The sequence below is a fragment of the Phallusia mammillata genome, chromosome 5 (genome assembly GCF_965637545.1).
Source record: "Phallusia mammillata chromosome 5, kaPhaMamm4.hap1.1, whole genome shotgun sequence".
Taxonomy (NCBI): domain Eukaryota; kingdom Metazoa; phylum Chordata; class Ascidiacea; order Phlebobranchia; family Ascidiidae; genus Phallusia; species Phallusia mammillata.
In genome coordinates, this window is record NC_137256.1 from 3,345,358 (window position 1) to 3,483,860 (window position 138,503).

The window sequence follows — 138,503 nt, forward strand, 5'->3', positions numbered from 1 at the left end:
TCAGAACACAAAAACCGTGACACACACCCAAAGTCAGAACACAAAAACCGTGACACGCACCCCAAAGTCAGAACACAAAAACCGTGACACGCACCCCAAAGTCAGAACACAAAAACCGTGACACGCACCCCAAAGTCAGAACACAAAAACCGTGACACGCACCCCAAAGTCAGAACACAAAAACCGTGACACGCACCCCAAAGTCAGAACACAAAAACCGTGACACGCACCCCAAAGTCAGAACACAAAAACCATGACACGCACCCCAAAGTCAGAACACAAAAACCATGACACGCACCCCAAAGTCAGAACACAAAAACCATGACACGCACCCCAAAGTCAGAACACAAAAACCATGACACGCACCCCAAAGTCAGAACACAAAAACCATGACACGCACCCAAAAGTCAGAACACAAAAACCTTGACACGCACCCCAAAGTCAGAACACAAAAACCGTGACACGCACCCCAAAGTCAGAACACAAAAACCGTGACACGCACCCCAAAGTCAGAACACAAAAACCGTGACACGCACCCCAAAGTCAGAACACAAAAACCGTGACACGCACCCCAAAGTCAGAACACAAAAACCGTGACACGCACCCCAAAGTCAGAACACAAAAACCGTGACACGCACCCCAAAGTCAGAACACAAAAACCGTGACACGCACCCCAAAGTCAGAACACAAAAACCGTGACACGCACCCCAAAGTCAGAACACAAAAACCATGACACGCACCCAAAAGTCAGAACACAAAAACCGTGACACGCACCCCAAAGTCAGAACACAAAAACCGTGACACGCACCCAAAAGTCAGAACACAAAAACCGTGACACGCACCCCAAAGTCAGAACACAAAAACCGTGACACGCACCCCAAAGTCAGAACACAAAAACCGTGACACGCACCCCAAAGTCAGAACACAAAAACCGTGACACGCACCCCAAAGTCAGAACACAAAAACCGTGACACGCACCCAAAAGTCAGAACACAAAAACCTTGACACACCCCAAAGTCAGAACACAAAAACCGTGACACGCACCCCAAAGTCAGAACACAAAAACCGTGACACGCACCCCAAAGTCAGAACACAAAAACCGTGACACGCACCCCAAAGTCAGAACACAAAAACCGTGACACGCACCCCAAAGTCAGAACACAAAAACCGTGACACGCACCCCAAAGTCAGAACACAAAAACCGTGACACACACCCAAAAGTCAGAACACAAAAACCGTGACACGCACCCCAAAGTCAGAACACAAAAACCGTGACACACACCCCAAAGTCAGAACACAAAAACCGTGACACGCACCCCAAAGTCAGAACACAAAAACCGTGACACGCACCCAAAAGTCAGAACACAAAAACCGTGACACGCACCCCAAAGTCAGAACACAAAAACCGTGACACACACCCCAAAGTCAGAACACAAAAACCGTGACACGCACCCCAAAGTCAGAACACAAAAACCGTGACACGCACCCCAAAGTCAGAACACAAAAACCATGACACGCACCCCAAAGTCAGAACACAAAAACCGTGACACGCACCCCAAAGTCAGAACACAAAAACCATGACACGCACCCCAAAGTCAGAACACAAAAACCATGACACGCACCCCAAAGTCAGAACACAAAAACCATGACACGCACCCAAAAGTCAGAACACAAAAACCATGACACGCACCCAAAAGTCAGAACACAAAAACCATGACACGCACCCCAAAGTCAGAACACAAAAACCATGACACGCACCCCAAAGTCAGAACACAAAAACCGTGACACGCACCCAAAAGTCAGAACACAAAAACCGTGACACGCACCCCAAAGTCAGAACACAAAAACCGTGACACGCACCCAAAAGTCAGAACACAAAAACCGTGACACGCACCCCAAAGTCAGAACACAAAAACCGTGACACGCACCCAAAAGTCAGAACACAAAAACCGTGACACGCACCCCAAAGTCAGAACACAAAAACCATGACACGCACACCAAAGTCAGAACACAAAAACCATGACACGCACCCCAAAGTCAGAACACAAAAACCATGACACGCACCCCAAAGTCAGAACACAAAAACCATGACACGCACCCCAAAGTCAGAACACAAAAACCATGGCACGCACCCCAAAGTCAGAACACATAAACCGTGGCACGCACCGAAGTCAGAACATATAAAAGCGACTTGATTTTACGTTTTCCAAAGAACAGTAGCCTACCCAATATAACATCATAATGGACTTTATTATGTAACAAATCAAGTAACGAACAGTTTGCGTAAGGCGCAACACACTATAACGTTTATTTTACAACCATGGAACAGTACTGCAATGTCGCTATGTCTGATGTCCAGTTTAAGTGCGAATGTTCTGAATTGTTGCAAGTGGAGTTCGTATTTTGCCCTGGTTGTTCAATAAAGTTAAACTGGTCTAAAATTGCCGTTACCTTTTATTTCAACCGTGGTTTTCAGTACAACACCATCCACGAATTCCTAAGGAAGTACCATAAAATACAAATAAGTTTACGGACTTTGAAAAGCAGGTTGAAACTGTATGGTTTGAAGCGAAAAAAACTGTTAACCAGCAATGCTGCTGTGCGGGAGCGAATAGCAGAAAAATTGACCACGTCAAATTGTATGTTTGGCTACAGAAGCATGTGGCATTCCTTGAGAATGGAGGGGTGTTACGCCACAAGAAACCAGGTTGCGATTTTGCTCAAAGAATTAGACCCGATCGGCTCATCAGTCCGTCGTGCAAGGCGTTTAAAAAGGAGGCGCTACTGTTCACCGGGGCCGAACTTTTGCTGGCATCTCGATGGATACGACAAATTAAAGCCGTATGGGTTTGCAATTCATGGTTGTATAGATGGATGGAGCAGAAAAATTCTATGGTTACAAGTGCTAAAAAGTAACAACAATCCTGTTACAATAGTGAAGCTGTTTCTACATGCTGTTGGTCGGTTTGGTGGCTATCCCAAACGCGTTAGGACAGATTGTGGGACAGAAAACGGAATGGTGGCCGCAGCCCAATCTTATTTTAGTCAAACGACGCGGGCACATATTTACGGGACTTCAACTCACAATCAAAGAATTGAGGGTTGGTGGTCTTACCTGCGGCGAATCTGCACAACATGGTGGATGAATTTCTTTAAAGACTTGGTTTCACAAAATAAATTCAACGCTGGGAATCAAATTGAGGTCGAAGCCCTGTGGTTTTGCTTCCATAAAATTATTCAAAAAGAACTGGATAATGTTTCAAATTCATGGAACACACACTACATACGAAAGTCACGCCATGATACGGTTGCTGGAAGACCTGATCAGATGTACTACCTTCCGGAGTTGAATGGTGCAACTGATTATCTGACGCAGATTAGGGAGCAACAGGTAAACAACGTCAAAAATACTCTTCCAGGCGAACCGTTGAATAACCCCAATGTCGGTCATGAATATTTCGCACACGTTATGGAAAACTGCAATAAAGAACTTCCCGACAATTGGAGTGCAGGCCTTCAGCTGTACCAATTTCTCATTTCTACTGCAAATGGTCAAAGTGACGTGTAACGTAAATACAAATCAAAATGGAAGACTAATTTTCTCATTTTTATTAGCAAAATCACAGAAATTACCAGAGGACACATGTATATAAACATGATAAAAACCAAAATACCATGCCAGGTAAAAAAACATACACATCATAACACATTAACAAAAGAAAAAAACTAGAAAGGTGGCTTTCCTATATGTTTCCATTTTATATATTGCGTACCCTTTTTATCAAATAACTATCTACACCATTTCATCTGCAAGCAAAAACAAATAGGTCCCCACACACATTTTATACGAATTAGTAATGTAAAAAGTGTTTTTAGGACAAACTAGAAGGGTGGCTTAGCACATATTGCCCTTGCATATACACTATAACCTAATTTAAAACATAAATATATTTCCTATGCTTATTTTGTATTGGGTCCCATATTAGTCACCGTCTTTTATAACTTTAGTTGTTTCTGCAGGCAAAAACTCATGGGTCCCCACACATGCAAAGTTGTAGATAATGAATTTCAAGAGATAACCATGCAAAAGTCGGGTGTTGTAAGGTAAAACACAGTGATCGGCACTGGGCTTAAATAATAATACTATGTAGAATACAAACTATAAAATTAGATTCACCCCAGATATTGGTTGAAGTATGTCCTATTTAACGTTTTAAAAACTGACCCATATTAGGGGGCTAGTAGGGTAACTGATTGGGTTCGACACACAAACTAAAAAACAGAAAAAACCACAATGACTCAATCAATAGTACTGCAAAATTTAAGCCCAATCCGCCAATGTTTAAAATTTTGACCACTAGAGGTGTTTTGAGCAACAACCGATAATGTTTCTGACGTCGTAGGGCTGTTAACAAGCCCCTACTTGCCATGGCGCAAAAACGACCACCAAGAAACCCACCAACGAGCAACAAACAACTAGTTGCCCTTGTAACACTATTGCTCCAAAGAAATCTTTCGTTTGTGGTGCCCAGTACCATACAAATACGTTTTACACTTTAGGGGCTTGTGGGGTAAATGTTAGGACTACAGGGTTGAACACAACAATTGACACCTATAAATGGCATAATATACAAGAAATCCAAATTTCAGCCAATTCTGACACTGTTTAAAAACTCACCCATTTTAGGGGCTAGCGGGGTAAATACTGGGGTTATCAACAAAAACAAAGTGGGATGCACATCTACATGAATATATCTACCATCTGTGTAAATTTCAGCCAAATCCATCAAACATTTAATGGAAAAACGAGTCGGACAACTTTGGGTAGAAGAAAAAAGAAGAAAAAAAAAAAAACATTTTGAGTAAAATCAATATGTGTCCTTTTCAGGGAAGGGGACCCATAATTAGTAGAAAGCATCAACCCAAACTAAGGATTTGTCCATATTTCTGTCTAGTCCATATTTCTGTCCTAATGTTAATCACTTCCAAGATAAAACCTTCGCTAAAACTGGAAATATAGGTGCTAATCTAATAAAACCACATAGCATTACTGTGCTGATGTCTGCCTCGCAAAACGGGTGTAAACCAGTGAACTACGTCCAAGGGCTTTCCAGCGTACACATATTATGGGCAGTAATAGTGTTATGGTAACCATTCGGCTATTGAGCCATTGCAAACATTTTTTATAGTTTTAGCACATATAACGGACTTGCATTTCTGACCTAAAGGATTGGAAAAACTAAAACCGATTAATTCGGGGTTAAAAGGGTGAATCCAATAAAAAGTTACTAAATTATTTAGAATACCTTGCATTGCACCAACCAACAAAGCATAAAACTTCTAGATCATGTATTTAATCAATATCACCGTTTTAACACATTCACTTTGGGGGGCTGTAGGTGAACTGCTGGGTCATTCCGGTCAATCTTCAGGATGATCAAATTAGGGTCAAAAGCTAACATGTGTGTAAATTTGAATAAGTATAAAGTACTCTTTTTTGCTCAAATGCGTTTAACAAACCAGTGTTAGACAGAACTGAATATTTTGGGGTTAAGGGGGTTAAAATGGGTAAAACTATTTTAAAGGTACAAAATTCTTTAGTATACCTTACATTGCAACAAACAACAAAGAATGTAACTCCTAGATCATGAACTTTGGTCAGTACAACCGTCTTAAAAATTTTATGTTTTGGGGGCCTGGGTGAACCCTTGTTGTCAAGTCATTCGTTGTCAAACTTCAGGAGGATCAAATATGGATAAATAAATAACATCTGTGAATATTTAAATAAATTTGAAGCACTGTTTCTTGGCCAAACATGTAGTACCAGCATAAGACAGAAAACAATACCGACAAAAACAATATGTGTCCCCTTACTACTGTTGTGCTCCCATACGATCCTTACAGCTAGATGCTTTAAACACACCCAAATCCTGGTTCACAATTTACTGCTAGTATAAAAGACTCTTTCATGCTGTCAATGTCAGCAATGTGAACAGGAATTTTAAGAGCAATAGCACAAGTACTTGCACTCGGTAGGCACTTGCATTTCATACCATTCTTCAAATCTTGGCAACCATGAACGAACTCCACAGTTATACCTTTTGGTAGCCCAAGGGGAGGCAAGCTCGGACTTCCTGTGACAAACTTCATTAACTGACCAAGTGTGACAGGAAAAGCATCTAATCATTAAAACATTAAAACAAGGTTACTTTTAGTCAGTCCTCTGCAAATTAAAACAATATACCTTACCATCAAAATAACACAATTCAGCAAAATCAACAAAGTGTTTGTAAACAGTTATTTCCAGTGCATGGTTTGTTGAACCATTTTCAGAAAAGACAGGAGAAAGAATCCCGAAAAATTTTTCAAAATCCCATTTGAACAGTGGGGATGGGCAGAACACTGTATAGAAATCTTCGATATACCTCATTACCACTTTCGAAATTCCATAACATTTAAGACCATTTGCAATGCTATCCAAAGGTGGAAGCAATGGCTCAACAATTGATTTGATGTATATTGACCTTCAAATACACAGTAAACAAACATACATATTACATTGGGGATTGCTTTTACCCTCAAAGAGGCTCCCTGTTAAACAGTTTCAATGCTTGTGCCATTAAATTAAAAAAACATCAATCCAAAAACGCTGATAAACAACTAAGATCAACAAACTGACTTTCTTTTACAAAAAGTAGAAAGCAAAAAAATGAGAATCTTTTTTTACTTACTGCAACACTTCTGTTCTGTTTTTTAAGTTTGCCTTGGAAGGAATCCCTCTATATCCAATGGACTCCAGCACATCATAACCCATGTCCGATGTCAAAATTTCAATCACAGTTCCACAATTGTCTGCCTTTTTGAGCTGTGGAAAATAAGCCAAGTTTATGTCAAGGGTCAACAAGTAAAATAAACTTTACTTTACCATTCACTGTATAATTAGGGATAAAAGACAAGTTCAGACTAGTCATCACATAGTCTTGGATCAAACAAGCACATTTTCAAACCTTGGTGTATAAATCTGAAAACTGTAGGCTCGATTCAAGTTTCTCAGGTAGAAGTTTCAGAACTTTCTCCATTCCTCCAAACAAATACCTATATACCCATGGTGCCAAAAATCCTGGACCTGGACCACCATTTTGAAGGCTTGCAGCGAACAAATGACCAATGCTCTGCATAGTACCATCTGCAATGCTTACTAGTCCACATGAAGGAGTTAAGCCATCACTGTCTACCCCAGCAAAGTACTGACTCTTTACATCGTTTTAAGCTTCTAAAAACAGCATGAGGAAATAATAATTACCACACCGAAAATACTATTAAAAAAACAGGTTTTGAAATATATACACGTATAAATGTATGCACATATATACACACAACCAAATTGTTTTGTTAACCAATTCCAAACATTTTTGGCATACATATATATAAAATACATATTCATTTGTAATATATTACCTGTATAAAAATCTCTGGAGACACCACCTGTGTCAATACCTGCTTCCCACAGAAATGTTATATTATACAACTGGTTTTGTCTGGATGCATTCCACTTCTTTTTGAAAAAACTTCTGAAATCATAGAAAGCAAATCCTCGCCTAACAGAAATCTGTAAGGTCTGTGATTCATCAACTATTGTTTCCTGTAAAACCAATACTATGTTTGATTTGATCCCATATTCATCTTTTGTTTTGGGGTGTTCTTCCCCAGCTGACTCATTTTCAGAGCCAGAAGGTGAGTCATGGCTACTTGCTTCCTGAAATGGTGTCACTTTTTTGTTCAGTTATCTACATGCTGTTCAATCTCTGTTAGAGGCGTCTTCATGTTGCAAACTGGACACCTTCCCATTTTAACACTATTTGAACAACAATGCTTCTCAATAAATTTAGTAATGTCCTGATCTTTGTTACGGCTTGTCCCAATATCCTCACTTGATAAGCTACGTTTATCTGTGCAAAGATACAAACAAATCCTTTGGTATGGTTTTCCCACTTCCTCTTTGTATTTAGAAATGGTAAAGTCTTCTTCACTACCTGGCATTTTAGCTACTGTTCGGCCATCTGGGTAGGCTAAAAAATATTTGTGACTGGTTCCGAAGCTTGCATCATAGTCTATCCTTTTCTTAATTGCTAGTTCAAAAATGCTTTCAGCTGCAGCACTTTTTACAACCCGAAGGCCTAACATTTTGCCCCGAATTATAGAAACACTTTCTCCATCCTTTTCCATCAACCCTATATTAATATTTACAATTTCATCATTTGAACTTCTCACTTTTTTGAGGACCCTGTAGGACTGAGACTGGCGTTCACGAGATTTTCTTTTTAAAAAGTTTTCAAAAGATATTAAAGACTCATCATTTTGCGAGCTTGTAGCAACTGGGGCTGAACAATTAGGGCAAAATTTGTAATCATCTTTTAAAGAAATTCCACATGTGCAAAACATTTTGCTACCTTGCTGTAATTGGTGCATAAAATAAAAATACAATATGCTAAAGAAGAACAAATAAAATGTTTTTTTCTTTCTAGCCAAGCAATATAAATATACTCAAAAACTATTTGTCGGAAGACTCCTCCACACGTACTTCGATGTATAATTGCACATACAGCACGTCCATGCTTTAGGACTGTGAGTCACGGTCTATATGTGTTCTGACTTTGGGGTGCGTGTCATGGTTTTTGTGTTCTGACTTTGGTGTGTGTCACGGTTTTTGTGTTCTGACTTTGGGGTGCGTGTCACGGTTTTTGTGTTCTGACTTTGGGGTGCGTGTCACGGTTTTTGTGTTCTGACTTTGGTGTGTGTCACGGTTTTTGTGTTCTGACTTTGGGGTGCGTGTCACGGTTTTTGTGTTCTGACTTTGGGGTGCGTGTCATGGTTTTTGTGTTCTGACTTTGGGGTGCGTGTCACGGTTTTTGTGTTCTGACTTTGGGGTGCGTGTCACGGTTTTTGTGTTCTGACTTTTGGGTGTGTGTCACGGTTTTTGTGTTCTGACTTTTGGGTGCGTGTCACGGTTTTTGTGTTCTGACTTTTGGGTGCGTGTCACGGTTTTTGTGTTCTGACTTTGGGGTGCGTGTCACGGTTTTTGTGTTCTGACTTTGGGATGCGTGTCACGGTTTTTGTGTTCTGACTTTTGGGTGCGTGTCACGGTTTTTGTGTTCTGACTTTTGGGTGCGTGTCACGGTTTTTGTGTTCTGACTTTTGGGTGCGTGTCATGGTTTTTGTGTTCTGACTTTGGTGTGTGTCATGGTTTTTGTGTTCTGACTTTGGGGTGCGTGTCACGGTTTTTGTGTTCTGACTTTGGTGTGTGTCATGGTTTTTGTGTTCTGACTTTGGGGTGTGTCACAAGATTTGCGTGTGTCACGAGTTTTGTGTTTTGCACTTCTGGGCCACCGTAGATTTACAGTGTTATTTTATATTGAAAATGATTTAACAGGGGTGAACAACATAAGTTTACAAACCTAATTTACGTTTCTTGTCGCATTTGAGATGTTGATTAAACTCGGTGTGACGCAAGACTACAACGTGTAGGAAATTTTTCGCCTGCGACTTCTATATTTAAGCTGTTCAGGGTCTTGCGATATACAAGTTTCACTCAAAAAACACAGCGGGCATGGACACAACAACAGTGATAATAATCATTTACATTTTACAAGTTCAAAAGCGCAGAATAAACGCTGTTGTTTTTTACGACCAAATATTTCCATTTATTCCGAACTTGGAGCTGAATCAAGGCATTATTAGCCAGACAACGCTCTACTGTGAGCTAACACATCACTTTATCACGTCACAAACAGTTTTAACCATTATCACGACAAGTTGTGATGAAGTTATTATTGGGCAACAATTTAAAGCCCTGGGTAACATAAAAGCAACGCTACGAGGCATGAAAAAGTAGATGCTGTAATTGTCACTAAAACAAGCGACCCAACAGAATGTTCAGGAGACCCGACTTTGGGTCGCGACCCATAGGTTGGGAACCACTGGGCTTAGGCTAAAACAAGCAGCCGGATAAGAAACTGTAGAGGAAGAAGGAAAAAAGCAAGCAAAGGTGTTTATACACGTTTAGTTTGAAGACATATACTAAAAAATCGACCAAAAGGCGTTGTCTGCGGACTAATTTAGCAGATGCCGCCTCCGAAAATTGAGAAGCAACCGCTGAAGTGGCGACACACATGCATCTGGCACAAAAGACATGGTCGGTGATCTGTAACACAAACGGAAGGTGTTTAAAATTAATGGTTTGACTGTAGGCTAAAGTCGCGGTTTTGAAAAAGCTATCATGAAACTATCAAAACTGTCACTGTATATACAAAGACATGCTTTAGCTTAAGGCTTATTCGAACGATTTGTACTCCAAAGCTGCAATATACAAAGGCACCAAATCCACCTAAAAGTTTGGGTATTATCGGCTTATACATCGAGTTAAAAATAAAAAAGCGGCGCAATCTACAGCAAAAATTGAAAATGCTTGTATTGGGCTTCCAGGGCCTTAATCAAGTTGAAATTTTACGTTTTTGTAACAACGCTTGTGCCAACATTTAAGGACAAAAACTCGATGGAATGAAATGTTCCGTGTTTTTTTAATCGAGTCATTTTGGTTTTTGAAGTACACTAAGCGTTTCATTATCGGAAACGGTTGATCAAAACGTTATGCATTTTTTTATTCATTTCTTTGTTGTCGGAAATGGGGCATCTATTTTGTTGTTTGGAATGGGGCATCTGGGCTAATACGTTCAACAAACATGTTTGAATTACTGATAAATATTTTGTTTGGCGTTTCAGTTTCGTTAAGACCTTTTTAATAATTCAGTGAATTAAACTTAAAGTATAAAATTTAACATGCAACTTGTTTTTCTAAGGTCGACTCGCAAAAAAATAATAATAAATAAATTAAGTTTTGAAATGATTCGCAGTGCATAAAAGTTACAGACCCCAGACCACAAGACGTTTAAATCGCTTTGAACCACAAAGTTCTGCGCTAAAGAACGAAGTCCCAACCGTTTGCTTGTTATGTGAATACTTACGTCTCGCGTATTGGCAACTCAAGCCGGTGTAAAGCCATTCGCGACTGCAATAGGAAGTTATACATTTTTGGAACAATTGTCGGTGATGAAATCGACCTGTAAATGTGTACTTGTTCTTATAAAATATATACACTTAGGCCTAATTATACCGGTATTTTTTATGTATTTTTTTAATTACTTTTTTGACAAAAGTTATTTATTCATTTTTTAACGGATGTAGCCTATGTCTAAAACCTGCCTATGCCTTATTTCGTTTAACTCAGAGGTGTACAACCAACCACAACCTGTGAACATGTATATTAACACATATGTACTGGCGACCGTGAACGTAAATAAAACTCATTTGCTTAAATTTGGCTGGGCCTTTCAGGCGCCATCAGATGGTATATATACATATGATGCTAACCTATTTTTCACCTCAGCAATTTTGAAACAAAAACAAACAGGCAATTTGGCGGTCGTTGGTGAAATAAGGATCTGCGATGTCGTAGCGAAAATGTTGTGCATCCCTGGTTTAACTGGCTGTGAAGGCTATTTGACTGTTTTGATATGCTTGATGGTAAAATATTATAATTTAAGCAAACGTAATGCGAAAACACAGTTTTTGAAAGGCAATTTGTGAGTTCTATTTTTTCAAATATTTTGTTCTCCAAAAATAATTGCATATACCTTTGGCCTATTACGGCCATACAGGTCAAGGTCAAGTTAGAATTCTAAGCGGACTGAAAAATCTTTTGAGCCCTAACTCTAAAATATAAGCCTAAAACCCGGCTCAAACCCAAAAGTACAAGCCCGAAACTCGGCCCAAACCAGACAATAAAAACCCGCATGACGATAGTTCTATGAAAATCATATGATTTCAGGGGCAAGTCAAGCCTCCTTTACCACAACTTAAAGCGCGAACCTGACCCGAAAATTTGTTTACTACTAGATTTCTTTCTTACCTTCAATAAACCCAATGGCAACTAAAAGAATCAAAGCACTTGTCCAACTAAATTTCATTTTTTGTTGTTCAGATGGTTGTGAAGCTTTCTTAAATGTTGGTTCTGTCAAAACATCGAACTTTTCATTTAGACAACCGAAGGACAACCGAAAATTTAAATTTTTATGCGAAACGAAACAAATGTTTTTGAACAAATCTTGGCATTTATACGAGCCATGACATAATATTTGCAATATATTTTGGAAAGAAACAATCTGTTTCAGCAACTGGTTGTTCGTAGAAAATACTAAGTGCATCTAACAACAGGTCGGGTCTAGGTTTACTTTTACTTGTAGCGTGGATTTGACTATAGCAATTGTTGAAAATAAGACAAAATAAGGACTACAGTCAAAAATAAGGACATTTCTTAGAAATAAGGACAATGAACTTTTCTAAGACATGGCCCTTCAAAATAAGGACAAATCTTAGAAATAAGGACGGTATGGCAACCCTGGATATATAGGTAAACATGCCTAGAGCTATAAAACAACCATATAACACACATACAATATAATACTCAATTAATATAATACTCAATTTTCACCCTTGAGTTTGCTGTGTATTGCGTATATAGGCTATAGGCTCTAGGTCCAAGTTCTCAGCTTATTCCGGTTTTTGTTTACCTTCGCGACCTGTTTGCTAAAATCTTTCATTTTATATATTTTGTATTAATCGCTTTATTCTCCAACACGTTTCTAAAACGCTCAAGAAAAAGTTGCATGCGTTCCCTCGAAAAACCTCAATTATTTTGCGCTGGTATTCTCGAATAGTGAAATATATTTCGCCATTACAGGCCTTCATCTCATTTTTTTCAACTTTGTTGCAAATCCAGGTAATTAGTTTATATACTGATCAATAAACCTGTAAAAATATAATTTACAGAAAAGCGTATTGACTGCACTGTGACAAAACCTTACCAGAAGCAAACCATCAAGCTCTGTTTTGGATTCTCGCCATCAAGCAGCCCGTGACGAACCGCAAGCGTTATATAACTTTTTCATGAACTTTGACCACTCCCCATTTCCCATCATCATTTCGCCGAAATGGTAAGTGCGAAAATTGTTAATAAGCGTTACGCACCACTGCGTACAGTTTCCAAAAAATTTTTTTCATTTTTATTTTTTTTTAAACCATAGAGAGTGGTCAAGGTACGTACAAATCGACATTTTGAGGTATGGGAGAACGTTTGAGCTTGTAAAGTCACATTTCTGGTCTCAAACAGTATTTGCCAATGAAATGACTTTAACCGATACTCTTTTACATAAGTCGCCCATATACAAATGCATACACAGTACATAGTCCAATGTTACGAAACAAATAAAAAGACATTCCGAGCCTAATATTTTTCTATAAATTGGCACAGATGTACGTTGGAGCAAGAAGTTTCAACTCGTAGAGTCACATTTCTGGTCTCAAACAGTATTTGCCAACGAAATGACTTTAACCGATACTTGTTTACGTGTCGCCCATATACAAATGCATACATCGGTAAGCCAATGTTACGAAACAAATAAAAAGACTATCCGAGCCTAATATTTTTCTATAAATTGGTACAGATGTACTCTAGAGCAAGAAGTTTCACCTCGTAGAGTCACATTTCTGGTCTCAAACAGTATTTGCCAACGAAATGACTTTAACCGATACTTGTTTACGTGTCGCCCATATACAAATGCATACATCGGTAAGCCAATGTTACGAAACAAATAAAAAGACTATCCGAGCCTAATATTTTTCTATAAATTGGTACAGATGTACTCTAGAGCAAGAAGTTTCACCTCGTAGAGTCACATTTCTGGTCTCAAACAGTATTTGCCAACGAAATGACTTTAACCGATACTTGTTTACGTGTCGCCCATATACAAATGCATACATCGGTAAGCCAATGTTACGAAACAAATAAAAAGACTATCCGAGCCTAATATTTTTCTATAAATTGGTACAGATGTACGTTAGAGCAAGAAGTTACACCTCGTAGAGTCACATTTCTGGTCTCAAACAGTATTTGCCAACGAAATGACTTTAACCGATACTTGTTTACGTAGGTCGCCCATATACAAATGCATACATCGGTAAGCCAATGTTACGAAACAAATAAAAAGACTATCCGAGCCTAATATTTTTCTATAAATCGGCACAGATGTAGGTTAGAGCAAGAAGTTTCACCTCGTAGAGTCACATTTCTGGTCTCAAACAGTATTTGCCAACAAAATGACTTTAACCGGTACTTGTTTACGTAGGTCGCCCATATACAAATGCATACATCGGTAAGCCAATGTTACGAAACAAATAAAAAGACTATCCGAGCCTAATATTTTTCTATAAATTGGTACAGATGTACGTTAGAGCAAGAAGTTTCACCTCGTAGAGTCACATTTCTGGTCTCAAACAGTATTTGCCAACGAAATGACTTTAACCGATACTTGTTTACGTGTCGCCCATGCATATACAAATGCATACATCGCTAAGCCAATGTTACGAAACAAATAAAAGGCTATCCGAGCCTAATATTTTTCTATAAATTGGTACAGATGTACATTAGAGCAAGAAGTTTCACCTCGTAGAGTTTATTTGTTTCGTAACATTGGCTTAGCGATGTATGCATTTGTATATGGGCGACACGTAAACAAGTATCGGTTAAAGTCATTTCGTTGGCAAATACTGTTTGAGACCAGAAATGTGACTCTACGAGGTGAAACTTCTTGCTCTAACGTACATCTGTACCAATTTATAGAAAAATATTAGGCTCGGAATGTCTTTTTATTTGATCGTAACATTGGCTTACCGATGTATGCATTTGTATATGGGCGACCTACGTAAACAAGTATCGGTTAAAGTCATTTCGTTGGCAAATACTGTTTGAGACCAGAAATGTGACTCTACGAGGTGAAACTTCTTGCTCTAGAGTACATCTGTACCAATTTATAGAAAAATATTAGGCTCGGATAGTCTTTTTATTTGTTTCGTAACATTGGCTTAGCGATGTATGCATTTGTATATGGGCGACGTACGTAAACAAGTATCGGTTAAAGTCATTTCGTTGGCAAATACTGTTTGAGACCAGAAATGTGACTCTACGAGGTGAAACTTCTTGCTCTATCGTACATCTGTACCAATTTATAGAAAAATATTAGGCTCGGATAGTCTTTTTATTTGTTTCGTAACATTGGCTTAGCGATGTGTGCATTTGTATATGGGCGACCTACGTAAACAAGTATCGGTTAAAGTCATTTCGTTGGTAAATACTGTTTGAGACCAGAAATGTGACTCTACAAACTTAAACTTCTTGCTCTAACGTACATCTGTACCAATTTATAGAAAAATATTAGGCTCGGAATGTCTTTTTATTTGATCGTAACATTGGACTATGTACTGTGTATGCATTTGTATATAGGCGACTGATGTAAACAAGTATCGGTTAAAGTCATTTCGTTGGTAAATACTGTTTGAGACCAGAAATGTGACTCTACAAACTGAAACTTCTTGCTCTAATGTAAAACCTTCTTCTTATTATCACGGAGAATCCAGTTCGGGTAGCCATTTAACCGCAAGGCCTCATTTACCCTGTGCAACTCCGATTGGAGCAGTGCAGGGTCTGTCGTCAAGCGAACGGTCTGGTCTTTAAGCGCTTTGACAACAGCCCTTTTTTGGTATAATGGATGATGGGATTTAAAGTGTAAATAGCGCGTGGTACTGGTCGGCTTGTGGTACACACGCGTGGAAAGTTTACCATCCGCCGCTTTCAAAATTTCCACATCTAGAAACGGAAGACTGTTGTTGCTTTCCAATTCCATAGTGAATGTAATTCCTCGTTGCACATTGTTCAAATGTCGCAGAAACTCTGTTACCCGGTGTTTATGAATGATACAGAATGTATCATCTACATACCGTCGCCAAAACCGTGGTGGTGTGGTAAAAGTTTGCAAGGCACGTTCCTCCACAGACTCCATGACCATGTTGGCAACGGCCACTGACACAGGAGAGCCCATGGCCGTGCCATACATTTGCTTGTAAAAGGAACCTCTGAATCTGAAGTATGTTTGTTCCAAACAAATCTCAAGCCCCCTATGTATATCTTCATGAGTCCATGTGGTCCTGTCTTTAAGGCTGTAATCATCGAGTAAACGCGACTCCGTTATCTCCAATGCTAGATCGATTGGTACGTTGGTAAACAACGAAGTAACATCAAATGAAACCAACGTTTCGTCTTCACACAATGATTGTTGCGCATTCAAATCTTTCACAAACTCTGCAGAATTTCTGACGGTAAATTCCGTGTTTCCGACCAACGGTGCTAAAAGTCGCGCTAGATATTTGGCTAGGTTGTAAGTGGGGCTTATTTACACTTTAAATCCCATCATCCATTATACCAAAAAAGGGCTGTTGTCAAAGCGCTTAAAGACCAGGCCGTTCGCTTGACGACAGACCCTGCACTGCTCCAATCGGAGTTGCACAGGGTAAATGAGGCCTTGCGGTTAAATGGCTACCCGAACTGGATTCTCCGTGATAATAAGAAGGTTTCACGGAAACAGATCCAGTGCAAAGAACGTGCCTTCGTCACCTTACCCTATATACCAGGGTTGACAGATATAATCCGTCGTATGTTGACCGATTTCGGTGTATCGGTTGGGGTCAAACCAGCAAACACCCTACGTCAGATTCTGTCGCACCCAAAAGACCCGCTAGATGCTACTGCGACAAGAGGTGTGGTTTATGCTATACCGTGCGGAGATTGTGACGAAATTTACATCGGTGAAACGGGCAGAAGTCTTAATACGCGCCGGAAGGAGCACGAAAGGGATGTGGGCAAGAATGATGCCAAGAAATCAGCGTTGGCAAACCATGCAACTACTCACCACCACAGCATTAATTTTTCTGCTGCACAGGTGTTGGTGAAGGAAACTGATTACCACAAGCGCAGTTTCCTAGAGTCTTGGAACATCCATTCACGCGCCAACACAATGAACGTTAAAACAGATGTTCTAATGCCGATAAATTATCGGGCGCTTTTACAGCACTGAGCTGTGTTATCATTGCGTGGTGCGAGTTTGCAGCCGCGCGATCTTCTTATCGCTATTTTTGTGTGTGTGTTTTGCATTTTGTCGCTTTATAAGAATTTTGTTCTGCAAGTTACGTCATTATCCTGATGAAGGCGTCTTGTATAGGACGTCGAAACGTCGATTATTTATAATAAAAACTGCTGGATGAGCAATACTTTCTTGCTCTAATGTACATCTGTACCAATTTATAGAAAAATATTAGGCTCGGAATGTCTTTTTATTTGATCGTAACATTGGACTGTGTATGCATTTGTATATAGGCGACTGATGTAAACAAGTATCGGTTAAAGTCATTTCGTTGGTAAATAGGCCTACTGTTTGAGACCAGAAATGTGACTCTACAAACTGAAACTTCTTGCTCTAATGTACATCTGTACCAATTTATAGAAAAATATTAGGCTCGGAATGTCTTTTTATTTGATCGTAACATTGGACTATGTACTGTGTATGCATTTGTATATAGGCGACTGATGTAAACGAGTATCGGTTAAAGTCATTTCATTGGCAAATACTGTTTGAGACCAGAAATGTGACTTTACAAGCTCAAACGTTTTCTCCCATACCTCAAAATGTCGATTTGTACGTACCTTGACCACTCTCTATGGTTTAAAAAAAATAAAAATGAAAAAAAATTTTTGGAAACTGTACGTTGTGGTGCGTAACGCATATTAACAATTTTCGCACTTACCATTTCGGCGAAACGATGATGGTCCCCATTTCGTCAATATTAAAGTTTGAGCGGTTACCAGCATCGCAAATGAAAGGGGAATACCCTGTCTTGTATCTAGGCAAATTTCAGCAGCCTGGGTGCAGTGGAAATGTGTTTGTTTGCCATATGCTGACAGTACCTTTTGTAACTTTTGGCAAACCATGTTAAATTGACTGTTTTGAGGTATGGTTGTAAATGAAATACTCACGGCCTTACTGTTACATGTATGTTTTTGATTTTTGGTATGTAACACCCCTATGTAATATTGGACTAGGGAAAAATTTCATTTTGTGTCTATTGACAGTAGTTTTTTTTGCAGTGTGGGTACAAAGGTGTAGTAAATGGCCTTCGTAACCTGCTTAACAACACAGCGCTTATGTTGGTAAATTTACGTATAGCGTATAGATCGTGATAACGATCAGCTTCGTCTGGATCTCTGATGATTAGTTGATTGAAGCTATACGTTGTGGTAATATACCTTCGGTTGGTATTGAATGAACTTATTTGCACGGCAATGTCTTTAGTCAAAACACTTTCAATGAATTCTTCCCTAGGCGGGAGTTCAAAATAGTCTGCTAGAACAAACAGTCTAGCGCACCAGTCTCTGTATACGTTTCTGTAATAAACCAGCGGACGGCGCGGTGGCACGCCAAGCGGTATTACGTGTGGTAGATAAAGGCTACCTGTACTTTCGTCCTCACTTTCAGAGTTTTCTTCATCAATCAATGTCATGAGTCTCGATCAACAAGGGTTTTGCACCTCAGTTTGTTTATTCAATCAACATGCTTATTCTTATTCAAATAGAATGTTTAAGAAACAAAACAAGTCGTTAGAAAGTAATAATAACAACCTTTACTCATAATTTCAAGTTCTACTAACAACAAACACATTACTCTAAAGTAACCATTTTGGACAGCAAGCAAATTAAGTTAACCGCTATTGGGTTAAAACTGTTGTGACCAATTACATTAGCGGTGCGTTTTATCAATTCATAACACGTGGCATTAAACTGCACAACTATGCTCTGGCCATTGGCTCTTGCACAAATTTCCACAGAAAGTAACGTCCAATCACAGCGCGGTACAAAACATACGGTTAAAGCTCGCAAACACCAGATCACAAAGTCGCATCTGCATCCTAATTAACTGCAACAGGAAATATTACAAAGTCCGAACATGATTTGTCAATACAGTGAGATTTGGTTACTATACATTTTAACTTCCTCGCAGCCTTTGAGCTAGCGAGTCAAAACCTAGCTATTTTGGTAAACAAATATTGCAAAGTTTGCACAAATTATGTCGCAACCGCTACAGCAGCAACCTAACAAAATAGTACTTTATATCATTTATGGTAAAAATTTCCATAAATATTTTTGTGATTTTTTTGTTGTAGTAAACTTTCTTGTCAGAAATTGTTCATACAGAAGCTCTTTTAGTCTTGTAGGATGCTTACTGCTTACATCTAACCACAATAATGAATCTAAACCAGTTTTACACTTTGACTTTTTGACAAAATTTGCGACTATACCATGCGCTTGTGTGTTTATTTGCCAGCTCAACATTTGAAATACTCACAAGCTTGTTTTTTATTCAAAGCAGCTGAAATTTTTACCAAATGAAGTGCTAGAAATGTGTTTTCAGGGAAAATTTTAACTTTGAAGATAGCATGTGTAGTTTTTCCACAAAGGGTCATTGAACATATGCATTTTTTTGAAATTTTCAAAAAACGAATAAATGAAGAAAGACATACAAGGCATACAGGACTACACTTGATCACAATAATCAACCATGGTGTGGAACTTTTCGAAGCAATTGTTCACACACAATGTTACTTTGCATGTTGGACACCTACATGAACTGCATTTTGGAATGCTGTGGCTGCTGACTCGTCTCTTCTGCTCACATCATATCTACATGCTCTCTGTACAATACTGGATTTCCCTGTTGGTGAAATCTTCTGTATAAAGTGGCACCCTGTCAGCCTATTTTCTAATGGTGGTGTCACAACTGGGGTGTCATACCTTGATCTACTATTTTCCTCACACAGCTTGAGACTTCCATGACATACTGTAGCAGGGTCATGGCCTTTTCTCCTTTCTGTTTCATGTATTACTGATTTGTTTTTGGTGAAGTGTAGAACCTGTCCATATACACAATGTGACCTTTGTCAAGATAATTTTTTTAGCAAGTCCATAACTAGACTATGGATTTTTGACCCTTTACTCTCACTTTGTTGGGAGTCACAAGCCATTCGAAAAGAAAAACAGTATCCAGATCCTGTCACAAAGCTCATATGTTTTGATTCCCCATTTGTGTGGTTTATTTGGATTATATTTGCGGAATCTAAATCTTCCTTTGAAAGGACACGTTGCCTCATCCAAGGAAATTGATTGAGTCTGTTTGACTGCTAAATTAAATGTACCTTGCAGCATGTCAACAACTGGACGGATTTTGTGCAATGGGTCATGGCCATCTTTCTCCAGCTTGATAAATTATTATTAGCATGCAAAACATGCAGGATGGTTAAAAATCTATTCCGACCCATGTATTGTGGACAAAACACTTCAACAAGAGATGGCATTGTTGCCCAATAACTTTGCAATGATGGCGTTGTCACTATACCCATGTGCATCGTGGTTTCTCTGTATTTTCGACGCATTATCTATGACGTCATAATTGTGGTTTCTGGAATTGGAAACGTTCGAGTTTACTACGCGGACGACTCCAACGATAGCTGCACATGCCGTAACGACTTTATTTAAAATACAACGGCGCGTTATTGTTCGTATTCCAACCGAAATATATAAAAACAGGGCAAAAAATGGGCAAAATTGTTCTTAAATTTAGGTTTTTGTTTTATTACAAAAATATATTAAAACTTCACTGTAGATTTTTTTTCAAACAAGAAATAGTTCTTCCATCCAAGTACATCACATTGAAGGTATTTCCACGCAACCGCCGCAAATTATCACGACGTAATTACGATTTCATTTACCGTCTATATATAGACGATCGGATTCTACGGTAGTCGCATAATCGTCATAAGCTAAACATCGTCGACTAGCCTACTCGCTTAGGAGAAAACGTCAGAGAATATATACTGTTGTGAGGTTCGATTCTAGGCGAAAAAATAACTCACAGCAAACGATGTTAATACAAAAAAAATTTTTCATGCAACTCGAATCTTTGTTACGCTTCACAAGATGCTTGGTATCCATCCGTTGAGGACATACTTGAACAATTGTCGAGTAGGCTTAACCAGTGTAACCGCATGACGAAAAATATTTTTAAAGATGCTTAATTGGTATCATATCCAGTGGTGGGATTCAGCCGGTTCGCACTGGTTCTATATAACCGTCTCACGAAATTGTATGAGATCAGCGAACCGGTTAGCATTACTGGTTACTGTCGATAGTCCGTTTGTAACAGAACCGGCTGAAAAATGTGAATTTTGTGATAGAAACGCCTGACAGAAAAATTTGAATCCCACCACTGTCACCGACCCAAAAAGTCCTATACCAAAATATCATTGCTATCACAAAGATAAAAAGTCCAGTTTTGTTTCACAACAATTTACAAAACATGAAGTTTCACAAGATCCGGTCGTTTTAATAGAGTGTTGTTAGCTTTCGAGACGCAAAACTTTACCAAACGCCTTCAATGCATGCTGATAAGTTGTTTTGCATAAATGTAGAAACATCGTTTATCAAAAAAGCCCCGACAACAAACGTAAACGTTTAAATCCCCTGGGAAAGGGAAAAGAATTGAAAGAACTACTGTAGTTTAGACCAGTGGTCGGCAACCGCCGGTCCGCGGCCCGGTACCGGTCCGGGAGGAGTTGATCGTTACCGGGCCGTATAATTTTTCAGGTTAAATAAAAACATTTTGCCCATGTATCCCGGGCATGATAAACTAATTTAAGCGTTTTCATTGCTAAATATTGGTAGTTTTTTTAAGACCGGTTCGCGATAAAATTTAGTTTCAAAAACGGTCCGCAGTGCAAAAAAGGTTGCCGAACCCTGGGTTCGAATACTTGACGCTAAAATTCCGGACATTAAGAGTGTTTTGGAAAATTACTTCCGGACACAGATTTGACGCCAAAATTCCGGACATGTCAGGGAAATTCTTGACGTCTGTTAACCCTATGCTAAACCATAGATAGAACATAAAAGATATATGGTGGATCCAACATTAATTTGAAAACAAATCCTTCTTTTTATCATAACTTGTTAAAGGGCCCCGGCAGCGGCGATGTGACTTTTTCTACATTTTAGATGTTTAGAATTGCCATAATTCAGGGATTCCGAATCACTAATTTTTTTTGTCCTATGATTTGTCGTTTTCGAGATATTCAATCAAACAATGAGCTCTCGAGCGACACCTTGGTTTGATATGTAGCAGCGATTGTTACGTCACCTCGTACCAACTTCTAACAATGGCGCAGGTCAGCTGTTGTTTTAGCTTTGATTCGTACATTTTTCTATTGTTTACAACTGATAAAATTAACGTAGATACGTAGTTGACAGTTAAGCAATAAATAACAACTGTTTGGTTAAAAAGGTAGGTTTTTTTGTTGTTGACAAAAGGTATTTTCCACGTAACAGAATTATTGTAGGTGTTTATGTACTAACTATGTGATAATGGAGGAGAGAAAATCATGCGTTTTCTGCCATGAAATTAGTAAGTGCAACAGCAGTTAGCCAAGTTCAACGAATATTCTGAGTCGAATCTGCTTTGTTTAAAAGCATATCCTGGATTTGAATCTATATATGTCTCAACGTGTACAGTATGTATTAGAAGCAGCATGTCATCGATTTAAAGTTTTAAACGTCAATTGGGAAATCATGATGAGGGTAACACCTGTCACGAGTAAGTTTTACTGTACTAACTACTAACATGCAATATGCCACCAGCAACCTCTATGCGTTACAGATATACTGCCTACAGAAAATTTGTTGAATGGTGCTGGGGAAGACTTCAGAGTTACGTTGCCAGACTGACAGCCACTTGTCAACTATAAGTTGTGAATTCCCTTGTGACGTTGCTGCACAACAATACATGTGGTTGCATATGCTTTTCACCCAAGGTCCCAACTCTTTGCAATAGGCTTTGTTAGAAAGTGCTGTCAGTTTCTTTTGGATTTCTAAATTCAAAACCATAAACACAAATATACCGGTGTATGCTCATCTTTTATTTCTATCATACTTGTAGCTACATGCCAAACATAATGTTTAGTTTCTGACGATTCTTCACTGATGTTTAATGATTTGTGGATGCATGTCACTGTCAGTCACAAAGGCTTTAATAATGAGATCATCGAACCGGTTAGCATTACTGGTTACTGTCAATGGACTTTTTGTAACAGAACCAGCTGAAAAATAAGACTTTTATGATAGAACCGGCTGACAATAAATTAGGATCCCATCACTGTATATTTATGATATAAACTGATTTCTTTACAAAAGCAATTTTAAAACAAAAAAGCAGGTAGATGGCGGCCGTTGTTGAAATAAGAATCTGCGATGAGGCATATTAGCGATCAGCACGTGACGCTTGTTGTTAACCTTCTGATCACGTGATTACATTTATATGATGCGCTTTGCAACGTCTTGACAGAGTTTAACTGTTTTTCGACAACAAAAACAATCAACGGTTATGGCGTTAGACAGCAATTAGAAGCATGGTATTGTCTGTTAATATCGCAAACCAGTAATGCTAAACTATATGACGTTCTGGTTCATTTCTTAACCCCACATAAACATAAAATGTTGTGATCGAGTTAACGCTACAAATGTCAACTTTTGTACACTCAATATCCAAACTTTGTTTGCTAGGGTGTCTGTTTTTAGTTAACAAACATTTTATACTTGTACACTGCAATTGTTATAGTTAACAAACATTACATATTTGTACACTAGGGATTCTAGGTCAGTCCTCTACCAACAAATCGAATTACCTTAGTATGCTCACAACACAGTTACTCCTACTAAAGGCAATAGAAATTACTAAATAAAATTGGTTTAACTAACTTTTCACGGTTAAACTAAATTCTCTACATATCTTTGTATATTTTAGGGCATTTTGTTTTATAACAGTTGTGCAAAGTTTTTTTCCAGTGGTTTTTCTTTGTTTTTGTTGGTTCTTGTTTTATATTTTAGAAAATAATGTTTCATAGTGTATTGAACTGATGGTTTGATTTCATTAGTGTCAAGAATGATGATTGCACAGTAAACATGATATAATAATTGGATTCGATATTCTATTCGAAACAATTATTCTAGAATACCTTGTTGTTCTACTTTAACATTTCTAGTGTCTTCTAGTAATGCATTAAAACGCTCGGTCGTTCGCACCCCCACGAAAAATTGTCGCTTGTTTCAGTTTCACTTGATGAAATAAGCCGCAGCAAACAAAACACACCTGTTATATAAGAACGTCTGTCACCTTGCACTGATGCTGACAACAAAGATTGTTGAAACGTACGCAATGTAATGTATTACTTGTAAACAAGCTCTTTGGCTGTTGTATAAAGGCTGTTTTTTTACAAATAACTGATTTACAGTGTTATTTCATATTGCAAAATGATTTAACAGGGGTGAACAACATAAGTTTACAAACCTAATTTACGTTTCTTGTCGCATTTGAGATGTTGATTAAACTCGGTGTGACGCAAGACTACATCGTGTAGGAAATTTTCACCTGCGACTTCTATATTTAAGCTGTTCAGGGTCTTGCGATATACAAGTTTCACTCAAAAAACACAGCGGGCATGGACACAACAACAGTGATAATAATCATTTACATTTTACAAGTTCAAAAGCGCAGTCAATTGCAAAAACTACAGTTTTACGTGAGTTAAAAGGGGCTGGCAGCTCAAATTTGCCTGGGTATTAGGCTGTAGGCCAGTGGTTCCCAACTTTTTTTAACGCGACCCAAACACTTACCAAAATTTAGTTTTGTGGTTTCTCGCGACCCATGGACATGCTATTTTAGTTGTATTTTTGACTGTAAGTTAGGAAAGCTTTTTGAAAATTACTGCGCCAGTTTAGCAAATCAATAACCTTATAACGAACAAACGCTGTTGTTTTTTACGACCAAACATTTCCATTTATTCCGAACTTGGAGCTGAATCGAAGCATTATTTGCCAGACAACGCTATACTGTGAGCTAACACATCACTTTATCACGTCACAAACAGTTTTAACCATTATCACGACAAGTTGTGATGAAGTTATTATTGGGCAACAATTTAAAGCCCTGGGTAACATAAAAGCAACGCTACGAGGCATCAAAAAGTAGATGCTGTAATTGTCACTAAAACAAGCGACCCAACAGAATGTTCAGGAGACCCGACTTTGGGTCGCGACCCATAAGTTGGGAACCACTGGGCTTAGGCTAAAACAAGCAGCCGGATAAGAAACTGTAGAGGAAGAAGGAAAAAAGCAAGCAAAGGTGTTTATACACGTTTAGTTTGAAGACATATACTAAAAAATCGACCAAAGGCGTTGTCTGCGGACTAATTTAGCAGATGCCGCCTCCGAAAATTGAGAAGCAACCGCTGAAGTGGCGACACACATGCATCTGGCACCAAAGACATGGTCGGTGATCTGTAACACAAACGGAAGGTGTTTAAAATTAATGGTTTGACTGTAGGCTAAAGTCGCGGTTTTGAAAAGGCTATCATGAAACTATCAAAATTGTCACTGTATATACAAAGACATGCTTTAGCTTAAGGCTTATTCGAACGATTTGTACTCCAAAACTGCAATATACAAAGGCACCAAATCCACCTAAAAGTTTGGGTGTTATCGGCTTATACATCGAGTTAAAAATAAAAAAGCGGCGCAATCTACAGCAAAAATTGAAAATGCTTGTATTGGGCTTCCAGGGCCTTAATGAAGTTCAAATTTTGCTTTTTGTAACAACGCTTGTGCCAACATTTAAGGACAAAAACTCGATGGAATGAAATGTTCCGTGTTTTTTGAATCGAGTCATTTTGGTTTTTGAAGTACACTAAGCGTTTCATTATCGGAAACAGTTGATCAAAACGTTATGCATTTTTTATTCATTTCTTTGTTGTCGGAAATGGGGCATCTATTTTGTTGTTTGGAATGGGGCATCTGGGCTAATACGTTCAACAAACATGTTTGAATTACTGATAAATATTTTGTTTGGCGTTTCAGTTTCGTTAAGACTTTTTTAATAATTCAGTGAATTAAACTTAAAGTATAAAATTTAACATGCAACTTGTTTTTCTAAGGTCGACTCGCAAAAAAATAATAATAAATAAATTAAGTTTTAAAATGATTCGCAGTGCATAAAAGTTACAGACCCCAGACTATAAGACGTTTAAATCGCTTTGAACCACAAAGTTCTGCGCTAAAGAACGAAGTCCCAACCGTTTGCTTGTTATGTGAATACTTACGTCTCGCGTATTGGCAACTCAAGCCGGTGTAAAGCCATTCGCGACTGCAATAGGAACTTATACATTTTTGGAACAATTGTCGGTGATGAAATCGACCTGTAAATGTGTACTTATTTTTATAAAATATATACACTTAGGCCTAATTATAGCGGTATTTTTTATGTATTTTTTTAATTACTTTTTTGACAAAAGTTATTTATCCATTTTTTAACGGATGTAGCCTATGTCTAAAACCTGCCTATGCCTTATTTCGTTTAACTCAGAGGTGTACAACCAACCACAACCTGTGAACATGTATATTAACACATATGTACTGGCGACCGTGAACGTAAATAAAACTCAATTGCTTAAATTTGGCTGGGCCTTTCAGGCGCCATCAGATGGTATATATACATATGATGCTAACCTATTTTTCACCTCAGCAATTTTGAAACAAAAACAAACAGGCAATTTGGCGGTCGTTGGTGAAATAAGGATCTGCGATGTCGTAGCGAAAATGTTGTGCATCCCTGGTTTAACTAACTGTGTAGGCTATTTGACTGTTTTGATATGCTTGATGGTAAAATATTATAATTTAAGCAAACGTAAAGCGAAAACACATTTTTGGAAGGCAATTTGTGAGTTCTATTTTTTTAAATATTTTGTTCTCCAAAAAGAATTGCATATACCTTTGGCCCTATTACGGCCATACAGGTCAAGGTCAAGATAGAATTCTAAGCGGACTGAAAAATCTTTTGAGCCCTAAGTCTAAAATACAAGCCTATAAAACCCGGCTCAAACCCAAATGTACAAGCCCGAAACTCGGCCCAAACCAGACAATAAAAACCCGCATGACGATAGTTCTATGAAAATCATATGATTTCAGGGGCAAGTCAAGTCTCCTTTACCACAACTTAAAGCACGAACCTGACCCGAAAATTTGTTTACTTCTAGATTTCTTTCTTACCTTCAATAAACCCAATGGCAACTAAAAGCATCAAAGCACTTGTCCAACTAAATTTCATTTTTTGTTGTTCAGATGGTTGTGAAGCTTTCTTAAATGTTGGATCTGTCAAAACATCGAACTTTTCATTTAGAACGCTACTATAATATATAGGCTCTAGGTCCAAGTTCCCAGCTATTTTGGTTTTTCGTTTACCTTCGCGACCTGTTTGCTAAAATCTTACATTTTATATATTTTGTATTAATCGCTTTATTCTCCAACACGTTTCTAAAACGCTCAAGAAAAAGTTGCATGCGTTCCCTCGAAAAACCTCAATTGCGCTGGTATTCTCGAATAGTGAAATATATTTCGCCATTACAGGCCTTCATCTCATTTTTTTCAACTTTGTTGCAAATCCAGGTAATTAGTTTATATACTGATCAACAAACCTGTAAAAATATAATTTACAGAAAAGCGTATTGACTGCACTGTGACAAAATCTTACCAGAAGCAAACCATCATGCTCTGATTTGGATTCTCGCCATCAAGCAGTCCGTGACGAACCGCAAGCGTTATATAACTTTTTACGTCTGGCTAGATCCTTAAGCTAAACATCGTCGACTAGCCTACTCGCTTAGGAGAAAACGTCAGAGAATATATACTGTTGTGAGGTTCGATTCTAGGCGAAAAAATAACTCACAGCAAACGATGTTAATACAAAAAAATTTTTTCATGCAACTCGAATCTTTGTTACGCTTCACAAGATGCTTGGTATCCATCCGTTGAGGACATACTTGAACAATTGTCGAGTAGGCTTAACCAGTGTAACCGCATGACGAAAAATATTTTTAAAGATGCTTAATTGGTATCATATCCAGTGGTGGGATTCAGCCGGTTCGCACTGGTTCTATATAACCGTCTCACGAAATTGTATGAGATCAGCGAACCGGTTAGCATTACTGGTTACTGTCGATAGTCCGTTTGTAACAGAACCGGCTGAAAAATGTGAATTTTGTGATAGAAACGCCTGACAGAAAAATTTGAATCCCACCACTGTCACCGACCCAAAAAGTCCTATACCAAAATATCATTGCTATCACAAAGATAAAAAGTCCAGTTTTGTTTCACAACAATTTACAAAACATGAAGTTTCACAAGATCCGGTCGTTTTAATAGAGTGTTGTTAGCTTTCGAGACGCAAAACTTTACCAAACGCCTTCAATGCATGCTGATAAGTTGTTTTGCATAAATGTAGAAACATCGTTTATCAAAAAAGCCCCGACAACAAACGTAAACGTTTAAATCCCCTGGGAAAGGGAAAAGAATTGAAAGAACTACTGTAGTTTAGACCAGTGGTCGGCAACCGCCGGTCCGTGGCCCTGTACCGGTCGCATATTTCCAAAATGTTTCCGAATTCGAACCACAGGGCTTTTTAAGCCAATCACAAAGGCGGATTTTCCCGGGTCATGTGACTTTTTAACCAATCAGCCTAGTCGACTCATTGAACCAATCAGACGACAGCTTGCGTAGTAACCAGTCAATCTGCCTTGAGTCACAATATTTGAAAGTTAAGGTTGTGCGTGGTTTTATTATTGTATTACTAAAATATAAGCATTTTAAAAGGCATTTTTGATAATTACTTATTAGCTTTTTTTGTAAATAATCATCTGATATTGTTAAGTGGATTACCTGCAGCAAATGGTGGAACTTGGAGAAAAATTAGTAACAAAAGGAAATGAAGAAATGGTTTTTAGATTGACCTTACAATCAGCAAAAGAATGGGACGAGTGGCTTGAGTCTTTTTGTGTATTTTCTATTACTAGCTGGAATGAATACAAAACATTTCTCAACCCTAAAATATTTTGGGGAAACCTTTAAATGCCATCTTAATCAGTTTTGCCAACAGGAAGCTGGTGTATCAAATTCAACACTTTGTGTCCTGTGTCTATGGATGTTATGATCAAACTTTACACATCACATAAGTTGGTTTCTACTCATCCATGTATAGTAAGTGTGACAGTTAACCACAATCACTTGCTTAAAGCTGCCGGAAACCTTGGTTAGCTAAGCATCAGTGAATCTACTAAAAAGATTTTCTTCCTGTATTTTTGGCAATGATTGTCAGTGTCTCAAGCATTACAAACCCATGAGACCAATTAAAGTTGCTTGTTACAGATGGAATGAGTGCAGTCACTAACAACTGCCATAATCCAAAACCCTGCTCTGTGTACTATCTCTGAGATCAGTGGCATAAATGTAACTTTTGGGCATAAAGTGGTATAAATTTGTTTTGTGCCATACAGAAGTTTGTTGAAGAATCTGAGGCTAAGATCCGCTTTGAAAGAATCCACAAAATGATGTTACAATCTTCTGAGATAGTGTTTGTGGCTTCTACAACCAATCTGGATCAGACTAATGCCTCACTTACAGTCCTGTTATGTGGTAGTCCAATTGGGGATGTATCAGGGATCAGCACCTCAGAAGCAAATGTATGCGGGCATTGCATTGGGTCAGGAGCAGGCACCATCTGTGGAATTCTTTAGTGATTTGGCCACTACACATCTACATTAGATCATGGTGGCTGTTCAAATGCCATGAAAATCAATCCATCCGCTTCATTGTCTGATAGCATTGCTGGACCATTTCATAAACCAGTGACTGAATGTCCGGACTACACTGCAGAGAACTTTTCTTAAATTTAATAGTGTTCTGAGTTTATAAAGACCAAGCACTCTAGTGACTTTAATTAAAAGGAAACTAAAAAAACATTAGAAAGGTTTAAGAACTCTACCTCTTCTGCTCATTTCGTTGCACAAATAAGATCAGCACTTCATTCATTTGGAAGAAACTCAATTGGCAGCCGCAATGCTTGGAGCAAAATACATTGTTTTTTTTGGTACTGACATTAAAATTATATATTTTCTTGGTATGGTTGGTACAAAAATTCATTTCCTTTTGTGTTTTACTTTTTTTCTTGCAGCTTTTCCATGCATTTTTGTATAAATTGTTAAATGGTCTTGGATAAAATTGTTACTGCTGGTAGATATCATATTGCTTACTATTATTACCTAATTTGGTTTGTAATTTTGTAGATTAGGGCAATTGGCTTTTGATTAATTTATTGGATTGTAGGTTGGGCTATTTGCTATCCGAGAACCTGCATGGATACATAATCATATTTGCTGTTTAACAATTAGAATTGACTTTTCCATGCTCCAAAGTGATTACCTATAGCTTAGTGTGCCTTAAGTCATCAGAGCTTAGGCCTGTATGTCTGGAATCAAGGAAGAGCAGTTGCACTGCCCAAACAAATAAAACCTTGAGAAGGGATGGACTACATGAAAGGGCAGGGCAGATCGGAGACATCAAGCAATCCAATTTAAAAGGCATTTGCTTGACATTTAGCTGTAACTAAAGTTATTGTACAAGTAAACATATTGACTATCATGGAGAATGTGATACCAATAGATCATTGGATCTACTTTATAGAACTGTGTTGACTGATTATTATTAACTGTGGTTACTGCATGAATAATAAACAAACTTTTGGAGGACTGTTGAAATGAGTGATATAATGTTTTAATTTAGGTACAACTGTTTTGTTCCACATAAAGAATTGCAAATAAATAAACTAATGTAAACCATGAAGGAAAATAAATAGCCTGTGTAGCAAGGACAAGACAAACTAATTTAACTTGCTGACAAATAAGACTGGTCATATAGAGTGCTGTCAATAGCCAACCTTGCTAACCCTAATTTAGAGCATTGTAGGTAAAAAAGGTGTTTTGTTTCATACATGAGATTGCAAATAAAAAACAAGAAAAGATAATATAACTGAGAAAAAGCTGCTCACATGAGGTGAGATAAGGAAAATAAATTTCTGACACTGCTGCATAGCTGTTTTTAGGTGGTAGCTATTCTGTACAACATTTTTTGTGACTATTATCATTTCAATGTCACAAGAAAAACAATGAATATGCTAGCACAAGTAATTCTTCTCATCATTTACTTTATACTGTAGTAGTCTTTTTTAATCCTGCATTTGCTCTCAAGCACACTACTTCAATTTGCTATTCAAGATCACTTCTGTTTTATTGTAAACTTACGACAAAATTCCAGCATGCACAATAAAAATAACATATACATTGGTGGCACAGAACAACATTCAAAACTGAAAATACTAGGAGTTGTTTGGAACAACTATGCAAATGGTGTGCCTAGTGTACACTTATGTCAGAACTGCACTGTGTACAATTATAAACCATTTTTCTTTGTAGATTAGGAACAGTTTGTTGATCCCAAGGTATGGCATGCATAATGTGTTAAATTGCGTTGATCATAGGTGCTTGCACTAGAGACAATGAGGCATAATACACTGTTTTTATGCCATGCAAACTTGCCTGCATGTAGTGCTCATCATATACAAAGTAAAATTTTAACATCGATTGATTGAAGGGGATGCGTTGCTATCCTAAACAAACACATACCATTAATAATAGAAAATATTTTGCACAAAAGCTATTTTACACTCAATAAAAATTATGTGTGTATAATTTACTGCTATACATAACCTAATAAACATTACCTTCAGTTCAAACATCTAAAATGCATGAGTCTTCACCATGTTCTGACTTGTAAAAACGTTTTTTTGAATCAAAACTGACATAACACTTGCAACGTCGACAATACTGAAGTCAAAATAACCGCTTAGCAACCTAGACGTGACGTAACGGCAACCCGCAGATTTCCGCTGCTGTGATTGGCTGAAAAAGCCCTGTGGTTCGAATTCGGAAACATTTTGGAAATATGCGTACCGGTCCGGGAGGAGTTGATCGTTACCGGGCCGTATTTTTCAGGTTGAATAAAAACTTTTTGCCTATGCTATCCCGGGGATGATAAACTAATTTAAGCGTTTTTATTGCTAAATATTGGTAGTTTTTTGAAGGCTGGTTCGCGATAAAATTTAGTTTCAAAAACGGTCCGCAGTGCAAAAAAGGTTGCCGAACCCTGGGTTCGAATACTTGACGCTAAAATTCCGGACATTAAGAGTGTTTTGGAAAATTACTTCCGGACACAGATTTGACGCCAAAATTCCGGACATGTCAGGGAAATTCTTGACGTCTGTTAACCCTATGCTAAACCATACATAGAACATAAAACATATATGGTGGATCCAACATTTAATTTGAAAACAAATCCTTCTTTTTATCATTACTTGTTAAGGTTGTGGACACACTTACAAACCAAACATCAAAATTTTAACTTTTCAATACAAGGTAGACAAAGTTTTTTTTTGTACTATTTATCTCAAATGGCCCTTTTGCTATAAACAACAACATAAATTTCAAAATCATTGCAGTGTAACCATTGTATTCAAACGTCACAATGCTTTATCTCCCAGGAAACAGCTGATCGTTTACAACTTGAAGGAAAAGTGGAAATTCTGTATTGTGCTGATTGCAGTAACAGGAGTTGCAGTATGATTTTTATTTCACCAAAAGCGTTATTGCTGATGTTGATCTGCTGTCTTCGCGTGAATTTATACACGGAAGGCGCGGTATCGAAACATGCTTCAAGGAGAGGCGATGGGAGTCGTATGGAGAGTTTACAGCAGCCTGCCATGGTGGTTGCTAGTCATGAAAATAGCCAGTCTTACACAAGCTGGTGGCTGAAAATTTACTTAATCCAGTTTGCCGTGATTGTGCTCATATTTCTTAATGTCAGACGAGTTTTTATAGAACGAAGAGATTCGCTTATTAAGGTAAAATAGCAACATAACTTATTGTTTTCATGAAAAACATGTCATTGTTTCAACACTTCTTGGTTAGGTATAGTTAAGGCATGCTAAGATCTTACCGAACTATTCTCTCTAATATTCTTGATTTTGTTTTTCTTCAGATTCTGAAACACAAGCAGCAACAGCGTCAAGTTTTGGTTGCCAAGTTTAAAGAAATTATCAAAGTGATTGAAAAAAGAAATTCCGATTCTCCGGGCCAAAATTTAAATTCTTCACAAAGAATTCGTAAACGGAGAATGAGATTGAGACGAAAATCGGGAAAAATTCGAAGGCGATATTTTTCGCCACAAACATTTGAAATTACCGTTGAAATGGGAAATACCCAGGCTTCCAAATGTTCTGAATTTGAAATCAGCCCGACTGAAAGCTGTTATCTTAACCACAACGAAAATGAGAATCAATTTATGGAAGGCTTTTCGCAACAAAACGAAAATATGAGTGGTGTTTATTGCGGGGATGTGAATTCCCCCTGTGACGACGTCAACACCCATATCACTCGACCGCATTTTGTCGAACCACTCGATCTGAAACAGATAACAGAAGCTGGAATGAACGGACCCTTCTCTGCATCGTCCACTGAATGTTGGTCACCATCAAAACTTCGCAGTGGAAACTCATCTCGTGGCGTCATTGGGCATGACGTCAGTAGTTGGAATCAACCCGTATTTGACCCAACAAATAACATTCGTCAATCCATGCCACCACATACCGTGCAAATCGAAAAATTGATCCATGAGTTTAAAGAGTTTGAAGCAATGAAAGACAAAGAATTGCCAGATAAAATAATAAAGGCCCAAGCGGAGGTAAAACTAGTCTTGTTAATTGTTTTCGTTTTTGGAAAATTTATAATTGTTTTCGTTATTCAGGTCGCAGAGGAAATGGAAAAAATTAAAGTTGGTTTTCAACTTCCGGAAGAGAAACACGAGTTTACTGAGAGCGAGTTGTATTCTTGCCCGAAACTTCAATCGCGTAAAGCAGAACTCGACAAAATCAGATCACAAATCAAGCTTGTGCAACAGGAAATTAAAAAATCGGAAATGAATTGCAAAAGGCTTGAGCAACTTCAACCAAAACCCGAGGTTCTTAAAGACATCAATAAAAACATAAAATAAAATTTCATTATCTTACATCTTGTGTTGTTTTGTTTTAGAAAGCCGATAGAGAGCGTGAAATTGAAATCGCGTTGGCTCGTGAGCAAATTGGATTTGATCGATATTACGCAACCCGAAACAACATCATATGTCGGATCAAGTCAGCAATGGAAATACATTGGAATATTGCTTCGAATGTTAAAGATTGTCACGTGAAGAAACCAAATGCAGACAAAGCCATGTGTTTCGAGTGCGCCTCTGGTGGCCATAAATTGTATTCGATAGTGGGAATGGATGACATCATCGCTTCAACGAGTTGCGAGTTCTTGGGACAGCACAACGGTTTTGAAAAATCGTGTCCGTTGGTGTCGCTCGTCAACTCGTGGTTTGAAAAACTTGAGGTTGATAAAAGTGCCACAAATTGCGAGAAAGCAAATAAACTTGAAAAACTCTTGAGTCACGTGTTAAAGGATTTCTTTAACAAACGTTATTTGGATCGCGGACAATTGATCAGTCACGTTTATCGCACTGTCATGAGCGACTAATGTGATTTTATTTTAGTTTTGCATGTTGAATAAAATACATAAAAATTATAAATGTGTTTTTTTGCACAAAAACGTCTTTTTTAAATATCGATGTACAGATCATAGTAACTTCCTGGCACTATGGGGCCCCGAAGCAATGGGGAAAATATTAGACTTTTATTAATTCTTGACAAAGGCGGACAAACCTATCAGAATATTTTTATGTGTGGTATTTATTTTGGACACGCGCTGGGCGAAAGCCCGCTCAAAAAGAGCTATTTTTATTAAATAAACATATTCATACTGGGATCAGCCCTGAAGCGTCGATGCAGACTCGGTTCGCGCCTTTTTTCCTTTAATATTTTCCATCGCTGTCAAACACACACTGAAATGTAGTTTGCGTGTTCTGTGTTAAACAAAAAGTAGACTTGGGGGTCCTAATTTTTTTTTTGACAAAATCGTTTTTGGCGAGTAGAAAGTTTCAATCAACTTCTCTCAGGAAAAATTGTTCTCGTTAACTTTCCCGCTAATGTAGCTTTAAGCAAGACGTCATTTATAAGGACCATGTGTCTGACTGCTTTTTTCACGGAGTTCGAACCTAGGACGCTCCCGGGGGCGAATCCCGATCATGGTTTTTCTGTTTACGGGTAACCGCATTAACAGATGAACTTTAAAAATTGAACACCAAGTGGTTTGTATCTATACATTAACTGGATAAAGTTAGTTAGTTTGATTTTTGTAGGTGTCCATCATAAACATAGAACTTAGTGATTTTACCATTGTTGCCTAAATACAGGCACAAAATAATAATATCAGTTTAAAGCCACATGTCTAGTCTACACGCAATAACCGAAAAGATTCAATGAGAAATTCCATTAAATACAGTACATGATTTATTTCCGGCTTATTGACCGTTATAGTGCAAAAATATTTTACTTCATTTTATGAGACTTTCATGTTTTTGTTTTGTTTGTTAGGCAGCCACTAAAACATATCAAGCAACATATGTTTTAATAAAGCCCAAAACATGTAGTTTATAGTCTCTTTGAAACCTAGGTAATGAATAAAACGTATTCGGTTAAAAAAATGTTGATGGGCATTAAGGACAGTACTGCGGTAATAGCTTTATGAAAAACATTGGTTTTCGCGCGTTTTTGGGTTTTATCCCGTGGTGTTAAGGTTAAGTGCTATCAGCTTGCCCAACATGAAACCGAATCGTATCAGTGCCAAGTAATATGTTACATAGTAAGTCGTCTTGTTGGCATCCTTGCACGCAGATACCAACGAAGCATCAATAATAGATGCAAAAATCTACTCTTTTCACCTACCCTTAGTTTAATTTTGCATGCGCCTGTACGTCGTAAGGTGTGTGCAGTTTGCACTTGGTAATCAGAGACGGTATCTTTGCCCAACTGAGCGCCTGATCAGATTTCAATCTTTCCGCGGTACTCGAGTGGAAAGCGTGTCAATTTGCTAAATTATTTATTCATTTGTTGAAGAGAAAGGGGAGCTTGCAATGAAAAAGTGCAGGATTGGTGTTACATTCTTTTTCCTGTCAGTCAAACAAAATTAGATGACCAGTAAGTAAGGCGATCGCCACAAGGTTGGGTCAGTTGTGGACGAAGTAGGGTCAGTTGACAACAAAGAAAACCGCTGTTTCCTCTTGAAAAAAGGTGGGTACCACTTTGCTGCTATAAATCTAGAAAAATACGACTTTTCAATTTGATAGACGTTTTGAGGTTATGTGAATCTTTTCCCAAAAGAAACAAAATACGTCATAAAAGCATGTAGTTATTTTGGGAACCAAAAGCATGTGATTGCCAAGCTATACCATATGAACGAAGTTTTGTAAAAATGACGTTATCTTTGACTACGATTGGCGCCAAGACTCAATCACTTAAAAATCTTCTTCAATATCTACCTATTATATATCAATGATAAAAATAATCGGGTTTTCTATGTTTTCTTAGCTTGAAGCGTTTTTTCTATGTTGTTGTTTTGTTTTGCTTGCAGAGTTTTTCTTTTTAACTTTGGAAAAGGCTTGCACTTGTCCTGTGCCTTTGTTATTACTATATAGACCTGCATTTTTTCACGCGGGGTATCCTACACAAAGTTTGGGTTAAGTTTATTATTTACAAACTTAACATAGCATGTGATCAAACTTGTAGTTTAGCTTACTAATGTTCCATAACCACGTGTTTTTTTTCTCGACAATTTGTCCGATACACGGCAAATTAAAACTCCACGTACGCCAGCCATTTTGTCAACCATTTTGTTGTAACACCTTTTCTCGTTTTGTATTTTTTGTCCACATCGCCTCGAAATATAGGCTAGATAGCATTCTACAAGCTTTTATTTTTGCCAAAGGCTATTGCTTCTGTGGGTTCTTTTTAACAAAAACGACAAGAAAATAACTTAACTTAAGGAGTGTAAATAATTTTAAGATTTGTGTCACCTGTTGTTATCACTTATTTACTATTTGCTAATTTGAAATGAAAATCTTGAGACGTTGTGCTCGATTTGTTGAGTTACTTAAAATGTCCGCTGAACTGAAAATTGCTGCACAATGCAATAACTTGTTAGTCACGAAATAATAGAAAATACTCTTGATAATATAACATATATATCGCCTATCACTATGAAAACATTATGTTACGAATGAATTCTGTTAAGAGTAACATTACGTGTTTTTGTTTTCTCTACTGCAAAAAACAGCTAAATTTTTATCGACGTGTAATCCCAAATTCGCCTTTGATCAAATTTATCACTTAAGAAACAACGTACGACTTTTGCAAATTTTGTTGGATTGAAATAAGCAAAGCTGACGTTAGAAACATGCTTTTAATTTTTTGAAAAGGCCGCTAATGCATATTTTACGTGCAGTAGTCTGAGCACCACCGTAAAAAGGTGCTCACTTTTTGCTTTGTGCACTTTGCTTAATTAGGCCCCTTGGGACCAAAACATTTGTTCTAAGTGCGGGCTTACCTCGGAAATTGCTTACAGGATTCGCGTGTCAATCCAGATGGATTACTTTTCTACTGAAGTCTTTGTTTTTATTTTTTAAGCTTGTTGACAGTAATTACGGCCGCGTTGGTCACTGCTGACAGTGGCCGGTTGTTAATTTTTCATTACGGTGAATTTTTAATGCCCCGCCCCCTAACGTTGAGTTTTGGTCATAACCTGATTGCTTGGTTTGCATAGTGTACACGGGGCCTCGAATGATGATTGCTTTTAATCAGCGTAAGTGTGGTTCGAGTGACGGGATAACAAATTCACCCTACTCTAATGATTTACAGGCAAAACAATAAATTTTAGTAATGGGTCAACTCGTCCAACTTAGACCAGGAGATAAATAGTATTGGGCGAGAAATAATGTGTAGGTTCTAATTACAAAATTGCTATTAATAGTCTTTAAAAAATTGACATTTTTTCTTCTCCTATTTTCGGACTGTAAGTTAAATGACCGAATCAAATATGATTAGACAGACTTATTGCAATCCGAACATTATTGATCTTCCAAGAGGTGGCGCATTTGAGTTACACCAGAACTCGAGAGCTCCATTTTTTGGAAGACATTACATTGTGTCCATTACATTTCACTGGGTCCAAGCTTCTATGCACAACAGGCATAATGTCCGAACATGTCCGAAACCGGCTCAATCACATAAAACTTATACGAATGGTCTGGAAGCACTTTGCCAACATGCAGATTTTAAATTTAAAACATTTATGGGACCTGCTGCAGTACTACAATGTTCGTTGTTTTTGATACAACTACAAATTATACACAAGAAGCTTTAAAAGTGACTAACTTTTGCACGTGCTGTGATCAGCTATCTGTCACTTGTTGTCTAAAACAAACAGTAAAATGTCTTTCAAAACAAGTCGCTCTACTTTGTAATTTGTGTTTTTCGACCAATTAAACACATTTGTCATGCACAAAAAGTACCTAAAAAGGAAATTAGTTCATGTTTTGCAAGCGAAATTACATCGCCTATAACTTGCCCCGAGCATTCTAGACTTGCTTATAAACTAAAGTCGAGACGAATGCGTAATCAATTTGCACTAAGTCGGTAGCAGATCAGTCTTGGCCTCCAATTAACGTGCATTTGTTGCTTACAAACTACTTTGCGACCGTTATAATCAACCACATAGCTGCCATCATGACTACTGGGTAAGAAAATGCTCTTAAACGTTGGACAGTCTTCTATAAGGAACAGGTCAATTCTGTGGGCTAACATATTGGATTTATTTTTAGAGAAAACTTTGATCCAAAACATTTGAAACCAGCAGGAAAGTGGTATTGTCCGACTTGCGGAAGAGGTCATCTGTTGGCAACAGTATCAAAATCGACAAATAATAATTCTAAGTCGTTTTCGAGAGCCCGCCCAAAGAAGGAAAAGGGTTGTAATTGTACAACAAAGATGAAGGACATTATTTTAGGTAGGCTTAAGAACCAAAATAGTGGTTTTGCGAACTTGAGAAACGTAGAAGTATGACAATATTAATAAATCTTCGATGTCAATTAAAAAATGAAAGTGAAACTAAGTATTGTGAAAACAAAATGTTTTTACGCAAGTCATTGTATTTGACGAGCTGAGAAGTATTTCAATTTCTAATTATTCAAATCCTCAAAACAGCCCGAAAAATTTGTTGACGTATAAACGTCTGGAAAAAAGAACATTTTAGCTTTGACCTTTTAGTGACGAAATAACGCTTTACGTATACGCAAAAACTATACTTTTTCTAACAATATACTTACTGTGTGCTGATGAATCGTAAATGATTGCATACGTTACATGCAAATTCCGATTTGAAGTAATTTCCAAACATGTAAACTAACATGCGATCAAAAGTGCACTGAATCATGGCAAGAATCTCGCACTTGACGTTTGACAATATCGCAATCGACTTACACTTGAAGTTTGTTTGCCCTTTAGGCGCATTAACGCCATGTTATGACTTGCAGCTCTTGTGGTTCGAGCACTTTTCGCCGCCCACGGGTTGATTGGAATATGGCGCGCCCAAACCGAGTGGAATCAAGTTGCTCTTTGGCTGCTGCTTATACCGGTTGCTGTGCTGGTACTGGAGGCGCTTTTTACCGTTGGAATTCGCGGCGGAGAAGAATACAAGTGGTATGTGGGTTGGGTGTTACTTCAAACTGCTTTGTGGAAAAATTTGTGAAGTTTAATTTAAGCAACCTGATTTATGCGTTTCGGAAACGACTATAGGGACCTTCTTGTTACTAATAATTGTTTATTTGAATAGATCCATGTGTAGGGTTCCTAAAACACTTCAGCAAAAATAGAAGTATCGTATGTTGTAAGAAACTCCTCCAGACAGACCGACATATCGTTTTCTTCTTGTTAAAAGCCGCTTCAGAATAGTGTTGCAATCACTAAACCGCATTTGCGTTTAGGATCAGTCCGTGTGTTTTTCTCTACTTGTGCGGTGTCGTCCCTTCAATATGGTTCCTGGAGCTAAAGAATCTAGACATTCGCCAAGGATTCCATTACTGCAACGATTTATACTGGGGAAACTTGGTAAGTGGATTTATGCAATGCAACGTTCAGCGGAAACCAGAGAGTATATCATTCAAATCCACATGTTTATTGCAACAGTCGTCTCCTGGTTGTGCTGCAACGTTTCAAAGCATGCCGTATGCCGATGTCAACATACTCATAGCAAACACAACTCAGCTGAAAGAGGCCTGCGAAGCGGAACGTGCCTATCTACTTGTACTTGAGGAACTTAGAAAAAACGGTTCGGTACGTGAGAACCTATTCCAATGAAATTACATTACTGAAGTTAAGACCATTTTCAACATTTACGGTTTGGTTTAAAATTAGGAGAAACTTAACCTACACTTGCGAAAATTTACACGCTGTGTTTCTATGAATGTTTGGTCAGTTATGAAAGAGGAAATAACGTATATACAGGGTTGCCATCGACTTAAAACCAAAAATAAGGACAACCGAAAAATTAAATTTTCATGTGAAACGAAACAAACGTTTTTGAACAAATCTTTGCATTTATACCAGCCATGACATAATATATGCAATATATTTTGGCCAGAAACAATCTTTTCCAGCAACTCCTTGTTCGTAGAAAATACTTCGTGCATCTCACAACAGGCCAGGTCTAGGTTTACTTCTACTTGTAGCAGGGATTTGACTAGTAATTGTTAAAAATAAGACAAAATAAGGACTACAGTTAAAAATAAGGACATTTCTTAGAAATAAGGACATTGAACTTTTCTGAGACATAACCCTTCAAAATAAGGACAAATCTTAGAAATAAGGACGGTATGGCAACCCTGCGTATATAGGTAAACATGCCTAGAGCTATAAAACAACCATATAACACACATACAATAACAAAAACATCGCACACAAAATGGAAAGCTTTGTGCAGAATTAAATGTAGAACGTGGTGTTTTCGGGAATTATGTTAAGACTCTGACAACAAAAGCAGAAAGAAAACGAAATATGGGCAGAAAAATTTGTCGACAGGTAAAGCAAAGGCAAGAATTGCAACACTACATAATATGGATGAGAATTTAACAAAGCAACAACATTTGAAAAATGCTTTTTGTGGACAAACCAGTTCATGACATTTGTATTCGTGTTTAGCAACGTTTCTTAATGAGATGAATTCGACTGGGTTGTTTGCGAATGCCGTGGACGATTTTAACAATCTAATATATAGGCCTATAGTACGACCGAAAACAGATCTATTTTTCATGTTCTTTTACACACAGTCGTATAAAACTTTATTTTAAGCTTTTCATAATGCTTGTTTTTTCAGTTGGTGACAACAGCTGAAACAGTGACCGAAGCCGTTTCACTCGCTGACACGGAAGACACAACTGCGGCAGTATTAGACGGGATCGGCGGTGACGTTGTGAACACGATTGAGGGAGCAAAGCAGGCGCTGGATAATCTGGTAAGACCGCACCTGTAGAAAACGCAACGCGAATCCGATAAAGATAAGACATGATTGTTTGAGATATCATTGTGGTAAATTCCTTTGACGTACGTGGGAGTACGCAAGTTTAAAATTCTAGTCAACAATATACGTAATTAGTTTGTATAGGATTACAGATATTCTCCTGTAGTGTTTTAAATTTGGCACCACATTAAGTCGAGGTACGTCGTTATGGTAATTAGGTAATGCACAAAATAGCAATACTATAAGAGTTTGGTTTTTACAGCTAAGCGGAGTGAATATTTTTGACCGCACCACGTGGGTTCTGGTTCTGCATCAGTTGTTGCTTTTCATTCTTATAATCGGAAGATGGCTTCTACCCACTGGTGAGGGGATTTCCCGAGACGAACTCTCTCAACTACTTCTCGTTTTTATCGGTGTCGGTGCCGATATTCTTGAATTTGTAACAGAAACAATTAAGGTGAGAAACTTGTAGGTCTTTATAACATATAGGTCCAGTTATAGCATTTGAATGTAATTTTGCGGCCAAAACCTGTTTTAGATTATATGACTCACAACGAGCTACTTTGCGCCGATACGAAAACCCAATACAAATTTTCAAAGTTTTGTTGTAAACCAGTGGTTCTCAACCTTTTTCGACGAATTCCTTCCTTAAAATTCACGACATTTCCATTCCTCCCCAAAAGACAACATAGTAAATGCTAAGTCATACATAGCCCATACATTTCATTTTTTTGTTTTTAGCAACTTTACAGGTTTTATTTTTGAGATCACGTGTCTATTTCCAAACCACATGTTCAAATTCAAAGTAAATTTTTCCCCTCAAGTTTAAAAATTTTTCCGTTGGGAGGATTTTTTTCCCATTGGGAATCGTTGGTGCGAACAGGAAATGTGTTGCACAAAATAAACATTCGCCGTAGTGCGTTATTACTGCGTAAACAGTTGATATATTGGAGGAAACTTTCCGCGAAAAAATGGCTAACAAACAATGCGCGATAGCTTTCTAGAAACGTCATTCTAGAAAGTTCTCCTAACTGATCCAAAACCTGCATCCAATCTCCATTCTCCCGAAGTGACGCATGTAAAATTTAAAAACATCGATTACGGTCTGGTTTTTAATTGTGGTGTCCCTTCGCGGTGCAAAAACAACGTTGGTTTCATCTGCCGAGAGAATGCCATGCGTCAGGTTAATCTCGCAAGAAAATAAATTATTGATGTCAGACATGGTTTTGGCTCCGATGACGAACATGGTCCATTGCGTTAATCATTCCCAGCTTGGTGTAACATGTCTCGGTGATTATCTCAGCACGACACAAAACTTGTCAACTATGGCTTTATTGGCTCTTTGGGTTTCCCCAGCAGTATTTCCAATCTCTATAGAAGTGAGATACACAATGTTTGGTTGTAAATAGTCTAAATCAGGGGTTCCCAAACTTTTTTGGTCAGTGGCCCTAATGTCTATTTAATAGCGATTCGTGGCCCACCATGTGCTGTAAATTTGGGCACCAACAAAAAAATAACTCAGAAACAGGCGAAATTATCCAGCAATTTATTTTTAATGAGATACATGCTCCTAAAATTTGGCTACAAGATTAAGAATTCTTTGCAAAAATTACGTTTTTCAAAACAAAGCGCATAACATCTACAGTATTACAAAACAGTAGAATCTATTCAAATGGCTCTGTGGCCCATTGAAAATGTCTTGGTGGCCCACTACTGGGCCATGGCCCACAGTTTGGGAACCACTGGTCTAAATAAAGCGAAGACAGAACGGGGATGCAACTTGGTGCCGCACAGTAAAGAAAGGGGCGACGCGAAGTTAAATATAAAGCCACTTATAAGCGGTGATAAAAAAACGCAAACGGATTGGTTACAATCGGATATTCCCGAGGCGTTGCCACGATCTTAGCCATTAAACAAATATAGTGGTGTCGATTCTTGATCTTTGCTTGGTTCCGGATTGTATTTCTGCATAAAAAAGATTCGAGCAGCAGTCATTTATATTGGTGTTGGCAGCTGCCCAATACTTAGGGGCGCCAAGTTGCATCCCTTCTGTTGTTGTTTTTTCACCTGACGATGACAATAAAAACTCTAGAAACGTTTTGATGTTTTACACTCACATACTACTTGTATCATTTTGTTCTTTCGGAAGCGTTTTGCAGAATGCTTTGTGCAAGTTTTAACACAGTTTTTGAAGCATCACCAGTGCAGATCATCAATCGAGCTGGAACAGAGTTATATATAATATAAGCGTCTACACGCTGATTCTATGTACACAAGTTTACTGAAAGTTATGTTGTTAATTAAATTAGTCCGTGTATAATTTCCCCAAGTACCAAATATATGTTCTAGGATTTAAAAGTTAAATCTTTAAACTTTTTGCGGTTTGTCAAGCGCCCAACTTCGAAATTATTTCGCAGGAAACGGCTGTGCGTTGCGACAAAGTGGTAATTATCTGTATCATGGCATTCTGGTCGTGGAGCACGTTGCAATTTACACTCGTGTTAACCGCTGCGCAAGCAAGAAAGTCGCGAGCTGTCGGCATTTACGAAGGAGAGGGGTCGTCTTCAAGTCGCGTCCAATCTCCGGTCGTTGTGGTGGAGGAAGGCGGAAAAGAGAAAGGTGAGACGTTTGAACGTTTTTGACTTTTCCAGGTACAAATCCTGTTTTCCAATCAACGTGCTAAAATATTTAGGGTTAAGAGTGATTGAACTTTTTCAGCAGAATATTACAATTGCTATAACCTTTTTTTGTTTACCATCATAGGTGCCTTTGCAAAATTTTTCACCAACACTGAGGTATGGGGTATCATGTCTACGCTAATCCTGCAAGACGGTCCCTTTCTCGCCATGAGACTCTACATTATGGTGGGTAAGCGCGTCATCCACCAAATGATCGTATTCTTCACTTGCAAGAACTGCCTCGTGGTGATCCTACAGCTCTACCGACTCACCATTATTGCAACAGCATCCAAAGAAGAAGATGAAGATGAGGAAGAAGGAGTTGCGACACAAAATATTGAAACAGTTAAGGCGTTAGTCACAGCGCAGAGCAAGTTTAAAATGGGATTGAAAAAGAAGACAGGCGAGGCTTCAACATCCGGCACCAACAACGGGAAAGCGTCGAGCAAGGTCGCGCCGAGCGTGGAAAACGGCACAGAGCTTCCCGAGGCCTGATGCGGAACACGTTCTGGTATGAGCGTGTAACATGATTTACTTTCTGTACAAAGTGACTCGACGAGCTGGCAAGAGTGTCAAACTGTACCGATATCAATGCCATTTACCGAAACACCTCATTTGTCACGTGACGAAAGATGATTGCACTGACTACAACAAGCATGAAAAGCTGTTCGAAAAATTCTTAACGCATTGACAAAAAGTGGTTGTTTTAATTATTATCTACTTTAAAAGGTTACTGTAATTGGCAACCCCAGCAACAACCGATTTCAATAAGCCGTCCAAATAGCTTTCTGGCTTATCACTTCGCGCTGTTTGCTGCATAATTCATGTGCAACAAATTTCTGGCTGAGCTTCAGCCCAAGCAAAGGTTATTGATAAATTGACACAAAGTTCGTCGCCACCATTAGACAATGAATGAAAACGGTCGAACTTGCGCTTTTTATTGCTTGTTGTGGTGATACACACATATCTCTGTTATCAAGATTTTGTACGCCGGTTCCTATTTGAAAATACAACTTCTTCGAAACGAATACCTAACCCCAATTGTTATTGAGAGTTTTTCTGAACCAGTTAAATATTCAATGGAACCAATTCAGCACTGCGAGAAACATTAATAGCTTCCATGTTTCGGGTTAGGTATGGGGTGGGAAGAGCGCCGGGGCATTGTGCAGAAACAATACGAGCGTGTGTCGGCCTCCCCACGTCGAGTGTTATCATCTGTGTCGCCTATTGTTCCACATACTTGAAAATAATCACAGTCGTTTGGCGAGGTCACTTTCGGGATACGTCTCGCCTTTCCGCCAACGTATAACTGTTTGTTGCTGGTTTGGGCTTGTGGGCCTTTTCTGAACAAGGGCGCGAGTTTAGCTTACCCCCCTGAGCTGCAAAGACACTTAGTATTTGTGAGGTTTGCCTAGACAGCACCTACTTTAAGAAGTAAGTGCAAAATATTAGAGTCATGTCTGTACCAACTTCAACCCACATCAGCGGTGCAAGAACGTAAGTAGACTTGCAGCATTTGACAATTTTTAGGCGCTATGTTAAGTGTGGCATTAGGGCATTGTGTTTTTATCACTGTCTTGCATTAAAATTGTCGCGCTATACAGTATTAAAATAATAACAAGGCACGTGGGGGCTTAACCTGTTTAGTACAACCGTATTGCCTTTTGAGATAGTTTAACACAATAAAGCAAGATTAAACACGGACTACAAAATTGGCAGGTCTACAAAATGGGGAAAATGCGACCCTGTGTCGATGAGTCAAAGCAAAACGGACCACTGGTCAAAAATGAAGCATCAAGCAACAAATTTTGTTTTAAAAATGCCTGAAGCGATCGCAGTAACAAAGCGTAAGTTTCTAGAAATTTGAATACAAAACCTTTGCCACCATTTGCTAAATAAAAGTGAACCAATGAAACCGCGATAGTCTATTTCCTAACATCAAGCATAATTTTACACCCTTTATGTAGAATTGCCGCCTGGGGCAAACCGGTACCGAATGAATCCGGATGGAAGTGTAATGCCTCTGAAGGGGGAGGCGTTTGACGATCAACTACGTGAAGGATTTGGAGACGCATCACCAGGAAAGTGCGAACGCTTGAATAAACGTGGTGCAAAATGATAAGAGATTTACAATGTATTGCTTTCAATAGCCATTTTGATTTTGTATCTCCAGTACTGGATTAACCATTAGGCAAAGTAGGCACATGCCTACAGGCCAGTCAAAAATCCAGGCCACTTAAAAATCAAAACGAATTTAGATCTTTGTGACAATGATTTGGCAACACTGATAATTCTAATTTTTTAGTTGGCAACCCTGATTTTCAGGCCACTTATAGAATGTGCCTACAGGCCAGCAGACCCTTAATCCGGCACTGTGTATCTCGACTCGTAACACAAAATAGCGATCTTGTCCTGATTTTAACAATGCGGAGATATTATCAGATAGTGTATCGGCAATGGCAGCCGCAAGCCCTCAATGATTTTTGAAAAGATTCCAGTTTAAATGAACAAAATTGTACTCTTTTGTCAAAATCACAAACGGCTGAAAAGATACTATATATCAAAATTGGCCCAATATGGCATTATCTGCACTTTTCAAAGGTTACTAAAAAGTATTTAATTTCATTTTTTAAATGTCCAGCTACCAGAAAACTCGCCCCAAAAGATCGACTTCCATTCCCAACATGACCAAATACAGGAATGAATTCAATGATCGGGCTCGAGAAGGTTTTCGTTATTGGCCACTTACGCGGCCCAAGCCGACTTTGTGTGAGTATATAGCGAATCCATTGTCCAAGTATATATACGGTGTGAAACTTGACGCTAGGTTTTTGCACAGATGGAAAATACGGCATGGGAAGTTACAAGTCAGTGCTGGGTCTTGGTGACGCTGTGCGAACGTAAGGTTGGAAGAAAGTAACAACATTCACCTCCGTTTTTCATCGTCCGTTTATGTTATTTTATAAATAATAAAATTTATTTTGGCGACAAATTCTACGAAACTAGGCCAACTTAATGGGAGATGTCAAAAATTACCATGTGTTACTGAATTTGTCCCGTTGTGTAAAATTCGTATTTATGCCAAATTAACTATTTTTTCTGTCGTGTTGTTCAATAAAACATTTTGCATAAAAAACGTGCATTTTCCGCAATGAAAGCCTCCCGATTTCTTTTCATATTACGTACGTTTCAACTTTTAAGGCTATTAAGGTAGAAACATGCGATGCACAAAGAAATTACGTAACCTTAACGCTGTGGTAGCTAAAAAAAACTGAAAAGTGGTAATAAAAATGGAAAAGTCTGGAGAAAATGTTTTCACACGTTAATTGTTAAAAATATACCAAGATGAAAACAACAAGCATTTTACCAAAACGTTATGAAATCGTGAAATGCGTCTCGTGAAAGTACCCAAAACAAGGTTTCCAAAAATACTTGCTTGCACAGAGTCAGTAGATATCAACACCACAAGTGAAGATCGCTCTCTGGATATAACACTCTGTTTTTGTTAACACCAAATCATTCTCGGTAAAACCACATATGTCTCACTTAATTACAATGTAAACTGAAGTAATCCGTAGTCTGTTTAGTCGTGCCAGAAAGCATATCGATTTCAAATTAACACACCACACCGATATAATTTTGTCGTGAATCAACACTTGAAGAGGCACAAGCACGCTCGCTTAATCATTGTAATTATACTTTGCCGCATAATTTGGGCCTCAACATTAAAAATCGAGGTTTTGCGCGCAATCCCGAAGCCACTCGGCTGCACACACCCGATGTAATTGGCGGAATATTACTGTGAACTCGAACAATTGACAACATGCAAAGAATGTGGTTAATGCAAGGAGTGCTAAAGCACCGTTTCTCGAGAAACACCCCATTTAGTAAGGAAATTACGGAAAACCGCAAAACCATGTTAGACCAAATTGGGGTGGGAATGTGTATGATAACTTTTTTTTGTGCCTTGTTACCTAGCAAGCTACCCAAGCACTAGTTACGACGGCACTTGATGTTTTGCTCCAACTGAAGAAATAAGCAAACACTGTGTGATGATAGGAATTAAAACACAACTATTAATAACAGCGTATAAGGCGTTTTACTTGGCTGCAACGATAAAAACGATTTCAACAGGAACTACAATGTTTACAACTTGTTGCAAGGCACGAAAAAACTTACAACTTGATGAAAGGCACAATTCTTACTAAAACATCAGTCCAGCATGAGGCTACATTGATATACTACCAAAGTACAAAATTGTGTAAACTACAAAATATTGTGCTCATGATGTGCGGCTACGAAATAGTGAAACACAGTGGAACACAAATTCTCGCTCTCTACCGCCGAAAGTGTTTGCTCGAAAACGGTGGTCGCCCGGTGCTTAACATCATGAGCGTTAGGTTATAATTTCTCCACGGCCCAATAAGTGCACTTGATTCAGTTAAATGTCCTGCGAACAAAAGTTCCACCAGAGAGGTCTTTCTTCTTTTTGATTTTCTTCTTCTTGCGCGTTTTGTCCGTGTTCATTTCCTCGAGCGCCTAAGAAATAATATTTCAGACTCCAGCGACAATAATCTCAAATCCCGAGTTTGAGAAGGCATCATAATGCGCATACAAGGCCCAAGTATTTTTACCTGAATAAATGGAAAGAACCACAAAACGCAGGCTATAGACTATAACTATAGTTAGGACAATTCCTAATGTTCTAAATCTAAATTTTCTTTTCACTAAAAGGAGAAAGTGACCAGGTGTGGTAGGCTGATTTTAAAACAGAGATGTGTGTTAAGCTTGCCCCATAAAGACCATTGAAAAGCAATCCCACAATCAAACGTACATTACGCTACAAACAACTTTTATTAATGCTGGCATATTTAAATTTTTCAACACGGTGACTCGACCCTGTAACTATGGACATATGGCTCGAAATTAATACAAAGCCAGATTCGTCCGTCAGCAATAAGCATCAATAATTTATCACTTATAATTAAACACTGTAATATTGTTTATACGTATCGCGTACCGCTTTGGTCTGTTTCAAAGCACCGGAGAGTTCATTAATTTTAAGGTTCAGGTGGGAGGTTTCCGCTCTGAATTCATCCAATTCGGCTTCAAGTGTTTCCCGTCGAACTCGCTCGTATTCTAACTGAACTTCAAGTTCCTTAATATGCCTTGAGAATAAAAAACGTTTGTTTTTATATTTTTTAATGATCTATCACGGTAATTGACAAGTAATGCAAGTAACATCAAGTTTATAGAGCTCTTCTGGCAAATGTATTGTTATTCCGACGTTTCGACGTCCTATATAGGTCATCTTCATCAGGGTAAATAACATTGAATGCGACTAGAACAGTGCACGATAAACAAAGGAAAAAAGAATGAAACGCAAGCACGTCACAACGCAACGAAAAAATACATTTGCCAGAAGAGCTCTATAAACTTGATACTATGCCTGGCAGCAACAGCTTATTTAATGCAAGTAACATATTCGTCAGTATATATGTGTAAAAAACTGTTTGTGACAATAAACTAATTCATGTCTCATGTGAGCAACTTTACATGTCATTTTTATCTATAAATAGTACAGATTGCAACCTACAATAGCGAACTAATAAGACTTAAGTTATGAAAAGTTATGTACAATATTTCCTACAAATTTAGGAAGAAACAACGACAGTGGTTGAAACATAATAACGACTTTATTTTTTGCATAACAACACACACACCTGTCGTTTTCCCTTTCTTCTCTGAGCTTTTTCCTGTCCTCTGGCAGCTCCCCTCCAAGTTGTCGGTAGTTGTCCTTAGCAATCCGCAAGAGTCTTTCCAAGTTCTCAACTTTCTTCAAAGCCCGACCTGTAGACGAACTTTGTCATTTCTTGGTAAAGTAATTTCAATTGAACACCTAATGGTTTATTCCACCAAATTCGCAATTTAAAAGGTTTAGGTTACATGCATTTTAAGACTTTTATAAGGTTACATCATGCATTGTTGCTAAGCCAGCAGCTGATAACAATCATAGTACGCCAGGCCTATTGACGGCGTTATACCGAATTCTAGCCTAGGCCTTGCCACATGGAGAATGCTTGGTGACCGGTTGATTCGGTATAACACCTTCAACAGGCCTGACGTACTATGATTTCTCTATAAGTGTGCCGTGATCGCTGGTCTTCATCGATACTTCAGGGCTGATCCAAGCTATTCTTTGTCTCAGCTGATAGCGGTTACATGGAATTGGAAACAACCTTTCAGTTTACATAGCAACCTTTACCTCGGGACGCTTTCTTAGACTTGACGCTGACTTGTAAGCCTGGACTGTCACTCGAATCACCAGCTAAACCCATAAGAGGTGGATCTTCGTCGTCACTGAATTGGTTAGAATCGGTTTCATCCAAATCTTCACCGTCATCTCCGCCGAGCAGTTTTACGCACGCAAGTTGAGCAAATCGTTTGGCGACGTCACACGGGGTTTCCCCAGATGAGTTTTGAATCTCCACTAAAAATTAAATCCGTCCAGATGTAATATTAATAAATAAGATTTTGAAAGTTAAAATCTGTATCCAATCTAAAAAACACGAGTTCAAAGTTACTTTAATTGAAAAAATATACACTTTCAATTTACGTTTGAACTATTAGTAATGATTAAAGCAAATATTTATCATTATAATTGTGATAAGGTGCCTCTGTACATTAAAGCAATTTGTGCTGATCTTAAATTTTGCAGCTGAAAATGTTTTCCAAACACAATTTTACAAAGATACTAGTGTCCAAGGATCTAAGTTAAAATTTCAAACAACTTTATTCTTACTGTTTGCTCCCATTTCCACCAGCCACTGCAAGACTTCCACATATCCTTGTCCAGCAGCTTTATGTGAAGGGGTTGACATTTTTTCATCTCTTTCATTAATGTTGATTATTCCCTGTTCAATCAAGGTTTTCAATGTGTACAAATCTCCTTTATATGCTGCAACATGTGCTGGAAAAGCTAGATCTGCACAAAAAGGTTAAAAAATCTAATATTACATATTTTTATTTATAAATTTATGGAATTCTTTGATAGGATAAGTGTGTCTTATTGTCAGAAGTATTTGTTTTAATTCAATTTTACACTTTTTATTGTCACAGTAAAAGCTTGTATAGTGTAGATAAATCAGTTTTTATCAAAAACATTGGCACCAGTATGTGGACAATTTAATTCTATACTGATTAAGATATTTAAAAAAAGAATAGGAAATAAACATAAAAAATGAAAAAATGAGGACTTGAATAGCTGTGTAAAATGTCTTAACACAAAAAATTTTACAAGCTACAATTACAAACTAAATACAAACTAAAAAAACTTAAAGCCTTCAAACAATCTTACTTTCTTCATCTTCTGCATGTTCCTTCTCATATTCAAAGTTGTCTATAAATTCAACCACTGATTTTTTGTAATATCGGTTTGCGAGGTCTTTCGGTGTTTCACCCTGATCGTTTCTGGCTGAGAGAACATGATCTGAACTAGGGGCATTTGAAATCAGAAACTTTAGACATGGAAGTTGACCCTCTTGTGCAGCAAGGTGGGCTGGTGAATTCCCTGTATAAGAAATTGTAAATTGTAGTACAACAATGCCATGTTCAAGAAGTACATGAAGAAGTAATTAAATGAAAACATGCTAAAGCATATATAAGTTTAAAGAATACTGTAATAATTATTTTTGCTATTATGTGCTTGTTCAATTCTTGCTGTATCTTACTACAATTTTAAACATTATCAACTTATAGCACATGTCAATTTATCTCTACAATAAATACTCAAACAAAACAAACTTTCAGCTGGTATATATGAAATGCACCAGTTAAAAATGGACTGTTTGTGTTTAAAAGCACTGTTACAAACAATATACAAATTTTAGGTCTCCAATACATGGCTCCATGATTCCTAGTTTGCATTGCCATCATGAGTTCAAAAATTATACTATTTTATTTAAACGTAGTATGTACGGATTTGAAATCTGAATCAAAACAGATAAGGATGATTTGTTTAAAAATTGACATGACAAATATTTAAATGTCATGTTTTATTTTCAAATATATTGACTTGTTTATTTTTTGTCTTACTTTTGTAAAATATATTTAAAATACTGCATACCACAATTATCAACATCATCCACACTGGATCCCCATTTGCAAAGCATCTGCAAGCAACCAAGTCGGCCATGAAAAGCAGCACAGTGAGTGGCCAGCCACCCATTAAAATCTGCAGCAGCCACATCCTGTACAAAACCATAATATGAAGTATTGGCATATGAAGGTAAACTTATGCTCTACATACCACTCCACTGCGTAATATAGACTGCAATGTAAAAGAATGTCCATGGGAAGCTGAAAGGTGAATTGGAGCACTTCCACGATCATCTTTACATGATAAATTTGCACTGTTGTTTGCAAGTGCCTGAAGAGAATTTCAGTTAAAAAATCAATGTAACCAAAAAGTTTATTTTTACACTGCCGAACATTGCTGTGGGAGGTTGGGTTTGTAATTAGCACAGAACAGTTTAAACCTGTTCTGCCGATAGCAAGCCCGTTTTCAACAAAAATGTAGAGAAAGTTTTTCTCTCATATACATGTCTGTTTAAAATATTTGCACACTTCCAGAGCAATTGTACATCATACCTTCCTACTAAAAATTCAATTCATAACGTAACCTACCTGAACACAGGCATCTTGACCACGGATAGCAGCAATATGGGCAGCAGTCCAACCTCTGGGAGTGACATCTGTAGTGTCAGCACCATGCCATAACAACCAATGCAAACACTACAAAGAAAACATTTCTAAAACCCTATTCAAAAATAAACAACCAAGCCCACTTATGGAAAGGCTCTGAATTATGGTCAAACAAACACCAGTCATGCAATAAAAATGTGTGTTAACCCATTAATGCAATTTTTCTTGAACCTTGCCTCAAAAGACAACGGCTATTTAACTGAGTGTGATAATGTAATACTCAGATAGTGAAACATTATGAACACAAGGGAAATATAATTTAAGTCACTTTTGTAATATTATAACAATCAGCAAAACTTTACCCAGAAATCTAGAATCTGTGATAAAATCATTAATTGAAATCTTTTCTGTCTATCAACATGGTAGTTGTACCTTATCTAGCAATGAGTTAACATGTTCAATTATTTTGTGTCACATCAAAAATCAAAACTTGCTTGATTTGCATAGGGAAACAAAGGATTGTATGTGACTCAGTGCTGTTTGTTACATCAAAGTAATATGTTTAGTTTCATTTTCCAACTGACACTCCAATCTGTAGAGTATGGTGATTACATACACCAACTTTTTGACAACTTGCAGAAATTAACAATGTACTGCCTGGTCTTTCATCACTTGCATTGTACACAGTAAAAATGGTACTACATACGACTTCGGAGTTGGCCCTGCACCCCTGAGATCTTGTAGGGATCAGCTATATTATGTACACTGGCCTAAATATATGCGCAAATTGCGAACCAGTACTGTTTCATTTTTTTGTCAAAAAAAAAACATTAGGATGGCGGTATTTAGGTTTTTATTCTGTACATTCAACATACCTCAAGTGCTCCAACATAACATGCTGTGTGAATTGGGGTAAATTTTGATTCCGGGTCAACCTCATTTATTCCGGCACCATTTTTAACCATATTTTCCAGTTGAATGACATTTCCATGCCTTATTGCCTCATGAATGCTGCTGTAGTTTACTTCTTGTTTTCTTTTAGCAACTACAATAAGCAATAGATATTCAGCTGAGCAAAAACGTAACAAAGGCAAAATTTATTGTCGTAACGTGCCCACATTTAGAAATTAACTGTTAAAAGTTGGAGCATACGACATACGTTTTTAACATACCTGTACCCATGACGAATCTTTTGGTGCTCTTGTGTTGTCGGAAATCGGAAACAACTTGAGCTTTTGTGACACACCAGTAAAACGCTCGTTCAAATCTTAAGTTTGTTTACATCAGCTGTTCGCGTATCCATAGAAAAGGTTGTTGGCGCTGCAAGCGGAAAAAATATGTTGATTATTTTTCTGTTTTTTATTTATTTTCTATTACCGTATGTCACAAGTTTTTGAAAGCTATATAATTGTTGATATTAATTTATCAAGTCTCAATCCCATCATAGATATTATAATAAATTATAATATCTCTACTCTCATAAAGCAGGAAATGGTTCTTGATAATGATGAATTTTTCCCACACGCGCAATTATACAGTTGATGTTTTTGGAAAAAAAGCTTTCTGCAGCCAACTATTATTTTCATGACTTCCGGATATAGAGCCGTAAAAAGTAAATCATCTACCTTATGGCAAAAGTGTACACATAAACTTAACTTCTATGGCGCTTCAAGTGGTGGTTGGTAGTTATGGCAACAGTAAGAGCAAAGAACTATCAATATCAATTGTAGTTTTGCAGAAGTTTGGATTGAGCATATCGGCTAAATAGTAATAATAAAAATGTCCGTATCCAGTGGGAGATCACCCGGATCTGCTGCATCTTCACGTACGTATTTAACCATACTTTTTGTAATTGTTTCTTAAACGTGCAAAACATATAGGATACCTTTAATAGCAGATTTTAAGTGTGTATTTTTGGGGTTAAGTTAGCATCAAAGAGTTTTTTAAAGGTACTGGATTACATATTTACGAAAGATTTTACGATCTATCTATGTCCAATATTTTGGAAATCAACAAAGTAAAAATAAAATAAAACTTTAAAGCTGTACTGGTTCTTAACCTTTTTCCTTCACCCCTTTTAAATCACCAACCAATTTTCGCTCCCCCTTTTGTAATTGCTTAAATAACAAAACCATTGTAATTTAATTTTTATACAAGCATTCCCGCAGCCCCTAGGAACAGTTCTTTTAATAATATTACAGGTAATTTTCTTTGCAGGTGGTGTTGTCTCTCGTCAGTCTGGCCGAGTGACATTTCCGCAATCAGCCAAGTCTGTTTCATCTAGCAAGTCTGCATTGCAAGTGATTGATGATGAAGATCCAGATAGCAACCCCTTCAAAGTTCCATCAGATCAAGATATATTTATGCTCAGGGATCAAGAAAGGCAAAGAAAAAAAGAAGTAATGATAAAAACTTTTACATATTTCACTTGATTTGGTGCAGTGCTATTAAATAGCTCAGGACACAAATGTACTTCATGCACAAATTATAATTTTGTGGAGTTTTGAAAGCACTGGTGGGTAGATCTCTTCGGGTTGGGTTGAGGGTTTGCAATTGAAATAACACTGCAAATATGGTCTCATTTACCTTGTTAGGGCTTACATTCTCACGTTCCTCAAACCATGTGCCATACTATGCAGTATACCATGCGGTTTACCATATGTTAACATACGGTATCATGTGGTTTTTAGTACCACCCAATTTGGTGTACTGCATTTAGAATACCCAGGATACAATGGTTTATACATTTGGTTTTACATGTTGCTACAAATTTTAGGACAGAGAAAAGCAAAGAAAGCTGAGGGTCCATGAAAAAACTACATATGCTTCAAGAGTTAATGCTAAAACTGCCTCAATGAGAAGGGCAGCTCTTGGCTCAGAGGATCAATTAGAAGAAAGCACACCTGATTTAGCACTCAAGGATGATCCTGGATGGACATTAGCTGTAACCAGGGGTTAGTTGGGAGTGTGATTTATTCATTGACTATTATCTGGTTTATAATGATAGCACAGACAAAATGATGCTTTGATTTTTTTTAAATACCTTTTTCTTGGTATTTTCCTTTTCTTCTTGGGTTTATTTACTTGTTATGCTTTTGTAAGTAGATGATGACTTTTTATTATTAACCTTGGTTTTAGTTTTAGGATATCTGTGTTTGGACACTGTACAGGTACGGATATATTGGTATTATCTGTTGTCAATATATATTTTCAGATCGAAATGTGGAAAAAGAGGACCTTGCTGAATATGTCAGTAAAAAGCGTGAGATGTTCTTGGTCCAATACTCGCTGCGAGTGAAACGAGATGAAATGAAAAAACTTGAGGAACTTGCTGCAGCAGAGGAACGAAAACTGGAAAGAGCAGAACACTTTCTTGAGGAAGATGCTGCTATGTTTGATGAGTTTCTAAAAGAAAATGACAAAAACAGTGTTGAAGCAATAAAAATGTGAGTCTTGCACTGGAAATGAATGAAAACTTGGGAAAAAAATAACATGGGTATTTTTTGATCTTACACAGAGCTGAATCAGAAACAAAATCAAAACTGGAAAAGGTAGCTGAGATTAAAAAGAACAATGCAGTTATGATGGGAATCAAAAGTGAAATATCAAAACATGAGGAGACTCTTAAGGTACAACGGTTTTATTATGGGTCCCGTTCCAGTAAGGGGCTGGTGTAAGCGTTTAACACGGGCATTTTTTCAATTTAGGAGTATATCATGTACAAGGGATTTCTGGAAAAACTGACCCCGAATGAGTGGAAAGAAGAAAAGAAAAAAGAGAGATTGGAGAGACGCAGATTAAAGCGTGAAGCTCAACAGGTTTGATGTTGCATTCAATTTCGATGCTCAAAAAGTACATATGATTTATAAAACTGAAATGTTTTTAAAGTAGATATTTCATAAGCAAACTTGCTTGTGTATTAACAGGCACACCAAGCCCAGAGCTCACTTGCAGACAAACGCTCAGTCAGTTCAGTTGCCTCTGCTGGAAAAAAAGGTATGGTATTAGAAAAAGTTGGTAAATTCCAAAGTAGGATATACAGCAATACTTGGTTAAACCGGATTCGATTGATCCTGATCTTCGCCTAATTTTGACAAAACTCGAGATACAAATGATTTCTAATGTGGTAAGACTTAAAATAACTGATATTGATTAATCCGAATCTTCGCCTAATCTGAACAAATTTGTTAGTCAAAATTACTCCGGATTAACAGAGGTTTAATGTACGTATATCACCAACTACATTACATTTACGTTTTGTGTTTAAGATTTAGAAAGCCGCGGGTCAAGTCGGGCTGCGTCATCCCACGTCAGGATACGAAGCAGCGTACTCAAAAGCGCCACTACGCGGAAAACTTTATCCACGCCTAAGAGTGCAACTGATACCGAGAGCGTACGATCTGCTGAGGTGTCGTTTCTTGAAGACGATAGTGACGATGTAAGTTTTTCTCATAACGTATCTTTGCCAATATTTATGTACCAAAAAAAACAACTCTCCCATCTTTATTTATATCCTTATTGATAAACTATTTGTCTGCATAAGAATGACTATTCCTTTTCATTTCCTCTTGGTTCCCATTTGCGCATTTTGTAAAAACTACGTATCTTACACTTACTGCGAAAATATGAAAAGCGTCTTTCTAAATTAAAACCGTTTTTGTTTAAGCATTTTGTTCTTTCGTTAGCAACAAAACAAAAACTGCATGGAATTGTGCCTACAATATCTGATTTGGTTACAAGCTTTTTAGTAAAACCGAAAAGCCTAAACCATTTTGCTGGGTTTACGGATGTATTAACTAATTAACACGACATATAAGCGAAAAAACTAATCTATCTTTGTTAACGGAGAATGTATTTTCCAAGCAACCAGTCAATAAATGTACATGTAATATATATGTTTTGCCTAACTGGATTCTTTAATTCCTATATTCCTATTTGTATAAAAACCTCAGGATAAAACATAATAAAACACAAATGAACAGTGATCGCCACTGACCATGCTGTCTATTGGAGGGTCTAATACTGTTCCGTATCACTCTCAGTTCTATCTTTGTTGTTAAATCAACAGGAGCCAGAACTTTACTTCACGGATCCAGTCCAGCTTCTTAACATCTTCCAGGAGTTAGAGGAACATAATTTGTCGCTAATTACAAACAGCCAGGAGACAGAAGAAGCAATGGAAGAATTGAAACATACCATCGCGCTCACAAAGGACAAAATGTAATTAAATACTTTAATGGTGAAAATAACAGCCCAAATAGACGTAAAAAGCGACATGCTTTATTGTTCAAACGTTTCGGCAAATGCTCATGCCATCATCAGTGATATGAAGGCCACATCAATTGCACCCATTTATATACACTTTAGTCGCATAAAAGAATGATAAAAAGGTGCGAAACAAGGGTCGCATAAAAACGATAATTAAATACTAGTTTAAGTAAATATTCGCAGGGGCCGGGTTGTTTTTTAAACTAGAATCCATTGCCAAAACTTGACCAAAAAATATATCTGGATGAGTATGCCGTGATCGCTGGTCTGTATGGACGCTTCAGGGCTGATCCCAGTGTGAATGTATTCATTTTAGCTAATCAATGGTCGAACTGGCGATGCCCTACTATACGAAGTTGACATGTGCAGTACACAAGGCAGGCAACGGTGCTTGTGATTCGACTTTCGGGGGTTTCTCCACTGAGCCTGTGTAGCTCAGTTGATTGAGCGCGAGTCCCGCAAAGACTCCTGTCTTAGGTTCGAGTCCCACCACGGCTAGATTTTTCTAATGCCTTGTCATGTGGGAATGCTTGGGGACCGACTTGCTTCGGTATAATTTAAAGCAAACACACGTACCAATATATTGGCACATTAGACACGGTCATAAAAATATGCATGATTAAAAGCAAAAATGGTTGTGCCACTTGCACTGATGACAATACCAAATGTCAAAACAACGGATAAAATACATGCAATTTTTCCAGTTTTTAGTACTGCCAAAAAGTACTTAATGGTGAAAAATATCGACCACATTTATTATTTTGCAAGGAATCGGGAGACAGACATGCTGAAATCACAAATCAGCATCCTGAAGTCCACGATTCGACGGGAAGAGGAAAAAGCAGATGACTTGGAGCTGAAGTGCAAGATGTTCTCATACGGGGAGTTTAAGGAGGAAGATCAAGAGAAAACTCTTCGTCAGCTGAACAAGAAAGTGGAGGAAGTTTACCGGTTAGAAGTACTTTATAAAACAACACTTTAGTTGTTGGCGTTCGTAGCTGCATTGGAATTGATTTTAGTCGACAGTTGGTAAGACAGTATATTTGTCCAAGCGAAAAAAACATAGATGACCATTTATAGCAGGGGCGGGCAACTTCTCCAGTCGGCGGGCCTGATAAGGGAAAATGAAGTACTTGGCGGGCCGGATTCCTGAATCGATACATTAATCGCGTTTTTATCCAGTGATTTAAAATGGATTTTTGACCACCTAAACCAGGGGTGGGGAAACTTTCCTAAACCAAATACAATCAAGTACGTCACAATTACAATACAGTCCAAACAATCTAACTGATATAACATAAATTTATTCACCTCAGCAAATTTAATTCATACACCACCGACTTAGATACTGCTGAAGCACTAACTAGGCTACACGTGTGAAAACAAAGGAAACCGTGAAAGCAGGCCAAACACAAGGTTGGCAGTTATGTCGTAACAATGGACGTGTGGTGCAATGGTAACAACGGTGGGAAAGTTTGTTGCTATTGGGGAGCGTTACTGTCCGTTGCAACTATAATTATAGTTTATAATTCAAATTATAATTTGACGTAGTAAGCAAGTAGTGGGGGATTGCGGCAGACTGTGGCCGCGGGCCACATTATCATGTAAGACCAGAAACTGTCTGCGGGCCGCTCAAAATCACGTCGCGGGCCGGATGCGGCCCGCGGGCCGTATGTTGCCCGTCCCTGATTTATAGACTATATATGTGTCAATGTATTGATAGACTTGTCCAAGCGAATGAGACCTAATCCCCGTTTTTTTTGGCGTCAGACCAACCAATTAAGTATACTTAAATATATTTGCTTTAGAAAAAAATGCAGAAAAAGGTGACTTTATTAAACACGTTTTACAAAAAAAAAATTGTTTGCCAGAGGCTGTATTGGTGACAATGAGGCGAATATCAGCACTTTACAAATGTTGACTACCATTGAAAACAAATTAGAAGAATTATTTGAGAGCATTGAAGTTATGCCGCCTGAGCTGGTCGAGGCTGCTGAAAAGGCCAAAGAGAAAGAGAGAAGAATGCGACTCCGGGAAGAGAAGTTGGCGACGCAAAGAGCACACCAGGAGGAAAGAGTGAGAAAGGCCCTGGAGAGAGCAAAAGCTGATCCAAAGAAAAAGGTAAAGTTGATGTTTTTGTGTTTAAATTTAAAAAATCTAACTTTGTGGTTAGTCACTACACTAAATCTTCGAAGTAACAACGTTTTAACCGTATTCATGTTAAGTTTACCGTATAACTTACCACTCAAGGATAAACAAATATATCTGAAAAATTAAAATGTGTTATTGCCATTTTGAAAGTTGGTTCTCTGTTTCTGAAAAAAAAACAGATGTCTTTATTTTTTAGTATTATATTTAGTAATTTTGTCATGAATTTACATTGGGCAGCATTTTTTCCTTTACATGTTATTTTTTTAGGTTGGAAAGCGCCTTGTGTTTCGGTCTGAACCTCCTCAGCGCAAGCAAAAGGAAAGTAAGAAGAAGGAAGGTCAAGATAAGGAAGAGGAAGAAAAACTTTATTTTTTCACATAGCTTGTTTATGGAAGAGGAAGTTTCTGTAAACCCATTGATGCCTTACTGATCGCTTGATGAAGCCTATTCACGCCCTGCTCGCCATCGAACATATATTTTCTGTACATTTTCTGTTCCTATTTCCTGTTTTATTACCTTATAAAGCAAATCGATATCCTAACAGCTACCTTAGACAATTTACTTTTGTTTAAGTGATTTGGAAGTCTGGCAAATTTTCATCGTTGTTTTACTTTATTCAAAAATGCTCACATACAATTTATATTGAATTTTCAGTTTGAATTCTGTTTTAAATAAAAAAACGTTTGGGCAAACCAGTGTGAAATATTTGTTTGTTTCATCCTAAGGGCTGTGCCGTAAGCCAGGGGTCTCCAACTAGCGCAGCATTTCTTTAACATTTTTCTGCATTGATCCCTTAACAGCTTGCTAATTTGACCTCATCCCCCAGTTAATAAAAAACTCGACGACATATTTTTGTGACGTCATAGTTTGCAATCTTTTTTTAAAAAAAATTAAAAAGGGTAAATAAGATTATTCATGTTCATCTTAGAGATAACAATCATAAAAGAGTTCTGAGAGTTTAGAATCTCCTAAACTAGTGAGCTGCGACGAAACCTAAATGCGTTCACGTAACGACACATTTTCGTTTTTTTCTAATATGCGTACACAAAACTCACTGTACACCAAATGCTGTTTTTGTTTCCTCACTTACTTCAGGTTGTGTTGTTGTGACACGAAGTGTTTGCCAATTCTCGTATTTTAAATCACAACAGTGATTGGGGCTAGTCATAAGTTGGCAGCACAGAGTTGCAAGTCGGGCCGGGCTTTTCGGGCCGGGTTCGGGTTCGGGCCGGGTTCGGGCCGGGTTCGGGCCGGGTTCGGGCCGGGTTCGGGCTTAGGTATTTGTGAGAAAACGGGCTTAAAACGGGCCTGACTTTACGTTCCGTGTCCGCCATTTAAAAAAACAAAATAAAATCACTCAGCTAAGAAACTCTGGCTTTGACCTAATGCCCACTCTACTCTAAAACGTATTGTTTACCCCATGGTCTACTATTGATCATTGTGTTTGTTGTCTATCTCTTTTTTCTTTCTCATCCTGTCAATCAAAATTTCGGGCCTAAACGGGCTTCGCAAAAACGTTTCGGGTTCGGGCCGGGCATCGGGCTCATACTTTCGGGTTCGGGCCGGGTTCGGGCTCAGATTTCGGGCCCGCTTGCAACTCTGTGGCAGCACAAAGACTGTCAGTAACACGTTATTGCAACAGCTGTCGCAACGTTTATCTTCGTGGGATAAACTGCGAAAATCCGTCGCTTGTTTGAGCCGATTTAAGAACTGTGTACTTTGGAAATATGGGAAAAAAGAGATCTGCGGATCCGCCAAGTTTCAACCCAGTAGGACTGATTTTACAAGAATTGGAGAATGCGTCAAAATATATTGTGCAGTTGGTACAACAAGAAGCGTTTCCCTCCGACCTTGCTTGTCTATAGGATTGTAAAAGTTTTGAAGAGGCCATGCAGCATCGTTGCTCAACGAAATACCGTTCGTCGTTATGCAAGTTGCGCCCATCTTGTTAATTGTGTTATCTGCGTTGGAGGAAAACTGCGGAGGTCAGATTTATTTGAGCAACAAAAACACCAGATTATTTTGCCATACCGCCACCACGTGACGGACTTAATTATCGACCACTGCCATTGCACCAAAGGTCATTGTGGGACTTTGCACGTACTCGCCTCTTTCCGCGAGAAGATATTGGGTAGTTAAAGGACACTCAGCTGTGCAGCGCGCCATTCGCTCTATTCGCCGAATTTTACAAGCATTCGTTGGCAATGCTGCGCTTACCGACGAGTCGTTGTGCACGTTGCTAGCAGAAGTTGAGCGCATTCTCAACAACCGACCGATCGGTATATAACGGTAACGCTCCCCAATAGCAAAAACCTTTCCCGTCGTTGTCACCACTGCACAGTTCACCATACGTCCATTGTTACGACATAACTGCCAACCTTGTGTGTGGCCTACTTTCACGGTTTTCTTTGTTTCCACGCGTGTAGCCTAGTTAGTGTTTCAGCAGTATCTAAGTGTGTGGTGTATGCATTTGCTGTGGTGGATAATTTTATTTTATATAAGTTAAAATATTTGGACTGTATTGTAATTGTGACGTTCTTGATTGTATTTGGTTTAGGTTAGTGGTTCCCAACCAGGACCCATGGCCCCATGAGCTGTGTTCCGGGGGGCCACAGGTGTAGATTCACCAGGCACACCCACTGAAAGCCATTTTCTGTTTTAATGCGCATAATTAAGCGTGTGTTGCAAATAACTTTTTCCCCAATTTAATCGACTATTTTACACACTGTTTGTCTATATTGAAGTTTTTCACGATTGCGGATTCCTGTTTACTCTATTCGACCTGTTTAAAACCGAAATTAGTACTGAATTCCAACACGAGTTTGCTATTTAATTTTTTTAAGGGGGGCACAGGTCTTGTACAGGTAGTGATGGGACGAGTACCCGGTATCAATTGTATCGAACGATTTTAGTGGTATCGATCTACTCGTACTTGGTATCGAAATATTTTATCTCAGTTTTCGATACCAACGTTCAAAACCCAAGGCCGGTTTACATAATAAGAATACGGGCAACTTTTTGCCAATGTTTGCTTCGGACAGCACAAAATCGGGAAAAAGTTCCGCCAGGTTACGTATATTTTTTTCGCTATCAGGTGTAGATTACATTTTTCTGCATGCGTGTGTGCGCGCCTGAACCCCAACCATGGCAGATAAATTAGCCAGTGATACACAACTAAGTTCAACACTATTTTTAAGTATTCGGTAATCGTACTTGATATCAAAGGATACATATGGTAGGCTACTCGTAGCCTACTCGGTATCGGTACTCGCTTCAAAACCTGGTATCGTCCCATTGCTACTTACAGGGTTACATGAAGGGGGCCATGAAGCCAAAAAGTTACTTTCAGGGGGCCACGGTCCACAAAAGGTTGATAACCACTGGTTTAGGTGGTCAAAATTCCGTTTTAAATCACTGACCACTTAATAAAGTGCATCTGAAACCGACTATCTTATTCTACCAGTCAAGAGACTGCCTAGAGTTAGCAAGAAGGCTATGAATTTTACAGTCTACTGTAGCAATGAAATGCTTTGAAAACTGGGATATTTGATAAATTCTAAACTTAACGTGTTTACAACTTTTTGTGCAATGCCAATATGCTAAAAGGCAATAACTAAAAATGGAAAGTGTTTTACAAGCAACGATATCTGTCGATAATAATCTTGGAATATATATATATATTTCGCCTAATGGCATCTTCAGTTCCTTATTCAAATAGAATCCATTAGGCGAAATATATATATTCCAAGATTATTATCGGCAGATTTCGTAACTTGGAAAATGCTTTCCATTCTTAGTTATACAATTAAATAAACGGTAATCGTCGATAACCATGCTGCCTGTTAAAGGGTCAGATACTGTTCAGTTCAAATACTCTCAGTAATAAAAAGCAAACTTTAACTTTTTATTGTAAGTTTATTTTGGTTCAAGGTAAGGTAAGTTTATTTTGGTATTTTGGTTCAAGGAAACTTTCCTTTTCTTTATAAGGCATCTATTTGTTCTGTTTATTGTGAAAAATTGTTACGTTTATTCTGTGCGCTGAAAACAAAATAAATTGAATGATTGATTGATTGATTGATTATAAAATTTAATTATCCTAGCGTGAAATAATTTTCTATGTAAGGCAATAAAAATGGTATGGGTTGCAGTCGTTAGATGTCGCCCGAAGGTCTCTCTCTCCACGAACACGAACCAATCGACAGATGATATGATGAAAGCGGATCCATCCATTAGAACAGCACTTAACATCCTGGAAATATTTAAATACTTACAAAGGTTGTTTTAGTTTAGAGCAGTATCATGTTATGGTTTATTTCGGTTAACAGTGAAAGGGGGAAACTTTTGAAATTTCGAGTTTTGTATGTTGTTCCTCATTTTTTAGTGTTTGAATTTGAAAGCATCAAAAGTCAAAACATTTTGCCATGGTTCAGTTTGCTGTGTGTAAGGTAGAGAGATCAGTACAAAAAACAAGTAAGAAATTGTTGATTGAAACAAGCTTTCTCAGATCTTTAGTTGTTTGATATGCGGAGCTTTTGCATTTTACGAATAAAAAAACAATTATGTTGTAAGTTGGCTAAATATTGTGCAATTAAATTTATGTAACTTAACAAATGTTACATTATACATTGTAGAAATTACAAACGAGATTGTGAACATCAAATGGTATTGGGACTTTAGTTCTGGAATAATTTATGCTGTGCATTTTCTACTACCACTAAACACTGTTTAACATTGTAACAAATTTTTGTTTTAGGTTTATATTTTCGAGGTATCTCGTAGGCATTGCTGCTGCATCTTGTTTACTTTTCTGTTTTTACGGACAAGTAAATGCATCCCAAACATGAATAGGCTTGCTACATACTATTTATCTGGTATAATTTTGTCTTGTAAAGACATAAAATTTACAAACACTGCTTCAGTTGTGTGGATCTGTGGATAACAGATCCCCGTACTATTTCACAAAAAAACTTTAATACAACACTGTGACATCTGGCTAAAGTTCTTCTTTGGATTTGACACTATTTGTGTTTCTATGTACCAAATTGCACCTTTATGCTGTGCCATGAACAAGCAAAATATGGCAAAAAACGAAACACCAACACATCCAAGCTCTATGACAAATCACTACAACGGTCAGTCTTCAAGTGCACATGAACAAGCTGCCGTTTGCAGAGAACCAATCATAACCAATCGACAGGCAAATGTGCAAAACTCACCGATAACAAACCACAAAAATGCAGAAGAGTCAAATGGACTCCAAGAAACAAATGATCAAGCTTTTTCCAATGCCAACTTTCCAGACAGTGAAGAAGGCAAGCCAATGCCCAACAATGTACACAGCTCTGTTGTAGTGTGTGAGAAGACTGTGGACAACACATGTAATGGGGAGTTGCCTGGTGATGAAAGAGAAAAAGATTTAAACACAGTGAAGGATCCATTGACTGATGGCAACGTGCCTGAAGCAAGTTTACTGAAATCAACGATAATCAGTAGTTCCAGTGACAAGACGAAAGATGATGGCAGTACTTCATTAAGTTCAGACAGTTCAAACCTGTTTCACAATTCTTTGTCAGTAAATTCATTAGAAAAAAACTCTGAAAAAGAATCATCAAAAACTGCAGTGCATATTTCAGAAAGTGTTAACAATGAAACAACAAGCTCCAAAAAAGTTACATTTCTTAATGATGTACAGGATGGAAACACTGAACAAGGTGATTCTGTATTATTTGGATGTTAATCAATCTTAGTTTGTGTGTTGTATTTGTTGTTTAATGAGCATGCCAATTAGTAATCGCCTTAAATTAAGTGGCCAGAAAACTTGTCTTCGGATATTGCTATATGCTTGTTGAATAGATAGCAGTTTCCTTATAGACATCTTTGTAGTTAGTCTGCTCTTTAGTTTAATATGTTTTCAATTTGTTCATAGACAATGAGCCAGCAATGACAGTCTCCGAAACAGTTGAAAGCGAAACTACAGTAAATCAGGAAAAACTAACTGATGTCGTTAAAAAATCATCAAATGGTTCCAAGCAACCATCTGTAAATGACCAGATAATGGTCGAATCCAATGCAGATGAACAACCATCCAGCAAAGTTGAAGTTGAAGATGAAGGAAAAGTAATAGGTGAATCACCTGGATCCAGATTCCTAAAGTTTGATATTGAACTGGGAAGAGGAAGCTTTAAAACCGTCTTCAAAGGTTTAGATACTGACACTGGAGTTGCTGTTGCCTGGTGTGAATTACAGGTATTTATTCTGTGTAGAGGCCCTAAATAAAAAACAGGTTTCTTTTTGAAGCCTTGTGCTATGTTTCCTATGTTTTTTTTCAAAGTGCAGTGCTGTCTGCTGTTTAATAAACAATTTATTCTACTGTTTTATGCAGCACCATAAGTTGTCAAAAAATGAAAGGTTACGATTTCGGGAAGAAGCTGAAATGCTTAAAGGTCTTCAACATCCAAACATTGTTCGTTTTTATGATTCATGGGATTACCAATCTCCAAAAGGGAAGAAGTGCATTATTCTGGTCACTGAACTTATGACGTCTGGAACTTTGAAAACGTAAACAAAATAAATCACAAATGCAAAATCTAGTTAATTATATTTTAATGCTGAAATTGTTTTTCAGGTATCTCAAACGATTTAAATCTGTGAAGCCTAAGGTTCTACGCAGCTGGTGTCGGCAGATTTTGAAAGGTTTAAATTTTCTTCACACACGTAATCCACCAATCATTCACAGAGACCTAAAATGCGATAACATTTTCATTACTGGGCCTACAGGCTCTGTGAAAGTTGGTGACTTGGGTTTGGCCACACTGAAAAGGACATCTTTTGCCAAAAGTGTCATAGGTAAGAAATTTTGTTTTTTTGTGTGTGTTAATTTTTTGTTTATCTTTTACTTTGCTATTTAAAGGAACTCCTGAGTTCATGGCTCCTGAAATGTATGAGGAACATTATGATGAAAGTGTAGACGTTTACGCTTTCGGCATGTGCATGCTAGAGATGATCACTGGGGAATACCCATATTCAGAATGCAATAATGCTGGGCAAATTTACAGAAAAGTCACGCAGGTTAGTAATATACTGTTGTCTGATTTATAACATTCCTTTAAATTTACCATTTGTAACAACTTGCAACATTATGTCTAAAGTTCTTGTTTTATTTTTAAGTCATGATTAATCCCTTTGTAAATGTATTTACTCTGATAGTGCATTGTACTGTGTAGCCTGCTAACAATGTTTACTGTATAAATGTTAGGGTGTTCCACCAAACAACTTTGAGAAGGTGCAAGGAGAGGCAGAAAAGCATATCATATCCATTTGCATTAACAAGGACAAAACCCTGAGGTGCAAACTTAGAAAATTAAGATACATTACCCATTTGACCTGCAACTAACCCAGGATACATTAACACAGGTACACCGCACAGCAACTGCTTAATGAACCCTTATTTCGTGAAGTTACTGGTATCAAAGTGGAGTTAGCTGCACCACACAACCAAACTAATGCCACCGATCCTAAATTGGATGATAAAAGCACTGGGGTATCACCAGACACTGTGACTCTACGCCTTGTGGTCGAGGACTCCCAGAAACTCAAGCCAAAGCACAAGAACGACGAGGCAGTGGAATTCGAATTTGATTTAACCAAGGATATCCCAGTGGACGTCGCAAAGGATATGGTAAGTCGTCAATTTCTGGCATTCCCTGCTAAAGTATTTTGGCTGAAATCAGCCTTGCCTGTCTCTGCACAATCACAGAACGGATTCAAAACGTGACAAAGGGCGATTTAATATGTGCGCTGCTGTAGTTTTCCACTGTCATCAGTCTCGACCCAGTGACGTGACCTGCGTGTAATAGCATGCTACCATGTAAATTTGTCTTCATGTGACTGATTTTAACGGCACGCTTCATGGTTTAAGTTGTCGTGGCAGCAATACGACATTGAATGGCAAATCGAACGCCAGACGGAAAGGTTGAATTCGTTTGTCTCTATGTCCCAGTAATTACTTGAGCCCACAGACCCGTGACCCGATGTAGCGCTTGGAAAACGACTTCCAAAATCGGACAATCGCTGCTTGATTTCGCTGGATCCGATTAACTCAGCGACCAAGTCACACATCCGCAATGCCCATGCCACAAGTGACGCCAAACGGGCAAACGCGCCTCACGGGAAAGCCTATTAGGGAGTAACTCACTGGCTTGTCCCGTGATGTATTATTGGCTTAGTCGTGCTGCACTGAATTCACAGTTGTTTTGGTATTGAAGTTTCGACGCTAAATTGCGTTAGAAATTGTTCACACGATTTCCGGAGTGTGTATTATGAAAGGGAGCCGGTCGCCGTCCTTCCACTTAACAGTACAGCAGCGACTGCAACTGTGCACCTTTTGGTTGTGTGCAAATCACGCCCAGTTTTAATGGCAAGAAATATAACACAACGCACGTGATGTGTGTAGCGTCTCAGGACACCCAATTTACCGTTCTAATTAGGCTTAAGGGAGCATACGGCCACCTTATAATTACCTTAACTAACGTCGTTATTTCCCTGGCGCTTTGCCTTTGTTACCTGTCGTAGTGTCATACATAACACAATCTCTTCAAACTTTATGCGAACAAGCGCATTGGGAGTTGGGTAGCCTAACAAGACCCCGACATATAGATTGGTAATACAGTCTCGATAAGGATGTCAAAATTGTTAGATGGTATTGCGTGCGTTTTTGCTGGCCGGAGTTTGGTCAATCAAAAAGCCTTGGACCGTCAATGCCTGTATAAGCGGACGTCGAAATGACGCGCATATCCTGAGAGCAAACGTAGGAAAAGGAAAATAGTAGATTCCGGTGATGCTGCCTTAAACCCTAGTGTCGTGACGTGCGTTTTATGGGGCCTTTGCGTTGGCCTGGATATGATGAGGTCACCTTCACCCGACACTAATCTCAATGGTGACTCACTAGTTGATATGTGGCCCTTTACCAATTTAATGTGAAGTGCTAAAGGGCTTATATATTACGGTAAAGGGTAGTTACAACTATTTGTGTTTAGACGTCCAGTATTCGCATTGTACCCGTTAGTTCGCCAAACCTGACAACAAAACTGTTGCCTAGCAACATCGGTCACGAAGTTCACATTTCATGGTACAAATGCGCAGTTGCTGACGTCGCAAGTTTACTATAGCTTCGCAATAATCTATTATTGGGCAAATAACAAACTGCTTACGTGGATAGCCACTGTGCAGTCATTGGAGGTTCTACTGTTCATTAAACTGTGCTAACACGAGTGTGCCCACAAGTGTAGGCGCGTATGTTGTCAAAAATGGTCGCATGTGCTTCCTCGGCTCGTTACTGTAGTTGAGTGGAATATACGCACTGCATTGCACGGCGTTTTCACTCAGGATGTATGCGTCGTGCGTTTCCATGGCCCGCATGCATGTGTGTTCTCGTTTGCCATTAACGACGAACGCACTACTTGTGCTTTTTAGTGGGCTAATACAGCATGGTAACGGCATGTGAACAATCTGCCCGTTTTTGTCGTGTTTTCCATCCAAGCAGTATGCCTCGAAACTGTGATAAGGATATAATGCCGGGTTGATACAAAAAAAACGTTAAACCAACGCAGAAAAAATGCTGTTATCCCAAGTGATGATACATTCATCAGTGGTTTATGACGTAATGGCGAAGTAGCAACGTAGTTCAAATGCGCGTTAACAAATGAGGTGTTAAGCTATAATTTCAAATTTTCTGCAAGCGATTGTCTTTTTTACCATTACGACCCGCTTTTTACCAGCCAACTCTCTGGCTGCAAAGTTAAGTGTGCGTAACGTTTTGTCATACTAGAGCTCCACCTCTTCGGTGTGACCTCACACTAGAACAAACCAGTACGCATATGTCAAGTGTATGCTCTAACAGTCAAGTGTCATTTTGTCACAAGACTATAATCTAAAATTTTCGGTACAATGGTACTGGAATCTTTTTTTGACTAGGCAATTTTCTCGGCAAGCCCTTTGCAGCAGTGGCTGCTTCCAATTCTAAATAGCAGTATGTTCTGGCCTTACATGGCGCGCACAAGACTATAATCTAAAATTTTCGGTACAATGGTACTGGAATCTTTTTTTGACTAGGCAATTTTCTCGGCAAGCCCTTTGCAGCAGTGGCTGCTTCCAATTCTAAATAGCAGTGTGTTCTGGCCTTACATGGCGCACACACCAGACATGAGTGGAATTTGGGTTTCCTAATTTGTCTTCCGGCAAATCGCCACACGCTCTGCCTGATTGCAGACCTCAATTACAACCAAAACGTTCCGATCATATTTGGTTTCTTCCTAATCTTGCGCGAGGTTAGAAAAAAAACTTGACCAGTCAGTTGAAATTTACCACACTCTAGAACTGTTTCAGGTCAAAGATACCAAATTTAGTTTTTAGGCCTGCAATGCAATTTGGATCAATTTTAAGTTCGGTACATACATAGTAATCCACTTTGAATGCAAACATATACACATGATTTTGCTGAACAAGTCGACTTGCCTCTGATATCAGACTTGACACAAGACACCCGCCGTCATTACATGAAATTATCGCCTCCTTGGCAAAATGAAACGGACTTCAGACTAACGTGTGTGGGTAGAAAGCTAGCGATAGGATTGCGACAGTGGTCAGAAATCATTTCGATAATACGGACATTTGTGCCTCCCTCCGAACTGGATAGACACACATTGCACGTAGGTCGGCGTTTAAACGATTTTAGAGACTTGGGCCTAAAAATGTTGATCTGTTTGCTTTCGACAAACAGCTTCAGGGCTCATGTTGTCTTGTGACGTCATTTGCCGTCAATGCACCCTGTCACGCACGAATGATCAGCGGGAGATGGTCAAATGTATGGGGGTGGTGAATGCAAATCACCACTGCAAAGGAGAGATGCAGCAAGTTTTGATTTTGGCGTTTATACGAGCCGTCAATCGGTTCGGACGAGTTTTATGGTTTCAATCAATCTTGTTTTGTTGCGACTCCACTGAAATTGCCTTGTTTGTAACGTCATTGTTCTGTCTGGCAGGACAAAGCAATAACCTTGTGTGCTGTTAAGTGTTTACTTTTGTAAGTGAATACGCAAATAGTTGTTCATTTTGAGTTTTTATGCAATAACACCTCATTGATTTCTAAGTCATTTAACGACGCCTTAACTCGCTGGTTCTGAAATTCATGTATTGGTTGTCTTGTATAGCGCCTAAATACACATACTCTGCATGTACAATGCGATGGTGGTCAATAATTCATGGTTAGTGGTTGATTCTGCTTACCACAACATTTTTACCGTCTGCAATGACAAAACTCACGTAGGCACAGTTAACCAGGCAGGTTTGACGGTCGAATTTCGTGGTATCCCAAGGTTGTATGTGGAAAAAATCACAGCAACCAATTTTGCGTGCGTCCTTGGCGGCCTCGTCACTGGGATCCGACGTGATTTCGCAATCGACGAAGACCAAACAAACCATTAACTCGCGAAACGGGCACTCGAAAGTGGCGGCCCTGAAATTTCGTAATCCAAATGGGGCCGTGTTGTTTGAATACGCGTTGTGCGTTAAGAGGTGGCGTGGATTGTGTGTTCGTTCGTCCCTGTTTCGTGTAACACGGTCTTGTCAATCTGCTTCTACCAATCGTTGAGTGACTAACAGTTATATCAGTAATGCATCCGGCCTTGTGGTGTCTTGCTAGACTACTGATACACCGAGGTACTCGCGTATATACTCCCAAATCTGCGCATTTTCTTCACTTGTTACGGAGAAGCCCCTACATGCACATTGTTGTTGAATATAGCATCGCTGCTTCCTGTTGCAGATGTCATCAATTATTGAACGACTTAAATCGTGTCCGTCGAGAATAGACGATGCGTTTTCCTGTTCGGAAATCTGCTTACGCACGTTTCAAGTTGATGTGTTGAAATCAGTGGTGGAAACAATAAGTTCCAGCCCTACTCTGTTGCATATGCCATTGGTTCATCATTATAACTTAAAATACTTTTCGTAGCGTTAACCAGGAAAAACCTTGATTCGGTCTTATGTGTGCGTGTTAATCCTCTTACATGAGTTAATCAACTGTACTTTGTGCATATTTGACACCGAAAAAGTCAATGAAATGAGGAACTGCGTCATTACGACGTAAGTGTTTGTTCTGCGCAACACAGCGCAACGTCTTGGTTTGCACACATCGATAACCAACCAAAAAAATCCGCTTTAGCCGCACATCGTCGTGTAACAGTACAACGCTGTTTTGTGTGTATACTTCTCATAGGTTATCAGCAAACAACGAAATATCCCCTCGTATAGCAACCTGTTTCCTAATTTTTGTTGAACGACGAGCTTTAAAGGTCGTATTCTTTGGAAAATTGTGCTAACCGCATGTTTTAATAGGCCGTCCTATTTAAAACTAAGGTAAATGTTAAAGCTGTTATCCGCGTATCGCTGCCCGCCAGGGGATATATCGCTCAAGCATATGTGACTGGCAGTGACGTAATCCGTTTCGCTCAAAGTGTCTTCAGCGAGCCTTTTCAACCAGTTGTGGCTTGGCTCGGTTTAAACATCATATTCTGGGAGTTGTTACGCCTTTTTGCTCAACGCCAAATCCAGACAAAACCAACCAGTGCAGCAAATTCAAGAGGAGCAAACATTGTATTACTTCTTCGGCGCTGAGTTGTTTATTTATGAACTGGTCATGCTTGAGTGCGAAACAGGCGAACTCACTGCTGTTGTGGTCTTCATTGGAAAGTTGCTCGCGCAATGGAACTTCCCAGCTAGTCCAGTGGGCATTGTGTGTGACGTGATTAAGGATACTTAAAAAGCTTTGCAGCGTATTGACGATGATCCGCTCGATCAGCAGTAAAGTGACCAAAACAAACAGGGACATTTTGAATCTGTTTTGGAGCCATCGAACCCTTTTCACTTATTCTTCATACAGGAAACCAACCCAGCCATGTGGTATCTCTAATTTATATTGTTTAATCGTTTTGGGAGTCAATGCCGCAACGATTTTTATTTCCTTAGGTATCAATGGTAAAAGAACCAGTCGCTCGCTGTTTAATGCTTTATTATTACGATCGCAATTTTGCCCGATGGTTTGAAAATTCCTTCTCATAATAGCCCGCAGCAGAACGTTGTCTTGTTGTGAAATCGTAAATTTTTCCCGCTCTGGCTGTTACTTCAGTACAAGGTGTACAAAGACCGGTTGTCGGTTCAGCTAACCTCGTCAGTAAGGAATGTTCAATTCAGCGCTCAAAATTCATGAATGAGTAATAGCGAACCACGCATAAAACATGTCTATGCATAAATCATATGTGTACTAGTTGCCTGTGCGAGCAAACTGCACGCAATCCTGTTAACGGCAACATTTAAGTGCACTCGAATGCGAACCGGATTCAAATGTTTACCGACTGATAAACTCGACTCATTTCGAGCCCTGCGTCTGCGTGGCCAGTAATGACATCATCGGTTTAGAGGACCGAGCTTCTGTTGCCAGAGCTTTTAAAGCAGGGGTGGGCAAACTACGGCCCGCGGGCCGCATGCGGCCCGGCAAAGGAGTTCATGCGGCCCGCCAAATGTTAGTAAATTTTAAAGAGAAAGTTACCGAGTAACGCTGAATATTATTATGAGCACAAACGTAGAGTTCTAAAAATACCGTGGGTGGGACTTGCCGATACCTATACCATGTGCAGTATCTGTACCCGCACCATACTTTGAAACTAAACTCAAATACTTCTTACGTGCTTTAGCCTGCTGTTTTTCTCCCACGTTATTATGCAAACCGTCACTTGACACAATTTCTTCGTTCGATAAAAGTAAATAAAAGTAAAAGCGATTTACGTTTTCAAATACAGCCCACTTTGCACTGTTGACGCCAAAACTTTGGTCACTTTTGTTCAAGTTTAGGTCGTTGAAGTACTTTGCAAACAGACATTAAACACGGTTTAGAATCGTTAACACCGACCTGTACAACACCCAAAGGTTGGTATTAAACACGGCTCGCAATGTTTAATGTTGGCGCAAGGAATTTATTAACAAAAAAACGTGTGTAGCCTATGTTGCAAGAAATGCTTGTTTTTTTGAAACAATAACAATTGTGGCGTTTCAACCAAAGTTTGTACAATCATTGAATTGGCAGCAAACGTATTTGCACTTAACTGAAAATATACTATGTTAATATTTTGGGCTAAATCAGGGGTGCACAACCTGCGGCTGCGGATACGAGTTTGTGCGGCCGTGACCATGCATGTTAAATACATGTACTGGCGGCCGTGACGTAACCAAAACTATTTTGGCAAATAATTTTTCGTGGGACAGATTTCGTGAGACTGGAAAAAAAGATTACCAGTCTAGTAACCATATGCGCCAGGCTTTTTATCCGCGTATTGTGTGCAAACAATGCGAAAAAACAGGCACCACAATCGTCACAATACAGTTTATGACGTCATACAGTTAGCTCGGTTTCAGCTAAACTTATGCATAAGTCAGAAATTATTAATCTGAGCATTTTAGGCGACTTAAAATGGTATATATATATATATGATATAATATAAACCTAATTCTTTGCATCAGATAATAAAAAACAAAAAACAAGCAAGCAATTGGTTGCCGTTGGTGAAATACTATGCGGCCCCATAAGATTATAAACTTTTGAATGCGGCCCTTGCGCTGAAAAGTTTGCCCACCCCTGTTTTAAAGCCTCGACGGTTTGTCACCACAGAGGTCTGAGCCCGCGTCCGCCTCCCGCTTGACTAATCAACCGGAAATTTCCGAGAGCTTTGTTGTCGTAAGTGCACGAGTCTTCTTGGATTTAGATGATGACTTGCCCGCGGCGGCGCACGACCAATATTTCTCAATAATGCTTAGATTTAACTTCTATAAGGGCATCGGCAATAAATTTCATTCATTTCGCCAACTTGCTATTAAAAACACCCATAGGTGTGCTGAAATGTCCAATGAGCGCGAGCTGGACGTCGGGCGATCGATTAAAGCAGCGAGCTTCTCTTGAAATACGCAACGATCGCTAAAGTGCCCCCTCGGATAATAAGTATTTCGCAAGCTCTTCCGTGTCGAGTGTGGGTGCCATGGACAATGTATAATGCATGACGCAACGGCCTGGCGCGCTCGGGTCCAGGACACCTTTGTGTTTTGCTACTACGCGATGACGCTTGAGGCGCTGCGAGCTCTTTGACCCATTTCTACAGAAATCTGTTTACACGATGCTCTTCCCGTTACGCACCGTTGCGCCCGTGGCCATTGCTTTAAATTCAGTCCAGCGCGCTTTACTGTTTTTTTTTATTCACTTGAATTTCACCATAAAGATATGATACAGAATGCCAACATGGTTTAACTATAGCATTATTTCTCTGTAGCACAAATTGTTGGTTATTTTAATGTTTTCTTACGATATCTCGCACTATATTGTGTTAAACTTTGTGCGCGTACACAATTAGACAGTACAGTATATGGGACGGACACACGAAGCAACTGTAAAGGGTAATGGCACACAAGCTAGATTGTTTACCTTGTTTGTTTAATCCTTTAGACGCGTAGGTTAAATTTAAACTTTAAAAACTTCAAGTCTAATTACAAGCACCGCTTAACCTCAAATGCCTGCGTTCAGTTACGACGTATTTAATAAACATTAACCGTGCTAATTTCGCTAGAAGGTTTGCGTATTCCGAACTACGTGGGCAGGCTTAACCGAAACACAACAGCCGAGCTCATTTCTTACCAAAACTGAGCCGTGGATTTGTAATCACAGGCCTGGGTAATTGTTGAGATTGTTTGGCGTGTCGGGCCGCTGTTAATAAGAGGTTGGCAGCGCTGTGATGACTGGATGTGTGGGGTTGGCTCAAGTAATTCGAGTTTACGTAATGGAAAACTTTTGATTTAAGTTGAATCACAGACGCCCGGTCTGAGAAGAGAAACGCACCGATGCCAGTTGCTCCCTTAACATTGAACAAAAGGCTTGACCCGTGTCAAATTGCATTTGGTGTTTCCCGTTGAGTGTAGGCAAGACGAAGGAGCATCACATTTGCATGATTTCAGTCGGAATATTTAATGGGTCATGCCATGCCATCGGATTGAATCATTCTTGTGCCGAATAGACGCTGTCGCTTCGGAGGCTCGTTAGTTCTGTTTTAACCATGTCCCACAATACCATTAGTGCCGCCTTTCAGCACCAAATCATTTCTTTAATTGGCACCAAAAATACTTTACATTTTATTGTGAACGTAGAGAAAGAAGCAAAAGAATAGTTGTGCCTTCCGCTACAACTACGTTTCCTTTAAAAACAGTTTTTACGTCATCCATTCATTTGCTGAACCAACTATTCCTGCCCTGGTCATGTTACAAAAACCCCAAAAGCCGTTGAAAGTTGAAACCCTTGGTTTGGGTTTGAGTTTCTGTTTCTCTGGGCTGCCACCTGCTGAAAAAATGTGTTGGCCTGAACTGTCAGAGACCTTTATGTAAAACAAACTAAGAAACCTATGCAGTAAATAATCGATTTATTGTCAATTTAATAAGTGATCAATTGGGTTTCTTAGAAAACACTTCGAAAATTACATTCCAGCAGATGTGTTAAATGGTCGTTTTGTTTGTCAACTGCCCTTTACACTTCAGTCCAGACAAAAGGTGGTCAATATTTGAGTTTGTTTAATGACGGTGTTCGCATATCACTAGCTTTCTGGTGATTCACTGCCATGTGAAAAAATAGCAGTAAAGTTTTATTCTTTACTGTTTAATATCTGTAGATCTTATATTTGTGGTTTTTCTAAAACTAAATGTAACATACCTGACATTTACAGATGTATTTTTTTTTGTTTTTTAGGTTCAAAATGGATTTCTTCATGATGAAGATGTGAATGTAGTTGCCAAGTCGATCACTGCTTGCTTGTCAAATGTGCAGCGTGAGCGCAGACAAAAACAAGAAGAAAGACCTGACAATACAGAAATCCAGCAACAGCAACAACTTAGCCAATCACAACAGCAACAACAACAACAACAACAACAACAACAACAGCAAATAAACCAGCTTGCACAACAACAAGCTCAAAATGCACACACAACCTATGGCTCAACACAGCAATTTCAACAACAGCAAAATGTTGCCCAGCAATCCATGAAACAGACCATCACAGTTGTAAGTGTGTTTTTGTAATATTACAACCGCTTGCTATTTTATTGCAGTGAATTATTAATTTTTCCTGGAACTCACAGTTTCAAGTGCATATTCAACTGGCAACATGAGGTTTATTATTATTACAGTCCCACTAACTGTACTTAACGCCTTGGTATTTTGGCCATGTTGCCTTATTGGTCATAAATATTTGATGTTGTGGAGGCAACAGCCATGTTCAAATTCTTACCACCATGGCATTTTAGTTTATGTGTTCAAAACATATCAAAAACATGCATTTAATTACATGTTAAGCCATAGTAAAGATGTTTAGGTGGTGTTGGCGTAAAGAATGTGCTTGACTAACACCAGCAATCTTGTTATTGTGCAGCCAAGCAACACCCCGCATGTTCGCTACGTTCAACCGTGGCCGACCAATGCGTACACCCAAATTCCGTATTATCAGGTAGACACAGGCTGGCACATTGCTTTCATTGTTTTCTTTACCTACTTTTAAGTTGGCTTGATACCGTTACCATTGTCAAACTGCTTAAGTTGTGAAAACTTTAAGCACTTAAGTCCCAAGTTTTCATTGACCTGTAATAACCCTTTGAAATGTCCAATTAGGAACCAGCGTTTGTTACTTTTTATTGCCGTTTAAAAAACGCTATTTTAGGCAGCACATTTCTGCAAGCGTTTTAGTTTGGTCTGGTTGCAAATGTAATCACGTTTAATAATCACGTTAACGTCATCACAGAGAATGATTTGACGCGACCCTCAATTATATGTCATTTACAGCGGACGTCCTAACTACGCAAAAACCTAATTGCACTGTCCCTGTGTCAATTGTAGCAGGAACTTTTGCGAAGGATTGTGGTAAAAACGGCAATAAACCGGACGTTTTGTTTTACTCCTAAAACGTCGAGTGTAACAATATATATAGTTTTGGGTATCGGTGTTGACCCTACATTGTCTGGCCATTTATCCTTAACTGCAAGAAAAAAAGAAAACGAGATCAACAACCGCAAAAATTTCATTAGGTCTCATTTTGAGCGTCTTGAAATCAATATGTCGATATGAATTGTTATCTGACTGTTTAGAAAAGCATCATAAACACATAGTATGCTAAAAGGAAGTGTGACCATCCAGTTTGGCTATTACACAAATAAAGTTTGTATTGTAATCATCAGTATTTTGTGTCATCTTTTTGTAGCAACCTGGATATGAATCACAGGCCCGTACAGATGAGATGCCCACTGAATCATCTACTATGTTTGTCCCATCTGCAAATCAAGGCAAGTGGAATTGACAAGTTGACGTGGTCTATCTTCGCAATAATGACGGTGTCTCTGACAACGGCATGACCACTACTATGCAATATTTAAAGATAAACCTATTTGACTCACGTCATATGTAAATTTTATTTTTTTGCAGATGGCCAAACTGTCAATGAGTTGGATCAAGGCAAAGCAACAAACGACGCTTCAGCTAAGGAAAGTACGGCTGGCGCAGAGAGGTCCAAGAAAGAACATAGGGGCGAAAAAAAGAGAAAACCTCCTAAAAACAAAGGTCGTCATGACAACAAGTTCCGGGTTTTACTCTTACAGGTAAAAACTGATCCGTCTGATGTGTGGTTCCCAGCAATAAACACGTAAACAGACTTTACATGGCTTTCCTAGGCCTGTTGTGTTTGTTTGCATATCACACGCGTACAGTATACATCTGCTACATGACCTCTTTGACACTGATAGTTCATGTTGGTCGTGTTCATCATTTTGCCTTGGTATACACACTTCAAAACCGAATTGTAAAGTTTTATCGAACACAATCTTTGTGTTGGTTCGTGCAGGGCGCTGTCTGTGTTGCTAAGGTTTTTTGTTGTTGCCTTTTCAGGTCGAAGGAGTGGACAAAAAAACGAAACATGAAACCGAAAGTTTGTCGGGCGAAGGGAAAGAACTTGAGGCCGAGATTGGTTCCAAGCCTGTCCCAGCAGAGGAGGAAGCTACAACTGACGAAACAGTTCCTGGTGAATCCCAACACTTGTGTATTGAGTGTCAGATTGAAGTACAAGGAAACGTAAGTGCCTCCACCGGCCGTGTTCCTGCCCAACACAATAAAACATACGTTTTCATTTATGTCCGAACACAAAACAGTGGCATATGCCAACTCTTAAACCGTCTTAAATACGAGCAATAAAGATGCTTTCGATTTAACGTATTTGCAAAACGTTTTCCGTAGGAGTTTTGTCGCTTAAGTATCTTTGCTACCAGCAGTGACAAAGAACGGTGTAATAAATGCAAAAATTTGTAATAAATGGTACCTAACTAGTGGGGGAATATGTTTAATTTATAGAGGACCGGATAAATTGCATACCGTTCCAACGGACCTCAAAAACTTTGTTTTTCCTTAAATGAATGGATCGTTTAGCAAATTTTGGCGTCGTAATATGATTAGGTGTTGAAAACAAATACCAATATATCAAAGTTTTCTCATTCAACGTGCAGTTATTTGTGTTTAAAAATTCAATACAAAAATTTAAAGTGGGTCTAAATATCCAGCGGTCCCCTTTTATACACCTTCCGAAGTGAACATAACAACGAAATATAAGCTATCTCAAACTTTGTGGCAAATTTCAAGTCCTGTTTTAAAACTTCAAAAATAAACTACCTGTGTCCCCCTATGAATAGTCAGACAATACTTGGCCACTGGTGATGAGTGCTGTGGTTGTTTGTAGTAGGGACACTTGATGCTAGTTTAAATACTACGCTGCTTTATTACTAGCCTTTAACGGATTGTTAATGGCTAAGCTGATCGCATGCTCAAAAATAGTTCAAATAAACGAACAAATTTTGTGAACAGAAATGAGACCTCCTGTTTAATTGCAAACTAAACACCAGTAATTTAACATTGTTCAATGCACTTGTTAATATAATGGGTATCTTTTGGATTTTTTCGTGTACTTGGGTGGGGTATTGGCGTTTTGGTCATCCCAAATTTGCAAACACCTAAATATTGAAATACCACTAAACAATCTATACTTTTTTATGCTTTTATAAATACGTTAAACAATTCAGGATGTACTGCCAAATTTTACAAAAACTGTCATATGCAATATTTCAAAAAGAAACGAATTTAAAGCACTTTAGTTTGAAACCAAGGATTGAAAAAAAAACTTAGGTCAGCCTTTTCAGCATGTGAAGGCTTCATATTTTTTGGTTTTCAGCTGGAGGGCATTTTCAAAATCGATGTAAACACGGAAACAGCAAACGAAACAGCGGTAAGATTGATCGACTCCGAAAAACTAACTGAGGGCAACAAAGAAATTTTTGTAGAGCAGCTGAATGGGATTTGCAATAGGGTAGGTGCTATTATTGATTACGTTAACTTTGCGCAATATTTTCTGCACAAGACCAACTCCAGCAACATTAGTGCAGCGAAATGCACGAACCTTGCTTGTGAATGTGATTAAAGGCCGATTACAGGGCCGTGTTAAAGCGGAGAACCTGTAAATTGGGGTTAAATGGTTTACAATGTTGATTGTTAGATTTCAAGCATTTACTTAATGGACATAGTAATCTATATTTGGAAACAAAATCAACTCACTCAAAAACTCCAGCTGTTTTGAAATCCGAGCCACTTTCTCTTTTGAAAATGTTGCCTCAACGTTAAAACAATAGTTCCTATTATATACAGCTATGTGTAGTCGACACCCAATCCCATACACTAATGTAAAGTCATTCCGAAAGGTCATCATTGATACACACTGGGTATATTGGCTCGCCGTTGTCACTGGGGTACAGCCTCCATTATACGTTTAACACACTTGTGCAGTAGGTTGAGTGACGATAGCTGAAAGAAGGTTCTAATCACATAGTCAGCTATACTACTAGTTGTAGGGACAGCAACACGCTAATGGTGTCCACTGTGTAGCCTCGTAATGTTACCAGTCCTGTTTTAAAGGCCCTGATTTCTAGTTGAATGGAGGTGGTTAGTATGAAGTGTTGTGAATTTTCTCAGGTGCGCAAGGGTGAATTTGATGGAAAACCGCGGCTGACCATTGTCAAGTTGAACCGCATCGAGGAAAATCAAGTTGAAGTTGAATGTCAACTTACCACCTACAACTTGAAGACTGTTACGTTCAAGGTATTCTGCTTTATATTACCATCTCTTGCTTGTTTGGAATAAATGTTTGGAAATTTTTTTCGCACTTGAATAAATGGCAGAAGTAACGTTCCAAAAAATCTAAACAAAAGCTTCGATGCACATATCTAATTTTTGTTTTTGCTAAACTGCTACTTTAGCAGAAAAGTTTATATTTTTGACCCCTTTCGTGGAGCTAGGAATTATGCTGCTTTTGTCTTGCAACCAGTGCAGCATGTTCGAAACATATGTCATCCAATTTTCAATTGCACAGTAAACTAGGAAGTAGATACCACAAAGACAGGGAATGCATTGTTTTACTACTTATTTTCTGTCGCACAGACTAACATGTATTTCCTTGTTAAAGCCTTTTTAACCCCTACTATTTGTGTCTACAGTTTATTATAGACGAAGACACTCCCTCTGAGATTGCGGACAGCATGAACCAAGCGAACTATCTTAAGGAAAAGCACATGGAGGTTTTTAAAGAGGAAATCAGATTAGTCGTTATCAAAGCGAAGGAACTAATAGTTGCCGGTGTTGTCGACATCGACAAACTCAAGCAGGAAGTCTCCTCCTCCGAAACTCTTCTTCCCCTTAACGACTCCGCATCCACGACGTCTCTTCCCCAACCGGAGGGCGCCAAAGAGCAGGATAGCGCTGCAATTCCTGCTCGACTTGAGGAGATGGGAAGTGAAGTGGATTCAGTTCTTGGTTCTCCGCGTGTTAACCAAACTGGGGACATCACTGCCGAACAGCAGCTGGACTCAGCCATCAGTTCGCCAACCTCCAACTTAAATGGAAAAAACGGTGACGAGGAAGTTACACACATCCCAAGTGACGTCAAACCCACCAGCAGCGCACAAAGTGCCACGGCAATCGCTACCAGCATCGCAGGTTACGCTCTCCATCGCTCGCCAAGTGGATCAAGCGTCGCCAGCATCGGCAGTGTCGGTAGCGCGGCGAGCTCGACAGCGGCGATGATGCCACAGAACAAGCAGGTGGTGTCAGGTGGCAGTGTCACTTCAATGGGAAGCACGAAGAGTCAGAATACATACGGCAAGGAAGCCGACACCATGGTGACTAATACGTTTAGCGGTCAGAAACCAGCGAACCATGTTCAGGGTGCTCCTTACTCTGCTACACACCCGCCTGCAGGAGTCAGCACTCAGTTGTCACAACCGGTTTCACGAGACCCGTTGCTTCACACAGAAAGTGTGGAGATTAGTGAAGATCAGGCCAAGGCCCCGTACAACCCGACCGATACTGTTACAAGTCTTGGTGATTTGGAGACTGGCAGCGAAAGTGGCGGTCATACCAGCAGCGCGGCATCAGACTTGTCAAAAGGTTTGCCTCAACCTGGAGAGCAAAATCCCGCTGAAAACCAGCCCGCGAACACATCTATGACAACTCCTGTAGCCGTCCTTTCGATGGCCCAACCTGTGGTTTTGCCGCAAGCAAATGTTGCTCCCCATAAAGAAAAGCCGAAAGTAATGAACACGAACGATTTGGATAAGCAGCTGACAAGGATATTGTCGCATGCTCAGACCGGTTTCTCGCCGACCGAAGTTGGAGTTGTGCCGATTTTGATTCCCGTGGCCGTTCCAACAACCGGTGGTCAGCTGACTTCCGACAGCCAATCACCGTTTCCCATTCAAGACATTGACCCCTTGTCAGTCATTACCAAGCTCACCGGGTCGAAAAGTTTGAGCAATATGCCAAGCGATAATCCCGAAAATCAATCACAACCCCCTGTGTTGTCCCCGCCTCCTGCCAACCGCGCTACTTCAGAAAGCGAAGTCTTTAATAACTCAGTGGTAAAGACCTCCACAGGTACAGCACGTGAAGGTGAATCCACTGAGACCGCCGATATACACACGAGCGCTGCAACAGCCGGTCACGACGTGGGAAGAATTTCGGACGCTGAGAGTTTGATCGAATCAGTTTCCTCGCAACACTCCGAGCAGACCAAGAAAGAATTACCCGCCGATGAAAGTCACCCAACTAGTGAGACTCAAGCTCAAGACACCAGCGAACCGTCTCGTTTTAGTCGTTTTCAAGTGACGAAAGTTTCTGACATAAATGCCAATGACGTCAGTGAATCTGTCGATGACGTAAGCGCTGGAAAACCGGCGGAAAATGCGCAAAGCCCTCCCTTACAGACCTTAGGCAGATTTCAAGTGTTGCCAACTGTTCTACAAACGGACGACGAAGACTCACCAACGGACGCAGCATCAACAAGCAGCACTCACCGACAACACAGCTTTGATTCTGACAAACAATCGACGCCTGCGAAGATGCCACCAAATTCACAAATCACCAGTGAAGATGCTAACTTTAAGGAAAGCTTCCTCGACACTTCCGAAATATCTGAAAACGCCTTCCCAACGACGACGTTACACCAGCAGCAACAGCAGCTACAACAACATCAACAACAACAACAATTGCAGCAGCAACAGCAGTATTACGACCGCAACGCATTACAGCCCATATACATTGCTCCCTATCCGGAACAAAGTCTCCCGCCCGGCTCTGCCCAACACCAATACAATCAAACTGTGTACGGTTACCCATACTCAAACGGCCCAATGTACCACGATCAGCGAATCGACAACCTGCCCTATGGTCAGTCCCTGCCCCTTCCCCTTCACTTTGCGCAGCAACCTCCCAGACAGATGCCGCCCAACGTGCTGCCCACCGGTGACATCACGAACAAGGAGAGCCAGTCAGAGACAAGCCTCCTGATGCAAACGGGTGCAGCGCTACGCCAGCGGACGTACAGCAATAATAGTGAGAAGAGCATGTCATCATTTGTGGGTGTGTGCCATTTTTTTCGCGAAAACCGCAACTCGGTTTTAAACCAAGAGCTCATTCACTTTACCACGCTTATGGAAGCACAGGTTTTAACATGGTTTATCGTAATTTTCAGGTTCCGACCACGGACTTCCGCAAGACGTACCAACCGACTTGTCTTTACCCAAATCCGCTGTAAGTTTCATTAATCTTTTTTTAGTCGCGTAAACGAGGTTGCATTTTTTGAAGCAGAACATAATACGTGTAAAATAACATAGTCTTTTTGCACTTTTGCAATACTTTGAAACATCCACATGTTTTAATGGTGTGTTTATGACGTCACAGGCACGTGACGCGATGACGCGACATACGTCAACAAGCAGCAAACATTCAAGGTTCGGTGACGATCGGAGGTCGAAGCTTGTACTTGATTCTCCCACCCCTTCACAACACGGTGATCTGAGCGAAGACGAAACGGATGGAGACGGAATGGAAGAAGATGATATCGATTTCAAGGACCTGATGAAACGGTAAAATTGTGAATTATGTAATATTGGTTAAACCAACATGCTGGCTGGCAGTTGTAGATCTTTAAACAAATTTGATTCTGCGTTTTGTGTATAAGTAGGAGATTTTTATAAACATTTGATAGGCGGTAAGCTCAGTTTATCAAATTGTACGAATGACTAAACTAAATGAAAGATTTGCAAAGCGAAATTGTAAACCTTCCAATAACATTCATATTCTGCTTAATAAGCATGAGGCAGCAACTATTCTTAATTAAATCGCATCATGATGCTGTAATATGTGCATGTTGTGCAACATATTGTCAAACATGTTACAAAAATAAATTTGAATCTCCCAGCAACATAGCATATAGAAAACTCCGTTAACCTAAACAACCTTTTCCGCAGCCACCAACGGGAGATTGAGGCGTTGATCCGCAAACACAGACAGCAGCTGGATAAGTTGCGCAAGACCAAGAAACGGCAACGCGTCAAGCAGCAAGCGCAAAAACAACAACAACAACAATTGCAGCAGCAACAAGCCGCCGCGGCAGCTAACGCTTTTCAAGTTCCCGGGCCTAATAACGGTATGGCTCCCATCGAGCAACAGCAGCTACCTTCCCAGTCAACAACGAACTTTGCAGAGAGTGGGAATGGTCGGGCAATGATGGAAGGCATGGTTAATGCTTCAACGTCCCACGTGAGTTTAATGACCCCGACTGATGCAGACGTTACGTGTTATTTGCAGACCGCGAGCGTCCTTCAGTGAGTGTAACAAACACGCCATAAGGAGCTCGGTTTGCAGACTATTAATGCAGTACAGTTACTGAGAGCTCTGCACCAAACGCTCTCAAAAGATATATAGTTGATATATGCAAAAATTTAAACCATACCTATTTCAAACTAGTACAAGTAAAAGCTTATGAAACTTTCAAATGACAGATGAAAACTTGCATTTAAATTTGTTATCGCGTGTAAAAATGTAAAACATTGCAAAAAATTCAACACAGCTTCCTGTGTAAAATAGTCAGGCATTTTTTGACCGGTATAAAATTTTACACACTTGCTTGTTACTTTAAAATGATATTAATGACAATATCCGCTTACATAAACCCGGAAATAATTAGAAATTTCACGAAGCTGAATCACCAACTATGTGCTGGTGCAGAGCACGCCGTACAGACACGCCCACCACTTCCGAATGCCACGCCCCCTTTGCAACGTTGCCAACCAACTCGTGATTGGTGGCTAATTTTCAGTCATTACGTAAAACACGATACATTTCCATTAAACTCTATTTTTTTGCAAAATTTAATGTTTTCGACGGCGTCTTGTTAAGAATCATGTAACATAGTGGTTTCCAACCTGTTTTGACGAATTCCTCCCTTAACAACCCAAAACATTTTAATTCCTTCATAATATACTACATAGTAGATGCTAAACCATATAATTGTATACAAAAACTATTTAAATTTGGATATTTTATCAACTTCACAGGTCGTATTCCCAGGAGTATTTGTTTACAAACCATATAAAAAACGCAACGTAAATTCCTTCCCTCAAGTTTCAAAAATTCCTCCCGGTTGGGAACCACTGGTGTAACAAACTGAAATATCAGCGTATATAAATGCTAACATTCCTTATACTGACGGAATTATTTAGTTTTTAACCATTGTTTAGCCAGTAGTTTGACCAATTTAACATATCAAATCTCTTCTACTTCAGGCAACAGGATCAGTTCCGTCGTCGGAGAAAAACGTTTATTCTCACCATGTTTCGAAACAGGACTCAGTTGAAATGTTGTCATCACGAATTAACAGCCAAGTTGCTGAAAACTCGTCAGGTTGGTGACACAGAATTCTAAAAATATTATGTTACATATCAAAATCAATTCACATGGCAAAGCAAAGTGCTATTGTGATTTATCGCTTTCAACAAATTGTTCTTTGTTAATTTTCTTTTGACAAGCATAACAAACCTAAAGAAGTGTCCAGGAAAATCAATGCCACCTCACATTAAGTTATGCACATACCAATAACATATCTAACTTTCGTACCCGGCTAACAACGGCACTTGTATGTATGTATGCTACCAATGCTTCGTAATACCACGCTAATAATCATGCTGTCGTTTTTTATTCTTTTCGCTTACTACTTCAGACTTTTAGAACAAAGGTAAACCAAGTTCTGTGATCATGTGACGTTTGTGTGGGTAAATCATGGCCTGAACGACCTGAATGTTGTCAATAACTTTTGTTCGTGCGCCACCTCCTGTATTCCTGTGTGTGGTGAGCTATTTTTAGACTGTGCGAAAATGCAGCACAATTTGCATTTAAGAAGCAATTTCCGACAAAATACTTAAAAAACACTTCCCTACCCCAAAGGATTTTGAAGCAACACGTCTCACTTGGTTACAAGAATGTGGCCCAGAAAAAATGAAATTCAAAGTACCTTAAAAACGCATTTTGATTTTTTGGCATATTTTTTAGCATTTGATACTAAACATTTATTTATCCCTAGCTGTGGAAAAGGCACTGTAGTTTAAAAGAATTTTCGGTTGTACACAACTGTTACTCCAAATTGGCTTTTCAGAGTTAAATTAATTCAAGCATTTATCAAGTAATTGTGTTGTGTTTAATACAAAATGCATGGCATTGTTGTTAACAACACAATGCGCCTGCGTTTCGTCGTAGTTGTTTGTTATACCTGCACGATCCCCGTCTCGGTAAGACTCCTAACTTTGTCGCTTGCCAAAGATCGCCCCAAATCGCGAACATCCGACCTGACCCTGGAAGCTTACAGCCGAAGTATCTCAATGCCAGATGAAATACAAGGCCGCTTTAGGGCTGCAAAATCTTGCGACAGTCGGCCTCCGATCAAAGTGATAAACTCTTCCCCTCCTTCGCACAACCCACCGCCTCCTCGCTTCCAAATCGGCGGAGACAACGAGCTCCCAATCCCTCCTCCTCCCAGTCCTCGACGTTGGAGCGAAGTCTCGCTTCATCCCATGCAGCATCCAGTCAACATGAGCGATAAATCTTACTTACTCTCCAACGAGTCGTCAGTTCGCCGCTGGAGCGATGTTTCGTCAGTGTTCAAGACCAACCGCGGGGTTTGGCGAAACCAAAACGCTGGCAACTTTAGAGACGCAACTCCGCTTGATGATTGGGACATCCGTTTTCACCGCACGATGGCACCCGAGGACAGCAACGGTGAAGACTGGTGACGTGGCGACGCTTACTTTTGCTGTGGCACGTGCTGAGTCATTGCAAGTCTTGAACAAAATGCATGCGGAATATCTATGGAATGCGTCTCTTAGTTGTCTGTAGTGAAGCAATCAGTCGAGTGCAATTAATTCCATATTACGCGTGTTATGCGGTGCCATTTAAACGCGCTTTTTTTTGCAGAAGCATATGCTTGGCCTTGCCTATTGCAATCGCCTGCTTATAATAATCTAACCCACAGCGTAATCATTTTCCGACAGGTGGCGATCTTGTTCCGCGTTTTCGCCAGCGAAGGCCGGCGTCGCTGAGGCTTCGGCGGCAATCGGCCGTTCCTGCCCCACCAAGCTTTTCAAGCTCGGGCCCTTCCTTGGAGCAGGGCCCACGCACTGCAGGCTTCAACGACGTGTCTTCGGTGTTTGAGGCGTCGTTTCGAAGTGAGAACATTGGGGCGTATCTCGAGTCGATTCAAGGTGTCCGCCGCACGTAGTTGAGCTTGTTTGCCCGAAAAATACATAACATAACACGGCCAGCAAGTTTGGCGGCCTTTAATTATTCATGGAGTGCTTCGTAGAGACGTTTCATGGAGATGTTTTGCAAGTGGCCGTTTTGTCGCTTGTCAGGGGCCCCGCTTAGCCGATATTCTGTCACATGCAAAATGCCTGTTTGATGACGGGTGCATCTGGCAGTTGATCGGCTTATGACGTAATATCTCAGTGATTTTACTTTTGTGCTGAACAATTCTTCACCCAACAATTTGCCAACGATTAGCTGCATGTCAATTTGTGAACGAAACCCTAGGTTAATTGTTCACTTCGCGTATTACATAGCACTACCTTCGTGGCAATTTCGGCAATTCGACATCTCAATGCAACGCTTAGGCTTTAGTTACGGTGATAGAATAGCGTCAGGTGGTGGTGAACTTCTTTAGTTCAGTCTGTACTACTTTCTTTATCCTTTACCGGACGCTTGTTGTCTTTTCTTCTTTTTATCACCTGATCTATTTTGCTTCTCCGCAGAACACGTCGTGTTTCGGTGAACTCGACTTCACCACTTTATTTTCTTCAGCGGACGAGGTACCTCTTAGCAATGCAAACATCCCAGTGTGTTACCACTTTAACCCATTCAAACCTGGCATTGCTTTACCGTAACATGGATCGCATCGCAATAGCTACAAATGTCCATCTTTCCTTTCAGTCCTTGCTTATCACGGTCGTGCATCTGCGACATCTAACCAATGTCCATCTCTCATCTATTCCCTTCAACCTTCCATGTTTTCAATTATGACTACTCATTGATACGAACCTACGTGTCATGTCCCATGTAACTTATTTGAACAAATTTTTGGTTCCATTTTATAGAAGCCGTTCTGAGTGAATTTTAAGGGCCTTCCGTTTTAACACTGCAGTATTTTCATATCTGAACTTCAACCCAAACTTTGCTATGCGCTTGACTTGACCATCGAACAAATTGCAAGCTACTTTTAAATACAGCCCGAAATTTGCCAAGCAAACCTTCTTGGGATCATATCTAAAGCTTTGGCTCCTTTTGAAAAAAAACACGCATTTTTTTGCTGTATACTAACCCTTGCGAATTTAAGATGCGTGCATGTGCAGTTTGGTAAAACTTTGTCAGTCGTCGCACCAGGACCGAACTACGATGGGAGTTTCGGCCGTCTCCATGCACTTTGCACCCCGCATCATTTCTGTGTAATGTATTTTTGCATGAATATGTTCGCGCCCATTTGTCATCGCATGTTTAGACCGAAAATGTGACTTTGCCATACAGGTGAAGTCCGCCGTGCATGTGCAACTACAATCTCCACACATAGTTTAATTTATCACCATGCCATATTTCACTGTAGTTTTAGCTCTGTTTAAAGGATGGAGTTATGTGTAATCATACATATTGCGCTTTAATCTCAACAATAATGTATTTTTTCGCAGATAACAACAACAAACCTACAGCAGACCCGTCCGGTTCCGTGTATAGCATGTTACCCTCTGCTTACCCCGCCAACCCGCAGCCCGCTGTGCCGGGATTCATGGATGTAAATTCGGGCAACGCAGCGTCTGTTCCCCAGGGCCTCTACCGCTACCCGCAACCGAGCGCCTTCTACAACCCTCGCGAAATTATGGCGAGAAACAATGCGCGAAATGTCCCTGCTCATAATAACACTGCAGCCTGGAGCAGGTCGTATCAGCCGGTACTTGTGCAGCAGCAAGGACAACAACAGCCCACTGCGCACGATTATTCGGTCTCTGCTGCCAATGAGGCTGACCGTGGCCAATATCAGAATCGCCCTGCTGAGCAAAGTGAAGTAAATTCACAACAGCAACAGCAACAGCAACAACAACAACAACAGCAGAGGAATGACAGCGGTTACGAAACGTCACGGACAAACACAACCTCCGGCTCACGTGATTCGCAGCAGAGTGACGTCGGTGCCTCACGTCGTCGTTCGACAGGGGGTGGCGATATGCCTTCACACACCTACCACCAGCCGTACATGATGCCTGTCACTTACATGCCTTATAACGGACCTGGCGGTTTCGCACACACTCCAGTTGTAGTGCCGCCGCAGTGGGCAAACCACTTCATGCGTCAACCGCTCGCTATGTATCCACCAGTGGACGTTTCCGCACTCGCAGCCCACCAACAAGTTCCACAACAACAGCAGCAGCAGCAACAGCGGAACCAAAACGCCCCGCCCAACCTCCCTTACGAACAGCGAGCCCCGATGCAGATGTACAACGACGCTGGGAAGAATCACAATGACTTTGCATTAACAACTCCTCTTCGGGTGAATCGCGTCGCAAAAGATCTGCAGGAGGAGTGGGAGACGATGAGCAACGCGTCAGATCGATCGATGCATCGTCCAGCGATCTAACCACGCCCAGGTCGTCCAATATGTTCCCTTTATGTTACCGTATAGCGTTCCCACATGCTGCTCGTATTGTTGCTGCGCCGGCGATTGTCCACTGAAACAAGTTAACGTGGTATCACGTTTAGTGCGTGTCAGAAGGGGATCTGTTCACCGATTTTAGTCGCTATATGAATTTGTTGACAATAATAAACTAACGCTTGCAGACGTGCTTTTGTTACCCCACCAATCAACTCACAAAACAAAATGCAAACAAGAACGTTTGTGTTTTGTGAAATCGCCATATGAAACTGTGCTACTATTGTGTCGCTATGTTATACATAAGTCGGAAAGCCGCTTCGCTGTCCACCATTCCGATTCAGTTCAGTTGTATTTCGCCATACTTTGCAGCGGAGTGGGCTTTCCAATGACGCGATTTTGATGAAATTGACGTCATCCACCAACTCATTGATCGATATTCGATTCCGAGGCATCACAGGTGCCCGATGGATTGCGTTGAGCCACTTGTACCGCAACATGCCCGCTATATACACGCTTCCTATTTATTCCAATGCACTTGACGGCTTTCAGGCCAAGTGCATTTTACACACACACCTCTCACGCCGTCATTTTGTCATGACGTGGTCTCTAGTTTTAAGGTGGCTTGCTTCTGAATGTGGCGTCGGTGGTTTTCCCTTCTTTTTGTTTTAGTTTCTTTTTCTCTTTTTCCCGGTTGTTTTTCGACCAGTTTCCTGGATAAACAAAAGTATTACGTTCGTTGTTTACTGTTCACAATATAATAAAGTTTACAGAGGTTGCGAATCTGCACCTGCATCAGAAATCCACAAAGGGCCTATCCCGGTTTACGACAAGAAAAATGCCTTGATGACAATTGCGACATAAAAAAAATGTACCAAAACGAATACTTTACTTAAATTCAAATTCAGTGGTAAAAACGAGTTTTTTCAATACTGTCTTTTTTTGTAGGTTTAGTAGACTATAAAAAACAAATTTGTAACTTAGATATGCTGTTTTAGTTCAACTTGTTAGCAATTAACTAAAAGCAGGGGATGATTACCCATGACTAATGCACTATTGAAAAGTGTAGCCCGTGATTGTGGTAAAGTAAGCCCTGTAACAACGATCTCAGTGTTTAAAATTTGAAAACTGTTATTTCAAAGGAATTCTAGAAAAACGCGTTATTTTCGGCAAAATTGTCAATGATTGTAGAACTTAAAAATTTTGCTTTGTAAGAAGTGACAGAGATACAGTAGATTATGATAAAAGACAGTCAATATTAATCTTTATAATCTTGCGAAAAAACTGTGACGCATATGTGTTTTATAAATGAGAACAGAAAAAAAATCCAGTGAAGTGTAGGTGACATTGTTTGAATAATCGGTTGTCAATTTTAATCTCAATTTAGATCAAAATTATTGTTACACAGCCGAGTCCAGGTCGGTTGCTAGTCTGTTCTTACTACTTGAACCAAACGTTCCGAATTTTAAACTTTATGATTCAAAAATATGTAACCGTCGTTAAAAGTGTTTTGGTCTACGTAATCGCGACGATGACAAACGCTTGAGCACTTAAGATCTCACGGCACAAATTCAACGCATTGAAAACCACATTTTCGACCCAAGTGCAGAAGCGCGCCTTTTTCTTACGACTTGATGCCATCACTTGAATTGAGCGTGGTCGGTGAGTTACTACATTTGCGTTTCTGTCAGCGTTCTTTGAATGACATTGGCTTAGTTTTGTGGCATTGGAAGCATGTATACGGTCCAACAGTGGCTTAGTAGGTTTGTAATGAGGAAATAGGCATATAACAAGGATTAGGAGCAATTTTGACCGGAGATAAAATTAAAAAGTTAAAGCGATTTGCCAGTGGTTTCCAAACGAGATCAAAAAGGTGTCGTAAGAGCTTATCTGTGTTCGTAAAATGTATTACAACAAAAAAAAGATAATGAGGTTATTGCCTAAATTTTAAGTAAGTAAAGGCTTGCTCCCAAAACGTGATGTCTTCTAATCATTTAACAAACTCGTAAGTTTAGAGCACAATGTTTACTTAGATGATGGTTATAAAATCTGGTACATCTGCGAATCTATTTTAAAATTATTTGTTGTCTGTTTTTAGTGAGCATGACCTAACCTCAATTGTTTGAAATTTTCCAACTAAACCATCATTCGTTTTATCTGATAGCAACAATTTTGGTCGCAGTGTCGTAAAAAAGTATTGAGAAGTGCGCACAATACTGTCATAAATTATTTGAAATAAAGCCGTTTTCGAGTGTAGATTCAGATAGTAGGCTATACTTTGCGATGTTATGCAGCAAAACAGGCCAAGAAAATTACCCCATTGTAGCACACGTTTACCATCAACTAACATGTCTCGTGGTCAAGTTTACGCCCAAACGTTCCTATTTGACGGGAGAGACTGGGTGCAGTTTGTAGCTATATCTTCTATTCGTCCCAAGGGATTGCCCAAGTTCACAAAGGTGCAGTATATTTATCAAGCGGCCGTTATACAAAATACATGGATACCAGGTGCCACACAAAACCATGCAGTCGCGCTCGTGACCTATGCAAGGCTTGACAAGTAATTACGACGCCTCATAATAACAACACGGGCGGCAATCTGACATCTCAGCATCAAATTTCAGAGGCCTATGGGCAATAGTTTGGCACGGCTTGCAAGATCGATCTTTTGTTTACGCCTCAATAAATGCTGGTGAGAAATTGGTCCTGAACGAATGCAAAAAAATCGTTTGCCACTGGCTACGCGATGGAGTACGTCTCATTGGTCGCAGGTGATATATCGGTCAGAGCGAATGCGCTAACACGTAGTTGTATGCTTTATGTTTAAGATCCATTTGAATCCCTCGACTTAATGGCTTCTATCATCAGCGAAATCTCGCAACGTGTAAAAAATATACTCCACAGGTTGATCGATTTTCCACGCGTAATGCGATTTTCCGGGGATTTTCGTGGACATTTAAGGCGGCAACTTGAGGACCACAAACCACTTGGGTTGTCTTAAGGTCGCACTGACGTATTCTTGTTCGTTCTAACTTGGTAATGAAACCCAGACCAGGACAATGACTTTGGGATCGTTGTGTTGTTTCAATACAGACAATTCCGTCACGTTTTTCCAACTCCAACCTTCGTGTTTGTAAATTAGTCGTTCAGTGTGTTGGTTGAAGCCGAAATGAGCAGTTTAACTTTTTTCTGTGCTGTCCTGGGATCTATTGCTAAGGTTGACATCTCCTGCTAATTGAGATATTTGTCAACTAAAAACGAAGCGTTCAGTGGCAGCATTTATCAAGTGGAAATAATAAAATCAATATCAATTGTTTGCACTCCAGCGGCATTCCTGTCTTTAATTGTCCACAGATTGAAGCACTTTTATGTCCTAGTTTAGCGGCTGTAAATATCTTTGCATAAAACTTATTTGATTTTAAAATTTTCTTTCAGTTTGTAAAGGAGTATTTCGTGAAATGAGTTCATAGCCAGCGTGAAGGTGATCTGGCCGATATAATCGGTCAAACAAGCTTGTTTATTCTGCAGCAGAGGCGAGAGTGCAGGTGTGTTGCCAAGATGAATGCTTTTACCTGGAGTATATGTGTGTTGTCAGTCATAATGCTGCTAACACAAAGCGCGGATTGCCGGCAACGCCATCACAAAAAGAGAAAGCGGCATCCAGGTGGTCCGGAAGAACACGACAACAAATCGAATGTGGCTAAGAAATCTAAGCAAGGACATTCAAAAAGACACCGACAAAAATCAATGGCGTCCACTACTCCCGAATTTTCTCCTCAAAACGTTACCCAATACAACGCTACCCAGTCGTCCATGCCCTACAACGTTTCCACGTCGTTTGGTACGACAGTATTGCTACCTGGCATAACAACCGACAGCTACACTGCGAACTTGACATATTCTACAACTAATAGTTCCACCGCATGTAACGATTGTGTGATTGCAAACACAACAGCCGGAAAAGTACGTGGAAAAATAATAGAGGTTTTGCCAGGAAAATGGGTGAATCGCTTTCTCGGCATTCAGTTTGGGGAACCACCAATTGGACCCAATCGTTTTAGGGCTCCAAAACCTGTTGCAAAATGGAAAGGAATTAGATCTGCGTTTTCTTATGGAAACACGTGTTACCAATGGAGAGATTTAAGTTTTACACATTACAAAGAGGGTAAGCATTTGTCAAGTATTTAACAGACTCTAAACTTCCAAACAAAATATAGCACACTAACAAAAACTGCTATGTGAAAATTATTTTAGATTTTGAAGGAACAGAAATGTGGAACGCCAATTCACCCCTGAGTGAGGACTGTTTGTATCTTAATGTATGGGCTCCATCCTCTGCGCCCGAAGGTGACTCACAGTATGCAGTGCTGGTGTGGATATACGGGGGTGGATTCTACAGTGGTGCGTCATCACTGGACGTGTATGATGGGAGGTGGCTTGCTGCAACTCAAAAGGTGTGTGGCCAATTTAAACGAATGTATTTTATAAGTAGGACAAAGATTTTCATTGCTGAAATAGTATAAGTGCGACGATTGGATAAAATATTATATACTTATAAGATCTACAATTTATTTCCGTTTTAATAAAAGATCGAAAAAATTGGCGACCTGCACAAAAAACATCCTGGAAAATTAAAACTTGAATTATTAGAGGATTAACATGGTACATTTTTATGTTTCAAAAGCTGGTTATGATTAACTCCAAATTCAGTAGATCCCAGGAGGGAACGGTTCCTCCGTTGTTGATATTCAATAATGTCATTTACGTGGAATTTCGCACCATTCCAAATATTCCTTTTTCCCAAAGGTGGTTGTGGTTTCCATAAATTACCGGGTGGCCGCTCTTGGATTTCTAGCCGCGGGAAGAGACGATTTACCCGGAAATGCGGGATTATTTGATCAACGTCTGGGTCTTATGTGGGTCCAGGATAACATCAAGAACTTTGGAGGTGATCCTGAGAAGGTGACAGTTTTTGGCGAAAGCTCCGGCGCCGCAAGTATTTCCTTCCACATGATGTCGCCTTTGTCAAAAGGTTTATTCAGGTGTGAATATTTTTAGGAGCCACGAACGTGGTCGAATGTTTTAAGGTGTTTGTCTCATTTTCAAACAAAAACCCCCTGGGTTGAATATATTAGTAAAATCACAAAAAAATATTTTGAAAACCTAGAATGTTAAACGGCAGGAATTTTGTACTCATAACCAGGTTTTTTTTTAAGGTTTGGTTTGGGTGACCGCTAAGTAGTTTTAAGAGACCGCAAGTGTTTCATTTAAATACCAAAAAATAGCCTGTAGTTGCAAGTCCAAATTTTGGGAAACCGCTGGAGAAATTTAAAACCCCCAAAACACCTTAAAAAAACACTGCTCATAACCATAGCCGAGCTGATTCGTAATAGCCCCAAAAATGTTTTTTTAGCGCAAGAAAGTCAGTCGTATTATGATACTGTTTTTGCTTTAATTTTGTAAATAATAACTTAACGACACGATTCTTAGTTACTCGATCAACGTTATTTTTGTCGGCTTGTCAGATTTCATACATTTAAATAATAAGGATTTTTATCGCAGGAATGCGGTCATTCAAAGCGCATCGTCTCTTAGCCCTTGGTCAGTTTTGCCCTTGCAGGAAGCAAGGCGTCGTGCAAGTAAACTCGCAAAGGCCATTGGTTGCACCTTCACTAAACCCAAAGCAAGAACACGTACGTTTTTTCGTTATGCAATACATTTCTTCTGATAATGGAGCATGGTTTTTCTTGCAGGATTCAAAGACCTCCCAGCCTACAAAGACATCAACATAACCTGCATGCAACAATATCCAGCTGGAAAATTGGTAAATATCGAAATGGCTTTGGAAGATTACGGAACAGCTAGCTTTCCAAACGCAGTAGTGGTTGACAACAATTTCTTGCTTAAAACCCCACAAAAAATTATACAAAAGGGTGATTTTTGGGGCAGTGAAGTGAACGTTCTTGCTGGATTCAACTCCAATGAAGGAAATTACTTTCTTGTCTACGGATCTCGTGGATTTGATCTGGCGAGCGAAAGCAAGATTGACGCTAAGGAGTTTAAGGCAGGCGTTAGGCGTGCCCTTAAAAACCGAATGTACTTCGACTCATTATTTGCGGATAACGTGATGATTAGTTCGGCCCAATATGTCTACACAAATGGCGTCAAACCAACAGAAAAACGGCGACCACTGTCGGAGCGAATCGACGAAGATTGGTATCCGTTTGATTTTCCACTTCGCGATCTTGCAACCAAAGATCAAACAAAACATGACGCTAAAACCTTTTACCGTGATCTGCTGGACGATATGGTTGGCGATATTAACTTTGTATGTCCTACTGTCGACTATCTTGATCGAAGTTTGATTTTGCAAACACCTGGAAACATGTCTCCACAAAGACTCTACCTGTATAACTTTGTGCATCGCAGCAGTAATAATCCCTGGCCTGAATGGATGGGAGTTATGCACGGTTATGAGATTGAGTTTATCTTTGGACTGCCTTTGCACGATGTGCTAAATTACACGGAGTTGGAAAAAAATCTGAGCATTGAAATTATGCAACAGTGGGGAAACTTTGCTAAATATGGGTAGGTACTTCACTAACGTTCAACATAAGACATAGTGTTTAATGCTGGAATTTTATGACTGCTTCATTTCAAGCTTAATATCATTTAACATCTGGTTGGTTATGATGCATGACTATAGATTGTTTGGGAGCTTCGGTAAATTTGATTTATTTTGATACCCAGGGACCCAAACGGCAATGACTTGCGGTTGGAAAGCGAGTGGCCTCTTTACACAAATCGCACCAAGTACGTCAATGTGATAGGCGACCCCTTCAACGACACTCTCCAAACGAAAGCCTCATTATTTTCTCAGCGCTACGCACTTCATCTAAGCCGCTGCTCGTATTGGCGAGATGTTTTTCCAGAGCTTAAGGCAAATTTAGGTGAGTTTACAACACAATAGTTTTTGATTCTTCATTTTTCGCATCTTTAAATCCAAACATACTGGGAAGACCAACGGGTCAACGCAGAAAAAGACCAAAACGCTATGATAATGTTTAGGCAACACGACTTTACCCCCAAATCCGTTTTTCCTGACGATTTGTTTTGAATTTTTTACGCAGAGCAAATTCAACAATGCCCGGGAAGAAGCAGTGGATCTAGAAGTGATTTACCTGGTCTGGCCACTATCGTTTCGTCGTCAATGTTATTAACTTTCCTAGCATTCTTAACGTCCCTCTCTCTCGCTCCAGCTCTTTAATGTTGTCTCTTCTGCTGTTACTTGCACGACGAAATAGGAGCAATTATTTAACACAACAAACCGGTTGGCTATCTATATTTGTGGAATGATTATTGTAACCAATTATACGTGTTAATTTTTTATGTGCCTTTTGGTGTTGTGAAACGCAGAATAGTTATCTGTCCCAATGCGACATTTTTCTTTTTTTAAGATATATTTAACGTTGTATTGCAACTGCACCTATACCCGCAGCATACTTTTCGGGGATAACTGGTTGAGAGAGCACTTCTATATTATACACATATACAAAGTGTCTATTCCTAGGGGCATTAAATACTGCATGTTGCGTGTCTAAAAATACCCAGGCTAGGAATAAATCAAGCGCTTTTTTTAAAAAAATACCCAATTTGATTGCTAAAGATTTTGCAACATCGTGAGGCATAAATCAATCAGCACCAGGTCGATTTTAATTGGTTTTATACCCGCGCAGTATCCATTTCATTCCGTGCATCGATTTAGGGGCCGTGTATTTAATTTGTGAGTCCTTACGTAATGTGTTTCAGTCGAATGCTTTTCAAGTGTACTTAGGTCGTCTCGTGATGTCTTCTGCGTGTCGTATCGATTCATTTGATATTCTAATCCGATTTATTGCATGTTTTGTGTACATAAATTAATAAATACCTGTTAGAAAAGAGCCTGATCCTTATGTTGTTGCAGCAGAGAAATGACGGAACGTCTCTTATTCTGTTTTGGCCCGAAACCGTCAGTAAGTGGGCAGGGTGCTGAGGATAATTACGAAAGCGTGATGATCGATAATACGTTTGCGAAACGCCCATAGTAATTATTTTTCGTTCCTGCCGTTGTAATAAAGATACAGCAGAAGGGCGTTGTTTGGTTAATATCGGTGCTACCGGCTTTTGCCTGCTATTGACTTATACTTTTTATTATTGATTTCATTTTAACAGTCTTTAGGTTTTTGCAATTGTTAAACCAAAACGAAATGAAAAATCGAAATTAACATTGGACAGAAGAGTGCTGATGTAGTTAGCAAATGCTCCTGAACAGCATCAAAGATACACATACGTTTCTTTTTGTTTTTAAAAGAGGAACAAGCAATGGCATGTTTTTTTTCATTTTTGTACCATACAATCTCTCGTGGATTATTGTTGCGGTATTTTCCTCTAAATCAGTAGTTCTTGAAGTGGTTGCTGCTTGCTAGCGCCCCCTGGAGGCGTTAGCAATCCATGAGTGTGTTTTTTGGTTTTTATCCTCAGGGGCGGCCGTTCTGTCCCTTACATCATGTTTTATTGCATAATATTTTGACTTAAGAAGCTGGTGACTTCAATTTTGTTCGACCTTTCGGATTCCACTGGGTTGGAGCAATGCCGCTCAAATTACAGAATTTGGACTTTGAGAGAAAAGCGGACATAGATAATTACAAAAATATGCAACGACAAAGAAATTTTAAAAGATATTCCCTTCAGCGACAAATGTTGGAAATTTGAACAAATCATTGCACTATATTGAACACTTCTGACTTAAAACCTCAACTGGATAAACTCATATATGGCCTTCAGAACCATTACCATATAATCGTTAGGTTGAAGCAGAGCAAAGGTACCAACAAGACAATTCACAACAGAAAAGTTTGATAAATACCCGTAGGTCAGTGGTTCTCAAACTGTGGTAAGCGTACCACTAGTGGTACGTCGGAACTTTTCAGGTGGTACGCGAGTAGCTTTCTGTGATATAATTTACCTAATTTAGGTTTGATCTATAAAATTGCAACTCAACTGACCCAACTGATCAGCGTTCGTGTTTTAAACCTTCATTTGAAATTGTTAAATGCGCTAACCAGGTTAAGAAAATGGGTAGAGCTACTAACACTGAGCTTCTGCTTTGGCCCGGTCTGAGAACTTCTGGTAGGTGGCGCAACAGAGCATAGGCGTTTATGGTGCTGACTCAGCAATTATTCTTACGTTAAACCCAAACTGCTGTAACAGCACCATAAACCCCTATGCTCCGTTGCGCCACCTACCAGAAGTTCTCAGACCGGGCCAAAGCTGAAGCTCAGTGTTAGTAGCTCTACTAAGAAAATGGGCCTATTTCTTGGTCCTATTTCTGTTCAAACAGGGTTTAGGTGATACGCAGCGATGGAAAAAGCTGTCTGGTGGTACGCGATCCATAAAAGATTGAGAACCACTGCCATAGGTGATTAGTTAAGACATGGATGACTACTATGTCTTAACTGGATACTGGTCAATCTGGCGATATACTGCGAAGCTGACATGTGCAGCATACGAGGCAGGCAAAGGTGTTTGTGATTCGACTTTCGGCGGGTTCTCCACTAAGCTTATGTAGCTCCGCTGGCAGAGCGCGAGTCCTGGAAAGACTCATGTCGTAGGTTCGAATGCCACCGCAGGCAAGACCATATGGTGAATACTTGGTGATAGGCTGATTCGGTATGACGTCTTCAACAGGCCTGGTGCAGCCTACGATGATACCCATATGGGCTATAGGTGACGCTTAAAGACCATTTGCAAAAAAATTAAAAGCAACTTGTGTGAAAATGCTGACGGTAAGGGCTATTGTGGTTGGGGTGAAGTTAAAAAACTAAGTTCCTAACCTTACATAGTCTCACTGATTTTAAATATCTTAGCTCTTTACGCCATCTTTCGGTATTGAGCAAACTTTTCTGTTGTGTGTTCACACGTCAGTAGTACTTGCGATCGCAACTAGTCAAAAAGCAAAAAACGTACAATCGGAAATTTTTTTGTTTGTTTTTGTTACAAAATCGGCTTAAATAAAAATTTCGAGACTCTCGAGATTCTCGAGAAATGGATTTTTAATTTCTAGTTCTCGAGAAACGAAAAAGTCGAGAAATATTCAGTAGCTCGTTAGCTCCACTGCTTATCCTAAATCATCATGATGATATCTGCAGATTAATTTATTATTTACACTGTGAATTTTACACTACGTTCTATTTTGTAGGCTGCTCACTTTGTAGGCTACTTGTTATGTTATTGATTTAAAAAAGATATGTTACATTGATTTAAACTTGTTGTGAGAGAATACACGCGGCCACGCCATTACCTAGTACAAGCTACAACACAAACAGTGAATCTAAGGTGACAAAATAGGTTGCGACGCAAACAATGGACGTGTGCCGATACATGCAGCTGTCTTTTGATAAGTCTTACCAGTGATAATCCACTCAACAATGATCAAAATTCGGGATGAGTACTGACTACTGAGTACTGACCTTTTTATAATATTTTGATTTTTCACAGAACAGTAACTGTAACTCTACTATAGAGTTAGCTATAGCTGCAGCTATAGGATATTAGGCTACGCTACTTGAGGACTTATAACTGCAATGTTTACATGGGTATATAGCACACTCGGAAAGTATTGGGAATTTTCTAAATTGTTTATTTGAAAATGTGGCTAATCAGAGTCATAGAAACCACTTTGTATAACAAGAGAAATATTTTTTTCTGTTTTTGACATGTGGATCGCTGGCACTGTTTGAAAAATGGTAGATACTTGAAGTACTTGTTTTAAAATAGAATGTAATTTGTATGGTGTCGTAGTGATCTGATCACTGTAAAGGTGTCATGTAGCTATTTTAAACTAGCGAAACAAGTAATTGTAGTGTGGACATGTATTGGATAATATCCTAGCGTTAAGAAGTCAAAATCATTTGTCAAATTATAACAGCTGCTTGGCTTGAGCTTTTTTTCAACTCAATACATTGATTGACTTGTTGTTTTGAAACTAATATTAATTTGCAAAAGAGTAGTTTAGGCCAGGGGTGTCCAACATGTGGCACATGTGCCAAAAATGGCGCGCAGAGCATTTGAAAATGACACACAAGCTTTTGCAAATTCAGATGATTATCCTCACTTCAGTAAAAATTAGTAAAAGTTACACAACCCACTAATTAAATTGTTCGTTTTTTGACAAAACTTAAGCCCCGTTACAAACTATTAGCATCTTGTGTCGCATTAACATAATAAAAGGTTTTTGGAGTATCATAAATTGAGCCCGTCATGTTAGGACGTTTAAGAAATGGTATGGAAAAAATACCAAACGTTGGCACGCGAGTTTATTCTAAAACAAAATTTGGCACGGCGGTGTGTTTGAGTTGGACACCCCTGGTGTAGGCCAATTCAATGACCTATCTGGAAAAAAGGATTGTTCCAGTGTTGCTTGTTCTGATCCAGATTGTGGACAACAGTCACAAAAGTTTTGTTATTTTTTACAGGTTAAAATTTTAAATGATTATGTAATTTGTATAATATCTGTTGGAGAGCAAGAATTAAACGATGTCTCTGGCTTTAACATGCAAAAGATTAATGTTCAAGACTCCAAACTTTCTTTCATGCACTAGTAGCAGGCTTTTGCATAAAACAGCTGTTGTTCACAAAGATGATGTCGATCGTGAACCAGCTCAAGTCATGCAACCAGTACGTACAGAAATTGGCAGCCTTCGTAACGCACCCAACAAAGCTGAGTACATTGCAACTCGAATCGATGACCTGATTAACTATGTAAAAACCAATTCACTTTGGCCCATGACATTTGGCTTGGCATGCTGTGCAGTGGAAATGATGCACTTTGCTGCCCCACGATATGACATGGATCGCTTTGGTGTGGTGTTTAGAGCAAGCCCCAGACAAGCTGATCTAATGATAGTGGCCGGAACACTGACTAACAAGATGGCACCAGCTTTAAGAAGAGTGTATGACCAAATGCCAGACCCAAAGTGGGTTTTATCAATGGGAAGTTGTGCAAATGGTGGTGGTTATTATCACTATTCATATGCAGTTGTCCGTGGATGTGATCGGGTGGTACCTGTTGATATTTATGTACCAGGATGCCCTCCTACAGCTGAGGCGTTATTGTATGGAATCTTGCAACTGCAAAAGAAGATACGCCGTTCAAGGATGCAATCCTTTTGGTACAGGGAGCATTCACCAAAGATTGACAGATGGAGTGAGGTTTACAAGAAAACTACATCAGTTTCTGAATCAAAACAGCTCGAATCACATTAAACTTTAAATTGTAAAGTTATGTCTTATGAAAACTTGTTTCTATTTTTTTGTTGTGAAGAATAAACTGGGGGCATAAGTGATTTTGTTGCGGTATTGTACAACCCAAACAACATACAACCCAGAATAAGCAAAGGCAAGTGCATTTTATCAAGTCTGTACAACTTACAGTGGGAACCATAGTACATGTTTGCTTCATCAGGCATTTTAAACCATAAACACAACTTTTGTTTCACTAAAAAAAGAAGCGAAGTGTTTTTCTTACAAGGCAAGATAAAATTTTAGTGCCACCCAATTGTGCCTGAGCTTGTTCTAATGTGCATTGCTTTGAAATCTTCACATACACTGGGAACAGACTTGTATTTATGATGTGAAAGCACATAAAAATCCTAAAACAATGTACTGTCAGCAAAAGTTTGTGTATCATTCAGGATTTTGCTTTAGTAGGCAAAATGGCCTCTAAAAAACACTACACTGAAGATGCATTGAAGTAGGAAACTAATCTCTTTACATAACATGAAAATTAAAGCACAGCACATCACATAGTACATAAAATATGCAATACATGTATTACCCAAATTATGCCAAAACAACTACGACACCTATTAAAAAGCTCTCTGTTAAAAAAGTTGAAACTTGATAAAATGGTGGTAAACATGGCATGAAATGCTTGTGTACAGAATAAGGCAAGAATCGTTAGAAAAACTTTTGGCATATAATTTAAAGCATACAAGATGTAGTAAATTTAAATATTGTGTACACAAAAATGCAGCAAATTTATGGGCTTACATACAAATATAAAAACGATTTAAAACACTTCGGGCAATCATAATATCGACAGGGATAATACATAAAGCCAATTGCACATTTAATTCAGAGTTGGCTTTTGAATAAATCAACCAAAACAACACGATGTTCCAACTGATTTTGTGTTATTACTTATATTAAATCCTTGATCATCCTTTGAATCAGCTAAATCTTTGACATTACTTTGTTGCTTTAACAGTTCTGTTGCCATTTTGATGAAGGCATCATTTACATTTGTGTTTTCCTTGGCTGATGTTTCCAAATACTCCAGAACTTCAAATGACTTGCCTTGAGCTGATGCAACTTCATGGCTGACCTTCCTTCTGTCAATCATGTCACATTTGTTTCCTAAATACACAACACAAAACCCAATTTCCATCAGCCTTATTTAGGTAAATTTGTGGTTAATAAAAGTTGCAGGTTTATAAAGGTTTGTCTTGACAGAACAAAAATACACATACCAACAAGCAGTTTCACCACGTTTGTTGAGCAAAATCGGGAAACATCATCCATCCATTCCACTGTACTGTCAAATGTGCTTTCTTTCGTTAAATCAAAAGTGCATATGACGCCATGTGCACTTCGGTAGTATGCTTGAGTAATGGTTCGAAAGCGTTCTTGTCCAGCAGTATCCCATACCTAGAAAACATGAATAGGCAGATTCAATAACCTGTTAGACATACAAAACAAAAAAAGGCAAATTTTATTTCTTAAATGAAAAACATGAAGCATTGTTGCAATTTTTGCACAGCATAATGTATAACATACAAATTATTATATTAGTGTTACAGATTAACTTTGGTATTGAGAAAATTTCAAAATAACTTTGTAAAATTCAAAATAATTGATTCATGTTCACAAAAATCTAAACATTTGAGAAGTGGTTACTTTAAAATGTGTGTAATGTACTGTGTCAGGCCCACAAAAACGTACCTGCAATTTAATTTGTTTTCCATTAATTTCGCAAGTTTTAAGACAAAAGTCCACGCCAATGGTGCTTGCTTGTGACTCAAACCAGGAACCAGTCTTGAACCGTTGGACGATACAGGTTTTTCCTACACCCGCGTCTCCAATCAGTATAATCTTAAACAGATAGTCACATTTGTCTTCCATGGTGCCTATGCGCTTAATACAACAGATATGAACAGGTAAACATATATATTGAGTACTATTTATCACGTGGCAGCGTACAACATGGAAGTGGGCACGTAATCTGAAACGACGAGTCTCCCAACTTCCAACCATCGCAATCAAACTGTCGTGTGGACTGCCTGCTGGTTACTAAAGGAAAAAAATACACGTCAACCGGGAAGTGTTGTCAAAATTTTCGAAAACATTTGTAATGGCTAGTTTTCATATCGTTTGCTTTGGTTAAAATTGTATTTAGGAACATTTCGCCGAAACCACAAACAACTTCAGGTGTGTCGACTTTTCCTCAAATTTTGACGTCATAAAGAAAAAAAAGTATCGAAACAGGGAAAATCCAAAAATAGAAATCATGTAGGCCTGATACAAATAATGAACAAATATATTTATTACTGTCAAAGACAGTATTTCTCAAACCGATGGCCGTGGCAAAGTAGTGTGCCGTGAGTGAGTCTGCCGCGAAATATTCCCTGATGTTTTAGGACTTCATCTAGAAATTTTTGTGTGCATGACAACGTTTTGAAACGTATAGTTGTTCGTAATGAAAAGCATCCTTACTCACCACACTGAAGTTTAAAAGTTCTGGGGGCTCGATTACAGTTCATTCTCTCACAAGCCAAAACTTTAATTTGACAAAACTTTGCAAATGGATTGGTGGTGTTGGGGTTGGCATTATGAGGTTTTAATTAGTGATGCACCGAATCGGCTAAACCAGCGGTTCCCAAACTGGGGTCCGCGGACCAAATGGGGTCCGTACAGCAGTTTTAGAGGGTTCGCAAGCAGAATTAGTCTTTAAAGCATGGGTGTGTAACATTTTTCGCCGGTGGGCCATATAACCAATTTCGGACATCAAGCGAGGGCCATACAATTTTATTCATGTGTACGATAAATTTGAAATTCTTCCAAAGCAACAATAAGTTACATGCTTTCACAACAAATTAATTGTTTATTAGACAAAGGGAATTAATACGTCACATTCGGTTTAGTACTTGAAAACTGGTTGGAAAACGCTGGTTTAGCTCATACTATAGTTATGTATAGTATAGTAACTTTGGAGATTTACCAAAAACTAGTGAAAAATTCTGCTGAATTCTCAGAACAATTGCATTTTTCTCTGAATCAGTGTGTTGGTGAGGGCCACATTAAATAGCTAGGCGGGCCGCCTGTTGCACACCCCTGCTTTAGTTTCAAGGGTACGCAATGTTTCTCAAGTGTAATGCTTGCTTTATATTGGTCTTTAGTTAGCGAATGTTTTCAACATTATACCTGTACTGTTATGCTATGCTAAAAAAAAATATTAAAAAGTTATGAAATATATTAGGCTTTAGCGAAATACCGAAACCGACTGTCTGTTGTACACGACATGAGAGTTGCGCAATTCTAAACCAAAACCAAACATTGATGAGTAATTTGCAGCAAAACCAGTGCACCCATCTCATTTAACGTCTACCGTATTTGATAGTTTTTTTTCTTTTTCTTTCATTGGTGTGGTTTTTGTATTTTTCCTAGAGCATTCTTTGGTTTTTATAGGGCCGCGACATAACAAAATAATTGCAAAGGGTCCACCAGGCAAAGTTTTTTGAAAAGTTTGGGAACCGCTGGGCTAAACAAAGTTTCGCCCGACACCGAATGTTTGGCAGTTGTTGTCGAATACATTAATCTAGTCTGTTCTTTACACAACTTGTAAGCTATGCTTTCGACAAAATCACATGAGCGGTTTGCCTCGGCCGTCGGTGCTTGCCTACGAATGAATTACTGATCGTTTGTGTGGAATGGACAAAACATTATTATTTGTAAAATGATTCTCGTTGACGCGATGTTTGTAGCGTGCGACTCAGCATTTCGATTGAGTCGTCTCAATTTGTTCGACAAACCTGTCGAATAATCGGTTTTCGGTCCGTCGGTGCATGACTAGTTCTTAATATTTCGACATAGTTGCGTTTTATGAAATACATTTTTTTCGTGTAATATTCATAAAGAAGGTACACAATTTGTCTCATTTTTTCATTGCTACTTATTGTCCAGCTAAAAGATAACAAACGGTGAATAACATACGTTGCAGGCCAGTGGTTCTAATTTTTTTCATAGTTAATGCTAAATGTATATATCACAAAAGCTTGATTTGACAGACAGAAGTTAGCATGCCAAATTACGTAGCCTGTGGTATTAAATCTTTTGTTTTTCTTTTTTATGTTGTAAAACTTTCAGGTTCAGTCGTCACTATGTTTTTTGCTGCACCCTTCCTTCCGTCGCCGACAACTCTCCAACAGGGTTTCTTTTGGTGGTTTCTTTTCCTGTTGAACCCCACCCTCCCCCGCCAGTCTTGATGTCCCAATGCGCCAACCTCACCCTCTGATGTGAGTCCCTGCCACATAACGCTATTAGTAACGGTGTAGCTGCAGCGCGTTTATCATCGTTCCACCAATTGTGCTCTTACCTTTGTCGCACTTTATAACGTCCCGACGTTGCGCAGCTATTTCCGGCTTGGTGAATATTTTAGCGCAATTGTGCGGCTACGATTTGTATCACCGGCGAAATAAACTCAACTCAAATTGTGCAATATTCCAAGCTCTTGGGGATCCCACCAAAGTTTTTTTGCCGTCCCCAGAAGGACAGCTAAACCCAGATTGGTAACTGCTAGTATTACCAATGCATTTTTGTCCATAATGTTATTTGGTCGGCCCCATACACATATTCCTAATGAGGCCTCCACAGGAATTAGAAATCAACGACTTGCCAGACTTTCCGGCGGTGTTTTAACACGGAGTGGCGCCAATCACATCTGCAAGGCCCTATCCAGTTTCGCTTTACTTCGCTGCCAGTCGCCGTTTGTACACGGGACAGGGGAGTAATCTTTTTCATTGCGGGTTAAAACCGGCTGCAACGAACCGTCGAACCTCAACGCAATGTTGCTGCTTTCCCACGAGGTCCGATGCCCTCACGTGGGAGAGTGAATTCCTCTCCGAGTTATTTGACTTGTATCGATGCTCACTAGAGATATCGTTCAGTTAACACTTGGCCAATTGAGCTAACCTGATGGTCAAAGGATTTGACCTCTAGGTGTGATCTTTAGCAGCGATAAACAATAGCTCAGATACTGAAAACGTGCCGTTGCCAGCGACGCGTGTTAAACTATGGAAAAAACGTATGAAAGTTTTTTAACTATTGTTTGTATCCTAAAGTTGACACGGCATTCTGCTTCACTTCAGTGAATTTTAGATCGGCCCGCCGCACGAGACAGTTTAGTATGTAGCGGCCGAAACACAATTACACACTGTTCTTTTTTTTATATATATTGACTTTTTTGCGTAATTTTAGCTACATGAATTGACACCATGTCATTTAACAATATCTTGATTTAACCAAACTGACACAGCATGCGAGGGATTTGAACAGAACACTTTCGAATCTCGAGGGGGCGCTGTTTCCTCGCACTTGCGCAATTTTGCTGATGGAAGTAAACAGCGGTTTCCTTTGAGAATTAAAAAACATTGGAACCCGAATCTTGTGCGACCGCAATATTTTTTTCATTGACTTCCCTAAGGGGCAAACATTCGATAAGATTGACCAATAATAACTTTCGAATTTAGCGCAATGACGCACGCTTACCTCCCAAGTGTTCCGCTCTAACACAAGTCACTTGCCGAAAGTGCAAACTCCATTGACCCTTTGTAGTGTTTTTGTGGGGCGGAAAAACAAATGATGTGCCAACTGTCTTACGCAATGAGCCCACTTATTTAAAAGGTGTTTTTTACATAACGAACATAACAGGATGAGAGCATGTTGGATGTTTGTTCAAAAGCAGGCATGCAATTCAACTTCGATCGGAAAATTTTGCAAGAAGACAGCGATTTTTATTTTGGGTAAAATATTGTAAAACTTGATACGGCAAGGATTTACAGAAATAAGTTCTTGATTCATCGAAACGTTTTTTGCAAACTGATCAGTATTATTTGTCCACTTTAACTAAGCTACTTACTGTCCTGCTGAACAAATGTTTTGTTAACACGCGCTGCGGGATAGTTGCCGCGAAGGCCAAGAAAAAGACATTCCATTGGCCCTAAGGCGTTTATCACTTATCAAATAGATTACTGGAGGGTCGCGTTGGGAGCGAATCTATTTGTTTAGACGAGCACGCCTTCTTCTCTTTGAAGTTGTTGCTGGCTTAGAGAAATTTCAAAGTCAGCGGGTTGGCCTCGGTCCCTCGACCGGCCACTTAGTCCAACTGCTCATGAACAGAGGGGACAACCTTCGTTTATTGCAGGCTCGTGTATATTTAATTCTAGAGTCCAGGTAATAAAAAATATTGTTAGGCAAACATATGTGAGATACGAGACACAGCTTGATTGCGTTCGCAGAGTAGATTCGTGCCGCGATTTTGAATGGCAAGAACGAAGTTGTTTTCTCCTCACTTAAAATTTTATTTTTTTATCATAAGAATGAGTTTTCTGTGACGATGACCTGTTTGCCTGTCTGTGAATCATTGTTTTGTGCGTAAATTTTCGTTCCGGGGGCTACAGTGATAGAGCAACAGTGCAACACCAAGAGATTACATCGCCAAAGCTTTTTGTTACGTTCACGTCGGTTTGTCAGGTTAATACAAGTTCCGTAATTAGGTTGGAGACCGTGCACTTCAGCTTCTTAGCAGCTGAATTGCCTGCAACTAGTAATTATATGTGGACCGAACGTCTCATTAACTTACTGGTTCGGCGTAAATGCTCTCTACCGGTTTAACAGTTCGCTATCATGTAATTGTATGTCAGGCCCTTTTCCGTAACTGAAAGATCGACGAACTCGGGTATGTTTGATTTGCTGCTGTTTGGACATGGTTCTGCTGGGCTGTTGTCGGTTTATGTGCCCTTGTTTAACAAGACAGGAGTCACGGGGTACAGGAAACTCGTGTTATCCTGTACTGTACACGAATATACTTGACTTGTTTCAATATTACCATGACCGAAATAGTAAATACGTTGGACACTTAGCTTTGTATGACTCTGAACGTGAACATTGTGGCATTGACACAAGTGGATGGAATGTTAGTAACAGGTTCAGGTGGAAACAATTCGTGTATACTTTAAAGTTTGTGGCAAGTTGGCCATCCTTTGCACAAATTAGTTGTAAAGGGAACTCACGGGACAGGCAGAAATATCAGACAGTATGAGGAAGTCGGCTCAGGTTCACAGCCCGAAACGTTCCACAGTTGATGAAGCGCGTCGTGGAACGTTTGTCGATACGGGCTAGTCGTTATTGCACCACCGCAGGTTAACGACAAGCATGCATCCCTTATCGCTAGTTATCGCATGCCCAAACCGTGAGATTTTGGCAGAAACTGGAATTTAATCGACGGCTTTAGGATGTAAAGTGAAACGGTACGTTAAATACAGGCATTGCGCCATTGTTGCAGTTGTTTTTGTGTATTAGTGGAAAGTCATGTCGTGATGTGTTATATTTAGTTTGAACGGTATAAACTTGACTGTAAGTTAAATTTGGAGTTTGATACCTCGTAAGACAACCTTTACGTAAAGTCACTGAAGTAATTTTGATAATAATCACTTTTATGCAGCCAACAGCCAAATGTTTGCATGTCAAAATAAAAACCGAAATGTGCAATAAGTCATTGCCGGCTTTGTAGGTTTCTAACGCTTAGTGGCGATTGGCGAATCGTTGAACGATGATGATGTCAAGTACGCGTTGGCCTTGTGTGGGCGAATGACACATATGACGTCATCTCATCCAAGCGTTGTCGTTGACAAAAGAGGCGCGCGTCAAATCAAGAACAAGCAACAGATTTTGCCCAACTTCTGTGTTGTTGTACCTGTAATTATGGGGTTTCCGGCTGCTGTAACTTTGACGCGTTTTGTCTTTTTGTTGTCAAACATTGGGTTGAATAGGCGCGGGTAGAATGTAACGTTTGTGATGGAAAGTGAAACTGTAGGTGCTTCTGATTGTGGTTAGGATTTGCTTACAAATGATTCTAAGGCAAAACAATTGTGTCATATGGTTGTTTATTTATATTTCGCCGTAAAATTTTATTTTCCACAAGGCCAATAATGGTTTATTTTTTGTGTCAGAGATAGTTTTTCGTTTTGTTGTCGTTTGCCATCTGCCGTGATCCCCAAAGGAAATGTGGGTTGAATTTGAATGGACGTTGGATTTCGGCGACTAGCGAATTGGCAGATTCCGTGGATTAATTATTTATATCTGTCGGTTTAATTTTTCTGCGCCACAGCGTCAATGATTAGAAACCAGATGCTTTTATACTTGAAACAGAAGGTTTGTGTACTAACAGGGGGGCGAAGGTTCGGCAGATAACAAATACGATTGCAGTCGGGTGAGGAACTGCGTTAGAGACAGAAGGGTAGCATTTGTAACAAAGATTACAGAGTTAAATACACGATGATCGAGATAAAGGAGATTGAGAAAAGCAACTTTTGTTGTCTGAATACGCATCATATTTACTTTTGGCAGTGGCAAACTAACCTTTCTCTTTGAAGAGCACCGATCGGCACAGTACATTCATTTGCCTATAACATGTCAGTGGCAAATGTTGGCAACTGCTCTAACAAGGCCGTCAACCCTTCGGGCAAAGATGCGATCGATAGGTTCGTGGTCGTTCGGTAGTCTCTATCCCACCCCTAGGTTACAGGCAATCCGTTGATCCGCCGTCAGTGTTATAGTTTCCATAATTTTCTGCTGCGCGGGCGCCGAACTTCTGATAATAACGGTAATAAGGACAGAGGGCTCGTGGTTGGCACGTTGAAACACGAACCGCGTGTCAAGAGCAGCTTTAACCCTAAACACCGTCCGCTTCATTTTGAGCTACACAGTAATTTTCCACACCTTGCAACAATATACGTATTGAGTGCATTTGAAACGGCTAGGAACCTAAGATCGAATGCGTTTCACTTACAATTAACTGTAAGTATAATTACATGTTTTCACGACCACATTTTGTCATTCGGCATAAACAAAACTTTGTCTTTACCGTTGATATTAAATCAGGTGCAAATTAGGTGTAAATCGTTTTCTTGACTAAAACTATTCAATCGCTTGTCAATTTTGAAACAAAACATTATCATGTGGTTCATTGATAATATCACAGGGTTAATCTTTAACGGGTGACGTCATACCGATCCCGCATAACACAACATACATTGCGTTATGCCAACGGCAAAGCGCGCCCAATGGCACCCGGTAATTTTCCTCTCTGCCGTGGATGTCCAAATTTAAAACAGCTACACACAGCTCCAATGACGTGTATTTCGCTCGCGGTGAGAAACTTGTTCACACACAAAAGCATTAAGAGCCTCTTTGGTCAGACCCGAGCGGAACTCATGTAAATGATCGACGGTTGCGCTTAGGTTATGGCGCCATGAAGTTAACAACAAAAAGAGATTAAAGCCTTGGTGATTATATATGTATGTCAACCGCAATTGCAACTGTCAAGTTAACCTACTAGTACTACTACAGAACTGCCAATTCGCGCCTTGTTGCAGATAGGTAGGTCTGTATATGAGTAGCCTAGACCCTAGATCACTAGACCATTGTTGATGTTCGAATTTATAACAGTTAACAATAGGTTTAGAAACCACATGTGGCGTATAAGGAGTAAGAACCAACCAAATGCTTGAGTTAGTCGATTTGAGCACACTGTTTTTTTGGTTAAGTTTGAATGGATAGTAGGATACATAGCCTACGTTCTAAGTAAGGTATTTTGTTCCGCTGACAGGGTGTTCGCCGAAGTAGCATGTCAGCGATCATAGGTCGTAGCTGTTGACTGACTTTTCAACTTTATTACCTCGAACGACCTAGTCTGTGACACTTTACTTAAATTATGACACTGTCATAAAATGACAAAGATCAGGATGGCAAGATCGCAGTTGTGAGGGTTCAAAGATTGACTTTTTCAGGTTAAGCAAAAGTAGAAACATTTCTTTTGGGTTTGTACTCTACTGTGACAACAATTAGCTTTATTTGACAGAAAATCTGTAATTCGTATTTTTCTAAAAACGAAATCGCTTCCTCTAAATTGGATACACTTGACTGTGCTTTTTAATTCGGTATTAGCAATACGAGTGTGGTTTAGTCGTCAACAAATCCGATTGTGATGTTTACGCTAAGGACGACCTAATTGGCCTAGTTTTAGAGAAGGAAGGTCGACTCTGCTTCTTATGCCAATCAGATCAGCTACAATCTTCCAATTTTATGTCCAATTAACTTCTGCCTGTTAAATTGATTTTCGTTTCCCCAGCGCATTTAAAATTGTGACAACAGATTGTTTTATTCGGTGGTCATCGACATGTGCTAACTTTAGTAAACCGAAAAAGGTCAAGGTTTCAAAATTTTAAATCAAAATTGAAATCAATAGCTGGTTGACTTTTTACCCAGCCAAAAACTCTGTGCCGAGGAGAAATGCACTTTTTCCAGGGTCCAAGTATCATATGTAGACTAAGCCAAGTTACCACATACAACATTCGGTAGTGTCACTATGTTGATGTTTTCACATAAATTTGAATTGTCGCGTCAAATCATCCACTAACAACAGAGTGGCGTTAGCTTCGCGTCGGCCTTTGTTTTGTAACTAAAACCAAAACTTGGATCACAAAGCCAAAATTCCTAGCGGTGCTTATGAATGAACAAACATAACGTGAGATCTGGCTGTAATTTGAAGCGAACAGATTCGAAAAAGCAACTGCAGGTGAATAGCTCCAATCTGCACTGATCCTGGCGTATAAGCCACAGCAGAGCAGCGAGCACGGTCAGATAAATTGCTCTTTACACAGAGCTTTAGGTATGCCTTGGTTGCTTAAACTGTTTTTGTCTGTGAAGGGGTAAAGGTAAATAGTCGATTTGGAAGTAGACCTACTTTTGCGTGTTAACCGAGCATAAGTTAGGTCTGGACATTATTGTTTTTTGGACAAAAGTCCTTTGACGCTGTGTCTGTTTCGGTTTAGCCATTTTTTCGATCGATATTGTCATAAAGTGTTCGAAATGATACTCCCGATCAGCTGTATCTGAGCAAGTGGCGCGACAATGGGCCGCTGATTAAAACGCTTTTGTTTCCAGTGTGTTGAAGCACTTCCAGTGTTGCCGTTCCGCGCGGGCAACTCGAGCACCACGGTGTTCTTTCCTCGATGACACAGACCTAGTTCATTCGGCCGTTTACTTGGAGGGTTAGGTTGACTGTTTTTCGCACTTGTGTGCCAAGATTAATCGTTTGGGTTATACAAGCTCATGACTTGTTTGCCTAGAGCGCAGTGTCTTTCTCATTTCTGTTTATGTAAACAGACAATTTACACCAGTCTTTAGAAGAATGGACGTGCTTAGCCCTTGTATACAAGTTATCTTAAAAAAATGTATTGTGCATAACGTATTTAATTCCAAGTTTTATTGTCTGTTTTAGACTTTGCTGATTGTTAGTGTTCAGTTTACACCAAATACATGTAGTGGTTTTGTGTTGCTGTTTGTTTTACACAAATAATCATAAGGTTTAAGATGACGGCTGTGGAATGTACACCAAACATCAGCTATGGAAAAACACCAACTCGCATGATGAATCGAAGTTCGGATTATTCCCGTGGAAACGTCATTCACAAACAAAGTATGTTTTTATGTTTGTGTTACACTTTGTGGTTGCCTTTTTGTTTTAATTTGCGACTATTCTTGCGTGTGTATCAAATTATCTCATGTCAACATTGTGTTATTACAGACCCCGAAAGTAGAAGAAAAACAGCAGCTGAGCGACTTGAGGCAGACAAGCTAAAATATGTTAAAAGCTCAAAAGCAAGACAACGAAGGTTTACATTAGGTATGATTTGTAAATGACTATTCCATGAAACTTAACACATGAACAACAAAACATTACAATGTAATTCTTATCACAGAGTTACATAGCACATCACCTCACAATGACAGTACTGGAACACATTCAATGGGGACTGCCTCTACAGGGTCACCTATCAATATGGATGAAGATGATGTCAGTGATTATACTGGATGTGATGTTACTAATGACATATCGAAGGATAGCATCCATAGGTCACATAGCAATGGGACATTTTACAGTGGTATTCATGCAGTTCACAAGACAGTGGTCCGGTCTTCAACAGACAATGACTTTTCCAATAGACTGAAAGTTTTATCTACTCCTACTCAAAGTCCTAAAGTTAGTGTATCCAGTCATGCTGGTGGAACTGTGGACAATCAGGCAAGGAACAAACCAAACAGTCGCAAAGATTTGTCTCAGGGGCAATTCCAAGAACCTGTGCCTAGTTCTTCACCAAAAGATAGTCGGCGGGGCAAATCATTGTCCAACTACTTAAACAAGGCAAAAGAGGGTATAAAAGCAGTCACTTCAACAATTGCTGGAGCAACATCCAATGAAGAAACTGATTCTAGGTCGAGACAATCACGATCAGCCACTTCTAGCAAGTCGAGCAAAGTACGCTCTGCTAGTGTTGGTGCCAGTGTATACAGAACCAGGGAACATGCACCAAATCGAGGTACAGATCCACAAAAACTGAATGTCAACAAAACTGTATCTGACAACCCTGTTATGAGCCCAAGGTCCCAGTTAAAACATGCCAGACAAAATCTGAAAAAGGTAAACAGCATGCCAAAATACAGCACAAAAAATTTCACAACAAAGACTGCTGTTCAAGACGAGAATCGGACTACTTTTTTGTCACCATCTGCCAGACCAAAGTCAAACACATTTACTGTTATACCAAATCAAACAAAATCTGAAAGAGAAAAAGACTTGAATCGACACTCTGACAATGTTCAAGATTCTAAACAAAACACTTCTTATGAAAAGCCAACGCCATCAAACAAACCAGCACATTTAAAAACACGACCTTTGTCTGTGATAGAGAACAGGGATACTCGCAACAGTTTGGTATACAATATCCATAGCTCAGTAAAATCAGATTACGAAGGACGAGGAGTTGTACGAAGAAGAAGTTCATCAACTAAAGATGAAGATCAAGATGAAGGTGATTTTTGATGTACTAAAATATTTTGGAGTGAAAAGATTTAAAATATAGTTGAGCTATTAACTTTTAACAAATACATCATAGTGTTTTGGAATCGTTAACCAGAGGTTGTTTAATAAAAGTTTTAATTTAGGTATTTTGTTCTAAAGATGCATGTTATATATACCTGGTGAAACTCAGTTATGTTTTTACCACTCTTTAAAATAGGCAATGATGTGGATCTGTCATCACCTACCCAAAAGCGAACAGGCATTCGTAGAGTTTCCTCCCAGCGTTTTAAACGACGTTCATGGGACCTTGCTCACACAATGGATACAAGTTTGCAACTTGCAATGGTTAGTTTAGTGCCATTTACAGCTACAAAGTCAATCATTAACATGGGCCAATTTAGTATAGTTGTGACTAGTCACTTAAGTTTGACAAAGAATTGATATGTTTGTACTGGCTGTTTGTAGGACAAGCAGAATGCTCCCACTTCATTAACTCCAGATCCTGATATGGTTTTGGCTTCACCCTTCAGCAACCTGCCAAAACAGAGAAAGTCATGGAGCAGAGTGCCTCCAACTACTGATAACAGAAGGTTACAAAGCAGCAGAACCTCTTATCATGAAGGTAGAGTATGATGTGATGTCAGAACTACCAAACAATATTTAAATTGTAAAGTTTAAGATGTGTTTTCTGGAATGAAATATTTGGCTCGCCAATAGACTACCGAATCAATGATAACGGTGAAAATTAGAAAAATACTGTTTTTTTTTGTTTTAATACCACTTGACTGTTTAATTTTTTGGTAACTTGATGATGGTAGTCAGGGAAAATATATATTCTTTCAGCTTTAATATGAGCTAATTATGATTAAAATCAGTACATAGTTGTCTAAAACTGATTTGCTTTCAATAGAAATGAACAAACCTGGTGCACGAAAAAGCATTACTGAAGCATTGGAGGAAATATTCAATCCCCTTGAGCAAGATGAAGGTATTACCCTGAACAATACGTCTCCTGATGCCACCGCTGAGGCAAATACGTTGGTTGGACAAGAAACAAACAATACCTCACATACTGAAAACTCAGTAGCTGACAACATCAATAACTTGCTACGAGGAGCTGATGCAATTGGAGAAATGGAATATGAAAATTTGTCACGATCTAAAACACCAGAAAGTTCTCGATCCAAGACACCGACTGGCGATCAAAATATGGATTGTTTTGGTGGAAATGATGTTGACATTGGTTTAGGAAACGTGAAATACTACACAACATCATCATCTCATGCAAGGTCAAAGAGCTCTGCAAATTCCTCACCAGACTCGTTGCACCGAAGGCACAGTAGCTACAGGGAGGATGGTCACAAAATCCATGACCACAAATACTCAGAATCAAGGCAATGGACTAATTACACTGAAAATCAGGGCACAGCATCACAGCCGTTAAACAGAATTGATTTAGCCCCTGCAGCTGATCACCAAACTGCAGGTGGGAGTTCAAGTTCACCAATGTTGGCACCAAGGTCCCGACGAGAAGTTGCACCTGATTGTGGCATGAGGTCAGTTTTGAAACGAAACTTTTTTTATCTTGCCACATGAAAAGCAAATCTGTACAGTTCAAGGGCAGATTAATGTAACCAAAATTTATCTATTTTGCAGAAGCAATACGAACTCTCTCAGTCGAAATGGTCCGAGCACAGATGAGCACGTCAACACCATGCGGTCACAAAACACGACAAGTTCAGCCTCAGCGGATGTCACCAAGCCATTTACTGGTAGGTTTTTATTTTTTTGTAACATTTACCAAAGGCACTAAAAAAACATTTTTTTACACCAATATACTGGCTCTGATTTTTTTGCTCAGAACATTTTTTTTATTTTAGCACTGACAGCAAATGACTTGAAACCCCGAAGAGCTAAACATGGCTATGTCAATCCTGTGGCCCCACTGAAGCCAACACTTCCTTATGCAATGCAACCTCCATCATCCAGAGGCAATAGCAAGCGACATACTAATGCCCCTGTATCCCCCACTATATCACCACACAAACAGGTAAAATAAGATTGGAAAAATGTTACTATGTTAGTTTAAACTAGTGAGTTTTAACAAGCGTTAAGAGATGGAAAACAATTGACCTGATTTGTCTTTATTGCTTCTAAATGTTATGCATATATGCTAGTAGCAAACTGTTAGCAGGTTTGTAGACAATAAATTTATGATGGCCTAGTTTTGCAGGACAAGTTTGTTAGAAAAAAGTTGGTTTTGATAAGGTTAACTGTTAAATATATCTGTTAAAAACATTAAAAATAGAAGCAAGTTAATGATTTTGCATTCGTTTACGCAGCAAGCAAGGATGACACCTCCACACAGTTCCAGGTCAACCTCATCAACTCCTTACTCTTCCCTTAAGAGGACTCCAACATCTTCAAGGAGTTCATCATTGAAAAGAAATAGACAGAGGTTTAAATTAAAATCTATTTTCTTTTTCTTGAAAAATGGGCCCCAGTATTTCATGTTCCTTTCTTTTGTTTTAGATCAAAGTCCGATGTGAGTTTGGTTCAAACAGAATTAGATAAGTTCTTTTCCACCATGGGCATGGGTGAATACATTATGTCCCCCCTCCCCAACTCAACGGACACTCTGTTTACCACTGCTCATGTCAGCAGTGAATCTGACTTCTCCTTTGCAGGTAAGCGTTTTATGTTACTGCTACAAAGCATTTATCAAGATAGATGGAAAGTTTAGTTCAATTGATTAACACTACCGCTTGGTCACATAAGGCATCAATGTTCATTGTGGGTTTTATGCACTAGTGATAACATGGGCTATATTGGGCAACAAACAACACCATTTGTTTGGCCAAACTGAGTTACATCAATTTTTTGGCGCTTCTATTCAGCAAAACCTAATTTTTTTGCAGGCGCTTCGGCGTACGTACGCGACGGCCCTGACGAGACTGTGCCAATGGATATCGACCCGATGACAGCCAGCTTATCACAAGTACCAGCAGTCAGCATCATCGAAAAGAACGCACGTATAATGCGATGGCTAGTAGCGTGCAAGAAGAGCAACCCAGTGGTGCAGTCATCCAGTAACAACCCACCAAGGTCTCCTCGTATGCCTGTTTCGGTTCCCCACAAAGACAGTATAATGTCCTCCAGCCATCGCAAAAACTCTTCACCAAATCTGCCTTCCCGGCACGCAGTACGAACTTACGGCGTGGAGCCTACCCATCACAAGGTACATACCCGTACTCAGCATGGCATGAATGCAAGGCACCACACACCTCACCAGCCATGGACCACATCACCTCCACCCATTCCACCTAGAGTTGGACTGCCCAAAGAGTCTGATGTGTAAGGAATGCGCCTGCAAAGTATGCATTGGTAAGCTTTGCTTCACTTGCTTTTGTTTTACATCTTAAACTAAGCTTGCGGCTTCTGCGATCGCATGTATGGGCTCAAACTGGCAATACTCGATGTATGCCATCATGACATTTCATTACCAATCCGAATCTAATGCAAAAAAGACTGTCAAATCCGAAAAAATGTACTTTTCCCATGAAAACTTGCTGGTATAAATTTTTTTAAGCAAGTCGAAAAATAGGAACCCCAGTCTCTAGCGAGATCAGCATTTCAATTTTAACAGTCGTGTTTATTGTTTTGATCTTGTTGTCTATGTAGCAACTTTTGTACTTATCAGTCCGCCATAGCTCTCCCCAATTAGTGGTCTGCCAGACGCGGCGGTTTTAAATCGTAGCTTCCGATCACAAAAGTCGGTGTGTACAATCGTCGCTGGTTTGTTTTGACAATCAGTGAAGGTGCAAAGAAACCCAAACCGGTTCGCTAGCCCGACGCGCACAAAGACAAGTGATGAGCCCCCATTGATGCATTGCCCAGTTAGGACTCGTCCGGAATTTAAAATATTTTCCTGTAACAATCGAAGCATGTATAGCTCAGGGCAACTACTCGAGTCGGGCTGTTAACAGCTAACCCATGTCGCAGCGGGTTTCCTGTGAGATAAGACCACGGCATTTTTACACAGCGTTATTTGGTTGTTAGTTGTCACTGCAAATTTTTCAACGACCTGCAGTTCAGATGTGTGCTACTTAAACGCATGGTGTGTGGTACTTAAATAAAAGGGGGACCATGCATGTTTGATAGTACTTTTTAAAACCCTAATCCAAAAGTGGTTTAAAGTGATTGCAGTAAAGAAACTTCTAGAATAATTTTAGACAGACAACCTTTGGCCTTATGCAGCTGGTGACGCGTTGCGGTTTCCGAATTTCCTTTTAACTTTTCACGTTTAAATGTCGATCTTGCCGTTCGCATTTCGTTGTTTAGCCTATCAACACAGTGTGCATTGGTGCATACGGCCAACTTAGCCATTAGCGCTCCCAATCGCATGGATTCGGCGCACACCCAAACGCCAATTTCCTCAATAAGCTTTTGTTCCGCGTCTGTCATGTGGAAAAGTACAAACTTTGTGCCCGACTGACAAACAAGGCGGGTGTTAACGTGCTTGTATAATGTTCACATTTTCGCCCCACTACTGTTTAAGCAGAACCGTCTGTTTTATTTAAAAAAAACATTTTTGCGCAAGTGTAACACCCACATAAAACTGAATCGCGTTGCTTTGCCGAAGGCTATAATACTTCAAATGCAGAGTCCAAGGGAGGTCTTCAATCATCATGTTATGTTTCCGAGACACGGTGCTCATTTTTAAGCACCCACGGCAGATGTGTGATCTCCCACTAAACCGCTAATGCATCCGACTCTGTCAAAACGAAACATAAACTCGTTGTCAAGGCTTGGTTACGGGCAAGACGCATATCAGTTTACACAATGCGCGGATGCCTTGAGCCTTGTCATGTGTGTCAAAACATTCAGCGTTTTGTAAAACTGGCCACAAAAGCGCAGGGGGAAAGTCGGTTGCTCGAGAAATTAAGACGTGCCTTCAATGCACGGTAGTGGGCAGCAGCATGCCGCAGACGCTTTGCGCATGGCTGAAATCGTGATCCTGCAGCTAGCCATATAAGGCGTGAAGTTATGCCTGACACAACGCACACAGGGATTGCTTCTCAACAAGCCGTGACCACTAAAGAGACGCTTGCGATTTTAATTTGAACTTGTTACAAAAAAAGGCCGAATAACTTTTAAATATATCGTCACTCAGGTAGGCAAAACCACAACACAAAGTCTAACCCTCACTGATAAAAGTTTGTGTTTTCCGTTCCTTTGTTGTACATCTGTCAGTGTGTTGGATTACCTCAGTGGTATCTGGTTGCGTAAGCTACATCACGCTTGAAGTCACAAGGCCTTATATCCCTTCCAGTCAGGAAACAAGTCTAAACCATGTCGAAATATCAGCCAGTCAAAATTTAGCATTGCGTGAAACAGCAGCAAAAACGGAAAAGCGCTTGATCTCCAATGACGTTAATTGACCAGAGTGACGTAGGCTAATGACGCCAGCGCCCAAGTAACGCACCCTTTTGTGTTCTGTCCAGGTGATAGAGCCTCCAAACGATGTTGCACATGCAGAGATCTACCTCCGCCAGATGGCGCTGTGACCGTCGCTCAATGCTGCTTCTGGTGTCCAATCGTATCTTTTCTTGTGCGATACCTTCCAAACTGAACGCTGTGCAAATGTTGCGCACATGCATTCTTGTTATAATTACTTACCAGTCGTAGGTGTCTAAACTGTTCGTTACGCGTTTTGAAAATCAACACACCGAAAATATCCCGCCAGGTGATTTTCTTGTTCCATGTTTTTATGGCGGTTGAAGGCGCAATTCCACTTTTTCTAGAGTGTGCTGCCTGTTTCATAACCACATACAGTATTATACATGTATCTTGTTGTTAGTGTTGTAAGGTGGCCACAATTCGTTTGTCCGCGGTTTTCGACGATTTCTTCCTGTGAAAGTTTTACGTTTTTGTGTCATTCGCCAAAGCCACATGCAAGTGCATCTGTGCAAATATCGTTTTTATACATTTTCAACCCCCTTTTTCCGCTCAAATCAAGTTCTCCAAATTAATAATGCTGCTAGTTAAACAATCCAATCAAATAAACCCATAAGCGTAGCGTCTTGCAGTTTGATGAGTCCTAGTCGGTTTCACTTGGTATCTGTTTTACGTATCGCCTCTTGTGCGCCATCATGTGGTGCAAATCATCTTAGTTTTTCGCCTACATTTCTTTTTTCGTTTGTTTCACGCTTTCGGCTTTCGAGCAAACTACAATAAAACCTACTTTCGATATCGCAATGTTCTAAATCTAATAAAACAGCGGGTTAACTTGGAAAGCAAGAGCAACTTGAATGAATTTACATTGTGGTAGGCCAAAATCGGGACGCGGTTGGACCAAAAAAATGTCCGGATCAGGCGAAGATCCGGATTAACCGATGTCGATTAGTTAAACCACATTACAAATAATATGTATCTCAATTTTTGTCCGAATTAGACGAAGACCCAAATTAAACGAATCCGGTTTAACAGAGGTCTACTGTATGTCATTTGTAATGTGGTTCTAATCGACATCGGTTAATCCGGCCCTTCGCCTGATCCGGATATTTTTTTGGTCCACTTTTGGCAGCAGCACTGGTAAAATTGCCTCAGCAAGTAAAAACACACGGAGAGAACATTGGTTATATGAGAGTTGAACAATGTTTGCACGTGTGTGTGACAAAGAAGTCGATAAAAAAATCCGACCAACAACGGTACACAACTCTCACAGCAGCTCACATATATTTTGTCATTATCTACAAAACTAATGGCTACATCTGCAGGAAAAAAAACGAAAAAAGGAAATGTTTGTATGACCATAATTTGTTTGCATAACATGGGGAGGTCGTTGCGATTAAACTAACGCTACTATTATGGGATTTTTCAGAGCCTTGTGAAGTTAATGATGAACACATAATAATGATATGTCGTCTTACAAGTGAATACTTCCATTGCCGCTGTGTCACATAAAACATTGGTTTGCACAGTAACAATAAATCATAAACACAACAACAACAACAAAATGACATTCATATGTGTAGTAGAATTTTGCACATGTGTAGTGGAGAGATAACTCAAATCAAAAATCAAAAATGAATGAATATAAGCACAATGGAATGAATATTGCTGGAAATCTATTGCAACTGGGGAATAGGGAAACTTTGCTGAGCAAGACTTTCAATTGCTATTTCGTCAGTTCCACGCCGAATTCGCACAAACCCATTTTCACCCCAAGCTTCTCCCCAGCTGTTCTTTACGATCCAGTATTTTTCACCAGTCTTTTGGTCTGCTCCGTATCCCACCACCAGTACGGCGTGATTGGTCAGTTCAAACGGGTTGAAGCCCTCTGTGACCGATGATTGGTCGACACTGGTCACGTGGTGGTAGATACCAGATTTGTATTGCTGGAAGTCGGGGTAAACCTGAGAGCAAAATGTGACATTAAATCAAAAAAAACTTTAAGGGAAGAGTTTACTTTAGTTTTTACATGTGGTATGCAAATAGACACGACCTGTGAAGTTGATAAAAGACCCAATGTTAAATGATATTTCTATGTGGTTTAGCAAAACTATGTAAGAAGGAACGAAAATGCTTTGAATTGTTAATGGAGGAAATCGTCGAGAAAGCACTGCTTTGAATTGAACTGTTTATATCTTGTTTTGGTTAAACGCGACGAAAAGAATACGCCTTGTGCTAAGGCAGTGGTCTTCAACCTTTTTTAAAGGCGACCCCAATTTAAAAGAAAATTAAATCAACATTTACATGCGACCCCATTTTTTCCGATAGGGAGAAAAATGTTTGTAGTAATGCAGAAACTGAAACTATTTTTATGTAAATATGACCGCTCAATTTTCCAGTATACTTTAACTATTTGCATTCAGCGTGCGTTATTACGCTCAAATGTTAGAGCCCAAACGTTTTATTTAATTTGACCAGTCTAATTCGCTTTATAAAGCTCATCAGTTTGCAGAAATCAGTAAATTCATGTATATTTCCCTGTACCCGCTGTATTATTTTGGACACAATATGTCATTAATGGGGCTCTATGGCGTAACAATGGGTTAGATGACTTGTGTTTCATAATGGATTACTGCATTACAATGATTAGATTGTGACCTGAGCTACCAAGTTATACTGCAGAACATGAGCAAAGGTTGCGAACTAGAACAAAAACGTATCATTTTTTGGTAATAAATTTAAACGCTGATAAATTGAATTGATAGCGACCCCAGAAAAAGTTTAGGCGACCCCACTTGGGGTCGCGACCCACAGGTTGAAGACCACTGTGCTAAGGCATGCCCGACATTGGGGCCTGTACTCAATATACCCAAGAAAATGGTAAATTAAGCAAAACAACATTTCGGTCAGTTAGAAATAAGGAAGCTCATTGTGCAACTTGGGCAGGAAATAGTGAAGGAAAACAAAAATACGTTTTGATATCACGTTTTTAAATCGGCACTCTTCCGAGCAATTTAGGCTCAGATTAAATATTAACAGCCAGGGAAACAAATCGCTTTTATTTATGGCATAACAATCGCCTTGTTGTAAGCCTGACAACTTGGTTTTGGACGTATTTTTTTCATAAAAATCGTGTCTAACATACAGCAGTTGGTAACTTTTCACACGACACAAATCTAGATTACGCGTTTTACGATGTTGATAGTTCCGTTGCGTGCCATGTTGCCAATATCACGTGACTGTCACGAGACTGTACCTAACAGTACCAGTACATATCACATGACACAGCCAGCAACCTATTGTTCTCCAACAAAACACATACAGAATAATAGTCACATGTGGTCACCATAAAACAATCAAGTGGGTAGGAAACAATTCCCTTTAGCCTACTGGCCTTTTATAATACATTTAAATGGTTTACCTCAATTGCAACAGCCATTGGTCCATAAGCCACTAGGTCTTCCATCATTTTGGCTTCTGAACAGGCTCCATAATAACCACCAACGTACTCATACTTCTCAACATAATGCCTCTTGCAGTTTTTAATGGCCATAGAGCAGGTTGGTGTGTCCTTGCCCTCATAAGGATAGCAATGCTCCTCAACAACACCAAAGTCCTGAGCATATTTGCCAGCAATAAGGTAGGGAAAGCCACCTTCACAGCCTGATATACATAACAGTTTTGTTAGAGTTATGAAAAAAGCAAAATATAAATGACTTGTAAACATACCTTGTGCATATTGACTGCAAGAAACAACTTCCTGAGGTGAAAACACAGGTGTCTGTGTGTTGTTGGTCATAATACGAACTCTGGCTTCCAGCATACCCATAGAGGCAAAAGCATAACAACTGCCACATTGTCCCTGCAAGTTTTCAAGATCATTTGACAAGGCTATATATATCTTGCAGACTTGAATTACAGTTAACACAAACCATAAGAACATGACAACAATATTTTAGATTTCATTGCAACCCCAGATCAGCTGCAAAGTTGACACAATGTAAAGATACACATATTCCTTTTTTTGCACTAAACAACAAACCTGATTGCGAACTGGTGACACAAAGTCTTGATTATTTACTTTTCTCCAATCAAAAGACTCAGGCAGCTTAGCCTTGATGTATGCCTGCTTTGCTGCATCCAATTCTTTCACATGGGTGGGTCTATAAAAATGCATTGACAATTTGTAGTATATTTGTAGATTACCTCATTTTGCAACTAAATAATGTTACCTTACTATTCTTCCATTTCCATACCCTGATCTTCTTAGTACTTGCTCGTAAGTCATTGTGGACAATTCAGGATAGCTTGCTGCTTTCCATGAATTTTGGGCTTGATTTAGTTTCTCAATAAATTTTAAATCATTTTTATATGGAAGCTGAAGCACCTTTTCAACCCTGCGCATAAGTTGCAATGATGAATTAATATGTGTACTATATTGCCTTTGTATGTCAGTTTTTGTATTATATTTTGCCCCTTGTTACCTCAACATCTCAGGATGTAATTAGGTCTTTAAACAATTACATCCAATACTTTGAACAATTACATCAAATACCATAAAACATCTTTGCAGAGATATAACATGAAAATGTCATGACTCATGAGTTACTAAGCGATTTTGATAATGTTTTTTTGTTGAAGGGTATTGTGTTTTCTTAAGAGTGTAAATAAAAAAGCTGCAATGTTTTTTAATTCCACAAACTTACTCAGGTGATGAGTATTGATTTGGCACAATATTTCCTTTCCAGTTGGCCATTTGAAACTCCTGACCAGGAAGTTTTGGGGCCTGTTTCACAGCAATGAAACATGCCCAGTCATTTCCCAAGAGGTCATGGGACCAACCATACATTGTTCTGTTGCACCAGAAAATTGACTGTGATTTGTCCATTGTTTTCCACTCAAAGAATGCAAACAACTTTCTGTAGGCAACAGTTACCTCAAAACCCTAAAAACAAACACCAATTAGAGAAACATTTTAAACACAGTTTAGTCCGAATGGTACAAACTACAACACTGTATATAAATGGGCCTAAATGTTATAAATGTAAATATGAGGTTTAACCTGGTTGTAAATAAGATTGAAGGTTCCAATCTGCTTATCATTCTCCTTCACAGCAGTGTTATAACTGGACAGAGTAAATGGAATCACCATGGTGACTGGTCCTGAAATAAAGTGTATACAATTAGTTGAAGAGATTAACATAAGTTTGTACTACCATACCTGGATTAGAACAGTCCAGCGTGTTATCGTGTCCTCCTTCAGAAAAGTAGAAATTCCAGGTTCCTAGCAAATCATCATGTGTGCAATTTGCTGGTGTGTCTGCACATGATGTGGCAAATAGTCCGCAGAAAGTAACAAACAAAAACGAAATCAGCATGTTTATTTTTAAATTGGCTAAAATAAAATCTATACTTGACAAAACCATATAATCTTTTTAGTGAACTTAAAAAATACACAAGGCATTTTACCCTAAGGCGTGCAAATTGCTAAAAAGAATGTGCGTTTTTAAGATGCATAAGAAATAGTGAAAGGTAAAATAGATTTTGATTTGAACTAATTCAAAAGGGTATGCACACTTGAATTTAAAACAAATTAAGTTAAAGTGATAAAACAATAGTTAGAAATACAATATTTGTCAAATATGTTTACAGCAAGTTGCAATATATTCACTTCTTTATGCAAAAAAACAGCAATATTGGCATGAAAATAATAATTGAGGTGTTAAATAGCCTGAGTTTGAAGTACAGATAATATTCGATTGAGTAAATTTAGTGAAAATATGACACAACAAAATCATTCCAATAACAAAATGTGCATAAACCTATAAAATCAACATAACCTACTATCACACCATAAATAAAGGCACAAACTAATAAGTTGACAAGGTGGCAAGAGTTGTTATGCAGTTGCAATTATATCTTGTTTCCTGAGATAAAGTTTTGTTAATATTTACACATATTTAAATAGTAGAACTGTATTACATCTAAGTTAAATGTTTGTTCCCCTTCCAAGCAATGTGCGCTTCCACCCTTCGGTGTCAACTTCTGGGCCTGTGCCATTATATGCTGCAGGAAGTTTGGCTGGATCAACAACTTCATGCAGTTTCTCATAACTGTTTCCAATCACCCTTAACCTCTTTCTAGTCTTTTCTTTCATGAAGGGCTGAACTATCTTAAAGAGGACATCAAATACAGTTGGTTCATTCACAAGACTCACACACTTGACACGGACAGGCAAGCAATCCTGAAGCAAGTTTAGAAATCGTTTGGCTGAGGCTGGGCCCATCTGTTTTGCTAAATCTAGGTCCATGTAAGATAGATCTTCAATGACAGTCAAGCCATGAATTTGCATTTCTTCATTTTCTAGCATTTTTTCCACAGTCAAAAATAAGCCAGCTACAAAGTCTGTAAATATCATGTCTTTTTGTTTACCAGGCCTCCCCATAAACAATGAAGTTCCATCTTTCCCTCCAGAAGGCATGCCAAAAACACATCCAGCATCAAGGAGAGGTGTCAGAAGTGTTGGATTGTTGACCTTTTCAAAAACTTCTGACCAACTGTTTCTTTGTTTGTGGTAGTTCAACAGCATAGCAAGGGCTCGATCATGATCGAACTTCCTTGCCCGCAGAAACCGCAAAATGAAAGCATCATCAGAACAGTGCAACTGATAGCCTTTTTGGTTTTTCGAAAAGCTTTCTCTCAGTTTGTCAATAGCTGCAAGTCGTTCTGTATTGTCCTCTGGTTCATTTAACTCTTCCATAGCTTTGGCTAATAAAGGTGCACTCAGTGTGCATTCATAGCGCTTAACAGACATTGTTGCCTATTTACAGCCCTGTAAACAAAAGTCATACGGTTACAAAAAAGGTTTCTTTCCAAATCAATACAGACACCAAGTGTAATATCACTACAGCAATACAGAGTTGAAATTTTAGGTTTGAAACAGAATAGCAGTGGAAAGAAAAAAAGATGTGTAAGTTGCACCTATATAGGTTATTGCACCTTGATATATTGTGACAAGCGTTAAGCCAATCAAGTGAAAACTCAACTAGTTGGAGACAAAATATCCTACACATTTTGTGGTATGTCCAGAAAAAAACAACTTACTAAAGTTGCATTATGTTATTAATGCATACAGCTTGATAATGTTTCCTATACTTATGTTTTGTTTAGTTGTTTAAATATAAAAAAGTATTGCAATGCACACTAATCAATAAAACATGCATGCACATAACCACCGTTAAATATACCTGTTTATAGAACATTTCTAAGACACATTATTTATCCATATTTACACTAGATCTAAAATGAACTTTAAAAAAAGATGATTGTTACTGTTTAAACCTTTCCAATACTGTATTTTTCCAACCCTCCACATCAATGGCATTTCCAGATCCATTATAGTTGTCAGGTAAAATCTGAGGATCTATTATGCTATGAAGCCCACTATATTCTTGTCCATGGATGGTAAAACGTTTTTTGGTTTTTTCTTTCATAAAAGGTCCAATAATTGCAAATGCAATATCAAACAACATTGGTTCATTCACTACGTTAACGCTTTTAAGTCGAATTGGAAGACAATCTTGCAACAAACCTAGAAATCGACTAGCAAGAGATGGTCCAATCTGCCTCACAAAGCCAAAATTGAGGTAATACATATCCTGAATAACTGTGATCCCATACACCTGATTTTCTTCAATATCTAGCAGTGTTTCCACAGACAAAAACACAGCTGCAACAAAATCTGTCAAAGACATCCCTGATAGCTTACCGGGTCTACCAAGAACAATTGCAGAAGAATCCTTTGCTTTTCCCAAAGATCCACAAATGCAGCCAGCATCAAACACCTTAACTAAGCGTGAAGGGTTGTTCACTTTGTCAAAAACCTCTTTCCAACTGCTTCTTTGTTTGTGATAGTTTTTTAACAAGGCTAATGACCTGGCCATGTCAAATTTTCTTGCTCTTAAAAATCGGAGCAAAAATATATCATCTTCTTTCATCAGCGTCAAACCCTCTGTGTTGCCAAGAAAGCCTCTTTTTATCTCATCGATTGCTGCTAGCCTCTTTGTGTTGTCTTCTGGTTCATTTAATTCCGCGACCGCTTTAGCAAGAATGGCAGGACTGAGGTTGCAAACATAACGTGTTTCATTAGAAGTCATTCTAAATACCCTTTCCTATTACAATAAGAAAAAACCTGAAAAATTAATGTTAAAAGTACAGTTAATAAATTGAAACCTGATTTTTTAAATATTGCAATAGCACACACACACAAAAACACTATCATACACATTTCTAATTGCACACATACATTCTTTGGCATGGTAGACTGTTATTCCTGCACAGATAAAATACTGCAACATTTATGAACAATGAATTGTTGCCGAGGTATAAAAAGGTATTTTTGCCACAGAAAAAAATTCTTGTACCTGCAATTAGTAATATAGAAATATAAGAAATAAATTAAAAACATATATTTGCACCAAACCATCTAAAATTACAAAAAATTGTGAATTACAAAAAAAGGAAATGCCTCACCAAAAGAAGGGTTGTTTAAAGTTTTTTGTAATAAACTACACAACTCAAATGAGGTGGTTTCGGCACCACATTGAGAGCTGGATCAAAATAACCTTCATAATCCACAGATTTGAGCTTCACATAACCCATGTTTTCAAAGCATTTTTGAGTGTAGAAAGAAGAAGCATCTGCCACCATGTATTCACATGGCAACTTTCTGGCAATATCTTCACTTCTCTTAATTAACTCTTTTGCTAAACCCCTTCTTTGGTAATCAGGATCAACAGCAAGCATTGAAAGCATCAGAAATTTGTCAGTGTTTAACTCATCCATTAGTGAGCCTTCCAAAGTTTCAACCAAAGCGGAAATATGTTTAAACCATCGAAGACTATCTTGGTCAACATTAGGGCAAAGAGACTTTTGAGCTCTGGTGTTTAAACCACTAAAAGCAGAAGCAATCATTTTCCCACTTTTATTAAATACACCAATTGATGCATTATCCTTTAACTTTTTAACTATTCGTTTTTGGTCCATACCAATGCATTGTTCCACATCCTTAGTAATCATTTGCCGTAACGGTTCCTTAAGTGTGTAATTTTTGTGAACAAACTCAACTGCTACTTCCAGATCATCTTCTGTCAACAAACGAAACTCAAACTCATTTTGAATATGGTTAGACATGTCAAATTTTAACCATTCAAACCTGATGAGGCAAAAACTAAAAACATAATTTAAACCATTTTAACATCCTTTGTAGTCTATAACTATGTCAAGTATGAAACAAACAGAAGAATAGAGTCCATGTTTATCATTTGCGTTTATGCGAACATATTTATGGAGACAAAATTATAACCTAAGATGCCACAACAACAAGTTTGTGCACACAAACATGCGCTAAACCATTATCCATCAATTGTGCTCTTCACTGTTTTGCACTCCTTAACATTTTTTTGTATTGAAAGCATTGGTTACTAATCAGAAATGAATTCCTCCCTGAGGAGGAATTTTAGGTTTTGAGATGGGAAACTTGCTTTAATTTGTACATGTGGCTTGTAAATAAACACTTTCCCAAAGATCCACAAATGCAGCCAGCAATAAACTACTTTACAAAGTGTGGCCTGTTGTCTACTTTATCAAAAATCTCCTTCCAACTGCTTTTCTGTTTGTGATAGTGTTTTTAACAAGGCTAATGACCTATCCATGTCAAATTTTCTTGCTCTTAAAAATCAAAGTAAAAATACATCATCATTTTTACCAGTGTCAAGCCCTGTGTTTTCAAGAAAGCCTCTTTCTAACTCGTCAATTGCTGCCAGTCGCTTTGTATTGTCTTCTAGTTCATTTAATCGTGTGACTGCTTTAGCAAAAACAGAAGGACTGAGGTTGCAAACATAACGTGTTTCATTAGAAGTCATTTCCTAATACCCCTTCCCAAAGTTACAATTAGTAAAAGCCTGAAATATTAATGTAAAAAGCATAATTAAAAAAATAGAACCTGATTGTTTAATTATTGCAATGGAACACACAAAAACAGTATTATTCATATTTTAAATTTTACACATTTTTTTTGGCATGGTAGACTGTTATTCCTGCACATATAAAATAATACAACATTCATGAACAATAAATGATTGGTGAGGTATAAAAAGGTATTTTTGCCACAAATAAAAAGTAATGCACCTGTTATTAGTGAAAAAGAAATAAATTAAAAAATTAAAAACATACCAAAACAACTAAAATTACGAAAAAAATGTGAATTGCTAATAAAAATATTGCCCCACCAAAGGGAGGACTGTTTACAGCTTTTTGTAATAAACTACACAACTCAAATGAGGTGGTTTCGGCACCACATTGAGAGCTGGATCAAAATAACCTTCATAATCCACAGATTTGAGCTTCACATAACCCATGTTTTCAAAGCATTTTTGAGTGTAGAAAGAAGAAGCATTTACCACCATGTATTCACATGGCAACTTTCTGGCAATATCTTCACTTCTCTTGACTAACTCTTTTGCTAAACCCCTTCTTTGGTAATCAGGATCAACAGCAAGCATTGAAAGCATCAGAAATTTGTCAGTGTTTAACTCATCCATTAGTGAGCCTTCCAAAGTTTCAACCAAAGCGGAAATATGTTTAAACCATCGAAGACTATCTTGGTCAACATTAGGGCAAAGAGACTTTTGAGCTCTGGTGTTTAAACCACTAAAAGCAGAAGCAATCATTTTCCCACTTTTATTAAATACACCAATTGATGCATTATCCTTTAACTTTTTAACTATTCGTTTTTGGTCCATACCAATGCATTGTTCCACATCCTTAGTAATCATTTGCCGTAACGGTTCCTTAAGTGTGTAATTTTTGTGAACAAACTCAACTGCTACTTCCAGATCATCTTCTGTCAACAAACGAAACTCAAACTCATTTTGAATATGGTTAGACATGTCAAATTTTAACCATTCAAACCTGATGAGGCAAAAACTAAAAACATAATTTAAACCATTTTAACATCCTTTGTAGTCTATAACTATGTCAAGTATGAAACAAACAGAAGAATAGAGTCCATGTTTATCATTTGCGTTTATGCGAACATATTTATGGAGACAAAATTATAACCTAAGATGCCACAACAACAAGTTTGTGCACACAAACATGCGCTAAACCATTATCCATCAATTGTGCTCTTCACTGTTTTGCACTCCTTAACATTTTTTTGTATTGAAAGCATTGGTTACTAATCAGAAATGAATTCCTCCCTGAGGAGGAATTTTAGGTTTTGAGATGGGAAACTTGCTTTAATTTGTACATGTGGCTTGTAAATAAACACTTTCCCAAAGATCCACAAATGCAGCCAGCAATAAACTACTTTACAAAGTGTGGCCTGTTGTCTACTTTATCAAAAATCTCCTTCCAACTGCTTTTCTGTTTGTGATAGTGTTTTTAACAAGGCTAATGACCTATCCATGTCAAATTTTCTTGCTCTTAAAAATCAAAGTAAAAATACATCATCATTTTTACCAGTGTCAAGCACTGTGTTTTCAAGAAAGCCTCTTTCTAACTCGTCAATTGCTGCCAGTCGCTTTGTATTGTCTTCTAGTTCATTTAATCGTGTGACTGCTTTAGCAAAAACAGAAGGACTGAGGTTGCAAACATAACGTGTTTCATTAGAAGTCATTTCCTAATACCCCTTCCCAAAGTTACAATTAGTAAAAGCCTGAAATATTAATGTAAAAAGCATAATTAAAAAAATAGAACCTGATTGTTTAATTATTGCAATGGAACACACAAAAACAGTATTATTCATATTTTAAATTTTACACATTTTTTTGGCATGGTAGACTGTTATTCCTGCACATATAAAATAATACAACATTCATGAACAATAAATGATTGGTGAGGTATAAAAAGGTATTTTTGCCACAAATAAAAAGTAATGCACCTGTTATTAGTGAAAAAGAAATAAATTAAAAAATTAAAAACATACCAAAACAACTAAAATTACGAAAAAAATGTGAATTGCTAATAAAAATATTGCCCCACCAAAGGGAGGACTGTTTACAGCTTTTTGTAATAAACTACACAACTCAAATGAGGTGGTTTCGGCACCACATTGAGAGCTGGATCAAAATAACCTTCATAATCCACAGATTTGAGCTTCACATAACCCATGTTTTCAAAGCATTTTTGAGTGTAGAAAGATGAAGCATTTACCACCATGTATTCACATGGCAACTTTCTGGCAATATCTTCACTTCTCTTGACTAACTCTTTTGCTATACCTCTTCTTTGGTAATCAGGATCAACAGCAAGCATTGAGAGCATCAGAAATTTGTCGGTATTTAAATCATCCATCAGTGAGCCTTCCAAAGTTTCAACCAAAGTGGAAATATATCTAAACCATTGGACACTACTATGGTCACCATGGCAGCAAAGAGACTTTTGAGCTCTGGTGTTTAAACCACAAAAAGCAGAGGCAATCATTTTTCCATTATGATTAAATACCCCAATTGATGCATTATCCCTTAGCTTTTCAACTACTCTTTTTTTGTCTATACCAAAGCATTGTTCCACATCCTTAGTAATCATTTGCCGTAACGGTTCCTTAAGTGTGTAATTTTTGTGAACAAACTCAACAGCTACTTCCAGATCATCTTCTGTCAACAAACGAAACTCAAACTCATTTTGAATATGGTTAGACATGTCAAATTTTAACCAGTCAGGCCTGATGAAGCACAAACTAAAAACACATTTGACATAATATCATTTTAACATACTTTCGGGTCTGAAACTACTTATGATACAAAGCAAAATTGTAACCGAAGATACCACAACAACAAGTTCGTGCAGACAAACGTGGATGAAAAAGGCTTGCAAATTATTTTGACAAACATTAAATATTTTGAAGCTTTTGCCACAATTTACATTTTGTCGAATACAAGCGTCTTGTGGCTGTTTCCTTATTTCATTCTGGTCAATAAACCCATGTTATAAATCGCACCAAGCCACCATGCTGACCAGTTGCAGCCACAAGTCAATATTTTAAGCAATGGAACCAATAGCCAACAGTCCAACACCTAACTCCAGTCAAGTCACTCAACTCAACTCAATAGAGATACGACGTAAACACTAAACAGCACAATGCGAGTTAGTCATGCGTAAAATATTATTCCTCCCAACAAAAATAAAAAAAATTTGGTTTGACCATAGAATGTTTGACAAAACCTTTCTTGGTGCATTGATATTGATCTTGTAGCGATTGCGAAAACAATTTGTGCAAATGTTGCAATAGCTGTGCTTGCCCACAGGTTAGTCAAATATGTTGCAAATTCATGCCATGAGCTTTGCAATATTTCCTGTGGCAGTTTAGCGGGATAAAGATGTGACTTTGTGATCTGGTGTTTACGTGCTTTGACTGTCCGTTTTGTCACCCTGCTTTAAGAGTTTCCGGTAGGTGGCGCAACAGAACATAGGCGTTTACAATGATAATAATTGCTAAATTAGCAATTTGCCGGAAAATTGCCAAACCGGCGTGTTGTGAGTTCCTGTGACAGTAGCTCCACGATTGGACGCTACTTGGTGGAGATATTGTGCGAGTGCCAATCGCAAAAGCACATGTGTAGCCTAAGATTTAACGCTTTCATTCCAGTAGCCTATCTATGAAATCGCGCTGCTTCATTTCAGCCCTTTTGTTCTAACCCAGTGGTTCCCAACCAGGGCCCAAGGGGGCCACGAGCTGTGGTCCGGGGGGGCACGGGTGTAGATTCACCAGAAACACCCACTAAAAACCATTTTCTTTTTAACATTATTCCCCAATTTAATCGACTATTTCACATACTATTTGTCTATAGTGAGGTTTTTTACAATTACAGATTCTTATTTACGCTACTGGACCTGTTTAAAGCCGAAATTAGTACCAAATTTCAACAGGAGATTGCCATTTACATTTTTAGGGGGGCCACAGGTCCTGTAGGGTTACTTTAAGGGGGCCATGAAGCCCAAAAGTTACTTTTAGGGGGCCACGGTCCACGAAAGGTTGGGAACCACTGATCTAACCCTTCTGTTTCAATCTTTCGTTTCTGAATGTTCTATGCATTAACGTATCACAACATTTCGTCGAAAAGTAAACAAATAAACAACAACCGAAATGCAACACACCTGTGTGAAATTTCCAGGACTCTGCCCCAACAAGTTTAGGAGCTAGGAAAGTTAAGAACGCTGATATCAATTTAAATTCCACGCGGTTAACCTTGAAGTTGAGACAATGCATCTACAATATACTCGCTCCACCTAGTGCACTACAAAGTTTTTGTTTGAGTTTAGGTACTAAAGGATTTGCATATCGGTTGTCTAAGCAAGAGCCAAAGAAAGGCAATGCCATAGTGCGACTATTTTAACATTTATTCGTTCAGTTGTTCTTTTGTTTGTTGCTTTTGTCTATTTCGTTCAATTGAGAAATCAAAAAATAGCTTCACACACACATGTGTCCTATAAAGTTTATTTGGTTTTTGTCGAACTTTGTCTACAAAGGATATATTTGTAGCAGGGAGTACACTACATTTTCTTACAAGCCCAATCGAAGTTGAGCTGCATATTTTGTTTGGCGTTGAACCCGAACCGGAATCGAAACAATAAAAACGTTCATTATTTTTATGTATTTTATTTAACATGCAAAAACAAAATAAAATTCAGATTAGTCGCTCATGACAGTGTGATAAACGTGACTGGTCAATTGTCCGCGATCCAGGTAGCGTTTGTTAAAGAAATCCTTTAACACGTGACTCAAGAGTTTTTCAAGTTTATTTGCTTTCTCGCAATTTGTGGCACTTTTATCAACCTCAAGTATTTCAAACCACGAGTTGACGAGCGACACCAACGGACACGATTTTTCAAAACCATTGTGCTGTCCCAAGAACTCGCAACACGTTGAAGCGATGATGTCATCCATTCCCACTATCGAATACAATTTATGGCCACCAGAGGCGCACTCGAAACACATGGCTTTGTCTGCATTTGGTTTCTTCACGTGACAGTCTTTAGCTTTCGAAGCAATATTCCAATGTATTTCCATTGCTGACTTGATCCGACGAATGATGTTGTTTCGGGTTGCGTAATATCGATCAAATCCAATTTGCTCACGAGCCAACGCGATTTCAATTTCACGCTCTCTATCGGCTTTCTAAAACAGAACAACGCAATATAAGTGGCTGAAATTTTATTTTACATCTACTAATTAACCAATTCTTCAATTGACCTCGGGTTTTGGTTGAAGTTGCTCAAATCTTTTGCAATTCATTTCCGATTTTGTAATCTCCTGTTCCACAAGCTTGATTTGTGATCTGATTTTGTCGAGTTCTGCTTTACGCGATTGAAGTTTTGGGCAAGAATACAACTCGCTCTCAGTAAACTCGTGTTTCTCTTCCGGAAGTTGAAAACCAACTTTAATTTTTTCCAATTCCTCTGCGACCTGATAAACAAAAATAATTATAAGTTTCCTATTATTTAACACAACAAATACAATTAACAAGAATGGTTTTACCTCCTCTTGAGCCTTCATTATTTTATCTGGCAATTCTTTGTCTTTCATTACTTCAAACTCTTTAAACTCGTTGATCAATTTTTCTATTTGCAAGGTATGTGGTGGCATGGATTGACGAATGTTATTTGTTGGGTCAAATACGGGTTGATTCCAACTACTGACGTCATACCCAATGACGCCACGAGATGAGTTTCCACTGCGAAGTTTTGATGGTGACCAACATTCAGTGGACGATGCAGAGAAGGGTCCGTTCATTCCAGCTTCTGTTATCTGTTTCAGATCGAGTGGTTCGACAAAATGCGGTCGAGTGATGTTGGTGTTGACGTCATCGTAGGTAGAATTAGCATTTTCATCCTCATATTGAACATTGTCCATATTTTCGTTTTCTAGCACCAGAGGGTGTTGTAAATTCTGAAGTTTGGTATTGTTGTTATCAAGGTAGAAGCCCCTAGCCGAGCTGTTTTCCAAGTCAGGACATTGGGAAGCCTGGGTATTTTCCATTTCAACGGTAATTTCAAAGGTTTGTGGCGGAAAATATCGCCTTCGAATTTTTCCTGATTTTCGCCTCAATCTCATTCGTCGTTTGCGAATTCTTTGTGATGAATTTGACCTTTGTCCTGGAGAATCGGTCTTTCTCTCTTCAATCAATTTGATAATTTCTTTGAATTTGGCAACCAAAACTTGACGTTGTTGCTGCTTGTGTTTTAGAATCTAAAGAAAAACAACATCAACAAGATTAGAGTAAATATATCGGTAAAGTCTTAGCATGCCTTGACCATGCTGTAACAGGAAGAGTGAAATAATGTAATCTTTTTAATAAAACGACAGCTTTTGTTGTTGTTTTACCTTAATAAGCAAATCTCTTCGTTGTATGAAGACTCGTCTGACAATGAGAAATATGAGCACAATCACGGCAAACTGGATTAAGTAAATTTTCAGCCACCAGCTTGTGTAAGACTGGCCATTTTCATGACTAGCAACCACCATGGCAGGCTGCTGCAAACTCTCCATACGACTCCCATCGCCTCTCCTTGAAGCATGTTTCGATACCGCGCCTTCCGTGCTTAAATTCACGCGAAGACAGCAGATCAACATCAGCAATAACGCTTTTGGTGAAATAAAATTCATACTGCATCTCCTGTTACTGCAATCAGCACAATACAGAATTTCCACTTTTCCTTCAAGTTGTAAACGATCAGCTGTTTCCTGGGAGATAATGCATTGTGACGTTTGAATACAATGGTTACACTACAATGATTTTGAATTTCATGCTATTTTTGTTGAAAAGGGGATATTTAACTACCGGTATAATAA

General features: G+C 39.0%; 19 protein-coding genes and 4 long non-coding RNA genes across 28 annotated transcripts; 10 read left to right on the forward strand and 13 right to left on the reverse strand.

Annotated features, from left to right (window-relative positions):
• The first annotated feature begins 1,873 nt into the window (after positions 1 to 1,873).
• LOC145229850 (uncharacterized) lies at positions 1,874 to 3,584 on the forward strand. Its single transcript, XM_080095179.1, has one exon. It carries the CDS (start codon positions 2,321 to 2,323, stop codon positions 3,566 to 3,568), a length of 1,248 nt encoding a protein of 415 aa, XP_079951305.1. The 5' UTR covers positions 1,874 to 2,320; the 3' UTR covers positions 3,569 to 3,584.
• Positions 3,004 to 8,920, reverse strand: LOC145229851 (G2/M phase-specific E3 ubiquitin-protein ligase-like). The gene is made up of 5 exons (XM_080095180.1): positions 7,459 to 8,920; positions 7,008 to 7,273; positions 6,732 to 6,865; positions 6,250 to 6,524; positions 3,004 to 6,179 (listed from the first exon to the last, which is right to left on the reverse strand). The coding sequence occupies exons 2-5, from the start codon at positions 7,176 to 7,178 to the stop codon at positions 5,914 to 5,916; spliced, it is 846 nt and encodes a 281-aa protein (XP_079951306.1). The 5' UTR covers positions 7,179 to 7,273; positions 7,459 to 8,920; the 3' UTR covers positions 3,004 to 5,913.
• A 272-nt stretch (positions 8,921 to 9,192) lies between these two features.
• Positions 9,193 to 12,560, reverse strand: LOC145229784 (uncharacterized). The gene is made up of 3 exons (XR_013860483.1): positions 11,966 to 12,560; positions 11,022 to 11,117; positions 9,193 to 10,201 (listed from the first exon to the last, which is right to left on the reverse strand). It is a non-coding gene; the product is annotated as an uncharacterized LOC145229784 (long non-coding RNA).
• A 2,928-nt stretch (positions 12,561 to 15,488) lies between these two features.
• LOC145228093 (uncharacterized) lies at positions 15,489 to 15,989 on the reverse strand. Its single transcript, XM_080093081.1, has one exon. The coding sequence runs from the start codon at positions 15,987 to 15,989 to the stop codon at positions 15,489 to 15,491; it is 501 nt and encodes a 166-aa protein (XP_079949207.1).
• A 6,310-nt stretch (positions 15,990 to 22,299) lies between these two features.
• On the forward strand, positions 22,300 to 22,848 carry LOC145229464 (uncharacterized). Its single transcript, XR_013860452.1, has 2 exons — positions 22,300 to 22,637; positions 22,701 to 22,848. It is a non-coding gene; the product is annotated as an uncharacterized LOC145229464 (long non-coding RNA).
• A 1,445-nt stretch (positions 22,849 to 24,293) lies between these two features.
• LOC145230097 (uncharacterized) lies at positions 24,294 to 27,302 on the reverse strand. The gene is made up of 3 exons (XR_013860555.1): positions 27,140 to 27,302; positions 26,194 to 26,289; positions 24,294 to 25,375 (listed from the first exon to the last, which is right to left on the reverse strand). It is a non-coding gene; the product is annotated as an uncharacterized LOC145230097 (long non-coding RNA).
• Positions 27,303 to 31,188: 3,886 nt separating this feature from the next.
• Positions 31,189 to 31,955, reverse strand: LOC145230098 (uncharacterized). Its single transcript, XR_013860556.1, has 2 exons — positions 31,701 to 31,955; positions 31,189 to 31,586 (listed from the first exon to the last, which is right to left on the reverse strand). It is a non-coding gene; the product is annotated as an uncharacterized LOC145230098 (long non-coding RNA).
• Positions 31,956 to 33,076: 1,121 nt separating this feature from the next.
• Positions 33,077 to 34,548, forward strand: LOC145228095 (uncharacterized). Its single transcript, XM_080093082.1, has 3 exons — positions 33,077 to 33,715; positions 33,779 to 33,991; positions 34,063 to 34,548. Exons 1-3 carry the CDS (start codon positions 33,149 to 33,151, stop codon positions 34,546 to 34,548), a joined length of 1,266 nt encoding a protein of 421 aa, XP_079949208.1. The 5' UTR covers positions 33,077 to 33,148.
• A 4,028-nt stretch (positions 34,549 to 38,576) lies between these two features.
• On the forward strand, positions 38,577 to 45,184 carry LOC145229277 (transmembrane protein 26-like). Its single transcript, XM_080094586.1, has 9 exons — positions 38,577 to 38,701; positions 38,786 to 38,970; positions 39,497 to 39,662; positions 39,947 to 40,070; positions 40,149 to 40,295; positions 41,335 to 41,472; positions 41,741 to 41,935; positions 43,896 to 44,097; positions 44,242 to 45,184. The coding sequence occupies exons 1-9, from the start codon at positions 38,691 to 38,693 to the stop codon at positions 44,649 to 44,651; spliced, it is 1,578 nt and encodes a 525-aa protein (XP_079950712.1). The 5' UTR covers positions 38,577 to 38,690; the 3' UTR covers positions 44,652 to 45,184.
• Positions 45,185 to 45,324: 140 nt separating this feature from the next.
• On the forward strand, positions 45,325 to 47,300 carry LOC145229279 (uncharacterized). The gene is made up of 5 exons (XM_080094588.1): positions 45,325 to 45,653; positions 45,876 to 46,003; positions 46,124 to 46,241; positions 46,798 to 46,925; positions 46,996 to 47,300. Exons 1-5 carry the CDS (start codon positions 45,613 to 45,615, stop codon positions 47,058 to 47,060), a joined length of 480 nt encoding a protein of 159 aa, XP_079950714.1. The 5' UTR covers positions 45,325 to 45,612; the 3' UTR covers positions 47,061 to 47,300.
• Positions 47,301 to 47,724: 424 nt separating this feature from the next.
• Positions 47,725 to 54,173, reverse strand: LOC145229278 (ankyrin repeat domain-containing protein 42-like). The gene is made up of 11 exons (XM_080094587.1): positions 54,032 to 54,173; positions 53,735 to 53,904; positions 52,842 to 52,949; positions 52,465 to 52,584; positions 52,282 to 52,405; positions 51,514 to 51,726; positions 50,959 to 51,141; positions 50,422 to 50,646; positions 49,880 to 50,006; positions 49,177 to 49,324; positions 47,725 to 48,695 (listed from the first exon to the last, which is right to left on the reverse strand). The coding sequence occupies exons 1-11, from the start codon at positions 54,039 to 54,041 to the stop codon at positions 48,594 to 48,596; spliced, it is 1,530 nt and encodes a 509-aa protein (XP_079950713.1). The 5' UTR covers positions 54,042 to 54,173; the 3' UTR covers positions 47,725 to 48,593.
• A 303-nt stretch (positions 54,174 to 54,476) lies between these two features.
• On the forward strand, positions 54,477 to 60,970 carry LOC145230177 (cilia- and flagella-associated protein 100-like). Its single transcript, XM_080095559.1, has 12 exons — positions 54,477 to 54,684; positions 55,077 to 55,258; positions 55,636 to 55,813; positions 56,074 to 56,305; positions 56,377 to 56,488; positions 56,567 to 56,677; positions 56,786 to 56,855; positions 57,128 to 57,297; positions 57,928 to 58,079; positions 58,896 to 59,078; positions 59,999 to 60,248; positions 60,546 to 60,970. Exons 1-12 carry the CDS (start codon positions 54,639 to 54,641, stop codon positions 60,657 to 60,659), a joined length of 1,800 nt encoding a protein of 599 aa, XP_079951685.1. The 5' UTR covers positions 54,477 to 54,638; the 3' UTR covers positions 60,660 to 60,970.
• A 4,044-nt stretch (positions 60,971 to 65,014) lies between these two features.
• On the forward strand, positions 65,015 to 91,744 carry LOC145227805 (uncharacterized). Of its 6 annotated transcripts, none has more exons than XM_080092719.1 (21): positions 65,015 to 65,989; positions 66,205 to 66,524; positions 66,661 to 66,836; positions 66,904 to 67,124; positions 67,189 to 67,346; positions 67,534 to 67,622; positions 67,692 to 67,956; positions 77,109 to 77,420; positions 77,788 to 77,862; positions 78,610 to 78,691; positions 78,831 to 79,003; positions 79,290 to 79,472; positions 80,620 to 80,754; positions 81,414 to 81,539; positions 81,935 to 84,353; positions 84,466 to 84,524; positions 84,675 to 84,859; positions 85,244 to 85,535; positions 86,561 to 86,678; positions 87,591 to 88,046; positions 90,002 to 91,744. In XM_080092719.1, the coding sequence occupies exons 1-21, from the start codon at positions 65,311 to 65,313 to the stop codon at positions 90,943 to 90,945; spliced, it is 7,467 nt and encodes a 2,488-aa protein (XP_079948845.1). In that variant the 5' UTR covers positions 65,015 to 65,310; the 3' UTR covers positions 90,946 to 91,744. The 6 variants fall into 6 exon arrangements, with proteins under 6 accessions (XP_079948845.1, XP_079948848.1, XP_079948846.1 ...); XM_080092722.1 differs by lacking the exon at positions 87,591 to 88,046 and adding an exon at positions 88,319 to 88,528; XM_080092720.1 differs by having other exon boundaries at positions 81,935 to 84,326.
• Positions 91,745 to 93,144: 1,400 nt separating this feature from the next.
• On the forward strand, positions 93,145 to 98,889 carry LOC145230184 (cholinesterase-like). Its single transcript, XM_080095568.1, has 7 exons — positions 93,145 to 95,122; positions 95,212 to 95,411; positions 95,764 to 95,999; positions 96,520 to 96,650; positions 96,711 to 97,545; positions 97,708 to 97,907; positions 98,088 to 98,889. Exons 1-7 carry the CDS (start codon positions 94,516 to 94,518, stop codon positions 98,222 to 98,224), a joined length of 2,346 nt encoding a protein of 781 aa, XP_079951694.1. The 5' UTR covers positions 93,145 to 94,515; the 3' UTR covers positions 98,225 to 98,889.
• Positions 98,890 to 102,447: 3,558 nt separating this feature from the next.
• LOC145230027 (NADH-quinone oxidoreductase subunit B-like) lies at positions 102,448 to 103,340 on the forward strand. Its single transcript, XM_080095378.1, has one exon. It carries the CDS (start codon positions 102,532 to 102,534, stop codon positions 103,258 to 103,260), a length of 729 nt encoding a protein of 242 aa, XP_079951504.1. The 5' UTR covers positions 102,448 to 102,531; the 3' UTR covers positions 103,261 to 103,340.
• A 258-nt stretch (positions 103,341 to 103,598) lies between these two features.
• On the reverse strand, positions 103,599 to 105,373 carry LOC145230026 (ras-related protein Rab-43-like). Its single transcript, XM_080095377.1, has 3 exons — positions 104,998 to 105,373; positions 104,526 to 104,703; positions 103,599 to 104,412 (listed from the first exon to the last, which is right to left on the reverse strand). The coding sequence occupies exons 1-3, from the start codon at positions 105,307 to 105,309 to the stop codon at positions 104,153 to 104,155; spliced, it is 750 nt and encodes a 249-aa protein (XP_079951503.1). The 5' UTR covers positions 105,310 to 105,373; the 3' UTR covers positions 103,599 to 104,152.
• A 9,220-nt stretch (positions 105,374 to 114,593) lies between these two features.
• Positions 114,594 to 122,452, forward strand: LOC145227658 (uncharacterized). Its single transcript, XM_080092544.1, has 12 exons — positions 114,594 to 114,811; positions 114,920 to 115,018; positions 115,095 to 116,204; positions 116,412 to 116,539; positions 116,660 to 116,816; positions 117,105 to 117,750; positions 117,851 to 117,966; positions 118,075 to 118,244; positions 118,537 to 118,652; positions 118,727 to 118,881; positions 119,113 to 119,578; positions 121,699 to 122,452. The coding sequence occupies exons 1-11, from the start codon at positions 114,706 to 114,708 to the stop codon at positions 119,550 to 119,552; spliced, it is 3,243 nt and encodes a 1,080-aa protein (XP_079948670.1). The 5' UTR covers positions 114,594 to 114,705; the 3' UTR covers positions 119,553 to 119,578; positions 121,699 to 122,452.
• Positions 122,453 to 122,828: 376 nt separating this feature from the next.
• On the reverse strand, positions 122,829 to 127,136 carry LOC145227659 (dipeptidyl peptidase 1-like). The gene is made up of 8 exons (XM_080092545.1): positions 126,870 to 127,136; positions 126,711 to 126,811; positions 126,355 to 126,593; positions 125,881 to 126,045; positions 125,691 to 125,811; positions 125,378 to 125,510; positions 125,070 to 125,311; positions 122,829 to 123,612 (listed from the first exon to the last, which is right to left on the reverse strand). Exons 1-8 carry the CDS (start codon positions 127,072 to 127,074, stop codon positions 123,325 to 123,327), a joined length of 1,494 nt encoding a protein of 497 aa, XP_079948671.1. The 5' UTR covers positions 127,075 to 127,136; the 3' UTR covers positions 122,829 to 123,324.
• On the reverse strand, positions 127,055 to 129,808 carry LOC145228096 (uncharacterized). The gene is made up of 3 exons (XM_080093083.1): positions 128,981 to 129,808; positions 128,537 to 128,552; positions 127,055 to 128,468 (listed from the first exon to the last, which is right to left on the reverse strand). The coding sequence occupies exons 1-3, from the start codon at positions 129,802 to 129,804 to the stop codon at positions 127,638 to 127,640; spliced, it is 1,671 nt and encodes a 556-aa protein (XP_079949209.1). The 5' UTR covers positions 129,805 to 129,808; the 3' UTR covers positions 127,055 to 127,637.
• A 31-nt stretch (positions 129,809 to 129,839) lies between these two features.
• LOC145227663 (uncharacterized) lies at positions 129,840 to 130,840 on the reverse strand. Its single transcript, XM_080092548.1, has one exon. The coding sequence runs from the start codon at positions 130,838 to 130,840 to the stop codon at positions 130,196 to 130,198; it is 645 nt and encodes a 214-aa protein (XP_079948674.1). The 3' UTR covers positions 129,840 to 130,195.
• A 770-nt stretch (positions 130,841 to 131,610) lies between these two features.
• Positions 131,611 to 133,172, reverse strand: LOC145227660 (arylalkylamine N-acetyltransferase 1-like). The gene has a single exon (XM_080092546.1). It carries the CDS (start codon positions 132,595 to 132,597, stop codon positions 131,953 to 131,955), a length of 645 nt encoding a protein of 214 aa, XP_079948672.1. The 5' UTR covers positions 132,598 to 133,172; the 3' UTR covers positions 131,611 to 131,952.
• Positions 133,173 to 133,367: 195 nt separating this feature from the next.
• LOC145227662 (arylalkylamine N-acetyltransferase 1-like) lies at positions 133,368 to 134,688 on the reverse strand. Its single transcript, XM_080092547.1, has one exon. It carries the CDS (start codon positions 134,351 to 134,353, stop codon positions 133,709 to 133,711), a length of 645 nt encoding a protein of 214 aa, XP_079948673.1. The 5' UTR covers positions 134,354 to 134,688; the 3' UTR covers positions 133,368 to 133,708.
• A 1,637-nt stretch (positions 134,689 to 136,325) lies between these two features.
• On the reverse strand, positions 136,326 to 138,317 carry LOC145228097 (uncharacterized). The gene is made up of 4 exons (XM_080093084.1): positions 138,036 to 138,317; positions 137,190 to 137,900; positions 136,905 to 137,117; positions 136,326 to 136,829 (listed from the first exon to the last, which is right to left on the reverse strand). Exons 1-4 carry the CDS (start codon positions 138,315 to 138,317, stop codon positions 136,344 to 136,346), a joined length of 1,692 nt encoding a protein of 563 aa, XP_079949210.1. The 3' UTR covers positions 136,326 to 136,343.
• Positions 138,318 to 138,503: the final 186 nt, after the last annotated feature.

Excerpts from the sequence above, each read along its gene's own strand:
- LOC145230026 (XM_080095377.1), bottom strand. The coding sequence starts at position 105,309 with ATGGTTGGAAGTTGGGAGACTCGTCGTTTCAGATTACGTGCCCACTTC. Across the intron at positions 104,704-104,997 it reads GAAAACAAATTAAATTGCAG|GTATGGGATACTGCTGGACA; the intron begins GTACGTTTTTGT and ends CATGTTTTCTAG. Across the intron at positions 104,413-104,525 it reads CGTGGTGAAACTGCTTGTTG|GAAACAAATGTGACATGATT; the intron begins GTATGTGTATTT and ends TTGTGTATTTAG.
- LOC145227805 (XM_080092719.1), top strand. The coding sequence starts at position 65,311 with ATGTACCAAATTGCACCTTTATGCTGTGCCATGAACAAGCAAAATATG. Across the intron at positions 77,863-78,609 it reads CCCAAATTCCGTATTATCAG|CAACCTGGATATGAATCACA; the intron begins GTAGACACAGGC and ends ATCTTTTTGTAG. Across the intron at positions 79,004-79,289 it reads TCCGGGTTTTACTCTTACAG|GTCGAAGGAGTGGACAAAAA; the intron begins GTAAAAACTGAT and ends TTGCCTTTTCAG.
- LOC145230027 (XM_080095378.1), top strand. The coding sequence starts at position 102,532 with ATGTCTCTGGCTTTAACATGCAAAAGATTAATGTTCAAGACTCCAAAC.
- LOC145228095 (XM_080093082.1), top strand. The coding sequence starts at position 33,149 with ATGAGATTGAGACGAAAATCGGGAAAAATTCGAAGGCGATATTTTTCG. Across the intron at positions 33,716-33,778 it reads TAATAAAGGCCCAAGCGGAG|GTCGCAGAGGAAATGGAAAA; the intron begins GTAAAACTAGTC and ends TTCGTTATTCAG. Across the intron at positions 33,992-34,062 it reads AACTTCAACCAAAACCCGAG|AAAGCCGATAGAGAGCGTGA; the intron begins GTTCTTAAAGAC and ends GTTTTGTTTTAG.
- LOC145227658 (XM_080092544.1), top strand. The coding sequence starts at position 114,706 with ATGACGGCTGTGGAATGTACACCAAACATCAGCTATGGAAAAACACCA. Across the intron at positions 117,751-117,850 it reads GCACCTGATTGTGGCATGAG|AAGCAATACGAACTCTCTCA; the intron begins GTCAGTTTTGAA and ends TCTATTTTGCAG. Across the intron at positions 118,653-118,726 it reads TTGAAAAGAAATAGACAGAG|ATCAAAGTCCGATGTGAGTT; the intron begins GTTTAAATTAAA and ends CTTTTGTTTTAG.
- LOC145229851 (XM_080095180.1), bottom strand. The coding sequence starts at position 7,178 with ATGCAGAGCATTGGTCATTTGTTCGCTGCAAGCCTTCAAAATGGTGGT. Across the intron at positions 6,866-7,007 it reads TTTCAGATTTATACACCAAG|CTCAAAAAGGCAGACAATTG; the intron begins GTTTGAAAATGT and ends TATTTTCCACAG. Across the intron at positions 6,525-6,731 it reads AACAGAACAGAAGTGTTGCA|GTCAATATACATCAAATCAA; the intron begins GTAAGTAAAAAA and ends GTGTATTTGAAG.
- LOC145229279 (XM_080094588.1), top strand. The coding sequence starts at position 45,613 with ATGTCTGTACCAACTTCAACCCACATCAGCGGTGCAAGAAC. Across the intron at positions 46,242-46,797 it reads GGAGACGCATCACCAGGAAA|CTACCAGAAAACTCGCCCCA; the intron begins GTGCGAACGCTT and ends TTAAATGTCCAG. Across the intron at positions 46,926-46,995 it reads GCGGCCCAAGCCGACTTTGT|ATGGAAAATACGGCATGGGA; the intron begins GTGAGTATATAG and ends GTTTTTGCACAG.
- LOC145228096 (XM_080093083.1), bottom strand. The coding sequence starts at position 129,804 with ATGACTTCTAATGAAACACGTTATGTTTGCAACCTCAGTCCTGCCATT.
- LOC145229850 (XM_080095179.1), top strand. The coding sequence starts at position 2,321 with ATGGAACAGTACTGCAATGTCGCTATGTCTGATGTCCAGTTTAAGTGC.
- LOC145228093 (XM_080093081.1), bottom strand. The coding sequence starts at position 15,989 with ATGGGCTCTCCTGTGTCAGTGGCCGTTGCCAACATGGTCATGGAGTCT.
- LOC145230177 (XM_080095559.1), top strand. The coding sequence starts at position 54,639 with ATGTCCGTATCCAGTGGGAGATCACCCGGATCTGCTGCATCTTCAC. Across the intron at positions 54,685-55,076 it reads CGGATCTGCTGCATCTTCAC|GTGGTGTTGTCTCTCGTCAG; the intron begins GTACGTATTTAA and ends TTTTCTTTGCAG. Across the intron at positions 56,856-57,127 it reads TGCCTCTGCTGGAAAAAAAG|ATTTAGAAAGCCGCGGGTCA; the intron begins GTATGGTATTAG and ends TTTGTGTTTAAG.
- LOC145227663 (XM_080092548.1), bottom strand. The coding sequence starts at position 130,840 with ATGTCTAACCATATTCAAAATGAGTTTGAGTTTCGTTTGTTGACAGAA.
- LOC145229277 (XM_080094586.1), top strand. Across the intron at positions 40,071-40,148 it reads ATTTATACTGGGGAAACTTG|TCGTCTCCTGGTTGTGCTGC; the intron begins GTAAGTGGATTT and ends TTATTGCAACAG. Across the intron at positions 44,098-44,241 it reads GGAAGGCGGAAAAGAGAAAG|GTGCCTTTGCAAAATTTTTC; the intron begins GTGAGACGTTTG and ends TTACCATCATAG.
- LOC145228097 (XM_080093084.1), bottom strand. The coding sequence starts at position 138,317 with ATGAATTTTATTTCACCAAAAGCGTTATTGCTGATGTTGATCTGCTGT. Across the intron at positions 137,118-137,189 it reads TAATGAAGGCTCAAGAGGAG|GTCGCAGAGGAATTGGAAAA; the intron begins GTAAAACCATTC and ends TTTGTTTATCAG. Across the intron at positions 136,830-136,904 it reads AACTTCAACCAAAACCCGAG|AAAGCCGATAGAGAGCGTGA; the intron begins GTCAATTGAAGA and ends GTTCTGTTTTAG.
- LOC145227662 (XM_080092547.1), bottom strand. The coding sequence starts at position 134,353 with ATGTCTAACCATATTCAAAATGAGTTTGAGTTTCGTTTGTTGACAGAA.
- LOC145227660 (XM_080092546.1), bottom strand. The coding sequence starts at position 132,597 with ATGTCTAACCATATTCAAAATGAGTTTGAGTTTCGTTTGTTGACAGAA.
- LOC145227659 (XM_080092545.1), bottom strand. The coding sequence starts at position 127,074 with ATGGTTTTGTCAAGTATAGATTTTATTTTAGCCAATTTAAAAATAAAC. Across the intron at positions 126,594-126,710 it reads TCAATCTTATTTACAACCAG|GGTTTTGAGGTAACTGTTGC; the intron begins GTTAAACCTCAT and ends GTTTGTTTTTAG. Across the intron at positions 125,511-125,690 it reads TGTCACCAGTTCGCAATCAG|GGACAATGTGGCAGTTGTTA; the intron begins GTTTGTTGTTTA and ends GAAAACTTGCAG.
- LOC145229278 (XM_080094587.1), bottom strand. Across the intron at positions 52,950-53,734 it reads GTTATGTTGGAGCACTTGAG|TGTTTGCATTGGTTGTTATG; the intron begins GTATGTTGAATG and ends TTTTCTTTGTAG. Across the intron at positions 50,007-50,421 it reads GTCTAAGAAAGCGTCCCGAG|GTCGGGCTTTGAAGAAAGTT; the intron begins GTAAAGGTTGCT and ends GTTCGTCTACAG.
- LOC145230184 (XM_080095568.1), top strand. The coding sequence starts at position 94,516 with ATGAATGCTTTTACCTGGAGTATATGTGTGTTGTCAGTCATAATGCTG. Across the intron at positions 96,000-96,519 it reads TTGTCAAAAGGTTTATTCAG|GAATGCGGTCATTCAAAGCG; the intron begins GTGTGAATATTT and ends TTTTTATCGCAG. Across the intron at positions 96,651-96,710 it reads TAAACCCAAAGCAAGAACAC|GATTCAAAGACCTCCCAGCC; the intron begins GTACGTTTTTTC and ends TTTTTCTTGCAG.